Below are 144,179 nucleotides of genomic sequence, written 5' to 3'. Positions count from 1 at the left end.
AACTTTCTGACAGTTTGCTCTGTAATGTTCGAGGCTGCTTCTGCCTCGATCCACTTACTGAAGTAGTCAACACCGACTATCACCCATTTTTTCTAGTACACAGCATCTGGAAATGGTCCCAGTATATCCAGTCCCCATTGGGCAAACGGGAGTGGATTAAGGATCGGCTGAAGATCCCTAGCTGGCTGATGGATAACTGGTGCGTATTTTTGACATTTTTTCGCATTTCCGGACCAGCTCCTTAGCATCTGAGATCATGGTGGGCCAGTAATATCCGACCCTCAATGCCTTGTGGGCTAAGGTCCTTCCCCCGATGTGGTTCCCGCAGATGCCGAGGTGAATCTCCCGTAGGATATAATCTGCATCTGTTGGTCCCACGCATTTCAGCAATGGGGCTGAGAAGGACTTTTTCAGAAGCTCCCCCCTGAAGACAATGAACCTTGAGCTGGTTCTCTTCAGCTTGGAGGCCAAAATTCTATCTTCGGGAATCTCTCCCCGAAGCTTGAAAGCTAGGATGGGGTCCATCCAGCTAGGCTCTGGGTCAGCGCAGCACACTTCAGGTGCTTCGTCGACACTTCTTTCTCGACGCACTTCCACATATACAGATCTGTTCAGCTCAGTGAGAGTTGAACTAGCAAGTTTGGAGAGTGCATCGGCTTGAGTATTTTGACCCCTTGGGATCAGCTGAACCTCAAAAGTTCTCAGCTTTGCAATGACTGATTTGATCTTGGCAAGATAGGCTATCATGGAGGGCTCTTTGGCCTCGTAGCTGCCACTGATCTGATATGCAACTAGCTGAGAGTCTGTTTTCAGGCAGACATGCACGGCTTCCAGGGAGATGCACAATTCTAGGCCAGCGATTGCTGCCTCATATTCAGCTTCGTTGTTCGAAGCCTTAAAAGAAAATTTTAGTGCATACTCAAAGGATTTGCCTTCGGGAGAGGTTATCACTACCCCTGCCCCCGAACCATTTACGGTGGAGGATCCATCCGTAAACACAGTCCAGACTTTCCTTTCATTGTCTAGCGTCTCCTGGTACGAGCATTCGGCCAAGAAATCCGCTAGAGCTTGAGCCTTGATGGCAGCCCTCGGCTGGTAGCTGATGCTGAATTCGGTGAGCTCAAAAGCCCACTTGGCCAGCCTACCAGATTTTTCAACTTTGCCGAGAACTTTTTCCAGCAGCTGATCAGTTAAGACCACTATCTAATGGCAATCAAAATAGGGCCTCAGCTTCCGAGCAGCTACCACTACCGCAAAAGCGACTTTCTCGAGTAGAGGGTAGCGAGTCTCGGCATCCGTCAGAGTGTGACTGACGAAATAGATCGGTTGCTGAATTTTGCTTTCTTCCTTCAGCAGCACTGCACTGATGGTGGCTGGGCTAACGGCCACATACATATACAAAGTTTCTCCTTCTGCTGGGCTAGCCAACGTTGGGAGTTGAGCCAGATGCTCCCGAAGCTGCTTGAAGGCTTCATTTTGCTCTTTCTCCCAAACGAGCTCTTTTGTTTTCGGGAGTTTCAGGGCTTTGAAGAAAGGTAACCCCTTATCCGAAGCTCTGGAAATGAACCTCGAGAGGGCTGCCATTCTTCCGGTGAGCCGCTGAACATCTCGCTTTGTTTTCGGCTCAGAAAGGTCGAGCGTTGCTTTGACTTTGGAGGGATTGGCATCAATTCCCCTCTTGCTGACCATGAACCCAAGGAATTTCCCTGACTTCACGCCGAAGACACCTCTTCGGATTCAGCTTCATTTGATGCTTTCTTAAGGTGGCAAAGGTTTCAGCCAGGTCTTTAACATGGTCCTCAGATTTTTTGCTTTGGACGATCGAATCGTCAACATAGACTTCCATGTTTCGGCCCTTTTGATCGGAGAAAACTTGATCCACCAGCCTTTGATAGGTTGCCCCCGCATTTTTCAATCCGAAGGGCATCATTTTATAATTGTACACCCCGGCGTTTGTGATGAATGCCGTCTTTGCTAGATCGTCGGGGTGCATGAAGATCTGATGATACCCCGAGAATGCGTCCATGAAACTAAGCAAGGCATGGCCACTTGTCGAATCGACTAGCTGATCAATCCTCGGCAAGGGATAGAAATCCTTCGGACAAGCCTTATTTAGGTCCGTGAAATCAACGCACATCCTCTAGGTACCATTGGCCTTCTGAACCATCACCACATTTGCCAGCCATTCTGGATATTGACAAGGCTCGATGAAGCCTGCCTCCAGCAACTTTTTGACCTCGGCTGCGATGTCTCGGTTCTTATTAGCGGAGTAATTCCGCTTCTTTTGCTTAATTGGTCGACACGTTGGGTGAACATTAAGCTTATGGGAGATGAGGTCTGGACTTATCCCGGGCATATCAGCTACCGAGAAAGCAAACACATCTCTGTTGTCCTGAAGGAGCTGAATAAGTTCACAACGGGTGTTCGGATCAAGGTCCATCCCGATTGTTACACATTTCTCAGCGTCTCCTTCGGCCAACTCGACCGTTTCAGTCTGCTAGTCCATGTCCATTGCTGATGGACTGGACTCTTCACAATCTGGCCTGCTGTCTATGTCAGCAGGTGTCCCAGTCTTTTTGTTCTTCGGCTGGCTCTTTGAGTCTTTCGGCTCAGCTGAAGAGCTAGCCTTTTCCCTTTCTGGCCCTTTTTCTCTGGGCATAGATCCTTGGGCCGAAGCACTTAGGCCTTTCGGCTTTTTTGTGCTTGGCTCTCTTTCTTTTTCTTTCTCCTCCTCATCCTTGTTGTCGTCATCTGGGCGACTAGTGGATGGCTTGAGGTAGTTGCACCTTCGGGCGTCCTTTTGGCTGCCCTGGATCCTTTCGGGGAAGCCGGCGTTTGAGACGTAAATCATCAGCTGATGATAAGTTGAGACGACCCCTTGGATCTCGTGAATTATGGGTCTCCCCAAAATCACGTTGTACACTAAAGGAGCGTCAATGACCAAAAATTCAGTCATGACATTCCTTGCTGCCTCATCGCAGCCGATGGTGACAGGAAGTGTCACCTTCCCATCTGGATAAGTTGAAGCCCCGTTGAATCCAGAGACCGGGTAGGGTACCGGCGTAAGGTGATTGGGCTTCAGCTTGATTTGATTGTAGGCCTTTCGGAACAGAATGTTTGCTCCGCTGCCACCGTCAACAAGGACCTTGCTGACATCGTGGTTGGCCACCGTGGCGATGATCACCAACGGATCCTCGTGAGGGAACGTTACCCCCCGGCAGTCGGCAGCTGTGAACGTCATGTTCGGCACCGGCGACTGGGGAGGCTGAATGTCAGCTTTGTTCACCTGGAGGGTCAGAGCCCTAAGGTGTCGCTTGTGTTCCCTCCGAGAGCATATTCCTCCCGAGATAACATTGATCGGAGAGAATTTTCCCTCCGCATTTTTACTGTTCTTCCGGGGGAAGTCGAGGTCTTACCGAGGGTCCTTTGCTGACTTCTCGGCCTCCTTTTTCTCACGGTGATCCGCGATGTATTTTTTTTAAGTATCCCTACCGGACCATGTCCTTGATCTGGTCCTTCAGTTGGATACACTCCTCAGTGTTATGCCCCGGAGATTCGTGGAACTCGCACCACTGATTTTTATTTTTTCGCTGATACCACTCTGGGAGTGGTCTCGGCTTTCGGTAACTCTGCTCTTCCTTCGTCACGCTGTAAATTTTGGCGCGTGGAAGAGAGAGCGGAGTGTAGGACTCGTATCTGCCTGTGTATGAGGCAGATTTTTTCTTCTTCGGCTCGTTGGCCGAAGATTATTCCGAGGCCTTGGCCTTTCCCTTTATCCTCTGGCCTTGGCCTTCAGACAAGGGTGTTTGTTTTTGCTTCCCTCCCCCAGATTGAGGTTGAGTTTTTGTTTTGTTCCACTCTTCGGCTCGGATGAATTTATCCAAGGCGTTCAGAGCTTCCTCCAAGGACTGCGGGGTATGCATGACCATGAAGTCTAGGAACTTCCCAGGCTGAAGGTCATTCTGCATTGCAAAAACGGCTAGCCCCTGGTCCAGCTGAGAGACGCTGGATGACTCGTTGCTTAAACGGGTCAGATAGTCTCGGAGGCTTTCGGTCTTCCCCTGTTGCAGACCCATGAGTTCTGCAGTAGTCTTCTCTCGGCGGTTTGCCGTGGAAAACTTGCTCCTAAATTTGGAGGACAGATCATCCCACCCTGTTATAGAGCCTTGCTTCACTTCCTTGGAGATTCATGCTTGCGCGACCCCCTTGAGAGTGGTTGGAAAATATTTGCACCAAGTCGCTTCGGATCTGGGGCAAAGATGCATATGAGCCTCATACGAGGCAATGTGGTCCTTCGGATCCGAAGTCCCATCATATGTGATGTGCGACGGTATTTTAACCGTGGGCACATGCTCTTCCAGTATCCATTGCTCGAATGGGGAACTGGTGGGTAGCATAACGGCCTTGCCCTTGTTCCTGGCCGAAGGGACCGCGCTCCGCCCTCTTAGAGAGGTAGGAGTGGTTTTCGTCCCTGGCTGGGAAGTCTGGGCCTCGGCTACAGGGAACGAGAGGCGACTGTGCACGCTCGGTTCCTTGCCGCCGAGTCGGTCGAGGACGCTTCGGCGAACAGTCTCAGGTTGTTCTCGGCGAGCAGATTCTGGCCGAGAAGCTGAGCTGCTGCTCTTATGCGTTTCTGGTCGGAAGGTTGAGGATCCTCTGAAAAATTGAGGGTTCTTTTTCCTCTCTCTTTCAGTTCTCCAGGTATCCTCTTCCCACTTTTCCAGTTCCCGGAAGGAAGGAGGTTTCCCACCATCATGGTCTAGCTTCCTCCGCTGATGCCGGGTGTGCGGAGGAGTTCGATCGCGAGGTGGAGGCATATTTTGTGCTCTCATTGCCTCCATGAGCACTGTCAGCGCTCTCGCCACCTCCTCCGAGCTGGGCCCCGTCAAAGGGGTCCTCGGCTGAGTGTGGGAATGAGAGCGGATGGTCGATGGTTGGCTTTGGGGCACTGAATGAGTCCTATGGTCGGACTGACCTCTGCTAGACCGAGAGGGACTCGACCTATGATGAGAGTTGTGAATTACGGGAGAAAGGGAATCCTCCCTGTATGTTCCTCCCCCCGAGCTGGCACCCTTGGGAGAGTTCTGGTCCGGTGAGGGTGATGGTGTAGGAGTTTTAGGCTTTTCGCATGCTCCTTGACGGAGGCTTTTGCTCTTGCGGTTCTTAGCCATTGCTACTAAGATGATTGCAAGATGATTTTGATTAGAAATTTGGCTTAAATATTTTTGAAAGTCTTCCCCACAGACGGCGCCAAATTGTTTCGGATGAAAACAATGGGGCCTTGCCGAAGGCCCGCTGAAGTGGCTGAAGACTAGTCCGGTCCAATTGATGCTGGGCCGAAGGTTTCCTGCACAACTAAAACACGTAAACTGTTATCGGGGGTGGATCCGAGGAAGACCCCTCCGATGCCGAAGTCAAACAGTGTTTAGAGAGAAAAGGCTATGCAAGAGATTTAATGCTTGAGGCTTTGTTGTGTTGTCCCTTTTGAATGAATGAATTGAAGGCTTTTATACCTTTGCACATGATGAGAGGAGAGTAATTGGGCCTTTAAATAGTCATGGGCTGACCATGGCAATTCGGACCAAAGGACTCTTGGTTGACTTGGCTTGATTGGAGGCTCGGGCCTTGACCTTGGAATATGAAGTCATTTAGTGACCAGGCCCAATAAGATAATTGGACCCAAATACATGACTAGGCCCAATTAGATAAATTGGACCCAAATAACCACTATTATATGTTGTGTGGCCTGGGAAGGAATTAATTAAAAAATGAAACTGTATTTGATGATCGCTTTGTTTCACATTTACGAATTAAAGATATATGGTTTGGTAAAATTGGTACACACAATGTAACACCTATAAATTTTACTCTCTTAAGGCAAGCAAATAAAGGTCAGGTTTGATTCTTATGGTCTGTTCTGATTTATTAAACTAAACTGAACTGAACTAGACCGAATTGATTGGAGGTGAATTGAACTAAATAGAACTGAAATTAGGAGCTGAATTGAAATGACTGAACTAATTGGAGCTGAATTGAAATTCAGCTGAAGAGAATAGACCCTTAGTAAGGAGCTAAAAGATCGATGTTGAGAGATCGAGTCCTTGAATCGGTTAATAGTTTAAGTTAACCTAGATGCGTCCAATTAAGGCTTGATGGCATTACAACAAGAATATGTTCATAGGTAAACTTACCATAAACTTATCGTGAAACATGAAAAAATCACCCCTAAACATAATATTATGGAACCATTAGTTTTTAAAAATATATAGAAAACGATAATCAAGTTAAGCCATAAAATATGGTCAAGTACATACGCCTCATACAAGATTTTGGATTATCAATCTACGATAAGATTTGAGTCAAGATTCTTTCTTGTAATGATTTATTATAGGTTTCTTAAATTATCCCTTAAAATGAAAAAATAGAGGGGTATATGCCTGTAAAAAAAAAAAAAAAAAAAAAAAAAAAAAAAAAAAAAAAAGAAGAAGAGATATGACCCAAGGTTGTAGTGCGTAGCATGAAATGATAAAGGTATTCTCATAGTGACTGAGCATCACTGCTTTTTCCCAAAGGAATATCAACTTTGCCATCAATCAACTAATATGAGTTTAGCTTTGGTGTTTAGTGGAAGATGTAATGATTAGTAGTAAGTACTACTTATGATTTATAACAAAGAGTTATATTTTTAATTTAGGTTCCCATGAATTAGTTTTAATGAGGGATTATTCCTGTCAATTTTAGAATTTGGAAATAGCCATTATCCCAACTTCTTGCATGTCCCTACTAGTAGGTTTAATCAAGAATAATTTGCCTAGTATGCTACTCCTAGTTCGTATCTATCTATCTATCACACCTAACATATCTACGCTTACTAAATACTCCTATTACTTTCAATTGATTTTCCTTTATGTTTAGGTTGATCGCCTAATTCTAGATAAGATCACAAGGAATCACCCTCATAATGTGAGTCAATGTAAAATTACATTATTGAGGGCAAGACTTCAACGGAATAGTCTAACGAGTACCTATTTTAAGACATTAAAAGTTATCTCAAAACTGTCTTAATTAAAAATTCATTATATGTCCGTGGTAGCAATATTTTTGCTAAAAAACATGATACATTTTTTTAAAAGATGCATTTTTCGCTTTAGTTTTGTGGTAGATGTACAAATATCCCTGTATATCGTCTTGAGACTTTTTAGTTTTTATTATGAAGTAGCTTTTGTTCAAAACTTTAAAAGCCACTTTAAGCAAACACATGGTGTAAATTAAAGTAAATATTTGTGAATATTAACTAGCATTAATTTATGTACAACACAAATTCACTTCATATGTTTTTAGTAAGAATACATACATTATATTTACATTATTTATTTACCTATTTTTATTTTAGTTCAAATTTTAGCTATGAAGTCAACTTGGTATTTTTTTAGAATTGGATTTATCTAAACTATTTTTTTCCAAATCTATCTCATTTGAACCTATGTGAGCAAGTAACCTTTATTTGAACTTATTTTTCTAATGACCTAAATCTATATATAGTACTACATAACTCTACATGCAACCTTCAAAATTATCTTTGGTATATGGATTAGTAAAAATGTCTAGAGTTTACGGACAATCCTCTTCGTTGCTATAATTAAACATTGGGTAAATATGAATGGCAATGATGCTTGGCGTGATTAGTTAGCCATTAGATCAATTTCGCCTTTTATTACTGATTTTCATTATGAGTTTAGATTAAACAAAAAGTGTTGCTTTAATTCTATATATCTTATTGTAGAATTTAATGATGATCATGTTAAAATAATATTAATAAAATAGTTATTAAAATAATTTATTTTTTTTTAAAAAAAAAAAAAAAAAAAAAACAGATAGAGCAATGAATGGCCACCAAACAGCACAAGCACGGCAAAATTGATGATGTGGGGAATTTAATTAATGAAATACTATAATGCAGGCATTTTTCATTTCTCATACGAAGGGACCAATTTTAATGATTAGAAAAAGAAATAGAAAACAATAAGCACTTTTAAAGGACCCTATTTAACTAATATACTAATAATCTCTTCTTAATAAATCAATGAGATTAGTGCATGCTGATTGAAGCACCATCTTCTAATAGGCTATTATCTTCTTTTTTCCGTTAGAATTTTGAGGAATGATTGGCTTCTTAATGTACACAATATTTCTTTGAAATGATACCACTATATATAATTATACTATATGTTTATAAGAGCAATTACTTCTTTTCTTACTTTATATTGGATGGGTTTATGAGATGGACCAAATGGTATAAGATTGTCTTTTGATGCACAAGAATATAGTTGAAGATATCAAGTCTCAACTACAACCACTACATATGATTTGCCGACTTTAGCCTAATTTAGCATACAAACTTTACCTTTGTTCTTATTTCTTTCTCGTATGAGATATATATATATATACTTGGATCACTCGGTGTAGGTATGAGATATATATGATTACGAAGATGTATATCTTCTTTAAAATATAGCACAATAATATATTAATTTGTCATAATTGTTGAGTTATTTGAAGAAACATTACTAAGTACTCCATAACTTTTACGGAGTACCAATTAATCTAATCTTAAGTTTCTAGGTCAGAGATGGAGAGTATAAAAAAAAAAAATAGTAGGCGAAGACAATAATGTTTTAGAGATTCCTATGGTAGGAATATACCAAACTTGTCAAAAGATCTAAAAAAATCTTGATCATGCACATCCTAAGCAATTGGCAAACCATAATGCGCCAAGAAAACCAATGAATTGACGGGAAAATGTAGAAGAAACCCTTAGTTATTTCAATGATATGATTTGAACAAGAGTGGGGACTAGCTCGCTCTAGCTAGGGACGTTAGTACGTAGCTAGGCTTTATAAATTGCTGCTGCTGGCTTTGTTGTTACGCTGATAAGATTAGGCACTTCAGGCCCATATCACATGAACCATTATATCAATCTCTTTAGTCCAATCAAACGCATGACCGTTAAATTACCCCTTTTGTCTCTTAAAGTTTGTCATTAGATTTCTTATGTATGTACTATTCGTTTTAAATTTGCTTATACCATACAGAATAACGGTTACAAAGGACTACAATTGTCACTATGGCAAAGTTAAGAATGAGTTGCGAGGAAACAAATGAAAACGGAGGATGTATTATTACGGATTAGTACTATTTCAGCTTTTATAAAATAGCTATTTAAGAAGTTTAGTCTCTTTACAAAGGTAGTTGAAATTGAATGGGGTAGTTAGCAATTAATTGACTACCTTGATAGCGGCTAATATTGGAATTTTTGAAAATAAATTATTGAAAAGAAAGAAATTGCATGGACGAGGAAGTATGAACTGGCCAAATTTAGGCGAAGAAGATCTTGTTTGGATTCATGGAGTATGATATAACTAACCGTGTGGACCCTTTGGTAACGATTTAATGACTTCTGTACCAAACCTTTTTGAACTACTTCGTATAATCATAATCAGTATACATATAATAAACAGATATACTCCACCTCTCTAATACTTTATTCTATTTTAAGTTGTACCATATTGCATACTCATACTAACTTTCACTAAGTAACACTATAGTTTAACACTTGACAATAGAGAGGAGGTAAGAGAATCTCTCTCTACTCCCAAGCAAATATAATTGATCTCGCACGAATTCGTGAGTCGTGATCTCAAAGTCACAAGGTGAATTAGTTAATTGTATTACAGTGATTTTGTAGATATATGTCATTTCTGTAATAACAATACAATTTTTTAAGTATACCTTTTCATTCAATTTTTTTTTATTTTCTTACTTAAATATTTATGGCTATTAAAACACATTTAAATCATTTTATTTTATCAAATACTATATTTTAAGTTGACCATGAGTCAAGAAGTTTGTAGAATCATCTAAAAAATTGATTTGATTAGAATATATTTAAATGGAGTATTTGTTTGTTATTGCACACGTGATGAGAAGCTAGAATCTTAAAACAGAAGCAAATGTGGAAGCAAAAACACAGAAAATGAGGAGGGTGTCAAAATCGGGTATTATAGTGGAAACAAAGACCACTATCTTAAGACACAATGAGCTCAAGTTTCCATTCGCAATCATTCTTAGACGATAATATGTCTGCTTAGTGCATTTTTGTTGTTCAACATTTTCTAGTGCTTTTTATTTTCTTGTACTTCTTAAAGAGAAACATGCCATTCACATAATTTTAAAGTCTTACTAATTCAAGTTTGTTTTCTTTCTTCTTCCTTGATTGGATATTAACTATGCATGTACAAGACTCTACTCCGTAATAAATAATATTAAAAATATTTTCAAATACTATTTTAGGTTGCACCATGCTCCGGAAAGTAAGGTTGAGCATCATGAAATTAGATGGTGTTTTCTAACGCAAACTTATTGAGGAAACCCGAGTTTTAATCAAACTAATTTTTAAAAATGAGTGTCAAAGATTTGATATTTCAATTACTAGGTTCATTTGGCATGGTGAATTCGTATTAAAGGTTTAAGGCAGAGGGTAAAAAAAAAACTCAAAGATGGTGGACCTTTAATAGGCTGAACCAAATTTTGAATCAGTTACAGAAAATTTGTGTGGCAAATATCTGAATTCTATCATTCTCAACCATACAAATTCTTGGCTACATTCTAGTGCAGTCAAGCTAGCTGCAACAACATTAAATATGAATATATAGTACGTTAAAATGAACATACGTTTTTTTTTCTTCCTTATTTCTTAATTCTCTTTTTTCTTCTTCCTTAGCTCTATTATTTTTCTCTCTCTTCAGTTTTCTTCTTAATTTAAAATTTTCTCTCTCCTCTTTACCTTACTTCCCTTCAATCTTTAAAGTTTTCTTCTTCTTTATATAAAATTTTGAGTTAGTAATTTGTGTTTTGATGGGTATACTCCTTTCTTTCTAAATCTATGAGTTTCAGATTCAATCATTTGGCTTTATCAAAGAGGAAAGAAAAAAATGGAGGAGAGAGAAAGTTGAGGTCAAAGAAAACAATGGAGGTTAGATTTTATCATTTTGTAATTGTATTTTGTATGATTTCGTTGATCATGCATGATAATTTATTGTTTGATTATTTGAAATTATTATGAGTCTGTGATGAATATCAATTAAATTGCTTAATTGTTAATGAATATCAATTGTATTGCTTAATTTGTAGTTATTTTCTCTCTCCCCTATCTTTCTCTCTCTCTTTTGATTTTTTTCTTTTGATTTCTAATCATGTTACAAATCAATAATTATTTTCTCTATGATGAATCAAGATTAGATTTAAGGTGTATAATCAATTTTTTAGAGTTTCAATAATTACAATCGATCTTGAATATAATTTCTGTAAAAAAAAACTGAATACGTAGGAATTTAAAATGAACATCTTTTACAAAATGAGCATTTAGTACACCGAAAATGAATATTAAATACATAAAAAATGAACATATTTCAACAATTTATTTTATCTTTATTTTTCATTAATAATTATGTACAATGAATTTGAACCTTTATGAAAATCATGTTCATTTTAATATCCTAAATGTTCATAACTTTTTTTTACATGTTCATTTTATAAGTGTTCATTTTTTAATACTAAATGTTCATTTTTATTAGGTTGAAGGTAAAATATAATACGTTGAAAGTTAAACTATCTGAACATTTATGTTGAAAATCTGAACAATTTATTATGAATATATATGTTTCGTTATTCTTTACGAACATATCTGTTATTGATTATGAACACATATGACATATAGAGTGAATATTATTTATATTTTTAAGTATTGTATTGATGATTATATATTTTAAACATTCTAAATAATTATTATGAAGATATTTTGTGATGATTATGAAAATTTTGATTATTTGTTATATTTTAGTGAGTACAGATTAATTGTATCTGTAGAAGACAAAGACTCTGAATTAGTGAAGAAACAACTAAGAAGTGATGAAGAAGTATGTGATATGTACAATGAATTTTCCTTTAAGTTGGAGAATTTCCGATGTATATGATCCCAATTTTATGGTTGTATGATAAAGGTTCATTTCTAATATACTAAATGTTCATTTCTTTTTTTTTTTTTGACATGTTCACTTTTTATTACCGAATATTCATTTTTATTACTGAACATTTATTTTTTTGTGTTCATTTTTCTAACTAAATGTTCATTTTTAAGGTCGTGGTCTAGCAAATTTATGATTATATGATAATTAGATTCATTTTTAATAAATGATCATTTCCTTATAACATGTTCACTTTTTAGTATTAAATGTTCATTTTTTGTTATTATATGTTCATTTTTTTTTATGTTCATATTTTTCAACTAAATGTTTATTTTTTATTTGGGCCGCGCGTTTTGGGCCTCACTTGTTGTAACTATCTTAGCCGCATTAGAGTGCAGCCAAGACCAATTGTCTCAACCAGGCTACGTAATATAATGAAGGTGGATCAATTTAATTTCTTGCCTGATCCAAGCCCATCAGCGCATTCCTTTTACAGAACCAACAACCAAGGCCTTCGCTAATGCCCTCAGTTTGCAAACGCAAGATATACAGACTACATAGTACATTATTCTGAACTCATGCTAATCTTTCATCATCATACTCGCTAATGTAGAAATTATGAAGGCGCGATATGATGGTTCTACCCAAGCGCACTTTAAGCAATATTCCCTCTATCTAAAGGGCAAAGTTCCGCCACTCTACATCCTAGCTATCGGCCTGTCAACTAAGGATTTAAAGAATGCAATGAGCTCGCTCTTCAGCTTCTTGTTCAACAACTTCTGCCATCACATTTGTTCGATGCCACGAAAGCCTCAAGTTGCCCTACTATAGCCAAGCTAATTTCTAAGAATATTACAGGTGATCTTATTTATAGTTATGGTAAATGAAATACACAATTTTCTAATACTAGTATTTGTTATCTCCCATCCATTAATTCAATACAGTAAGACTTGTTAAACTAGGCATCTTATTTCAAACAAAGGTAAGACTGTAAGAAAGAGAACTTCCAGTACTTAGTTAATTTCTTAGTTCTACAAATGTAGCAACGAAAAACAAAAAGAACTCAAAAGAGAAGCCATCAACACCAAAAACACAGGTACTTTAGCTTTTAAGAGGAGAGTGGTAGAGTCGTAGAGCTATAGATATTTAATAGAATGATACAGTCCAATACGGTAGGTTAGAGATGATAAATACAGATATAAAGTTGTCATATGATAAAAGCAAATGTGAATAACACGATCAAATTGGAAAATAGTGCCATAGATGTATGTTACTAATTGTACTCATTGTTTGAATAATGAACGAAAAGTGAAAAAAAAATCCATCCATGATAGGGTTCTTGTTTCCCTTTTCCTGTTCCACTAATCCACCAACAACGCAACTATCCTTTTGTTTCATTATTTGAAAGTTGATATAACAGAGAGCATTAATTCACAGTTGTAATGATTCAGCGACTATATATTTTTGGTAGAACAGAGAAAAATTAACATTATATTTCATCTTACTAAAAAAAATTTGGGGACAGATTCACCGACAGTCGACAGAGGAAGAGGGAACACCATAAACTCATAAAGCATAGAGTTTGTTTAGTGCACACAACAATTTCATTTCAGGCGCAACAGATTGATTAAATTAATTAATTGATGTGATGTAATCACGTCAAGTTTTCAAGTTACAAACACATAAAATTGACGACAAAGAATGCAACTTATATACAGCCAGAGTAAAGTGACAAATTTGCAATATCAAGAATTTTGATATTCTACAAGACTAGCCAAGCTACAGAAATTTTATGCAATTCCCACACTTTCTGGATACTATAGATTTGTAGTGATCAAATCTCATAAAATGGAGCAAAAGAAATACGAAGTAGATATCTAGACAGTCATCACATGTTTTCCAATGGCCAAAAATTAACTTTTTTTTAAAAAAAAAAAAAAAAACACAGCAGTGCTGTGTAATGGTCTATGAGGTCTTCTGATCCCTTTACAGGCTTCAAAGCACAAAAATAGAGGTTGTTTGATTGGTTTGTTGTTAAAAAAATTAAATATAATAATAAAGAAAGGACAATCAACTTACAAAAAAAAAGTGCATTAAAAGAGAATTTGCTTTTGATATGCTGTAAAACTTCAGAAATGCTGCTTACAAAAAAATGTTTCTCTCAAATCAAATACTCGTATTCAGGAACCTATTTCTATTTACATGACATGGTAAATTGGTAATGCATCCTTAATAGATACAAAAAGGTTGGTATTTCAGATGGGAACTAAATAAAGAATGTGACGAATCCCAGAAACTAGTAGTGCAAAGTTTTTTACAAACTAAACAATAAAGAAGATAAACACCACCAAGAAAAAAATCAAAACACCAAATAGTTTGAATAGCAAGGACCTGTTTGATGATATACGAGTTAAATGTTTCAGTAAAGCACTGTGAGCACCTTCCACATTGCTCAGGGACTCTTCCATGTTATCGTCAATCCTTGTTGCAACAAAGGTCTAATTAGAATTTATGAGCAAATTATGAATCAAACTAAATGCAAATGGTTGAGCTCTACAAATGACTATACACCCAATGACCCAAACAAATGTGATTTTAAGCAACCTGGAGGGTGATGATTATTTTTTTTAAAAAAATGCCAGCATATACATATGGATTATAGAAGGTGATAAATACAGTTACAAGACCAACCTAATTAGAAGCTCCCCCTGATGCGCAACCGTTGTAGCCAGATGCGTAAAGATCCCACTTAACTCTGAGATTGTAGATTCTACATTCTGGAGAGCTGTGGCACGATAATGATTCTCTTGCTGAGGAGCAGCTTGCTGAAGCATAGACATTTCCATGTTGTTGGATGGTATAGTCTCGGTACCCATTCTCCGCCTGCAGTAGCAAATTCCAAGTAATATAAGGCAATGGTTACCTCTCAAGAGTCTCAACTCTAAAGCAGTACACACGATTACCTTCAGCTTAAAACAAAGCATCTGCTACTAACTTTAAACAACTAAGCAAGCAAAAAACTAAATTTGGTTAAAGAAGATACCTAAGTTGACTCCCGGACTGAGCTCCACTTGATGATTGTCTGCTGGGCAAAGCACACAATGATTAGAAAATTGATGCCGATAGTCAGAACTTATATTATGCCTACACAGATGCAATGCAAGAGGTTGCTGTAAAGCTATGTAATTGCATTATAAACATAGCAGGTCTAAAGATTATGGACGAAATTACTGACAGGGTAGGTTGCACACTTGCAGAGACATTTGATGAATTCGACCATGGAGGTGGCTCATTTATGGCTTTAGCAGAACGCTGAAACGGATTATCTCTAGATGCATTAGCTGAAAATAACTGTTTCCTGGTTTCATGGGCCTTGATATTCTGTAAAGCAGAAGAAAATGACAAGTACGTTAAACAAATACTACGTAATAATAATAATAAAGCATAGCAGTGAATTCAAAACTTCCACCACGTAAGACATGCCTCTGTTCTAGTAGTCAATACTTCCTGGAACTGCTTTGTAGCTGCCATCAGTCTGTTTTTTATGTCATCACAAACAGCATTTGCATGAATGGCCTTATCATCTGAATAACTTTTAGTTGTTTCACTGTTTTGAAGATTTTGTAGATCTGCAACTGCTACATTGAGTGCCGTAATATCGTCTTTAATCAACGCAGTGAGCTCTTGTATCTCTTTCGTAGGATCGTTAAACATAGAAGACGTCTTTGCCACTAAAAAATTATGAAAATATATAAATTAATATCAGATATGTATAATCTGCTTTTACTTATTCAGTATTGACTTGTAAGCACCATAAATAAAGTCAAATGAGGAATGTGAAACAATTACCACTGCAGATTTAAGGCCATAAGCACAAGGCACAACTGCACAAGCCAATCAACACGGATGCCAACTCTTTGGAAATAACTGAATAAGGCTATGGTGAACAAGGGGATTGCGAGTCTTCAAAAAAAATAAGGGGGTTGCGAAAAGACTTAAAAGAGGGTTGCAAGGGTGCAAAAAGACTTGAACACCAGCTTTAGTTAAACTTTTCAGCGTCACAGATATATATGAGTTAAACATGAAAGCAGAGCAGACCACTATAACAATTAATTAGTACTACCTCCCTATACATAGATCATATAGTCCTTGCAAACCACGCATTGATGACTTCCGATTGAAACCAGTCAAAGCACTTAGGATTTAGCAACTACAAAAAGAGAAGAAAGTACAAGAAAGCAAAAGACTGTTAGGCTAAAAAAAGGCAGAGAATCAGTACACTTGTTTCTTCCCGAAACCTCCCCCCCCCCCCCCCCCCTCTCTCCCAGCCCCAAGTTTTCAAATATGCTGGACCTCCTATAAAACTATTACTAAATGGTAAACAAATGAATATTCTTACTCACCACTTTAGCACTTACTACATGCTCTCCTAATCTCCTATACAGAAAATCACACCTAACTACCTAAGATGAAACAAACACATCATGCGTACACAAAGTACACAGTGATCTATATGTACATAGAATTTCAAGTTGTCAAGAACACTGCAAATGGTGGTAAAGCTCAAACTATTGCTTTTCTAATCAAGCCTTCCCAGAAATCGCCTGAGTAAAACTGCTAGTGATATAGTTGTTTTATTTTACACCAGCACAAACTACATTGATTATTCATCTACAAAACAAGTCTACATTACATACTATAAACATCAATATAATAAATGTTTGTTTTAACATAGATGCCGTATGAGTGTCAGACATGAGTATCGATCGAGAATCTGACATGAAACACTCTTTACTTGAAGAAAAGGTGACACAGTTTCAAATGTCCAAATTTGATTTATGGTGTACGGGCATGGGATAAAGTGTATGCAAAACCACCCGATTGGAGTTTCAACTATCTAATATAGATACTTAATTTTAAAAAATACGAAGTACAAGTGTACAACTAGCAAGTAAAACAAAGAAATTTGTGTACACTATACAGTACCCCAAATCCCTAATAATAAACTACTCGCACTACCTTAGGGCATAAATCGTAAATTCAAATTACTGCACTATTAGTCCATCAGACATTAACTGTCTTTTTCAACCCCGGAAAATCCTAGACAATTCTACTGATCCAAATTTAACATTGTATAAGTAGTAAAAGATTTTAATGGTCAGCAGGTCAGGGGTATGATTCATAAAGTGTGCAAAGCTAATTGTCCTAACTAGTTTGGAACAGGGAGAATAGTTCATTGTAACAATTTCACTTTTTCACAATTCATTCACAAACATTAATCTCAATCATTTAATGCTGTAATAAGGGTGATGCAACACTAAATTTTCCCGTAATCTCAAAACATTATGTGTTTATTCAGATAAGGACATTAATACAGTAGTAAACTATACTTAATCAACTACAGGTTCATATGTTAATCAACCCATTTCATCCCTTTTCAATCCTAAGTACATAAATCCCTAATTTTACCTAAAAAAATTAAAATGTGAAATATGAGATTCCAAATCAAAAATGACAAATCAATAAAATCAAATTTTCAAAACCCTCAATTTCTTGGCAGCATGAAATCAAACTCAGCAATAATTCAACAATACAAACAGCAAATAATCACATAATTCAATATCAATCGAATCATAAGTACTTAATCAATCGAGTAATTAGGGTGTTTATGATGATAATTACTTTGGGAAAGGCGGGCGATTTTCCTAGAAGCTTCGTGAATACCCAACCCGATTCGAGAAGCCTTCGTATTGAATTCGGATCTAGTAGACGACGAGGGCGTTTGCTCCGCCGATTGGTTCGCCGTAGTTGGATGAATTCCGGCGGAATTGACGGCGGCGGAAATGCCCTCGATCTTCATCAATGTTTCTGATAATGATCGGAATTCCGCCGTCCGATCTCGATAAGAGGTGATTCTGATGGAAGCCATTGATGAGTTTGGTGGGTAGAGGAAGGAGGAGAAGAGCTGATATTCGGACAAGAGTTTAACAGTTGGAAATGGAAGTTGGGATTTCCCTTTCGATTCCTTTGCCTTTTCCCTTCATCTCCCACCTCCCTCTATTAGGGATTTTGGGTGGCAAAAGAATAATTTTATAACCAACTAATGATTGAGAATTTGAGATCTAATAGACTAGTCGATCATGGGCCGTGTGGCCCATGTCGATTAGCTATCAATCAGAGTTGGGAATAGGTAGAGTGGTATTTGAGCCGAATATAAAAATGGTCTGACTTGTAGCAAGTTTGATATAAGGTTCATGAATAATTGAATATCATTATTTAATTTTGGCAAAAAATTTGACATAAGCATGATATTACAGTCTTAGCTAGGGGTGTACAAAAATTGGCCCGGACCTGAAATCGGACCTGAACCGACCTGAACCGGACCGGACCTGACCCGGACCTGTTGATTCAGGTCCGGTCCCGGTTCTTAAAAATCCAGGTTCCCGGTCCCGGTCCGGACCCGGTCCAAACCCGGGGTTTTCAGGTCCGGACCTGAAACCCGGGAAAATCGTAAAAAAAATAAAAAAAAAATAAAAAAATAAAAAGAAAACCAAACTCTGAAAAATTGAAACTGAGTTTTCGTGGACTTATTTGTATTTTCGGTGGACTCATTTGTATTTTTGGTGTTTGAGAATCGGGACTTTATAGACTTTATGTAGTTTTGTAATTGATAATTTTGGTTTGTATGTAATTATTAAATTATGCAACAGGTCTAAAAATCACAAAACAGGTCCATATGCAGGTCCAACAGGTTTTGTATTAAAAAAAAAACGAAAAAGACACAAAACAGGTCCATTCAGGTCCAAACCCGGACCGGACCTGATTTTTCAGGTCTGGCCCAGAACCGGACCTGTTAATTCAGGTCCGGTCCCCGGTCCTCATAATTACCCAATTCAGGTCCCCGGTCCAAACAGGTCCGGTCCAGGTCCGGTCCGGTTTTGGACCGGTGTACACCCCTAGTCTTAGCAACACATCAACATGCTCGCTGCCCAAAAGAGTTCGTGAACTTAGCTCAACATGTGGTCCAAGTCATGCTTAAGTCTCGAATCGTGAAAGATTAGCACATATTTTCTTGGCTTTCTTATAAGTTCAAATGCTCAATGTGGATAAGTTCATCCACAAGACCTAATGTTAGGCAAGTTTGGATAAGCCCTAATGATTTATTTGGCTATGGATTAATAGGATAATCAAATACACATACATGACCTTTAATAGCCAATATAATCACAATTACATAAGATATATAATTTTAGCCAATCCATTAATGTTTTGGCTATAGAAAGTCTAATGCACATACATGATCTTTGATGGATAATTAGGTATTATACTCACAAATAAGTCTATGTACATAAGAAGCTTAATTTCAACTAATCCATGGATAATTTGGCTATAGACTATCCAATACACAAACATGACTTTTGGTAAATAATTGGACATCTTATAATTGTGGATAATTCCTCTTTTTACAATTATATGGGTGATTTGAAATTTATCTGAGGAAACATATATGATTGCTAAGAGAATTCAATGTCTTTTTACCTATGTACCTTTTATTTTTTTTATTTTTTTTATTTTTACTCTACTTTATTTAATTAATGTAAAAAATAGTACTTATATTAATTAAATACTACTTTCATACTTTTTATTTCATTTCAAACTTGTGTCCTAGCATTATAATACAGCTAATGGAATTAGAAAACTGTTAATGCTAAATTTGTATAAGTTATTTAGACTTTATAAAATTATCAAGGAAAAATGGAATCAATGCATATAAAATTTTACTATATTATTGTGTTAGTATTGAATTTATAAAATATTTTTGGTTTACATAGTTTTTTACACCTCCTAGTACATTATTATATGCTGTAAATCCTAGGGTGTCGATTTGTCAAATATTAGTAAGAACATACACATGCCAATGCGCTCCCTCTAAAAAAATACCCAAGTCATCACAAAAATAATTGTTTTACCAAGTTTACAACTACTAATTGTCATATTTACATAAGATATAAGAATATTTTTTTGTTGTTTATTACTTTTTAGCATGTCCTAGTAAGTTAATTATATTCTATAAATCATAGAATGTCAAAATTATCCAAAAATCCAGTATTATTAACACCACATGCTAATGCGCTTTCTCCAAAAATTACAAAATTAATCATATACTAGTAAATGAAAATCTACCTATATTAATTGTAATATTCCAAAAGAAGGTTGTCCGTACATTTTGGAAAATCTTACCACCAAACCTCTATATATACATTAAACACTTTGGAGGGGCGATCCTAAACACACTATATATTTAGCCCCAAATTATCCTTAGAATGACACTCACCCCAAAGTCAAATTTCTCCCTTTGAATACATAACTTCTTTTGTTAAACAAAACAATTATTTATCAAAAAAAAAACATATGGAAGAAACATTTGTCTTGATAGTGGGAGCGGGTCCCGCAGGACTTGGCATTGCTGCATGCTTAACCAAAAAATTTATTCCCTATATTGTTCTTGAAAAGGAAGATTGTTGTGCTTCTCTGTGGAAGAAACGTGCATATGATCGATGTCATCTTCATCTAGCAAAAGAATTTTGCTCATTACCTCATAAGCCGCATGCACCACAAGCCAAGAAGTATATGAGTAAGAATGATTTCATAGAGTACATTGATGATTATGTTTTAGACTTTGATATTAGGCCGCGATACTTTCACTCAGTTGAATCTGCATCATTTGATGAAGCCAAGGAAAAATGGCTAGTTGAAGCAAAGGACATTTTTGCGAACGCATCTAAATTTTTTGTCGCGAGTTTTTTGGTAGTCGCGACAGGTGAAAATGGCAAGGGTTACATCCCCAATATCCCCGGTTCAAACGATTTCAAGGGAGATATAATACACTCTAGTGAATATAAGTCTGGGCGTGAGTTTCAAGACAAAAATGTTTTGGTCGTTGGTTGTGGTAATTCTGGGATGGAAATTAGTTATGATTTATGTAATTCGGGAGCCAACACTTCAATTATTATCAGAAATCCGGTTAGTTTTTATTATCACAATTTTTTTTATCTTGTGTATATAACAAACACAACTATATTGTACTTATGTGTTGGTTTTGTTGATAATTGGTTCATATAGGTTCATGTGGTTGCAAGAGAAATGATATTTGCAGGGATGCACTTGCTAAAGTACTTTAGTTTACCAATTGTGGACGCTCTAGTCACTCTTGCTAGCACATTAAAATACGGGAATTTGTCAAAGTATGGAATTTATCGACCAAATGAAGGCCCTTTTTTACTTAAGGCAACCAAGGGAAGAAGCCCTGTAATTGATGTGGGAACAATAGCCAAAATTCAATCTGGAGAAATTAAGGTAAATTATTTATTTGTAATAATAATTGGCCATTAAATATTTTAATCAATAATACTATTAATTAAGCATAGTATTTAATTATATTTCATCCCTTGAATAGTTTGTTGTTTCACTACTGTATGGGAACAATCTTAATAACATTATTAAGTTAAATTACTAAGTACCATGAATCCTTCCATTAAAAATTTGTTATTCTATATATGTTCTGATATTTTATATGCACATTTCTCACCTCAATTTTTTATTTGTAAAACATGTAGGTTTTAACAGGAATTGAGAGAATTAACAAGAGCAAAGTCATATTCGAAGACAAAGTTGAACTAAGCTTTGATGCAATAATATTTGCAACTGGATTCAAAAGCATGGCTTGTGAATGGCTAAAGGTTTGTACATTACCTCGAAGTTTATGTAATAAATTAAGTAATAATCCAATCTTAGTATTACACACACATGCACGCGCATAGAGATTAATTATATTATTTATGCACTATTTCTCAATTGGGTTTACCTTAATAAAACCGTAAGTATTATATATTATTATAGCATAGACACTTAATGAAATTGTTTTTGTTTTTTTAGGATTATGATTTTATACTAAAAAACGATGGCTTTCCAAAGAATCATTTCCCAAATCACTGGAAAGGAGAGAATAAATTATATTGTGCTGGATTATCAAGAATGGGACTACAAGGTGTTTCAAAGGATGCCATAGTCATTGCCAACGATATTGAGATGGTTTTAAGAACTATGCTTCGAAACTGAAGAAATTAAAGTTATTACATAAAAACTTAGTGGCTAGTGCTGAATTTTCTATTTTTTTTTATTGCTACTTTGTTCTACCTAGTTTACTTTTTGTATAGTCTCGTTAATGCTTTTATGTACATAAGTGAAAATCTAAAATAAATATACATCTTGCTGTCAAATTCTTCAAAAATTCTCAAATAATGCATCTTTTATATCAAATATTCATTGTCTAACTTGTGCTTTTAGCATTGTATTTAATTTATTCTTAAAAGGATGAAGGAGCTTAATTTACACTAACGTATGAGCCACTTTCTTAGTAATATTTTAAAGGCACATGGATATGTAGGGTTATGTTTAGTTCAAAGTTGATCATATGTGGACACGACCTGACCATTTTGGGTAAGTTTGGGCACAAACTTTTAGGCCCGAAGTTTGGCCCGACCCGACCAGGGAGTTGGGCAAAAATTTTAGGCCATAGCCCGACCTGTCAATGATCATCTCTAGATTAGTTTAACTTATTCAAGTTCATGTTTGATTATTAAATAATTAATTATTTGATCAAAATATATTAGACTACATCAGGATAAGTTGTACTATCTTAATATTTGTGCTTATCCATTGTTAATAAAATTACAAAAAAAAAAAAAAATTATATTTAAAAAGTGCATATTAATGTGAATCTAATGGTTAAACATTAGATCATATCAGGGTAAGTAAAATGAAGCATGGATACAATATAGTCTATTTTATATAATAATAAATATGCCATTGTGCCAACATTTCACCACAAACCTCCAATCCCACATTGCTCAATTTATCTTATAAATAGTTTATTAAAATTTTTAGAATCTCCTTTTAGCTTTCATTTAACTACCGAAAACATTAACTAACTTCAAAAATTGATAACACACAACGACAATATTGGTATGGATAAATTCGGTCATTGAACGAATACCCTAAAGCCAAACAATATTTCTACCTAAGCCAACCTAGCCAAGACAAGTTCATGGTAAGTAAAGGATCGTATCCACAGAGAATGGTTATGAGTACACCCAGGAATATGAAACGGTTGTAAGCTAGTTCGGTCACAAGATTAGGATTTTGATTAATTAACTACTATGGATATAAACACGAGGGGGGGGAATGAGAATCGACACCAACAAAACCAATAGATCACTACAATATGCAAACACGAACTCAAATTAGGTGATAGACAGGACACTCAACATTGTCTTCTTTCGAAGTCACAACAATAAGCATTCCTAAACCAAACTCAACTAACATGATAGGCCAACCAATTTTCAACGATGGGAAGTAGATCACTAACTCGGGTTCGTCTTTCGATCAGTTCAAGTTAGCAATAAGGCACAAGTAATTTGGGATTTCCCACCTAATTATTGCAACTAAGATAGAAATTCGGTATAATCATACAAGAAAATGCTCACAAGTAAACCTCATCTTTCAATGCAAACATATAATTGAAGGCATGATCAATAAGTGGATATCCAATTGCACATGCAATTAATCAATCCGTTAACAATCAATTATCAACCAAAAATAAACATGTAAGCACAAATATTAATTAATGCATGGCTTGGTTGGATCTTCACCCAAACCCTAGCTAAAAGACTACTCACCTGGTGAAGACTAACATAACTACAAGTTCTTCTAGATCTAGCATTAATCTAAAAGGTTGAGAGAAGGGATAAGATGAAAGTAGATTAAACTTGCAACAATAAATAAACAAGATCAAGAGCAGTAAATAACCATTCAAATCAAGTAATAAATCACATAAAAGGGATATAGTAAAAGATAGAGATTACTAAATGAAACTTCAAACTTGAGAGGAATTGTTGAAATTAAGAAAACAAACTTCAATTGATTCACTACATTGATTGAGTTGAAAGAAACTAAGCTAATTAGTGAGAGTTTAGAGTGCTAACTAAGAGATAAAGGCCTAAGAGAACTAAGGGGAAGAAGATCCGTACAAATGAAACTAAAGGGTGTATTTATATTCACAAAAGTTACATATTAAAATCTGTCAAAAAAGCTCAGGCTGATAGTTGGAGTGCTTGCTCGCTCCTAAACATAGGAGCGCCCGCTCCACCTTTGGTGCTTGCCTGCTCCTGCTGGGATGCCCTTTCCTTTTCCTTTTGGCTTTGTCTAATGCTCTTCGAATGCTTAGTTTGCTTATCAACTCTTATTTAAAACCTACCAACATGAAAACACTTACATAAGAGAGGGACTTAAATACCCAAAAACTACAATTATACACAAAATGGAGCTAGAAAGGGAATAAAGAGGGGGAAATGACTACAATATCGTATTAAAAATACCATGATAAGTGGACAAATAAAACACTTATTAGATATAAACTTCAAATGAAGATTGAAGTATTTGAACCGCTAACCTATTATAACAGACCCTTGATCGTAAACTCTAAACAACTACTAGCTCAAGACTTCATCAATTGCAAGAGTATACGATGCTAAGTTTGGTTTACTATTAAGAATTATCATCTTCTAATCTTGAGGTTGGGGGTTCAAACCTCACAAGAGACACGGATGTGAATTTCTTACCCTTTCCCTTCCCCTTCCCCTTCCCCTAACACTCAAAGTATATGACTTGCAAATATCGAATCAAAAAACAATTGGGCCTTAAACTTGTTTTATAATATCCTCTTAAAAACAAATTCCTCCCAATTCCTAGTCCAATTAATTAACCACTTAAAGCCCAAAACAAACAACCCACCCATAACCGTCAGATCAAACCATCAAGAAAACCCAAACCGTCCGATCTAGGTCACATCTAAAATCAATCTCCCTCAAAAATCCGATACTATATAAACACCATCTTCAACTTCGTCTTCTTCCTAGCTGCAAAACCATTTCTAGGGTTTAGTATCAGTAGAATCTCTCTTAGTTAACCTGCAAAATCCCACCGGAGGTTAAAGAGACGGCGTCGTTTCGCTGTCCGCCTTGACAAGCATCACTGTCAGCTTAGTCTTGGCCCTCGATTTTGCCCTTTTCTTGTCTCTTCTCAAAAAATCCCCAAAAAAATCGAGGCAGAAACCCTAATTTTCCAGATTTCGTCGGAAACTTCAACTTAATTCAACAAAAATGGCAGTGAAACCAACCAAGGCTGAGAAGAAGATCGCTTACGATCAGAAGCTATGCCAACTCTTGGACGAGTACAGCCAAGTGTTGATTGCATCAGCTGATAATGTGGGTTCGAACCAGCTTCAAGGAATTAGGCGTGGTTTGAGAGGTGATTCAGTTGTTTTGATGGGAAAGAATACTATGATGAAGAGGTCTATTAGACTTCATGCTGAAAACACTGGTAACGACAACCTGAAAAAGCTCGAACAGTTGTTGGTGGTATGTGTTGTTTTTTCAACAGTTTTTTGGTTATTTTTTTGTGGGATTTGTTTGAAATTGATGAAATTTAACTGGGTTTTGTTTGGAATTTGCAGGGAAATGTTGGTTTGATCTTTACCAAGGGTGACTTGAAGGAAGTTAGGGAGGAGATTTCCAAATACAAGGTAATTTACTATGATTTAGTTGTTTTTTAGTTGATTCTGATTTGATTTCATGCTCCAAGGCTTAATTTTGTTGTTTTATTCTATAATTTCTTGTAAATGCGATGTTTTATTCAGATATTAACTTTGTGCGTTAACTATTAGTTTTGACATTGATATAACACGAACGTTTAGTTTTATTTTCTGTGCTATTTGTTATGTGCTTGTAGTTGTGTTATGTTGAATTTGGGATCTTCATTATGCTCAACTCTGGATAATTTTGCTTATTATAATCAATGTAGATTAAATTTGTAAACCTTTGTGGAAGTTATTCGAAAGGTTAAATATTGGATCTTAGTATCAATATGAGGTTAAACACATTGTATTTATACAAGTATTTGACAATTTGGCGCTAAAAGTTTAATGTATGGTGCTATGAGTATGGACTTGATGTTTTATTGCTACCTGTGGTTGGATTTTTATTAGGTGGTAGTCTTTGTTTGTTGTTCTCCCCCTAATTACATTATAGTTGATACCAGATTCAAGCACCATTATTTGGACGATGTGTTGTACTCGGCATTCCACGAATTAGTTATGTTGGTTTATTTAATGGTGCTTATTTTTGTTACTACTCCTTACTGCGGAGTAGTTTGCCCAGGTTTATCTTGTTTTACAATATTTTGGTGTTCTATGGTGTGTATATAATTTGGTATTCCTCTGTTGAGGTTTTCTAGTTTTCTACTCTTTAATAGTTCATTCTTACATATGTGGTTTGTGCTTATTGATTTTTATGTCAATAACTTGGTCTGCATTTGACAAGTTTTGTTTTGTATGTGTGGTTGTCCATTATGATAATGCTCTCAATGTTCTCAGTAAAATAGAAACTAGACATTCTGTTAGTCTATCGAAGTATGCTTTTGATTTATTTATTTAAAGCTTTGTAGTTAATCTAAGACTTGTTATTCTAAATCATATTTTGATGTGAACAGGTTGGAGCTCCTGCTCGTGTTGGTTTGGTTGCACCAATTGATGTCGTTGTCCCACCAGGCAACACTGGTCTTGATCCATCCCAGACATCTTTCTTCCAGGTTTGTGCAATTGATATGTTTAACGAGTCTTTGTCTCTTAATTATGAAGATTATCTCATTTTGACTCATGCTTCTATCTCCAGGTTCTCAACATCCCCACCAAGATTAACAAGGGTACTGTTGAAATTATCACTGCTGTTGAGCTCATCAAGAAGGGTGACAAGGTTGGTTCATCTGAGGCTGCTCTACTAGCAAAGCTTGGAATTAGGCCCTTCTCATACGGTCTTAACATTGAGTCCGTTTATGATGATGGGTCTGTCTTCAGCCCTGAAGTTCTTGACCTTACCGAGGATGACCTTCTTTCAAGGTTTGCAACTGGTGTCTCAATGGTCACTTCTCTTTCCCTTGCCATCTCATACCCAACTCTGGCTGCTGCACCCCACATGTTCATCAATGGGTACAAGAATGTTCTTGCCATTGCTGTTGCAACTGATTACGACTTCCCTCAGGCTGAGAAAGTCAAGGAGTATCTCAAGGTTTGTTTTCTAGACAGTCATTGGTTTTCATCTTAAAGTAAAGATATAACCTTCTTATACTCTTTCATATTTCTGCAATGCAGGATCCTAGCAAGTTTGCTGCTCTTGCTGCCCCAGCTGCAGGCGGTGCTGCTCCAGCTGCAGGTGGTGCTGCTGCTGCTATTGAGGAGAAGAAGGAAGAGCCTGAAGAGGAATCAGATGATGACATTGGTTTCAGTCTCTTTGATGACTAAGTTTGCTAGTTTCTATGTTTCAAATCTTATATTAGGAGTTGTGTTTCAAAAAAATTGTTATGTTTGATTTTGTCAGCAACAATGTGTTTCACAGTATGATGGATCTTTTTAATTTAGTTCAATTTTGCTCTATCTAGCCTTTCTCATTATTGTCATGCTTGTGTTTAGGCATTTCATGTAGTCAAATATATACCCTTTGTCCGGACAGATAGGCGAATAGACCTTTGGTTTGGCTGTAGGTTTGATTGCCAGTGATTTAAGATGAAAATTCTTCTGAAGAATTATTCACTTGTGATAACAATTATGTAGGTCAATTGACCAGATTGGTAAATAAAAAAGACCTCTAGTGACAATTTGGTAAAAAAACTTACACCGTTTGGTAATAAAAGCTAACAATATGTGATAATTTGGTAAAATTAATTAACTCTGGCGACATTTAGACCAAAAAATCTATTTTTTCCGGATAAACTCTTTAAAAATCCTATTTTATTTTGTTTTGTGTTCTTAAATTTATTTTTTACATTTAAAATTTTGAATTTACATGTCATCCCTTTTTATTTCCAACTCCATTTTAAAATTTTTTTGTTAATAAGGGGTATGAAACTTAAGTGAAAATTGATACTTAACGTTTTTTTTCTTCAAATTGTTATTTCCGTAAAAAAAGGGTTGGTAAAATAACAAGAAAAACAAACTTTATTAAGCATTCGCGAGTAATTTATCAAAATTTTTTGTATTTTTTGGGTTAATTGTTGCCTGAGATGATTTTATTTACCAAATTGTCGCTTAAGGTTAGTTTTTTTTTACCAATTTGTCGCTGGAGTAAATTTTTTTACCAAATTGTCGCTAAGGGTCTTTTTTATTTACCAATCTGGTCAATTGGCCCAATTATGCACTCGTGATAACTTCCGAGTTTCGCGCTGGAGAACCATACTGGATAGTTCAGAATTTGTATTGGACTGTTGTAAACTTAGGCCGTTTAAGAAGCGTTGTAGAGAACCATATCTTTCCATCCTTTTTTCTGTTGACTTCTGTTTTCTTAAAAAATTGCCTCAAAAATTTTGACCTAAAATAGATTTGAGGTTTGTTTTGAAACAAATGACATGTTCCTTTTTTTTTTTTTTACTAGTAGTAAACTAGCAATCATTATTACTACAGCATTATTAATGGATGAAAATATTTAAATCCATTTAAGTTTTAATTTTGGGCTTACTTTAAGCTACCATTAACAGGCCTTAGAAATGGCTAGAACTTTTGAACACTCAAAGTCAAATTGTAATGGATCAACCTATATGTTATATAGCCCCGCTATGATTCGACAAAGATTTAGTTATTTGTCAAAACAAGTTGACTTTTGATTAGTTCAATTGAAAATTTCAAAATTTGCATTTACCAATTACCATACAAAGTGATGTTTAGGCAATTGGGCAACATAGAGTTGCAAAGCATATCCCTTTTCTTTTCTTTTTTTTTTTTTTCCATGTAATGAGTACCGTGGTATTGAATCTTTGAGAGTGAGGTAGAAGAGGATTAGAGGAAATCCATACTCCCAAAGTTATTTTTTTTTTTTTTACAACAAAATTGTCTTTGATGGAGTTTGATTTAGTGACCGAAAAGTTTGGAGATATAGATTAAAAGACCTATTATTACTTGGTATTTCCAAGGGGCAAGTTATAGTGATTGATTATTCAATTTGCACCTCTTATCAATCATCTTCACTTTTGGCTAATTGATATTATTTGATGTGATTATGAAGAGGTGGTAAAAAGAAGAAAGGTTTGTTTTCTTTACGCCTAAGGCTAAGGTAGAGCCGTATACTTCCTCCCACATCCAAGATAGTGCTGAAACATGTAACATCCTATATCTAGGCTAAGCACTTTTATGAGTTTATCAAAATCTAATAAAATCTTCCTTTTAATAGGTGATCCTATAATTGTAGCTAATTGTATAATTTGAATCTAATCCGTCAAAATGAATACTTAATACTACTTTTTATCACTCAATTTTTGTTGAAAATTAGAAAATTCAATCATAAATCATCACTATACTGCTATACTTTTTTTTGAATAGACTATACTGCTATACTTAAATTTGGATTACATGAGTATTTAATTTCGATTGAAGTTATGAAGGGACTATTATTTCAAAAGTTACCAAATTACCGAGACTAGCATGGATTTTATTTGTAGTATATCTATCTTATAAATTTGATAGAAAATCTTGTTAGCAATAGCAAGATTAGCAACTATCAAGTGGCCTATATTCAACAATTTTTCGATTAATTTATTTTGTTTATGATATTAGTAAACAAATAACAGCTATAACACCTTATCCAATTTACTACAGATGGACTATTATCCATTTATACCTACTAACCTCCCTTAAAAAATTATAAGACCCTATAAATAATAGATCTAGTAAGTTGGCTTATTTATTCCTTTTTTTTTTCTTTTTTTTTTGTTCTTTCTCAACTACTCCATACTAAAATATGGACCCGGATATTTTCATCAATTTTAGACAACAGGGTATTTGATATTGGGTGATAAGGTCTTTTAATTTCTAATTACAAAAATCAACTTATTGACGATGTTTGGATCTCCTCGATTGCAAGATGTATAAGCAATTAATATTCGATGAAAATCAACGACCTTAAGACCTTGACTGATATATTTTCTACTAACATTTCTAAGATATTGACAAAGACTATATAATTGTATAAGAATTTATACATGTTGTGTAGTTGGTAAATACATACGTATAAATGTCAGAATAAGTTCATTGCATTTTAAGTAATTAAATTTGTTATACTTCCAACGTTTTTCTTTTATTGCACCATAAGGACTTTTACACTATTCACTTAATTTCTTTGACCATCATTTGTGATTTATTCATTAGGAAAAACATAATCATGTGGGATCTTGTTAGATTCGTCTCGAAATTTACTTTTCAAATATCAAATTTTTATAATTTTTACAAAAGTAAATTGAAGATATTAATAACTAAAGTAATGCATTGGAAAGTGTGAAATTCCTCATGGTGCAATAAAAAAAGAACGGAGGAAGTAAGTTTTTTCATTTTAAATATCATATGTGTATATGACTTACGTAACACATGATTTGTGTGTGACATAATCATTGTTCGATATAGGAATACAAGATCTATTGAAAGCTTAGACATTTAATCGAGTTAACATTAGTTAGAGATAATTCATATAAATGGAGTTTTATATGTATAGTTTTACTATATCAATTTATTTGTAATATTTATTATGGAGTATGAGTATTATATAGTCATATACTATAATATGAATACTAATGGTAGAATTTGTATGCTGGCAAAGTGTGACATTTTTTCTAAATTGACCTATTAAGGTGTTGTTATGAATTTAATAGCTTAAGCAAAAGGAAAGATACAGATTTTTAAAACAATAGTTTTGAATTTTTGGGGTTGCATAAGAGGCTATCCCCAATAAAATTGACAACAAACCACAAAAATAAGAAATTAGTTGTCCAACGTTTAACTTTTGTAGCTTATACTTCGTAAATAATAAAGGTCTAGAAAATGACCTTTAAAAGTGTCACATTAATTTAATTAATTAAAATAGGAAACCTCATTTCCAACACTAACTTTGGGCCTCCTTATCCATTAAGACGGCCCGGCCAATTCCTTAACGTGGGGTTTTACAACATGAGAGTGTAATTACATGTCTGATTGTTTCTACTACTAATTTTTTTGTATTAAAAAATAATTAGACGTTTAAAGGCTCAAAACAATGAAAAATAGAGGTGTTGTTTTCAATCAACCTAACAAAATGGTGGTCTAATTAATTTCGTAATTCTATTCAAAAAAAAAAAAAAGAAAAATTAATTTCGTAATACCCTCTATACTTTTGAGGCGACTAATTACGTGAAAAGGACTAACGTTATAAGAACTTCTACAATATCATTTTTTCTAAGCTTCAGTGCAATGCATATTCTTAAGCATCTTCCCAATTGCATTGGCTCTCAATAGTCACTATACATAGAACTTTTCATCCATAATTGTGCGCTCACGAAAAAAGAAGTATGTAGTACTTTTTCTTACGAAACAATTCTAGTTGTATACACAAATAGCCTTATATATATACATGATACTAAGGGTCTGTTCTAATTTACTAAACTGAATTGAACTGATTGGAGTTGAACTGAACTGAAATGAACTGAACTGAGCTGAACTAAACTAAACTGTTTATGAGAGAATGAAATTAGGAATTAAACTAATTGGAGCTAATGAATTGAATTGAAATTAAGCTGAAGAGAACAGGCCCTAAGTCACTTAGTTCATGAAAACTTTTAACATCCAAACTCGAGCAAAGTCTCGAGAATTTTTAAGTTCAACATTGAATGATTGACTTAATTATCTTCAAAATACATCACAATTCATAACATATAAATTGTACATGTAGATTATACCTAATACGTACCTATACCATTTGAGTTACCGATGGATTATTTTTTCCTTTAACTCAAAATCAGATCTTTTTTAAACAACAATTGTAGATATCACTAGTCGACTTAATTTAATTAAGATTGGATGATGTGAAAATATACTCCGTATATGTATAGTAGTCATTAGTTGTTTACAAATTTTTGTATGCGGCTGATCACATGGTGCGGCAGGGGTTACTTGTATAGTGTTACTGGTTTTGTCAGGGTTTACTTGTAGGTGTTACTTGTATTCTGGGGTTACTTGTATGAGTATTACTGGTTTCGACAGGGGTTACTTGTAGGTGTTACTTGTACTATGGGGTTACTTGTACGAGTATTACTGGTTTTTGTCAGGAGTTACTTGTATTCTGGGATTACTTGTATGGGTGTTACTGGTTTTAGTTAGGGGTTACCTATAGGGTATTACTGGTTTGGTACGAGGTTTGGTCTAGGGTTACTTGTAGGTGTTATTACTTAACCCTCTACAAGTAATCCATACAAGTAACCCAAAATACAAGTAACCCCAGAATATAGGTAACACCTACAAGTCTACAAGTAACTCCAGAAACAAGTAACCCAAAATACAAGTAACCCATGCCGCACCATGTGGCCTGCCACACTGAAAAAGCTCTGTTAGTTGTTAGGTACTTGTTAGTAGCTCAAAGATAGGGATGGCAGAGACATACATATCTTATTAACAAAATCATATTCCTTGATCTTGGCAACTTGGGCAATTCCATGTGAAGATATGAAATAAATGTTGGAAAACAAGGCATATGGCCGAATTTCTCCATCTATTCAAATTCCCAAATGTTGGGCAAGTTTGGATAAGTATTAGAATAAACAAACATACTTATATTGCCTTTATCTTATAATATGCTATGAATATTCATATATTTTTCCAACAAAAGACCACAACCCATGTTCAAATTTACTACTATATACCATGATAGACCTTAGTACAAAATGGGAGTTGCACCGAAATTCTTCACATGCTTAAACGCGTTTTTCATGGGCAAACAAAGCCCCACCCATGATTACACATATAATGTATAATCTCAAATTTAATTAATCTAATTAACGAACTTTTATATGTAGAAAATTTAATTTAAACCAATGGATTACCATTACCCCACCTTTGACTATACCATAAGTCAAACTTTAAATATTAAACTTTCGTCTAGAAACAAAGAATATTTCTAGCATGTTGATTTTTCTACATTTTTTTGTCTTTTAAAGAAGGTTGTCAAATAATTTATTGATTAGCGGGCATTGGATGATGGTGACATCCATTATTTTTCATTATACAATTGATGATCATGCTTGATTCTAATCTATTTTTTACTTATTCGTTAAATCGTTCTTATACGTATGTATAGCTAGGCTGGTTAACAATGTACATATCTGAATGTGTAATGGACATTTTATGTCTAATAAAATAGATTAATGAGAATAACTATACAGATCGAGATTATATTATTATACGCTATGCTCCTTAACCACAAAGCAAAGGGCAATAATAAAAGGTAATGAGGGTGAATCAGTGTGTGCACAATCGAACATGCTTGACGCGATCTCCTCAATTACCGATGGTGCTAAAGATAAGGTCATCGTATCATAATGGTTAAATACATGCATACATTGATATATACGTTATCTCCAAATCTATGTTCATGTACTCATCCGATCCCTATGTGTATAACTATTAGATAATTACTACGAGTATATTTTTTAAATAAACGTATCATATAATATAATACGTAGATATATATGAGGAAACATGCATATGACTTTATTCTTGGATGTGTTCGTAATCTTTTATATACAAAAGTATATAATAATGAGTACTGATTTTTGTAGAGTATTACCAAAACTCTACTCCATTCTTTGAATTGAATGCGACAACATCCCATAGTGGGAAAGAACAAAAGGTTAGAGATCACGTCAATAGGCGTGGTCGGTACGTGATCAAGGCCGTGGCTATAAATTTATTTTGTGTTAATTTGGCAATGTGTTCTGAAAAAATCCATAAACATCATAGATAGTCAAAATTTTGATATCAAAAAAATTGGATTCTTCAGCAGATTTGCTGATGATGTCTTTTAAAAAAAAAAAAAAAATTGTTATTGGCAAATTTTATTGAATAAAAATGACAAAGCACTATCATTCATTAACGAGAGAAGTTTATCCAAAAGTTGTTGGATTAATATGTCACGTATTGGTATATTTCGGTAAAGCTACAACACATATCAACAAGCTGCATTACTCTTTTTTTTTTTTTTTTTACAGATATTTAATTTTCTCTGTTTGCTTGTATAATGGTACAGTAATAATTAGATCATTACATTTGTCAACCTACACCTTTGACATTTAGAAGGTGTTTGGTATGTTGGAATTAAGGGTGAGACTGGGAGATTTAATCCCATCCAAGTTGAAGAAAAGGACTTTGTTTATTTGATGGAAATAGGAATAATAAGAGGTTTAATTTGGGAATGGAAATATTTAGGAGTGAATTTCCACCATTTTATTACCTAAGGTAGGTACTCCGTAATATGAGAATGAAAATGGGTTTAATTGACATTTTTGCATCAATAAAAAGAATTGAAAAACAAATGTTAGTAAGGGCATTTTTGTGAAGTTGTTATTTATTTTCTATATTTTCCCATACACCATCCAAACAAGGTATTAATATATTTTCATGTATTCTCATTAATTAATTCTCAATCTCATTCCCACCTTTTAATTCTCATACTCCCATTCCTTCATTCCAAACACCATGGGAATTAGGGGTGAGCATGGGAGGGGTACCCGTACCGGTAGTACTAACGGTTCGGGTACCCGATAACCAAAATCATTAAATTAAAAGTGATACCCATAACCAAAACCGATAAGTTCGGGTACCCGAATTTCGGGTACCCGGATTTTCGGATTGGTTATCGGGTACCCAATAAGATATCCAATAATGATAATTAAACTTAATTATGTAGTTATTATGATATAATTTACAACTAATTAAAAACAATACCATATGATCTTGACCAAATTATTAATAATATTACTAATCATTGATATTATAAAGTGATTATGAAGTAAAGTAAAAGTTTAGATTTATATTAATAGATTTAAGTAGGGAAAAAGCAAAAACAATGTTTACGGATCGGATCGGATCGGGTAACCGTTAATTTTAAAATGATACCCATAATCATACCCGATAACAAATTATCGGAACGAGTACCCAAACCGTTATGGTTATCGGATCGGGTATCCTAATTTTTGAAATGGTAACGGATCGATTTTTCGTGTAGTTTTGCTCAGTCCTAATGGGAATTTTCTTGCAAAACCCCATCTTATCTTATTAGCAAATATACTTGTAGTATTATCATTCCCCAACATAAAAGTTTTTAAACAAAAATATGATCATGAATAGTTATTTTAATTATGAGTCTAAATAAATGTACTCGTCATGTGATAATCAACACAATTCTTATTCTAATAATCAGATTATTGATTACTGAAAATTTATGGCTTAATTTTTTATTTTTTTTAATTTTTATTTATTGATACTTCATATCCCTACCTTATAAAAAGTGAGAAAATACTCCTATGAATAGTGCATGGACATTTATATCCCTACCTTATAAAAAGTGAGAAAATACTCTTATGAATAGTGCATGGGCATTTATATCCCTAAAAATGTTCTTTTACATATTTACCCCCATTGAATTCAAAAGCCGTAAAATTGTCTCTTAAATCATCAAAATTGATTAATTATTTGTGTTTATTTCAATATTTAAAGCATTTTTTTAGAGTTTAGACTCTCCATTTTTTACAAAATATGTGATTATATGATGAATTGTTTAATTTATTTAATTACTCTCATCAATAAGTACTTTATGCAAATAGATATAATAAAATATATACCATGCACATATGTATAAGGCATAAAGACCACCAATAATAATTCTCCTTAAAGGGCTAGCTATCTGCGCACATCACGCGCGTAAAAATCCCTAGTATTCCTAAATATTGGTTTTTATTTCATTGTAATTAAATTTACAGGGCTTAATTTTGTATGAAGTTCTCTTCTCTATGAGAAATAGACTACAAACATATTGTGATCTAAAGATTTAATTTTCAATAGATTAAGTAATTAAAGATGAACTAAAACAACACGAGTGTCGGATCTAAAAAAGACAAAACAAACAATAAATATGTGAGGTTGTATTAACAAGAAAGGTACATATTAATTTAGTGCTTACCTTAAAGCTTAGCTTAGTCACATTCTATGGTGCTAGAAGAACGTACAGGATTTGGTAAGAGTCTACTTCAAACATTACTCCCACGTCCACTATACATGCTAAGCAACCAAAACCTGACCATATAATATGCAATTAAATTATCATAAAGTAACAAAATTATATGCCACCTCATCACATTATTATGTGGATTATGAGCAATTTAGTACGGCCGCTTTCTTGAGTTAGCTGGACTAACTTTATCTTTGTCTTCTCCAGCCGTGAAAGTCAATCTAACCGTTAGGTTCAACGGTAACTCCACGTGGCTTCATCTCAGCGGTTTTTACTCACCACCATTTCTGCTAACTAATGGTGAGACAAGCAGCTGATGATGAATGTGCTATCTCCTTATAGGGGAGCAAGTGATAACTGATAAGGCATGCCACATGTCAACAAATATGGGGTGTAGAATTGTCAAAATATTAATTAAGGTTGGTGTATTTGTATTTTCTACGTAGATATTAGAGTATATTTCCAAAAATTTACATGATGTTTATAAGAAGTTTGTGTTTAAAAGAATTTGCTTTATTTAACGGATACCAATGTGAAGTATTCTTATATAGATTTAGAGGTGGATCGAGTCATGTTACGTCAATATGTGTCTCATGCTCAAGTAGATTATGTCTAAAATAATCTAGCAAATATGCATACTGTGTCATGCGTCGACCCCAAAGCTTATGAATGATCTACTTTTTGTGGTTGTGTCATGCCTAATTGCCGGCATGCTCTCGATCCCTTAATAATTTTCATTTTTTTTAATTAGTCAAAAAATTAGAAGGTCAACCCGTTAAATTGTTTTAGATTTGTGTTTATGTCTAATTTTTACAATATTTTCCAAGCACGACCCATGTCCTTTGTGTGCCTCTCGTGTTACATGTGACGGGCTCGTAATGAAATCATATTGGATTGGAACATTTTCGTATCATCCCGTGCCTATTCAAACCCTCAAGACTAAATTAAAGTCATGCATGTTTTATGCAATCATTCAATTTGTTATTGATATGATATATATTATTTACTCATTATATTTCTAACTCATCAAAATTTGAATATGTAACGAGTATTATAATGAATTGGATATTGTACATGTGTAGTTTATAGATAAAGCCGAATTTTTGGTTTTTTATTTTTTGGGTAGGGAGCCGGTGTTAAATTGTGACTCGAAATCTAGTAGGGTTGACTTTGAACGATTATATATCTCAAACTACAACTAATTTTGAGGTGATTCAAGTTGGAGGTGATAGCTTGGTTCAAGAGCTTTCCAACGATAGGTCATATGCCCAATTCTGATAAGAAACGAGAAAGTTATAACCGTTTTACAAAAACCTGACGAAGCTGGAAATTTGCAACGAGGCTGCAAGCTATAGCTCTATGCGAGTGAGCTATAGCTCGGCCCTATGAGGACTTGCGTCAGGCATGAGCTAGCTGCCGAGCTATAGCTTGGTAGTTAGCTTATTCTAGGATAATTTATGGAATATTTCCTAAAATTATATCTTTTCTATGACGGCTATTTGAGTATATTTGGGGAATAATCTTAGGGTTTTATTAGGGTTTCCTTGTGTTATAAAAGGACTCTTTAGTTGATCAATTAGATCATAACTTTTTGAGCCATTAGATTTAGGACTCCTTGTATTATTCTCTCGTTCTTTCTCCATTATAGTGAAGAAGCTCTCGAATCCCCCACCCGTGGATGTAGGTCTATTTTGACCGAACCACGTAAATCCTTGTGTTCTTTGTTTATCTTCTTTATTGTTTTTCTCAATTCTTAATTCTCATTGATTTGTTCCACATTAATCAAACACAATTACACCCTAATTACCTAACAGCCGGCATGGTAGATGAATGAAACTAAAAAATAAAAAAAAAATAAAAATTGTACAATAAAATTATTTTATATATATATATATAATTAATTGCTTGGTTGTCACTTGTCCAGCGTGATTAGTTGGCAAAAAGTTAGCAAAGGAGGGACCCTTCATAAAATGACACGTATACCAAATAGCATCGAAATGTAAATGGCGGTAAACGCGGAGTGCTAACGAAATAGGAAAAATACAGTATTATGAGACCAACCCTTTTGTGGAAGCTAACTATTTTTGGTGGGAATTCGACAATACGTTTTGCCGGGACTTATCCACTTGCGACTTTCATTGTGCGGTTTATCCCTAGCTAGCTATTTTTTTTTTAAATACAATTAAACCTATGTTTCCCCTCAAATTTAACAAAATCTTAAGTAAATCTATAAGATCCTTCAATTAGATTGTCTTTCTTCTTTTCATTATAAAAGAAAGATTAGGTTATACCTATATAAAAAGCACTCGTATGATAATTAAATAGAGTTACGAGGTCTGATAGTACTTAATTAAAATTAGAGAGTGTTTAAAAAACTATTTGTATAAAATATAATAGTTTTGATTTCACATTGATAGTGTTGTATGTTTTCAAACCTAATCGTAAAATTCTTTATTTAACCATTGACGATGGTAAGACGAAGTGTGCGACAAAGAAGAAGAAAAAAATTTCCAAGTCTGCTTAAAGTAAATCCATCAGCCCATAGCCAATATTGACTTGATCAAATATACTGTAAACTAAAAAGGTTAGAAGCAAATCATGACTCTTGACTCTTGAGGTATTGATCGATTTCATATAGCTTTATCGCATTTCTTGCATGGATTGTGCCCTAAGTAAAAATTAAAAGAAAGAAAAAATGAATCAGTAGGTGAAGGAATATCGATCTATTGTAATTCAATAAAATCATCCAAGATTTGATGCAATCTTCTATTGTTGTCTTTAGATGCTAAGTGATGACATATAAGTTAATTGATATAATCTTAAGAAATTAAGGTTATGATAAAGATGATAATAAACTTCAATATTTTAGTTGCAACTTGCAAGTATATTTTAATTACAAACTTTTTTTGGATAATTTGATGGGAAAGTTACGTACACTATATAGGAAGTGTCGGAGTATAGTTATAAAAGAAATTCCCTTAATCGGTTACAGACTAGAAGCATGTCGTCCCTCTTTATAAGGGGGAATGTTACTTGATTTCATGCAGCCTTAATTATGGTGTAATATTTTAGCTAGAATGCCTAGAAATGGGTACTATACTTCCAGGATTATCTGCATGACATTGCTTTCAATATTTATAATTATACTATGTATTTAAATTAATAAATGTATCTTGTTATTTAAAGTATATCATAACATTTTCTTTGTGGAACAAACAATAAGGGTATTTTAAGATTTGATCACTAATTTCAATCCGAATACATATACAAAACTTTAACCAATTGAATTCAAATTATTTGTTTTCGATGGCTTTCATTAACATCATGGGGTCCATATTGCGCCCATCAACAATCCTTCACTCATTGGGTCATTGTATTATTCCTTCCAAATACAGTACGTGTAGGTATAAAACTTGCAACTTGTTTATATTACCAATATTAATTAATTACTTTAATAAAACTTAGAAATTTTACCTTAAGAAAAGACTATACATTTTTACATGAATTATACCCCATTAATCTAATATGACTAATTATTTAGACGAGGGGGTAGGCGCTAGGAGGAAATATTCCATATACATATTGCAAATAAGTAAGAAGATTATGCAAATTTGAGAGCTAATTCCACAATGAAATGATCAGAGAATCAAGCTATAGTAAAGATGGATTGTCCGTATGTAGCATTGTAAGATCTTTAGATTGGACATATTTCAAAAAAAAAAAAAAACTTTATCATTAGAGCGGATTTACTCAAATTAACCCTAAAGATATATATGTGCATAAACACAAATTCTCTAATCTATACCGGAACAATTTTAATTCCTACTTATATTTTATAATAATCGCAACAATTTTCCTTTTTCTTATTTAGTAAGGACTTACATCTATTTTATTATTTCTCTTACCTATCAATCCCATTTAAACTACTTTTATTATTATTATTATTATTATTATTATTATTATTATTATTATTATTATTCTCTTCTATTAACAATAAAATATATCCCAGTAATTATAATTTGTATCAACTCTACTGTAACAATTATTATAAAACGAAGGAAGTATATAAATAATACGGAATATTATTGTTGAAATCTAAAAGTAGTCCAATAAAAAAGTATAGACGTGAGCCGACAAATAGCGAAATGTACATGGAATAGGGTGAGTTGGGAGCACATTCCAGCTGGACCCATTCAAAGCCATGCTGCAAGAAAGCATCCGAGGATTATCCATTACTAGATCAACTAACTAACACCCAACCCAACCCCTTGTTTTTGTTTTTGTTTTTCTAATTTTATTATTTCAACTACTGCCTGTCACTCTCCCCTCTCTTTACAGCCAATGGATAACACCCACCTATTTCACATGTCTTTGTTATATTGCCTTTCACACCAATATGTTTCTGCTCACCATGTAACTTTTAAGCCAACCACTCAAACCCCCCCCCCCCCAAGGATTTTTATACCAATATACTCCGTATTTGATACACCCTCTATCCCAAATTATTTGTATCGCGTGCTTTCAAACATACATGATAATAAGTATTAGACATAATTGATCTAGAGTAGTACCTTTAGGAGTGGAGGAAGTATGGATAGATCATCACCAAACAAAATATCACCTCTGGTCCAAATTACTCGCAACTTTAGGTATTATTTGTGAAATATAAAATATTCCAAAGTTGCGAGTATGTACTTATGAACAATTTATCTTCTGATTAATACTCGTATACTCTCTAGCTTTCCATCAAAAAAAATTATATATTATCGAAAATCATTTCTAAATAAGTTTGACCAATTAAAAAATAAATTAAAAACCGACCAATGAAAATTAAGTATATTACTGGTTATTTTAAAGATGAAACATCCTTATATATAAATTAAAATTATTGAAATTTGAAAGTAATTTGAGATAGACAGTATAACATAAGCAATATGAATAATTTGGAACAGATAAAATAATATATCTAATTCTAATTAGTACATTAATGATAGTTTTCAGTAGTCTATTCTAAAGAGAGGAAAAAGAATGTGTATAAAAATTGACGAGAATAAAATGCATGGGTACGACTGTATGGTATTAGTGTATGACCAAAGTCCAAGAGTAGCTAAACATTCCTTTAATTCTATCCATTTAAGATAAGGCTCCACCACTGCTGCGATAACCAATTTTCCACGATGCTTCCTTCGTTTCCACGTTTATTTTTTTTTGTGTTTGCTTTATTCGCATCAAAACGCTATATTTATTGTAAAAAGCTTGTTATTTTGCTGGATTTGTTGTAATTATTAATTTAAGATATCCGTATGTATGTACCCGCCATTATAAAGCATTAGGTTCCTAAATTAAATTATATGATTAATACCAGTAGATTAGTCTCGTGTGTTTCATAACTTATTGAATATGAAGTAGTTTTATTACTCCGTATTATGCAATTATTATTTGTGTATAAAAGAGTACTCATATCAATTACTCCGTATTTTTTGTTCAAAAAGTTTATAATCATATTGAGGATAAATTAACCTTAATTCTATCGATCAACGTGTAATTTATCCATAAATTTCCAACTCAATTCAATTTTAGAAAGTATATTTAATAGTACGGAGTACTTACATCGCCCTAGCTAAGGGCTACGTATAAAATTATCCTTTCATTAATTTTTTTAAAAAGAATCATTACATTTTTCATAGGAAAATTTGATTTTAATAATCCAACCTTTAAGCTGTTTTTTTTTTATTTTTTTATTATTTATTATTAATCCAACCATTTGATTATTCTACAATAATCGAAGCTTTAGGGGGTGTTCTATTCTATTAGGTCAAATAGGTCACTTAGCTATAATAATAAGTCACCTGCCACGTCTCGCAGTTTCATTAGTTTAAAAAATATTTTTGATTTTAAAAAAGTTAAAATAAAAAAAATCTTCCTCCATTTTTTCCCTTCCTCTTCATCTTCTTCCTCCCTTCCACACCTCAGCTCCATGAGAATGGCTCCATTTCCGGCCAGGCCTACGCCCACTACCTACCTACACTAGCAAGGAACCCCACCCCACCAGCCACCACCTAGTCAAAACCCAGAAACACAACACCCAACCACCTCAAACCCGAACCTTGAATCCAGAAACCCCCACCCACGCGAAACCAGATCGAAAACCCATCCATCCTCCCCCAAACCCTTGCTCAAAAGTCAAAAACTCAAAACCATCGAAAACCCCTACCCCACAGCCGATTTTTAGGTTTTCAGGTGTTTGTAGTAGTTTTCGTAGCGAAATTTATGGGTGTTGGGACGAATTTTGCCCAAAAAAATCGAAAACCTGACCCTCTCCCCTCTTTATCTCTTTGTTTTAATTACCCTCCATTTGCAAGAAATCTTTGATTTTCATAACCCTAGATTTTCCCCCAATTTGATTAAGGTTTTGCAAGATCAAGAATGGAATTTCCTCAAGAACTCAATGGTTTCAGCAAAAAATCAATCGATTATACTATGGGATTTGGAATTGTGAGTTTTTGATTTGTACTCGATGGTTTTGATTTAAAAATCTCGATTTTGATTTAGAATTCGAGTTTTTGTAGGGTGAGGTGGTGGGTCGCTGGTCTGGGTGGTGGTGATGGTCATCGCCGGTCAGGATGGTGATAGTGGTGGTCGTCACCGGTCAGTGGTGGTGATAGTTGTCAATTAGAATAGTGGTGTCAAGGTGTTAGTGATTGACTGATTGGTGGCAAGAGCGAAGATAGTAATGAAGTATTAAAGGCATGATTGTCCATTCATATTAAATGTTGGCGATTTTGGATGGCGGTAATTAATACCCTCTTTTGAAAAACTAAATTTCATAAAAGAAAAAAACAGTATTACCAAACGAACCTTAAATGATTTTTGATTAATCGACTAAAATTACCCTATTAGAGCATTCACACTAGTGAGCAAAAAAAATTTGTTCATTCTCTCTCTTGCCAACCAAGAGCTTTTTTTGTGAGCAAATTTTATCCCACTAGTGAGCAAAAAAAAAATTGTCCATCAATCTCTCTCCTACTTTTTCACATACCCCACCAACATTTTTCTCTCTTACACATCACCAATTATTATTAATTATGTTTTGGTTAAATGAAGTTTTAGTGCTACTAATTACAATTATACTATTATTTAACTTAATAGAATTTTTAAATATTAATTAATAATATTGAATTTTAATCGCTAAACAATTATAAGTTATAAATCTCACTAGAAATGGGAGTAAGAATAATATAGAGTGTTTTTGTGATTTTTGAAATTATACCAAAATATGTCAAAATGGATCTCTATTTGTAGAGAAAAAAAAAATTATAACTGTTGATGATTTTTTTAAAAAAAAATTATAAATCGTCCAAAATAGCCGTTTTAAATTAATTAAGGAAGAAGCTGATAGGGAAATTGGAGAGTTGCTGGGCCCCATGTAGTTACTATTCATCCTCAAATTTGCTCATATGCTCATAGGATGAGCAAAATCAGAAATGCTCATGAGCATTTTTCAATATGCTCATTGATGGGGAATTATTTTTAACAAATTTGCTTACTATTTTTGCTCATGAGCAAAAAGAATGCTCACTAATGTGTGTTTTCTTAATGAATTCTTTTAAAAAAACTACGGGGTAAATATGGATAATGCAAATACAGGTATTTTAAATTTAAATTCAAATTTAAAATACTCCATAGTAATCTATCCAGAATCTCAAACCGCCAAAAATTAAATAATTGAAAATCCATTTCCTTTTTCACTTTTTAATTTATTTTTTTCCTCCTTGGGTACACGATTTCGCCCTTGTACGCCAGCCCTTTCCACACGGCTTTAAAACTCGGTCCCACTCTTCACAACTCCACCTATATATACCTCCTTCCTCCCTCTTCTTCCTTTCTCAGAGACAAACCCTACAACAACAAAAATCTATCTTGTCCAAACTCATCTTTCTCTCTCCTCTATCCTCTTTCTCTCTCTAAAAACTCAAATTTCAAACAACAATAACAAAAAATGGTTGATTTCGATTGTAAAACTAAAATGGTACAATCAACCCCAAATCTCACCAAAAAATCCCCCAAACTCACCCCTAAACGAACCACGTCTAACCCCCTCATTTCTCCGGTTCCATTCACCGCCGGAGAATTATCTCCGGCGTCGGAATCATCTTGTTCAGCCTACGAAAGCTATCTCCGCTTACCGGAACTCCATCTGTTATGGAGTTCCGTCGAATTTCCGGGTTGGGAAAACGAGTCCATTATTCGACCCGCTTTACAAGCATTAGAAATCACATTCCGGTTCATTTCACTCGTGTTAAACGACAACAGACCGTATTTGAACCACCGTGAATGGAACCGGAGGTTAGAGTCGTTAGCAAGGGATCAAGTCGAGTTAATCTCTGTATTATGTGAAGACGATGAGACACGTGGCGCAGCGCCGATCGTTGATTTGAGTTCATCGTTTGGTGAGGTGGTCCCACAAACTGGAAGTTCCGCTGAAGTTTGGAAATTAGCTGATAATGAACACAATATTACGGTGGTCTGCCGTAGTAGCGAAGCAAGTCTGTTGCCGCGGTTAGCCACGTGGCAGAAATCGGAGGAGATTTCTTCCAGAATATATTACGCGATTGAGTCGGCTATGAGAAGATGCGCGTATACTTTGGGCCTGGGTGAGCCCAATTTGGACGGAAAGCCCAATTTGGATTACGACGTTGTTTGCCGACCGTGTGAACTGCACGCGCTTAAGAAGGGCGCGTTGGATCATATTCCAAACCCAGAAAACCAGATATTATTCACGATTCACCAGATTTTCGAGTCATGGGTTTTCGCAGCGAAGAAGCTGATCGTCCGAGTAGGAGAGAGGATCAGCAAAGAGGAATTCAACAAAGCAACAGACGATTGTTGGATTCTAGAAAGAATCTGGAAGCTTCTAGAACAAATCGAGAGTCTTCACCTACTAATGGATCCCGACGATTTCCTGCAATTAAAAACGCAATTGAAGATGAAAACGACGTCGGATTCAGAAACCTTTTGTTTCCGATCAAAGGGGTTAATCGAGATAACAAAGCTAAGCAAAGACTTGCGACACAAGGTACCGGAGATTCTAGAAGTGGAGGTGGACCCCATGGGAGGGCCGGTGATACAAGAATCGGCAATGGAGTTATACAGAGAGAAGAGAAGGTTCGAGAAGATTCATCTGTTGCAAGCATTTCAAGGGGTGGAATCAGGTGTGAAAGGGTTCTTCTTTAGGTATAAACAGTTGTTGATGATTATGATGGGGAGTTTAGAAGCCAAGGCTAATTTCGCTGTCGTGGGTGGTTCTGAGTCGTCCGATTTGTTGAGTCAGATCTTTCTAGAACCAACTTATTATCCTAGCTTAGATGGGGCTAAAACTTTTATTGGGGATTTTTGGGAGCACGATCAAACACTTGATAACGGTAATAGTTTGGATAATCGGAGAAATCGGACGGCTAAGCATTGAGGGTTGTAATGGGAGAACGTGGGACGGAAAGTGGTGGTGGTGGAGTTGTCGGTGAGACGTGGGTACTTTAAATTACTATTGATGTTGCATGTGATATACGGGGTCATTAGTGGAATATTGGTTTTGTGTATATTATTATTAGGTTAATTTTTTTGGATTAATTTTTTTCTTTAAAAAATATACAAGTTGTATCAGTAAAATCGTGTATCAGATGAGTATACCATGATTTTTTGTTACAACTTTGAATGATATTCTTCAATCTTTTTACTCGTTCTTTGTTGGACACAGCTATACTTTGTGGGGTGACTACTATTAGAAGTATCCATTCAAATCAACATTTCAAAAAATCCAAAAAACATTTCAAACAAATCCTAAGTTGCTAAATCAATAGTGTGAAAATAGAGTTATTTAGATTAAAGATTGTCGGATAATTGGAGATTTGTAAATAAAATTCCCAGGTTAGTGTTGGATAATTTGGAGATTTTATAAAGAAGTCAGAAATTGTTACCAATACAATAGTTTGCTGGATAATTTGAAATTTTTATACAGTAGAAATAACAATGTAAGTATTTAGAATAGCCACGTAGTATACATGATTGCTTATGTACAGACGGGTATAGTGTATGTTATAACGTGCATGTTTGTATAGTCAAGATTTTTCCAAGAGCTGAAAGTTGAAATTACTCTGTATTAATTAACACTACGAGAGATGTTCAAAAAAAAAAAAATTAACACTACGAGATAGTTTAAAGAGTATTTTAAATAATGGTGTATATATACGTTTCTCACATGCTGATGTATATTACAACTTGCACGCTCCTGTAGTTTAGATGCTTCCAAGAGATGGAAGGATGATGTGCATATATAAGACTATTGACTTTTAAAGACTAATCGTTATCCTTTAGCTTAAATTGCATTGTTTTTCAACACAAACCATGAATATTAAAAGTACTTTCCATTTTGCTTGTTGATGGGTTTATAGTCAACAAACGAAAACTTAGCTAAGTAAAATATATACAAAAAGATAGCATTTTCCAGGACATTTCTTACAAAAACGTTTCAAAAAAACGAAAATTCATAAGAAGATGCGTATTGTCGGCATTTGAAGATGGTGGTTAGTTGTTAAAATGATGGCTATTGAATTTTCTAAAGCATAATGTAAATTTGGTAGAGGTTGCCAACTGGAAAATGTACGTTTATCTTTTATGTTATAATCTTTATGTTAAGTAGTTGAGATTTGAAGATGAAAAAGATGATGACGAAGAAGAGTTTATGCAGAGGATATGCGTTTAAGATGCCATGAATCATGCTAATTAAGTAGACAGAGCCAGAAAATATACAAGTAGAGCTGTCAAAAGCTGACCCGACCCGAAATACCGACCCTAACCCTAACCTGTCTGAACCCGAAAAAAATGGTGACCCGAACCCGACCTAACCAGAGCTGAAACCAACCCTATACCCGAGTTGACCCGAGTATTTGAGACCCGAACCCGACCATAACCCGACCTAGAGAGGACCCGACCCGAATGTGACCCATAAATTATTGACCTGAACCGAACCCGACTCGAACCCGAGAATGACCCAAACCCGATTTAACCCGTCAAAACCAGAATTCAACCCGACCTGTTACTAACCCGACCCGAGGTCAACCCGACCCGTTCCTAACCCGACACGAATTTAAACCCGACCTGTTACAAACCCGACCCGAAATCAACCCGACTTGTTATTTATCCGACCCAAATTCAACCCGACTTGTTATTGCCCCGACCCGAAATTAAACTCGACCTATTACTAACCTGAATTTAAACGTATTTGAGGCTATATGAGGTGAGTGAGGTGAATCGATGATAGTGATTTTGTCTAATTAAATCAGCCAAATGTTTTTTTTTTTTCTAAATTTATCTTAAAAATAAACTTCCATATAACTATTTATAATCCTTTTATTGATCAGTTTTTTAAATTTTAGTATTCACTTATTTATTATAATATTTTTAAAAATGTTTTAAATTATGCAATTTGATTTGGAGCTTTAAAAAAAAATTATTGACTTGAACCGAACCCGACTCGAACCCGAGAATGACCCGACGTGATTATAACCCGCAAATTATTGACTTGAACCGAATCCGATAATGACCCGACCTGATTATAACCCGCAAATAATTGACTTGAACCGAACCCGACTCGAACCCAAACAGGACCCTAACTCGTTTAAACCCGTAAAAACCCGAATGTAACCCGACCTGTTTTTCACCTGACCCGAATGTAACCCGGCCTTTTATTGACCCGACCTAAACCCGACCCAAACCCGATAAGATGTATGACCCGACGTGACCCGACGCAAGCATGACCCAACCCGAACCCGACCCACATAGGTCCCGACATTAACCCGTACTGACCCAACCCGAGATGACCCGACCCACACTAACCCGACTCAAACCCGACCCATTTACCCAAATTAACAGCTCTAATTATACAAGTATAAATTAAATGTGCTTACTTTAAAAGTATAAATCAATCATGTTACTTTATTAGAGTCATGCATGTTATGTAGATGGATGTATGTATTGTTTGGTACGGCCCCCCACATTACTCATGCATTGCACCTAATTTCATCACAGCATTTTTGATGCCCATGTATTTATGTCAAGTCTACTGTTTATACCGTATGAGACTCAGTCGATGAGTTGTTCTAATTTTAGGTATGCTCATGAAATTTCGTAGGTGTGTTTGGTCAATTTTTTTTTGTTATGTGCAATTTTGGAATATTTTATACCTCATAAATAATAGTTCAAAATTGAAGGTAATATTTTCTTAGATTTTAAGTCAATATGGAAGAAATTAAGATTGAACCTTGTCAAAAAAAAAAAAAAAAAAAAAGAAGTTAAGATGGAACGAATTGTACTATCTAATCTGGCTTTTAACTATTTTAATTGATTTTTAAAAAACCAAACACCAAGAATTTGATCTTTTGAAGCATGTATGGATAGTTGGATAGTGAATAACTAGCATAGTGCCCGTGCGATGCACGATTAATAAATCAAATTATAAAACCCGTAGGAAAAATAAAAATAAAAACAAAGGTAATTCATTTACTATTAAAGGTTATAATGTTATTTTATTAATTGAAAAATAATTGAATAATACTCCACATAGCTATATAAGAAGTGGGCTAATTTATTTATATCTCCCGTTGAAAAAAACTAAAATTTTCTTATCATACCATTCGCATCAGTAGTTACAATCAATCTAATATACACATGTTTTATTTACCCGTCGCACTCATTAAATCTATAGACACAATAATAACCTTATATATGACCTACCAAAACATATATTTTCCTAAGTTAAGCATTGTGCTAAAAACTATATATTATATAATAGTCATATATATAACCAACAGCTAATTAAATATAGTATACAACACAAATACTTGTATATAGGTATGGATACTGATAAATTATATAAATAAAATATACGGAGTATATATTACTAAGATTTATCCCTATCTTAATTATAAAATGGTTAACAAAACTCTTATAATAGTGCATGGACATTTATATATCTAAAAATGTTCTTTTTACATATATTTCCCCCCATTTAATTTTAAAAGCCTTAAAATTGTCTCTTGAATTCGCTAAATTGATTTAAAAGGTTATGTTTATTTCAATATTTAAAGCCATTTACTATTTTCATTTCCTTTTGTTTTAATTTTTCTATTTAGAATTTATTATACTATTAGGTTTCAAGATCGGAGTCAATATCTTTTTACCGTACAATCACTAAATCAAAGTCGCTCAACTAAATTTTTGGACATTGCATAGCTACACACACATCCAACACAATTAATGATTACGTGCAAATAATTTTAATAAAACTACGCATTCGATATAAGTTATTAAACAATTTAACTATATATACATTTTGATAGGTTTATATCTTTTTTTTTTTTTTTTTTTTTTTTTGAGAATAGCATAGGTTTATATATTTCATATTAACAAAAATTTACAAATGTTATTATTATATTTTGAAAAAAAAATTAGACTTTGGAGTTTTGTATAAGATAGATAAAGGATAAGTTAATTCCCGTCATATATGCATTGAGTTTTGGGTGTTCTATCCGGTTCACCCTTTGGGCTAATCCAGATTTGAGGATCTTTTTTAGGCTATTAGGTTCCACTCCCCTTTCGATTGTTGTTGCAGGGGAGCGAATACAGGTTCCCCTACCAAGTGTAGTCTCAATCATCACTACACCAACAACCAAACACTTGGTATAGAGGACGCGTGTTATAAAATATTATATTATATACATATACTTTTTTATATTATAAAAAATATTATATTATATTATATACACATACTATTATAGTTATTAAAAGTATTATTATATATAAAACAACATAAATTATTGCACATGATTGTTGTATATCTAGAATAGCATTGTTAATACGAATATTACAATCTAAAACACGAGTAATAGTTATAATACATTTTATATCTATCTTTTTTTTCCGTCAAATGTCTAATTCAATTTAACTTTTATTCTTCTTTAGATTGGCTATTGGTTAATTTTTTATTTATTTATTTATTTATTATTATTATTATTATTATTTTTAATTCAAGAAAAACAAAAGGTCATTGTAAAAGACATTGTATAAAAAATGAAAGGCCGTTTAAAATTAAATTTTTGTTCAAGATTATGTATTTTTTTCCAAGACAACATTTCGGCTCAGCATTCAGTATTTGTCAATGAGTACAACAAACGATAAAAGTAATTTTTACACTATTTTGTATCTTTATCAAAAACTTTTGTATTCAACCGATTACTTGAATTGAATTTAGGATAACTTGTAGACTATTTTGGGTAACTTTTATCAATAAAGCATAAATAACTTTCATTCATTACAGGATAACTTTTATAATAGGTGCACAATATTTTATTGTACATCTGATTTTTTTTTAAATGTTTGTATTGATTTCATAATTGACGTCAAACTAAATTGTATAGTTTTATTTAATTTTCATATAAAAAAACAATATTAGCCTTTTAAAATACGAAATATTTGTTTCCTTAATTATGCCACTTTAATATTGCTTCAAATTAGTTACAGTATTATTCTTTAACTTGACTATAAATAAGATTGGAAAGACTTTATGGATTATTTGTAGTATTGGAAAGTATATATTTATCATAAAAAAATTAAATCAATATTTATGTTAGGAAATCATGAAAATCTTATACATGTATAGAAACTTGCTTTTATTGTTTGAAGTTTAACAAAAATAACTATGCTTGAATATGTAAACAGTAATTATAAAGATATATTTTATGATAAGTCAATGAGAGAGTGACATTTGTCATCCTCACATTGAGGCGCTTGTCTTTTAGTATAATATATAGATAGATTAAAGCATAATGGATTAGAGGAAGAGTTATAGCTTTCATCCACAGTATGATTTAATTGATTTTCCCTTTTATAGAAATATCTCGAAAATAAAGATTTCTTCTTTGTCAATTCCCTATTTCCCTCTAGTCAAGTTTCTTCCTCCTAATTCTTTAATTTAATTTTGTCCCACCATATAAATAGCAAACTATTATATGTTTTACATGATTAAATGTCTTGTAAACATAATCAAACAATAATAATGACCAAGATTAAGCTTATTGTGGTGAATATTCTCTTTATAGGTCTAATGAAGTTATCTTTGGTAATTTTTCTTATGGTATTACTCAAACGTGATTCCATTCCTATGATAAAAAGGAAAAAGCATTGAATTGCGGAAGCTAAACAAACAAACACAATTAAAGTGGAAAGCTGGATAAAATCATGCATGTTTGCTGTAGCTTTACGGAAAGAAACCAAGTCACCATTCACCAAGCTACAGATGTTTACGGAATTACGGATTTTTAATCACGTTACTAAGCATTATTCTTTTTAGCCAACCATTATTCGTACTCCGTTTGCCTTTAAACAATACGGAGTAAATCATATCTTGTGTGTCACATGATGACATGATCAATGAACCACATTTAATTTAGAGTTTGTTCTCTTCAGCTTATTTTCAGTTCAATTCAGTGTAGCTCCAATAAATTCAGTTTAATTTATTTTTTTTATCTTAATTTCCATTCTCTCGTAAAATATTCAATTCAGTTCAGTTCAATTCTGCTCCAATAAATTCAGTTCAGTTCAGCTTATTTAAGTCAATCAGAACAAACCCTTACTACTACTATATACTCGTACAACATTATTGTAGTAGTCTATCTGTTACTGTATAAACATTACTTTTTCGTCTGGTTAATGCTATAAATAATTTAAGTTCTTATAAAAGTATACTTAATGGATAATATAGAGCTTATGGTATAATTTAACTTACTAAATATAGAAAGTAATCTATTATTGTTAACAAAGAAAGTGTAATAGATCAAACGTGTAAAAGGATAACGCCATCTTTTAAAAAGAAAAACCAATTATATGTACTTTTCCCATATTAAACGAGGATGGGGAAAGGAGGACCATAGCTAACCTATTTAATCATGAAAGGCCCTTAACCCAAAAAAAAAAAAAAAAAAAAAAGGAAGAATATGGTAGATTGTAGTTTGCACACTGCTTTTCCAAAGCATAATCTTATCTAACACGTTTATCACCTTAGCACATTCGAAGTTTCGAACCCACCGTATAGCTTTAGCTTATACATACGAATAAAAATATATTTTTCACTTTGAGCATATGTTTTAACTTCTTGGGGTTACTCCATGTTAGTAATATTGAATTGATTACTTTTTTTTGGAGCAAAGAACCGAGGCTATAACTTTATAGCACAAATTTTGACTAGTAAATCAAAGTCGAAAATTTAAAATTAATATGAATGCCAACTAATTTAATTGATTAAGTTTTGAAGTTAATAGCTATGGAGTAATACTTTAGCATTTGACATCGAATTCCATCCGCTTTTAGCCAACGGCTGAATTGATAACGCTAAACAAATACGAAGTATAAAGTAGCTTTAAGGTGAAATTCTCACTTTATGTACTTTTACCAATCTAACAACTACTTTTACAGAACTTTGAGTTTTGACATAAATTTGGAATGTGCATCTTTAGTTGGGTTATTATAAGCGAACCTGAATCAGGGTTGAAATGTTACAGTCTTGGACTACTATATAAGTTTGGGCTATGTATAAATTATTTTGGGCTGGATTCAAAGTTATAGCCTAATAAAGGAATTTCCCATTTCCACATGGACTTGATCATGTTCAATTCTAATCATCAATACCATTAATCATTTTGTCTCCCTAATTTGTACTTATTCTAATAATTTTGCTTTGGTAGCTTGTATTTTGATGATTTTTAAAAATTGTTTAACTCTGCGAATTAGATACTAATATATACTACCTCCGTTTTTATTTAGTTGACACGTTTTGACTTTATCACTATTCACACACCTCCCTTTGACCATGTTTTGTGCTTTATACGTAATGAATAATATAGTCATATGAGATCTTGTTAGATTCGTCACGTTATATACTTTCAAAATATCAAGTTTTTATAATTTTTGCTTATCGATAATTAATGATATTAATGCTTGAATAAGTGCATTGGAAAACGTGACTAAAGAGACATGTCCACTAAAAAGAAACGGAGGAAGTATAAACCATCAATTAAATGTAATGAACAAAGTCATTAAAGCATTAGTATATTCATATCATGAATATCATCCGTATAGATTCATCGTTTCATATAGTATATAGATTCCAATAAACATCTTTCAAAACTCGATAACCATTTTCACTCTTAAAACCCTTAAAATAAGACGAAAAATTAAGGAAGGAACCCTTCAATGAGGCAATGAGCTAAGAAGAATAATACTTGCCCCATTTAGTTCTAGTTGCCAAAATTGTTGAATTTATGCATTGAAAACCGTGAAAATAGAACTAGCATAAACCAATGACAGTGTACAACATTATATGGGCCTTTTAAGGCCTTTAAATTCGTAATAGATGGCTCTTATCTTAATTCACTAAATCATTGGAAAGGAATTTTCGAGTCCATATCATAAAACTTTATGAGATGGAAATTAAATATAAATATGACCGTAGTAGTTTGAATTTGGCCCACTAACATTTCTAACATAACAGAATCTCCCTTGGGCCTTGGCCTTTGTCTTTGCTTCTCTAAAATTGCAAACATTTGCTTGCTGTTTTCCCTTCATGTTTTTTATTTGAAAAGGGTTAGTAAGCTCCAAATTTTAAAAACCAGTTATTAGTTATGTTATGTGTAATTGATTGCATGCAAACTATATTGATGTTTGTTACCAGATCTTATAAAAACTACTAAAATAATTTCATACGTACTTTCCCCTTCTATTGTAATTGCTCTATTATCTAGATTTTCATGATTCTCGACATATAACTTTATCTACAGTATTAAATTTGTAACAAGTACCGTAACAAATATAAATTTGATATTTTAAAGTATATATACCTTGCTATTTAATAAAATTTCACATGTCTATATAATTACAATACTTTAAGAAGAGTGTATGAATATGATAAAAATTTTCCATACATGCTCCAATAATAAGATAGCTATCTATAAACAACAAGCTGAGTTAATATGATAACATCAAAAAGATATTTCACCAAAGAAAGTCTATAGTCAAAAGGCTACTAAATTTTCATTCACCAAAAGTCACATACTCACATGGATTGAAAAGTTGAGCCTAAAGGAAGGATGCTCCACTTTATTTTACTTCCTCAATTTGACCATATTTTTTCTAAGAGAGAATTTGTAGTTTAAATATTACAAATAATATGAGATAGGATTATTACTCAATAAATTTTTAGTGTTCTAACAAATAGAAATGTTTGATAATATAAAATTTTAACCAACGAAAATACAAAACTGATATTTTAAAAAAAAAAAATAGACATAAAGACTGATTTTACAATAACTACATACATAATTATACATTTATACCAGTATACAAACATAAATATTGTTCAAAATACTATACATATAAAGAGATTTAAACATAAAATGGAATGGTTAAAAACACAAAGGACTGAAGTACTATTTATTTTTAAATAATGAAAAAGCACGCTTACAATCTTATGTGTGAAAGTGAGCAAAAAGTCAGGTGAAATCACAAAAATAGTGTACACGTAGCATAGATATTTTTTGTATGGAGGAAAACAAGTATAGTACGGAAACTAATCACGAGCTAAAAAGCAGGGCAACCGGGCACGAGCAGCGAGTAGTGTGTATCCATGTCCCACCACCCGTCCTTTTTATTGCTGAGTCAACAAATTACATTCTAAATTATGTTTTGAAATTTCCAAAATTAGTCCTATTATATCGTTAAGTGAGTAATTTAATGATATAATGAATTCTCTAAGCTAGATCCTTATTCATCGAGAGTCTCTTCCATTTTAAGACATGTCAGAACTACCCACATCCCCTGCCCATACTCTCTAAATCTTGCTTGTCTCTTTCATAGTGGTACGACTAGTCAAGTACGTGTACTGTTACTATTAAAGTGTTTATTTGGTTGTCATAAAATTATACAGAGTACTCGGTTATAGTAGTAGAATTGATATGTCATATAATACGGAGTAGTACGGAGTACTATTTATTTTATAATAGAAAAAATAAAAAAAGTTAAACATAACAGATGAATAATGTAAAAATCAAATTAATACATTAAAAAAAAAGGATAAACAAGAAAATCTATTCTAGAGTACTATGTATTTGATTAGGTTGGTCTCATGAGAAGTGTACTAGGAGTATTCCATTTACTCAATAAACTTTACAATATTACTTGTTATTTTAAGGAGTTTATTTAATATTCTGAAATTGTCATTGAGATAATATTATTCATACAATTGTTGGGATTAAATTATGATTCAACGTTTAATATGCATGCTAAAAAAAGTATGAGTAACTTGAGAAAATCCATAATTTACTCTAATGAGGTTGAAGATTGAGACATTAATTTGGGACAAAAATAGAAAATTGACTAGTAGCTTAAAATGGAGTAATTACCTTCACATGTCCAACATTTTAAAATTTTTACAAGTGTTATTTTGCGAGCGAGACGAGTGTTCATCATTAAGTAACCAAAATATCTTACTGACTTTCCAATCAGATATTCATATGTGTACTAAAATATTCTTACATTAACCAACTCAAGCTATACAAGGAAGTAGGTACATAGAAAAAAAAAAAAGAGATTTTATTTTATTTATTTATTTTTGGCATTTTCTATGGAGTTACACTACTATGTTAACTAATACGGACTACTACACAAAAATACTAGAACTAATTATATTGTGAAAATATCTTTATGTTTACAACCCCATTAGAGCCATATAAAAGGATATTATGTTATGAGAGAAAGAGAGAAATTCATACTTTTTTACTTATTTTAATTGTAATGTATTTTGACACTATTTACATGTTTCACACCAAATCTTGTTAAAAATCGACAATACATTAAAGGTTAAAATTGTGCATGGGTAAACATATATAAACACAACAAAACTAATTTCTTAAAAAAAAAATAAGAGAAATGCACCATATATTAAAAAGAGCTTAATTTAATGATACTACTAAATTAAAGTATATGCATAGGTGGTATAGTCGAATTATCAGTTTATAAGAATCTTCTCGACAAGGTTTGCTCAATGCCAATGCAAAGTTGCAAACCCTACCAAGCTTAAATAAAATACCGACTTAGTAAATTACAACTACAAGTTGTATTTGTATTGTATTGCCACATTAGGACCCCTAAAAAAAAAGGAATTACAATAGTTCCCCAATTCCAACCAATATAGTAATATACACACCTTATCAAAGAGAGATCACACAACTCACAACCTTTGAATATCTCCTCTTTGGTCAATTCATCCTTTCTATTTTTTTTCCATCTTTAAACACCTACATATAATCCCCTTCTTTTTCTCACACTTTCTCAATAAAAATAACAATCCTTTGAATCTCTCTTCTCAAATCTCAATCCAATAATCTTTCTTTTTCTCATTCTCATTTTCATATTTTCTCTTCTAAACAAAAATGAGGGTGAACATTGCTCAATCAACCCCTCCTCTTTCTCCTCCATCTCCTCCTCACAATGCATCGCAATCTTCCTTGTTTCCCACCACCAAACTCCGCCTTCATCGCTCTCCTTCCGCCACCGTGCTAACCAGCGCCACCCTTTCGCGCTCCAAATCTACGGACCTTAGCCTTCTTCGTAGATCCGTCAGCGCTAGCTTCGACGGTCATGATTTTCCTCATCATTATCACCACGAAAATCACACCCACAACAAGAAACTCAATTTCCCCACCTTTCAACGCTCTTCATCCACCACTACGACGTCGTCGTTTCGACACTCGGATTTACAGGTGGATGTTCTAGAACCTTCTTCTTTGGGTATTCGACCCGACCCGCCAGTTTGGCCCGCGAGAGAGGCCGTGATTCGGGATTGCATTGCTAGAAGAGCGAGCAGCATTGAGCTCCCTCTTTCTCTGAAAGTGCTGAAAATGAAGCAGAAATTGCTGCGATTAGAGGAGGAGAGAGAAATTGGGGATCTCGAAGAACATATGAAGGATAACCCCATTAATAATTTGTGTTGTTCGACTTTGTATATAATCAAAGAGGTTCAAACCCAGGCTTTGAAAAGCAGGGGATTGGTTTTAGATGAAGAATTAGATGATGGGGTTGTTAGCAAGATTCAAAGGGAGATGACATCTTCACTTATTTGGTTATTTAGGGAAGTTTTTTCTAAAACCCCTGATTTAATGCTGGAGATTATGCTTCTTACCTCGAATTTCGCCTCATTTTCTATTGAAACTTTGCTCCCTTTTGAAAATACCCAGAAGATTTTTAAGCAGAATGATGGAAATTGGGCACTTGGGCAATTGGAATTTGCAAAATCAGGGGTAGTGGAATTGGAAAAATTGGAGGAAAAAGAAAATAGTTTGTGGAATAATATAGTGGAAGAAGCTATTGAGATTGGAGGTTATGTGAAGAATGAAGTGTTAGGATTCGTAATTGATCAAGATTATCTTAAAGATGATGTAAAAGAAAATGGTGTTAAAGAAGATGATGTTTATGACGATAACAAGTTCCAATTCATTTCACCAATAGGAGTTGAGATCGAAGCGGATAATTACGAGGAGTATTATAGGACTGATCTTCATTACCAAATGGGGTTATTTCAGGATCCTAACAATACCCTTTTGCTCTCTAATTATGCTCAGTTTCTCTGCCTTGTTTCCCGGGATTATGACAGGTATAATTTTTCATCTTAATTATTGTTTGATTTAGTTTGAGAAAATTTATAATTTAATCATACAATGGGAAATGCTTGAAATAGATTAGTTTCTTAAGCCACCTGTTTTTGCAATTACGAAAATGGAAATTGTTTGTCTTTGGTTAAAGTTAGATAGTTTGCTCTTGATTTATTATACGTTGGTTCTAGGTACACTCGGGTGTAGGATAGAAATGGTAGATCCTAGACGATAAGTCAATAGATATCTAACTATCTAAGCATACAAGTGCCAAGTGGTCCTTGACTGGTACTCTTTATTTTGTAATTGATTTTGTCTCATAGCAGAGTTCATGGCAGCTTGAAAATATCAAGCTGTATTATTTCTTGTTTTACCTAACTCAGTAATGAAGCATGTGATTGCTTAATTGAAGCGACGAATTGGTGGCATCACCATGTTGTTTGAACAATAGGAGATTAATAAGATCTTTTGTTCTTGTATTTATATACTTTGTTTGTTAATACTTCAGGGCTGAGGAGTGCTATAAGCGTGCAATACAATTGGATCCAACTGATGGAGAGGTAATAACACAGTATGCAAATTTCTTGTGGGTGGTGAAACATGATCTATGGGAAGCTGAAGAGAGATTCCAACAGGCTATGGCGGCTGAACCCGACAACTCCTTTCATGCATCAAAGTATGCAAATTTCTTATGGAGCACCGGGGGTGAAGATACATGTTACCCTCTAGATCCTCCCTGTGCCAAAAGCTAACGGGAAAGGCTCTGCAATGTGAATAATAATAGTAACAATTGTTCTCGGTTTAAATTTACCATAATAAGATAGATTAATTATCAGGGTAACATAATAATGGCATATTTGTAGTACAGTAGTACCATTGCCGGTTTGTGAGGATTCCAGTCTAGAGCCACTGGATATCTTTTTGTACAACTCCTGAGCATTATGACTTATTGATCTTGGCTTTTGGTACCTCTGTTGTGCAAGTAATATTGTAATTGTACAGTGTTAAGCTTCAGTAATGATCATACACTATTGAAGCTTGAATCTAAAGCTTCTTACACTTCAGCTATTCAGTTGTTTGTTCTTAGATCGATTTAGAATTACAGGGGATGGTTTACAAACAATTAAAAAACTGAGTTGCTGAAGACTAGGAACTAATTTTTCCTTCTTCGAGGAGGTTGCTTACCATTGTCCCTGGTATAGTGATTTGTTGATCAGTCGATGTACCTAAAAACCAACCTAACACTTTTTTTCTAGTGTAATTTATCGAGTTACAATGAATTAGTTCCCACTTTGATAAGCAAAATCTGGAGTTCGTTTACTTTGGGGTTGGGAAGAAAATCTGATCCAGCCTGTGCTACAGACCGCGATATCAGGGATCCCTTTGAATGTTTTTTTATCGAGACTTTCATTCGTTTACTTTAGATGCAAGCCGTATTTTGACTGGTAAAGTTATTTAAGATTGCGACTAAAAGGTATAAAACTGCAATTGGACACCAGTTTAAACATACAAAAATGTTTAGATTCTGAACTGAACCAATAAAACAGGTAAAGTGCTGAAATATTGGATGTTATCTGTGTTATGTAGTCCAACAATGATCTTGAAAAAAAATTTGTTGACTGAGCCGAAGATAGCATCTTCAAGTCTAAATCACATCCTAACAAACTTTATTTGGAAATGAAGATACTGACCAGTTTGAGTCTAACTCTTAAACAGGTCAGATGACCACAAGTCCACAACATGCAACACGGGATTCATTTGAATGTTTAATCAAGATGCTTCACAGCTTCAGTCTATTCTCATGAAGCATAATTGCAAATTTTCTCGATATATTATGACTAGTTATAATCAACACGATGCAGTCAAATCCAAATACTAACAACTCCACCCATCACGCCTACTGCAATAATCAACCCATTACCCACACTCATTTTCATGTGCAAATAAAAGATCTCCGTGCACTACCATATCAGATCTCCAAGTCTCATATTCCTTACGAAAGGCAATCGGGGCTAGAAGAGAGCACTACTAGCTGCCAATCCCTAGCGCGTTCCATCAATCTCACATAATCCGTTCAATAATTGGGTCAGGTTATAGGAATTAGGACCACCTCTTCCTCCAGTAACGTTCATATAAATGATAAAATAGCAAGTAGGCTCGCTAAGTCTGTAACAAATGGACTTTTAAGACAGTTCTATCTTAACTTGGGCAAGTGGCAATAAGCTCTTCAGCTAAGATTTGGCAAGGTTACATGATCTACCTACCCCAGATTTTTCGTTGGTCATGCACATACTAAGAATATCTATATAATTATCTCCTAGATTTTAAGGCATATGCATAAAAGGATTCATAAAACAACATTTATTGCTAATACGACGACGATGCACTTTTGTTTGTCCTTACTGATAACAGGGGCCACTTTAATATCCGACCCTTAAGATAATTCGCTAGCCATCTTATCTAAACTAAATTGCTAGCCTGTGTTACGTAATAAAATTGTTCAATTTACAAGGACCCCTTCTTTTAGCATACATAAGGATAAGGAAATGGCTAAGACAGCAGATTCAAGGACAAATCTAGTAAAGTATGAAAAAGAAAGCTCAACTATGAGTATCACACAGACCTAATCTAAAGAAAAATTACATTTCAAGTATCCTTGATCAAGATATTAATATTGCAAATATGTCCCCACACATAGCACATCAGCATATTAGTCGACGCGAGAGATTTTCCAGACAGAAGAGTCTCAATCTTCTATTGATTGAGAGTTTAATTTCATACAAGTTCTTGGAATATATTCAAAAGAGGATATTGCCCTCTTAGTTGCCAATATTGGCATCTACAACCTTACCTGAATACCCGCCACAAGGGCAGTCATCTAAAATGCTCGGGGATGGAATTATACAGGTAGGGAAAAAGGTTGATTGATCTGTACTTAATTTTACGAATCCCAAACCTTTTTTTTGAGGGATCAAGTATCCAGATATCATACATTGTAAGAAGAACAAACCTAAGAAAAATAGTAATTGACAGAACTGTGCAGAACAAAATGAATAGGTATTAAATGAAGCTACACATCACCAAAACCAGGTATTTCGGCTATCAACAACTTTCATGGAAGTTGAAACCAAAGGCATTTTCCCAAACTCAGCAACGAACCTGTTGATGCATTCAGTTCTTTTTTCGGTGTGACCTCCCAAGCTACTAATTCCAGTAGAGCCAATCTCAAAAATCTTGCCTGGAATAGCATAAGCAACAAAGAACATAAGTAAACTGGATTCAAAAGCACATGAAGCTAATATAACCAGACGCAGAACATTTTCAGTGGACCAGGCAGAAGCCACTACTGAATAATTAGTTAAAACAGCTACAGTACAAAGGTAACTAGAAGACACTCTCATTTGACAAGCGTTACTGGAGCAATATGAGTGTTATCATCCATGCTACCGATATGCAAGTTCAGAAGTTTTAAACCAGCTATTGGCACATTTATTAAGGTAAGAGAAGTTAGAAGGTCCTATCCACGATTAATTATCCACTCACCCCTAAGTCCCTAACTATCCCTCCCTAAGAAGTAAGAGCCTGAGGGCCTGACTACCAATCTGGCAAACACCAAGCTAACCCCTTCAAGCTAGGACCAGCCCACCATCAGCTTTTTCAACAACTCAAGAGAATATACCAATCCCTCATCTCTCATTATACTAATCTGGAGAATCTTCCCCTTCTCTTCAGTTTCTCATGCACTTTCCTTTTTTTTCTGCGCCTATTATTCCCTTCCCCTTATCAGCAAAGATTTCCCTTTTCCTATTTACAAAAGTTGTTAAAGTAGATTTTAGAGTTGAAGAAAAAAAAGAGTAAGGTGTAGATCTAAGATATGTTACCAGAGCAAATAAGGGTGGGTAGTTCTGTTTTTTCACTTCCTCATTTCCTGTTAGGACGAACAATGGAGCAGGAAGGATCACGAATATGTTTCGTAAAGGTGTGGTGTTCTCATAGTTGACAAAGGGGTGGGTGTGGCCAGATGGTTTATAGTTGGGGAGGGTGGTGAGGTTGGTGATGGTCTGATTGGGAGTGAAGGGGATTGGACTTGTGATCTAGCAAAGATTGAAGGAGGTGGAGTTAATTGATAACTATATTTTATTATGTTGATTGTTAGGTTAAGGATAAATACATTTGGGCTCTAGAGCTTTCCCAAAATAAAGTGTAGCAATTTTGCAAAAATTTAAAGGTTAAGTATAACCTTGAGTTAGCCTTGACCTGTATAGTGTATAGGATACATAGGGAACAAATTACAAGGTCAGTTCACACTGACTTTCTGACCAAACAATCACCGAATTAAAATAACTTCATTCTTGATGCTACCTTTCATCATTATGAATTTGAAAATATGTTGGAATGCAAGAACATTTTATAGGTATAACTAATATGAAAATATGATAGCAGCCAGCAAAAAACTTAGCCTTATAAAATGGGATATTGAACAACAATAACACAAATTGCTATTACACAATAGCCTTATAACAGCAACCTTTGTTTTATGCACACAGACAGTTGACATATATTACTTCGTAAACTAAGTAATTGATGCAGTAATATAATACAGCAAGAGAGTAAAGATGGTAGCATATATATATGTATATATAAAAGAAAAAAAGAAAAGAAAAGAAATGAAGAATATAAATTTAAAAAATCAAGAAGGGGGATTAAGTTACCAAATTCAGGTAGCAATCATCTGTAAGATGGTCTCAACATAGAACGTTAATTAAGATGAAAGTGGGTAGTGGTGGTCCAACTTTGCCCATATGATTATACGAAAAGAGAAGAGTGAAAAGCAAATAGACTATGGCAAATCTATCTTTGGGTGTGAAATGTTCCCCAAAAGCGAAGTATTGCAATTAATGTGGAATTCCATAAAGGCAATTATAGCAACACATAAAGTACCAAGGAAGTATAAGATAAATTAATCACCTTTCACCCAAATAGGAGGAGCACCAGTTGCATTTGCAACAAGAAATGACATTGCAATATCTTCACAATTCCTGCATAATTATTCTGAGCAAGTCATGACAAGGTCAACAACTGACAAATAAACCAGGCAGTACCACAGGCATAATAAATCTTGGCCCAGGCCAACTACTGTCATAAAGCTCCAATGTATACCTGTTATGAGCTACATATTCTCTTAGAGATGCTGGAAACTCATTTGTGTACATTGCCAGATACTTTTTGTGGAAAAAAGCTGCCTTGGATAGAACCATACTATAAGTGCCCGTCCACCAAACAGACCACCAACCTCCATATTCAAAGTAATCCCTATTGCTTCTCTGCAGACGAATTTTAAGTAAGCAGATGCAAAGTAATAGAGTTATGAAGATAGCCATATAATCATACACAACTAACACAAGTAACAGAGCTATACGTTAAAACAAGAAAAGGAGCTCGACTTAACAGTTAATAGAATTCTTAAGAGCCTTAGTAACTTTGTAATTCGTCATGTTTGTGGAAAAACCGATTGCTACATAGACAACTTATGAAAAAAGGGAGTTGAAAAAGTCAACTATGTGGTTGAGAACTAGAAGAGACTAAAGCCAGCAGATTAAATTAACATAATCAAGATGGGATCTCATTATATTTTAACCAAGTTGTACAGCCCCAAGATAAAGACTATACATGTATTGGTGCCCTTACATATAAGTATATAACTTAGCAAGTGGAACAAGACTCTTTCATAAATATTTCTATTTTCATGGTGGAGTAACGGAACAAAGAACAAAGGTAGGAACAGATAAAGATAGAAACTTGAAAATATTATTAAGTTTCAATTTACATAGACTCTGGTGCAAACATGGTTATGTTTACAGGTGCCCATTACTCTGTCAATTGTGGATTGTTCAACAAAAGTATGTTGAACAAAGAATTCCTATGGCTATAAGGTCCACAATGATTAATCTGGATCTCTTGTTTCTTTCCCCAATAAGTTAGGAAGGGGAAGGGGAATGGCCAATAAGGCTAAGATCACAGACTAGAAAATCCAAGCAGCACATATACTTTAGATAAATTAGTTTCAAAATAGAAGAAAACACTCAAGATCACATACACAAAAATAACACTTTTCATCCAGAAAAGTCAGATGAGGTAAGCTCAAAACTTTTACTTCAGACCTTGCAGACACAGAAGGTAACAAAGCACATCAGGCATTGCACAGACATAAGACAGCTAAGTTCTATATTATGGGGGGAAAGAAGGAGAAAGATAAGAGAGATGCATACAGAGTGATCCAGCCAATGCATACGTGGCACAAATCCAACCATTGTATCAGGAGCACTCTGCCATACACTATAGGCAAGTTCAACAGAAGAGCAAGGGAATATGACATCATCGTCAATTGAGAAGACCACATCTGTCTTCAGATTCTTGATTTCTTTAAATCTATTGTTCAAGCTGTCTTCGTTATTGACGTCGAATTTCAGTTCAACTTTTCGGCCATTTTTTGAGTATTTCTGCACGATACGCTTTAAATAACGATTGAGAGACTCTGATGGAGGATCGGGCTCACTCCATACAATGTGTATGGAGTCCAATCGTAGACACGCTGCATAATGGGAGATGGATTTCTTTAATAGATCATTTCTCTTCCAGGTATTAATTAAAAGTGTATAATCCTTCCTGCAATAACAGACACCAGTCAGATACAGGGGGCTACCTAGCAGCACCAAACTAAATGAATCAAAAGATTTACTCAACAATAACTTGGTACTAAATGCTACTATAGAAATATTATCATTCTATAAATAGCAATCTAGTGGCTTCATTTCTTCCTTAAATTGTCACAAAATGCAATGAAGTTGGCAATTCACTCCCTTTTCTTTATAAGTCCCCAAGTTTGACAAGGCACAAATGCTCGATAAAATATATCCTCAATTATCATTAAATATAAATTAAAAAAAGTTAATGTACGAAAACTATACATTGAGATGAACCTAACAAGATCCTCCATGACTATGTTTTTTCTTATGTATAAAATTTAAATCACCAACAATGGTCAAAGTTGAGTATGTGACTGTGCAAAATGGAGAGAGTATAAAGTTGAGTATGTGACTGCCTGACTGGGGCACTAAAAAAATGGAGTATAAAGTTAGACCCACAACATACTCTAAACCAGCAAAACCAGTACTTCCAAGTTCCAAATGTCTCAATTATAGAAGAATAACTTGCACTATTTATCACTCTCCAATTTCCAAATGACACCCCCAATCCATCAGCTCAAAATTTCAGTATCAGCTCCAGTATGACCATAGCATAGCTACCATGTTCATAATATTTATGAATTATGATGATCAACAGCTACCATGATGGTCAAATAAATGCCAAAATTAACCATACATTAAACTCCTTCACAATAACTGTTATAAAAGTAAATAATAATCATAATTTTAAATTTATTATCAAGCATAATCATAATTTGCTTTCATATATCCCAAACTGAGGGTGGATCCAAAGTGCTCTTATCTTGCCATGAGGATCCGTGCCTCACATATCTCCAAAAGGGAAAACTACTTACCTTTGCAATCCTAAGACTTTATGTGCAAAAAACCTGGCACAACAACCCATCTAGATTTTTTTTAATCTAGGAAAGAAACTAGTAAAAATGTAGGTTCAGCCATCAATTAGATTGATGTGTGATTCATAGAGCTTAAAGTAGGTAAGGGTCATTTCAAGAGAATTTCAGCATTTTGTAGAACAAACCGCCTTTGTGAAGCCATTATATGCACAAACATCCTCAAATTTTAATCATATCTTGACTTTTGCAGAACTTTTAATACACCCCGAAGGGATAGAACTCTGTAGAAGTCAACTTCCACAATAAATTCTGGATAAAAAGGCAAACACTGAATTGTGATTATAGGGTTGGATAACTTTGATCCTCTTATTTTCTACAGAAAATGCCCATTTGGAGATGTACTTAGCTAGGATTATATTATGCCCCTACCCTTAAATCCACACATATACATGCACGTAATAATTTGTTCTATCAACAAAACAAACGAAACCAGTATTGAGAGCATCAATTTTGGGCCTTTATATTAAGCTCATGAAAAAGTGCAGAATGCCAGAATCCCAAGATTCCCAACCACTTAGGTTCATGTGGATTGGAGGCAGAATTTGCATAGAAAGAGTGTTCCCACTTTCACCAAGGATTAGTGTTCACAAGTTTAATGCAAGAATTCATTGGTTCATGTAACAGTTCATGACAAGTATTGATATATTTAATGGTCCATAATTGAATAAAAAGATTATTATTTTTAAAAATAATCAAAAACTGTGTTTCAGCTACACATAGTATGTCCAGCAAATTACCAAGGCCATGTATAAACTACAGCTATTCTTCCAAGTAACAACACTGCTGCAGGCCTGCAGCTAATGTTCATGCCTTAATGGACAAAGCAAGAAGAAGTGTACACCTCAAGAGATTGCTCAAATTTTTGCTAGAATTTCTAGGCCCATCAAGTCAAGCTCAGAAACAGATGATAAGATTGAAGCCATTTTTGCAGACTTGCAGTTATGGTTTCATGACACTATGCTTCAAATATCTACATAATAATTTTAGAGTCAGTTTACTCTTAATGACGAGCATTCATACCCTTAATCCTCATATGTCAAATCCTCTTAACTTCCCCATTTTAATTTTTATTAAAAATACTATCACTTATCATAACTTCCAATATCAATAAAATAACTTCTTCTAATCATATTCGACAAAAATAATAATAACCGAATATCAATATACCCCGTGCTTTAGCACAGGTATGCTTTAGTAAAATGATAATGAATTGGGTTGGGTCTTTAAAGCATCAAATTACATGACTTCTCAGCTATTTAACTTATTTTATACTTCGTATTCAATTTGATATGTTCTAGAGGTTTGACCAATTTCAAGTCTTGGGGTTATTGCTCACGCAAGCAAATAAATAAAAATAATAATAATAATTGTTCTGCAAACATATTAAATGTTCGTCATTTTGCAAGTTTTGCTCAGATACTTATAATTCCGTTGTAAGCAGTGTTATTGAGAATAATTGGTAACAGTGGCTATGAAGATTTGGGTCATGCTGCTACTTTAAGACTTTGAAGGCATGCCTAGATTGCCTACAATAGGATAGGAAAACTTAAAGGAGAAAATATATTCTGATGTTTGTATTGCTAGGATTGAGATTATAATTGTAAGGGGGTAATTATAATCAACTTAATATTGGAGTAACAGTTACCCTACTCTCTCCCGGGGTGATTTTCCCCTTCAAACAATTACCCTCTCTCATCTTTGTATCAGTTCTCTTTCCACAAGTTTCTACCTCAATCAGTCTATCTTACTCCAGGAGTCCTTATAGCCTAACTCTTCCTCTACCCTCACCACACCACAGCAGCACCTTCAGGTCTCCTCTTTCCCTTTTCTATAACTAGCTTTGTTCATTAATCCTGAAATCCCCTGGAAATAATGCCAAACTTGAGAAAGGAAGTAAAATTTACCACATTATCTTGTCCCTTAATTGTTAGGGGGAATTCAGGCATGCCCTGAGTAGACATAAACACAGACCATGATATAAGATATGTCGTACCAGGTTAGCAAATTAGGTGAATTCTCAATAGATACCCTTATCCTCTATGAAGTATGAACATCTGCAGTTCCTTAAATTTTGAAATGATAACAAAACATTGACATTTAGGACCTTATAAAGTCTCAACTAGAAACAACTATAGGTTTTCTCCCCTTTCTTTTTCATCATTCAATCCTTTCTAAAGACACTAGCAAAGTATAGTTGCCTTTTACGGAATTATCTATCCACTTACGTAGCAATTGCACAAAATTCCAAATTGATCGGGGAAACTCTCAGCACGCAACATAATGGTTTCCTTTGAGGAAGATTGTGACCTGATTGCTAAGTATCTCATCAAAAGGCTTTCTACACCAAATGAGACACTCTTTTACTAAATTCCTCTAAAATTTGCACTAATGGCAAGTTGCTAAGTTTGAATTAGCACAGTAACTTATAAACTAAACTATAAAAATCCAATCATTATCATCTTCAACAAAATTCCAATTTAAGCAAAAATCAACACCAATCCAATAACATACTCCACAACACTACGAATCAGTAAGTATACAGAAAAACTATACAACAAAATCATACGAGTAATAAACAAACGCAATTGAAGTAAATAAAATGCAAAATCAACGAACCTGTGCAAATCAGATTGATCGACAAAACTGTGATACTGAGTCCATTGAATGAAAGTGGAAGCTCGAAAGAAGAGCAAGATCAAAGTGAAGAAGATGCAAAATCCAAGCAATAACTTAACCTTAACGGATCCAACAGATAGGAAAGCGAGTTGCCGGAATCGCTGAGCAGCTCGCCGACTCAAAGGCGAACCTCTCATCGCAACCACAACAACACTCCGTTGCAGAAACTCGGAATCTCACAGAGCATGGTGGTTGTCAATGGCGAGTCAACTGGTTCGTGAACTCGCCGGAGTATCTCATCGGGAAAGTTCGCCGGCGCCGGAGAAGATAAAGGAGAGAGAATTAGGGTTAGGTTTGTTTCAGTGGTAGTTGGGTAAGCAAAACGACGTCGTTATAGTTGACAATTCCGGGCCAGAAAATGTTAAATCGAATAAGCGAGAGGGGGAAGTGTTTGGTGTTTGCATTTGATTTGGACGGAAATTTTTGAAAGTGCGGCATATGATAGTGAGGGATTTTTTTTTTATTATTTAAATAAAATTTAATAACTTTTTATTTTGTGGTATTTTTTTTTTTTTTTATGAGGTCATGAGATAGAGAAACGTTGAAATTGGACACATGGAAGATTTTGATAGGATATGAATTTATTGATTCAACGGTTGGTGGCATAAAATAATTTGTATGAGTTGCACTAGCATTTAAGTGTGAAAAATGAACTTGTACAACCAATTTTTGGTATAGCTAATTTTTAATTTTTATACCCGTTCCATATAAGTTGGAAGCGATTATAAATAATCATTACTGTATCAATTTAAAATTTTGAAATTAATGTAAGTGGTTGAGGATTTGACAATTCTTATAATTTTGATCAGGTGGTTAATCTAATCCGTACTATTAATTAGTTATAATGTTATTAAATGGTCGTCACATTAGTTCATACATAGCGGCTAAAAGGTCTTTTTTAAAAAAGGAGGGGAGGGGGGAGGTTCACCTTACAATAGGAATTATTTTAAGTAGATTTGATATGTCCGTTTTACTAATATTGACGAAAAGCAATTAGGAAAAATTTAAGTTTGGTACCCAAAATTAAAAATATAGTTTCAATTTGTAGCTACTATAAGAAATTGACTAATCGAAAAAGTGCTAAGAACATTTAAGAAATGAGAAATGTGTAACATAAGTGAAATCCAAGAATACATGATAGTATAAGTAGAATTTAGTTGCTCATGTAAAGCAATTAAAGATAAATTAAGATAATGCACTAGTAATTAGGGTTGTACACTAGTCCAATATCAAATCAAATTAATACCAATTAGATTAGAAGATTGAAAACTTTATATATGTCAATACCGGACTAATTCAACCCGATTTTAGACTAATTAATTTAGACCCTTTTTATGACCACCATATTATATTATATATGGGTATTATTTTTGTTATTTATATACTCCATATATTTTTCTTCTTTCTAATAAATTGCTATAATTATATCATATATTCATAACAAATTATTTAAAAGCCAATAAATGCTTACATACTAGAACATTTTCTTTTGAACTACTCTAAACATTACCTATCAAGCTTTCATTTTCTCAAGGCAATATTAGTCTCTATCAAACTTTCAACTTGGTCATATAGTCTTTGTTTTATTGTTCTTTGGCTTCAAACTTTGTATTTAAAGAATAGTCATTAAATTTGGCATATTAAACATTTGAATATAATGGTTGTTGATTTTTTTTTTTTAATATTTAATGACGATTTCACGAGCTGAGGTACGTACAGTATATAGTACTTAAAAAAATACAAGTAGCAGATAAGTTCTAGTATTATAAACCATTGGCGGACTTGGCCTTGTGCCTGGTGGGTCAAATGACTCACCAGGGCCCAAATTTTTTTTTAAGTTTTTTTAAAAAAAAAAATACTAACTTTGAACCTTTTGTTAATGTAGTTGGGTTTTTGATGAAATGTGAACCTAATGCTTGTACAAATTTTAATCTTGTCAATTATTAGTTTGTTAATTATTAGAGAGCTAAGTTTGTCATGTTGTCAATTATTAGCTTGTTAATTATTAGTTTGTTAATTTTAGTCTTGTCAATTTTAAGCTTGTTAATTATTAGTTAGTATTGTAATCTTGTCAATTTTCTATTTGGATGATTTTTGTAAATAATTTTTTTTGGGAATTTTGGTAAAATTTTTTTTTTTTACATATTTGGTTATCGATTGTGACTCACCAGTCGGAAATTCCTGGGTCCGCCACTATTATAAACCTAACACATTTTTTACAGACTTGGATTCAACAATTCACAACCTAATGTAAGTATTCCTTTCGAAAGTCAAACCCACAAAGTCAAGAATAATACGCTACATTAATTTATCTTTGTGCCCAATTGCAAGACTGTGGAATCTACTCATCTAGTAGTGCATTTCTAAACAGTAAATTGGAAATGATGAAGAATCTCAATGGCTCAATTCATCATATGTCGGGCTAAAAACAAAAAATAAAACATCTCCTATTGGATTTTTTTTTTTTTTCTTTTAATATTCAACTTCTTCTAACTTGAATGAATTATACCTCTCTGAATTGGTTTAATAAATTTCTTTTTAAAAAAAAAAAAGAAAAACGGTGACAACAGTTAGATTTTGGGGGTACGGGTTCATATAAACTAACTTCGATCCAAACAATATGAGTATTTCATCTTACTGCTAGCGCTAGACGAGCCTTGATGTTACCTATTCATTAAAAAAAAAAATCAAAATCATGAGCTAACATTGATGTTATATAGACCTTGTTTGGTAAAGAGCTTATTGAGAGCTTTTAGCTTGTTGTGATATATTAGAGGTTTAACTATTTAAAAAAGCTAATTTGAGTTTTTGGTAAATAGCTTATATATTAAAAGCTTTTTCTGAACTTATTGAACAATTAGCTTTTTTGCTACGAAGTATTAAACGCACTAAAACAACTAACAATTAACAGCTATTTATCAAATAGTTTTACACAATCAGCTATCTACAACCAGTTAGTCAAACTAGCTAATATAACAAACTAGTCATCAAATCACCTAATAAAATCAGTTATATTAACTAATCAGCTACCAACTAATTACCAAACAGGGCTATAAATCGGTTCCTTTCTGCATAAAAAAAATCTCAACTTTCTGGATAGCCCAAATTAATATAATTAAGGACTTAAGGGGTTGATCGTAAAATTTCAATTGTACTATTAAAAGTAAATCTCTTCGTAAGCAACTAAGCATATACGGACAAAAAAGTAGCCAATGCTTTGAAGTTTTGCAATATCAGTGAAATTTTTTCCATACAGAACTTAAATTAAGAAAATCCCCTACATCTTGTTTAATCTTCCTTGGGAAAATTTTATTATTCAACAAAATGTAGTCTGTAATGTTTGTAGTAGTGTTTCTTTATACGTAGTAAATAGCTTTCTTGAAGAACAATATACAAGATCATATTAAAAAATATCTAGTAGTACTTGTACTTACATCATCAATTGAGCAAAGATAAAACAAGGGTTAAAAGCAGACATATGCTACACTTTGGCCTAAATGGCCGACGTACTCCAATTCGTTTACAAGCAGCAGCCTCAAATGTTGCTTCACAAAGGAAGAACACGCGCGCTATAACTATCCAAGAACCATCTGAATTCATTTTCAACATCTCGGTGTAGGTTATAAGGGAAGGGATAAGCATCAATACCGCGATCCATTAGAAGTTGATAAGCATGTATTGTGAGAATCCGACCATCTTTTCCAAACGCAATGAGGTCGTTAAACTTGTTACTACCCTTCAAACATATGTGCTCCCATATGACATCTGCGCGAGCAGGGTCATGGGGACATTCGAGCCATGGCATTGCAGTGAAACATTCAAGAGGAGAAATATTTGCATAAAAATCCATGTGAACAAACACTACTTCAAAATTAGCATCTTTCTTCTCCTTAATTTCATGGTACAAACCTTTAATCCAATTATATGATATATCCATGTGATCATCCATACAATTATCTGTCCATTCAAGGTAAAGCAGGACATTCCTACCGCGAAGCTCTGCCACACTCACACGCGTACCATCATTAGTACAAACATAGCTTTGCTCCTTAGACAACACTAACAATGACTCCAAGGTTAACTCCCTAAGCCTTGCAGTCTCTTTTTCAATCATGTTCGCGATTGTGAAAGGATATCCATCAATACCAAAATTTCTTATGACAGTTTCACCATAAGGATTCACATATTTACCACTAGTCGGGTCTAAAATAATCAAAGTATCCATGGAGTGAGTTTCGCTAAGTCGGCTCAACCAATGGCTTACACTATCCTTGAAGGGTAACACCCACCAAGATGTTATCCCCCTCTGTACTAAATCAGCATTTACATACTCTATAAACTTCTGTGGTTCCTCGTCGGGTTGGTATATCAATACTATTTCTAACTCGTAACCTTGCTTACAACGACATAGCTCAAACACCTCATGGAGTTCCCCCATGAAATCCCCATCTCGATACAAATACAATCCCACCAATTTTTTCTTAAGGTCTGATACACAAATTGTCCTGTTTTTACCATTGTTGCTGACTAAAATGTCAGAGGGTTTGCACCTCAAGATTTCTTCAAGGGGCAACAAAGGTCTATGTGCTTCTTCATAAAGGGTTTCGAACCTCTCATTCGTAAAGGGAAACGAATCAACACCATACAACTCAAGAAAATAAGAACTTTCTTGCAAAACCCTTTGATTAGGGTCTACAACAATGACACTAGGGTCATAATGTACATTAAGCCCTGTTAATCCAATAGACTTACAAACATAATCACGAGACTTCGAGTCATAAAAAGGGATTGCAATGCAATTAGGGAACGAAGAGAAGAAATTAATAAAAACAGTTTCATTGTCAACCCACTCACGTTTCATCTTAGCCACCAAGACCATCTGAATATCATCTCTTCCTGAGTCGAACCACTCGGAGAATGCAGCTTTTATAGCCCAACAATGATTGTCTACCGGGCTTTGAGATTCTATAGGAAGAAAAAAGCAAAAGATCATGACATATTTCCTCCTTAAGCTATCAACTTTGACTTTGTCACCATTTTTTCGAATTAGAAAATCCCTATAATCCGTCGACAACAAGGATATAACATCAACATGATCACCTTCTTTGAGAGAAGAATTGTAAGGCGTTAAGGTATCAGGATAAACCGGTTCCTCGTGAATCGGGTCCGAGGTTCGACATGATTTAGCTCGTTGGAGGTCTTTTTGGTATTGAAAAGGAGGAATTAGCTTACCCTCCATAGAGTTTGTCATTGGTGTAACCTCTAAACTCTTAAAACTTTTTTTTGTCAGGTGTTAGGATTGTTTCCATTTCTTTTCTTTAATTCCTATTTTAAGATTAGGACACCTAAATTAGTATCGAGATAAAATCACGAATCCTCTTAATCAATAAGGAGTATCATACTGTCAAATGGAGAAATGAGATGAGATAAAACAAATTAAATTTCTTACGAAGTTGAATGATTTCCAAAATTTGGGTAGTGTAGGATTATTAGTTGGCTTTGGGCCTAATTATTTGGGCTTATCGCATTGGATCACGTGTCTAACAGAAGTTTCTAGCTTTCTATTATTAGACCTTAACAACTCAACTCCTAAAAAGGAAAATTTGTACTCCTTAGACAACCAAAATAATTTTGTCCCATTATTGTCAATACTAAATTAAAATGCAAAAAATTTAAGATGAACAAATTGATATTGTATATTGGCTAACTTTAGACACCCAAAATGAAGGTTTTTTTTTTTTTTTTTTTTTTTTTTTTTTTAAAAATACTCGTATTATTTTTTACATTTATCTTTTATAAAGTGATACAAGTACGAACACAATTTTATTATTATTTTTTTAAGGTAAGAAGGACCCTATAGAGACGGCACCTATCATAGATTTAGCCAGCTCAGCTCCATAGGTCGTCACTTGAGAGTAGAGGGGGAAGGTAAGGGAATTCCCCTATTCCCAAACACTTTGTAGTTGGTGGGGCTCAAACTCGGACCGCAAAGTACGAACACAATGGTTATAGGCTTATAGCAAAGGAGGGAGGGGAACACAAAATTAAATTACGAAATAAATAATAGTTAAAACTCGTATAATACTAGAAATACATTGATATTGTATCTTCAATTCTCTAAATTCAAGACAACTTTGGCTACTAAAGGAAGATATATCGAATAAGTTTCAGGGCGATTGTATGATATGACAACGCAATATACCAGTCATATTGATGTTGTGCATGTTAGAGGATCTCAAAGTTACAAGTTTAAGTTTTGTACTAGTAAATTAAAATACTACATTACTCCCATTTAAAAGAGGGAAAAAAAAACACTCACTTGCAATATAAAGTTATAAACACACAGTCCTAATAATAATACGAGTAAGTGAACATGGAAATTGAATTTCCTTATATAACTTGTAAAACTAAAAATTAAATTTAAATTAACGATGGACATTGATTTATTTTACAAATTATATATATGAGTACAATTTAAATATCGATCTTGCTAACAAGCGTCCCGGGACGTTAGATAAACATAAATTATATCGGTTGAAATGGTATTAAGTTAGGAATTCATGACAAAATCACACGTCGTTTAATGTAATTAATGTTAATTATACTCTAATATTTGCACTTTAATTCTCTTATCTATCGCTCCGGGAGCGCTCATTAGCTTTTACCTTTAAATATTACTATCATCATTAATTAAATTACCGCTTATCAATTTAAAAAAAATTTATAATTCTCGTGGGTGATGTGATGTCCAACCCAAATGAGGTAGTGAAATGATAAAAGTGGGGCCATACATCAAAGCTTAAGCACTGCACCGGCCAAATAATAATTTGGCATGACCAACAAGCTCATTGGTCGGTTTTTCCAATTTTGAACATTCGAAAGATATTGTTTCGGCGCAAGATGTATGGGTATAACAGTGTAATGGGCATAAGAATTGCGTTGCTAAAATCATGAAAAATGAAACCTAATGCCGACGAATGCCATTTATTAGGATTTAGACATCTAGAATTTGTTCATCATCTCGGACTTTTATTCTTTTCCTCTCTTTCATGCAATCTCCGAGTATTAGATTACAATTTCTATTTTTCAACTATTGATATATGAGTACTAGATAACGGAAAATATATATACTCCTACTTATTTAATACGAAGTATTTTTTTTTTTGAAAGATAATACGGAGTATAGTTATGATAAAAGTTCATATATAAATTCTCTTTTCATAATTTATTTTAATCATTTCTTTTCACAAAAAAAAAATATAATTATATCATATATGGTACTAATGAAGACTTTTTTAAATTCTTTCAAAAAAAAAAAAAAAATGAAGACTTTTGCAAAATGGTTTCTACTCCTTATAACCAAACATAAGAATGGATTTTTCTTTCTAATTTATTCTAGTCTCATTATCGTTTTTTTTTTTTGTGTTTATCAGAGTCATAAGGATTGTGGGTGATAATCGATGAGAGAAGCTTTAACGACTTGAGTTATCCCTCACTCTTTTCATACATGTCGTGATTCATGTTCTTTTCATACATGTTAGCCAAACAATGATCACGGATTATTTATAATTTAGATAATAATATGTATCTTAACAAACTGATAATAATAATTGAATGAATTTTTTTACAACAAAATCAATTATGCCTTAATTTACATAGCTTTGTTGTCATACTTCAATTTCTCGATTTAAAAAATTTACTTTTAATAATATACTGTAAGACATTTTTTACACAACCCATCTTATCAATTAAAACTACGAAATTCAATAAACGAGCAACAATTAGAAATTTCTTTAATCGATCCCACTCGAACAATCTAACCATAGCTTAAGAGGCTAAGGATGTGCTTGACTACCTACACTACAAGCAAGGGAGCAAGCATGAAACAGAGTTGGGTAACTAGGTTCAAAGAAGAAATAAAATTTCAAATATTCCTCAAACTTATAGAAAACCTTGGAAAAATGGTTGCTTAAAAGAAGTGGCCTTAAATTAAGTGACGGTTTATGGTCATGATATGAATTATACGTGGACATGGGCCAACTCCAGCCAACATTAGTTAACATGAAAAGTATTGACAACTATATAACATAATCTATAGTCTTGAGTTGGTGCTGTTGTTGTCGTCGCCCACCACTTAGCATCATTAAGCTACTTAATCACATTTTTATATTTTAATTTTTATATAATTAATCCTATCTTCTTCATTAACTAATCGATAATGATTGTTAATTGTCCTAAATTAGCGTTTACGGAGAATGAATTAGTATTATGGTTTAAATAATACGAACTAGTATAGAATTAATAAAACATACTCTTACATCAATCGTAGAATTATGCTCTTAAGTACACTATTTTAATTACGCTCCCTTATCTAGATTAGCATCATCATTACTTTATTGCTTATAATTCTGGGTATTATAATTCTGATTATATAATTGTTCTCAGACGTTGTCTTCGAACCTTCTGGGCTGCCCTAAATGTTTTTTTTCCAAATTATGATATGGTGCTAGAAAATGGGGGTGTGTTAATCATCAATTTATCATTTCTTTGTATTTAAATTTTTAATTATTTTGGTGAATAGATGATTAATTAAAAAGAATGATGATGTAAATATGATTTGATCACAAGATATGAGTATTGAATTTTACTAGTACAATGCTACAATCGAGTTAAATTTTCAAATACAAAGGAAGCATATACAAATGCGACTACTTTGCCATCTATTCCTAATTAATATATTTATGGCCAACTTTATCAAACTTGACATAATTAATTTCTATGACTAACTAATACAGAGTACTTCACATATTATAGCTTGATGATATCGATCACAAAAATACTATACTGTGATATTGTGATTTAAGATCTTATTTTGCATAATAATTAATTGAGTTTTTTGTATAATACTCCATATGCATAGAGTGTTGATTTGGGAAATTAGACAGCAACATCTTATTGTCAGAATTCTTTAAACAACATACCATATTTTATTATTATTATTATTATTTTTTTTTTTTTTTTTGAGGTTTCAATGTTATCTCCACATTGCTGGCTATACTTTACCTATCTATTCAATCACCAGTAAAATATGAATCCAATAAACCATAATTTTTTTTTTTTTTTCGAGTTCAATTATTTTCATATAACAAAATAATTATACGAAGTACTTCATATATGATACGGAGTATTTTATTTTTGATAAAGCTTCATTATTCTTCCGGGGGCAACAAACTAGGGATAATCTAATTAATTTGCTTTTTACACAATTATTATACTTATGTAATACAACAAAAAGGAAAGTTGCTATACATACAAAATTGGAAAAATACAACAATTCACATCCTTAAATTACAATCTCTCAAAGTTTGTAATGAGCCAATTGGCCCAATTCATGGACCGTTTTATGCATATATGAAAGAGACATAATTTTTTATTTATATATATGAATATAATGAAAAGATTCTTCAAAGAATTTTATTTGGCACCACATTTAATTTTTGTCCATTTATCTGCACAAATTGCTGATAGAATACAAATCTTTCTTCTCAAATTATTTTGCTCCAGTGACAAATATACTAGGAACAAAGATATATAATCATAAATTTCGCTTTCGCACCATTGGTATTCAATAAACACTGTACATCGTGTGTTTAATTATAACTGATTATCAATGTAATTCTCGATGTTACTTATTCCAAAGTAAAAAAAAAGGATATGCATGTTTTGAAAATAAAAATACATAGTCCTAGTTATACTCGTCATAATATTTTATTATACGTATAATCGAATACATGTTTAATTATTGATTAAATAAACATTCATAGTTTAAAAGTTGATAATGATGAATGAATAATTATATTGAGCAAAATCCCACACAAATAAGCCAAAAGGATACTCTAACATAAACTTGATTATATGTTGAATTATTGAGCTCAAGTGAAATTAACAAGAGAGATTAGCAGCTAATTAAACAGTGGAAGCTAGTTAAAATTAGCTGGTTTTGTCCGATGATATAAATTATGTAATATAAATGAGCAGCAAATCATGAATTATACCTAATTGCCCAATCTCTAATGAAGTCCTGGTTGGCCACGTTTCTACCCAGAAAAGTGTTACAAATCCAACGTCATATACAATTCCTGAATTTCTTGGCTTCTATAATCCTATTTCTTTAATTTGTTGCATTTGCTCTCCAACCTTTTAAAAGTACATGACATTTAGCCATTTATGGAATTCTTTAAACTTGAGATTAATTGAATTGAAATGCATTAATTGAGTTTATGCGTACTACTCCGGCCTTTGAAAAAATGGTATACTTACCTATACACATTAAATACATTTTAAATGTTGGTGTTATATGCGGAGTAAGAAAAAATTAACAAAATTATACGGTGTATGACAATAGAAATCACGGAGTACTATTTTTGGTATTTATGAGTGAATTTTTTACTTACCAATCTTTAAACTCAACCCTTATTTTACATTACAAATATACTTGTAGTTTTTCCATGAATCATAGAGTACTTTAATATGAAGGTATCATTAATTAAAGGAAATATAAGAGATCAAGCTTAGATTTTATTCTTTAATCTTAATTGCGAAATAGCATATAATTTTGGAAAATGATGAATATGTGGGCATAGTCCACATAACCCTATTAATTGACATGCATCTACCGGCCATATCGCCTTTATGGGCCATACGCAGTAGAATTATGATTGAAGTAGTGAAGAAATATGCCTTTTCCTGTCAAATAAAGGTTGTGTGCTTTGAATCCAAAGATTCTACTGTACTATGACAATGAAGTGATGATATCTGAAATTAGTGTTGTAGACTGGATTTCTTATTTTTATTTGCTGAAATTATGAGTGATTACTACAATACCAAGTTAAATATAATGTACTTAAAGGTGATTTCCAATTTGTGGCCAAAGTCTTACTAAGGGCCTCTTCTCATTGACTGAACTCAGTTGAATTGAACTGAACTGAGCTAAACTGAACTGAATTGAAATAAATATTTTATAAGAGAAGGAAGTTAGGAACTGAATTGAATTGAACTGAAAATAAACGTATGAGAACAAGCCCTAAGTTATACAGAATACTGAATACAAAACTTTATTTGCGGGTCAAAAACTAGAGAATTAGGGGAAAGGGCCAGCTACCATCAAGTATCATTGCGACATTAAGGTTACAATTTTACAAGGTGATCTTTTCACCAACTAATCAACTATACTAGGTCTTATTACTTAATACTCTACCCAATATGGTTCAATTTCATAGGAGTATCGTATACTAAGTATAATATACGGAGTATACAGATCTTATGCATAAGATTGAAAGTTTCAATCTCAAGTTTAAATTGTAGAACTTATCTAATCATGTGTATAACAGATTTACCATGCGAACTTCAAACTTATACTTCATACAATGGGTCAGACAATTTGAGAGTGAGAGGAGGGGGGTAATAGGAAGAGTAAGGAATCCTCATTCTCAAAATGCGTTTAGTGGAGATCAAACTCTCAAACTCGAGGTTGGAAGGTATAATGCTTACTATTAAATCAAACTTAGCTTGATAATTCTGTTCTAAAGATCTGTTCTCATTGACTGAACTCAGCTAAACTGAACTGAATTAAAAAATAAACATATAAGAACATGCCCTAAATATACTCACTAACTCACTTAAACATACAAAAGACACACAAAAAAATAAAAAATAAAAAAATTCTACCTCTATGATCTAAGATGGGCGGTGGCCACCTCTACAAATGACCACACATTCTCAAATTTCTCACTTGATAACAAAAGCTCAACTTTTTAATTTCAATTATAATCTTATTTTTAATACCCCCAACGTTTATTTTTTGTATGGTCCTCAATTGCCCAGCTAAGATAGGCTAAGGCACAACCTTTCATTGTCAATTTCACCCCCCTCAACACATAATAAGCCAACTTATACTAAACAAAAACTATTTTCTCATCATCATCATCATCATCATCATACATAAACATACTAATTAACAATAACTATATTATTTATAATAATTAAGCACTATTATTAATGGACGGTCCAAAGATAACAAAATTTAATCACACCCCAACAATTGTATAACCTAAAGTTTCCCCCTTTATAAAACCCACCCATCCTTATCCCATTCTTCACTCACTCATTCATTCACTCACAACCCAAACAAACAACACTACTAAAGAAAAGAAAAGAAAACTCACCAACTTTTTTGTCTTAAGAAAACACAAAAAAAATGGAGGGCAAAGAAGAGGATGTTAGACTAGGAGCAAACAAGTACGGCGAGAAGCAGGGGTTGGGTACGGTGGCGCAAGACAGAGACTACAAAGAGCCACCACCAGCGCCGCTGTTTGAGCCCGGAGAGTTGACATCATGGTCGTTTTACAGGGCTGGAATTGCAGAGTTTATTGCAACTTTCTTGTTTCTTTACATCAGTATTTTGACTGTTATGGGTTACAGTCGTGCTGATAATAAGTGTCAGACTGTTGGTATTCAGGGTATTGCTTGGGCTTTTGGTGGAATGATCTTTGCCCTTGTTTACTGTACTGCTGGAATTTCTGGTAATTTTTTCCATTCCTTTTGATTTTAGCTTTGTAATTTATACTTTTAATTTTAAATTAGATGCATATTATACTACTATATTGGTAGAATTTGTAAAAAAAGTTCTGGAGTTGGTGTATTATATGTTGTGGGAACTGGAAGTTTTAGATGTTAGTTTAGTGGGTTATTTTGGTTTAATACAAATTTTTTGGGTGTTATTTGTTTTGTTTAGTGGGTTATTTTGGGTTAATACAATGTTTTTTGGGTGTTGTTTATTTAGTTTTGAGCATTATAAACTGTACTGTACTATACACTCTAGTTTAGAATTAAAATCGAAGGCATGTACGGACTATCTTAGCGTTACAATTTATTTTTTTGGGTCCAGTCACATAAGGTATGAATCTAGTGATGTAGTCGGGATTTGATTTCAGTATTTACACCGATTTGGGTAGTTGACATCCACGGTATACTATTTTTAGAAACGGAATAATCAAAAGAATTCAGCTTATTATCAGTAGGATCTTGGATTGCAAATTTTAGAAAATTTTCAACTAGTTTGATGCATAATCACTAATCAAGTAAATGTAAAGTTATATAAACCAAACAAAGATTAATGTTGTTTATGGAAATGTGTATGGATCTATCAAGTACAGTAGCTAACTAGTGAAAACATGAATGATGGTGTATTACAGGAGGTCACATTAACCCTGCTGTGACATTGGGATTGTTCTTGGCAAGGAAATTGTCTTTGACAAGAGCAGTCTTTTACATGGTCATGCAATGCTTGGGTGCCATTTGCGGTGCTGGTGTTGTCAAGGGATTCCAACCCACTCCTTACCAAGCCGGAGGCGGTGGTTCCAACTATGTTCACCATGGTTACACCAAGGGTGATGGTCTTGGTGCTGAGATTGTTGGCACCTTCGTCCTTGTCTACACCGTCTTCTCTGCCACTGACGCCAAGAGAAGCGCCAGGGACTCTCATGTTCCTGTAAGTGCTATATGCTGTTTTTATTAGTCACTTTGCAGTCTTATGATGTTGATTAAATTTATGTTATATGAGCTTGAGTTAATGGTATGAAACAATGTTTTACAGATCTTGGCTCCCCTTCCAATCGGGTTCGCTGTGTTCTTGGTTCACTTGGCCACCATCCCCATTACCGGAACTGGTATCAACCCTGCTAGGAGTCTTGGAACTGCCATCATCTACAACAAGCACCTTAACAACTGGAACGACCACGTAAGTTTGCTTAAAACTTTCCATTTGATCAAATTTGTATCATTCATGTACCAGCAATTCTTGTGGTGAAAATGTCACAAACTAACCTATATTCTAAAATGTCATGTACAAATTACAAGTATAATTCCTGGAACATGTTACAAGTCCATTCTAATATGGTACATACTACATAGTCACACTCGTTTCACAATAATTTATCAGACGCATATCATACACCCTTAGTCTATCTTACACACCACATTTTCGCGTATGTGTAAGATGTTTAGTTATTTTAGACAATGTTTCAACCCTCGCACAACTTTTTGCCTTGGTGCATACCACAGACAAAAGTATGTATAGTCGTATAGATAAGTAACTGTACAAAGTGTGAGTCACCTAACTTACCTTAAACGGTAATTATTTTTTCAAAAGTTAACTTAATATATACGTTGGAAACCTATTTACACTAATCAACTTTTCTTGAAGTCTTGATACCTTTATAAAAAGGAGTGGTGGGAAATTGATTGTTTTGAGAAGGCCATATAATAAGGCCCATTTTAATAATGGGCAACACAAAAAAGTCATAAATTGAACCACAATAGAATGAATAGGGATAAGGAATCTATCAAATTTTGTATAACAAAGAGATAAGGTAGTAATGCTCATGAAAAGCTTATTATATAAAGAAAAAAGATGGGGTCCAATAACAGTTTGGCATTTGGCAAATATTAACCTAATCTTCTTTTTGTTCATATCATTGTCCTACTATACTATGATACCCATGTGGGTTAGTTGTCAAACATATACTGAATGGAATATTAAAGATTTGGTGGAGATGATGCTGTCTTTGAAGTTAATGTTTACCTACTACTATGCTAATTAAAGATTAAGACAAAGACCCTTTGATTAGTTTAATCGATTCCTTGGTCATTAGCTTCCTACATCATACGGACTATTTGTTTCTTAATACTTGCAACATTTTATATTCACGCTTTCTACTGTACATAGTTTCATATGACTATATTTTTCTCTAATAATTGTGTTAACGTCTTTTGTACAGTGGATCTTCTGGGTGGGACCATTCATTGGAGCAGCATTGGCAGCACTTTACCACACTGTTGTGATTAGGGCAATTCCCTTCAAATCCAAGTAATGGATTTGAGTTGATCATAATCATCATGGGTGATATTGTTGTTTGAATGGATCATCTCATCGGCCCGACCCGTATTTGTTTTCCAAGGCTCTTGATGATGATAAGAAGAATCTAGAATCCCATGCTTTTCTTCCTTTTTTTTTTTTTTTTTAATCTTCTTCTTCATTATTAATCTTATTTCTTTGTTTGTCCATCTCTGTTGTATTATGTAAGTTATTAAAGTGTACTCCTTTTTTAAATTTTCGTCGAAGAATCCTAAGAGGGTTGTGGCTTGCATTGGACTGGGTTGTGAAAATGTAAATTCTTACTATCAAAATTATGTAATATGCTCCCTTTTTCTTGCATTTTGGACCTTTCAATCTTAGTAATAATTTCAATGTCCATTTTCTGAAGGAAATTATACTGCATTATTGAGTTCTACTTTAAATGCTCTTCTTCGATCATTCGCTTTCATACACATGAGGCACGGCCATGGACTACTGCTAAAGGCCATGTTAGTAGGTACAGAGTAAAAGGTTGCCGGTAGGGTCAGCATCGAGGTATTTCGAAAAAGGCAAAGAGGACGGGGTTTAACAATTCAATTGGTGAAGTCATGTCGTACCCTTAATTATATTAGGAAGGTTGGACCTTTAAACAATTCAATTGATGAAGTCATTGTAACTTTAATTATGCTAGGAAGGATGGAGCTTTGACGTATTAACTTGGATGATTTACACAACCATTAAATGAATGAATGAGGGAAAAATGCTACCGTAGTACGCAACTCATAAAAAAAAACAACAAAATTTTATCCCAACTTGATAACGATATGCCTCAAATTTTAATGGTATCAAAACTTTGGAAGTTTCTAGTGAGGATGTCTTCAGAAAATTGATGTGAAGCATATACTGTAATGAGCTACCCCTCTAGTTCAAAAGTGATAGTCACCTTAATTAGTAACCACCCTCAACTCCTCAAGTTGTATTTGATACAGATTTGACAACAATTATTGTACAAACCCTTGGGTCATCATTACACTTTAATAAGGTACTTGGAAGAGGCATCTATCCTGGGCCAGGGGTTTTTAAGTTGGCCACTTACCAAAGAAATAAAAATATGTTTGTAAACATTCGATTTTCCACAGACTATAAATGACTGAGAGATTTGAACATTTAACCTATTGTACGTAACCTCTCAACTTTTATCACTAGACCAACATTTTATTGGTGTATCACGTAGATAAGTATCATATGATTATGCATTTTACGTTACTCTCCCAAAACCTTAATTTTTTGTGGAAGATATCCTTGCCACCGTGCTATAAATTAAAGACCCTCAATACAAATATACAAGGCCTCTAAAAATAGGGGCCCACACTTTCTAATAATGCTATTAACTATTATGACCGTATAAAATCAATACTTAACTCTTCCTCTAACAAGGTTTTTAAAATGTTGATAGTCTGATAGGTCTGCCAATGCCAATTGACATGGAAACTAATATATTTTTGGGCCAATTATCAATATTAGCACTAGATCAAGCCCAAATATATTGAGATGGCCCTATCCGAGTTGACACCATATTAATGTCAACGATGATCATTTCATATACTTAGCTCTCACTTGGTTTCAGTATTAAACCAAAATTTCTCTTTATAGATGTACAATAAAACCATCATATACTATATGGTTTAATGATTGAAATCCATGTTCTATTTTTATACTCTATCATAAACTATAAACTTTATATAAATTTTACTTACATTGTTGAAGATAGTAATAGTTAAAACCCTATATTATATACAGGTAGAAGGAACAAATAGTTATTTGATGGAAATAAAATGAGAAATAATTGTGTCAGTTGAAGTCTCCCTTAAAATTTAAGACACAGAGGGGAGTTCAAATGTTCAATTCTCATCAAACCCTCCTTGAGAAGTTTTCCTTAAAATATGTTTAGCACCACTTAGGGTCTGTTCTCGTTTATTTTTGGTTCAGCTCAGCTCCGATCCTAATTTCCTTTTCTTATATATAAAATATTCAGTTCAATTCCGTTAAGAAGAACAGGCCCTTAGACTCCATTCACTTCACCTCATTTTTATTATTTTTACTTAAAATGGAGTGAATAAGGCCTTTAATGAAAAATTTTAAAGAATTTTTTATATAGAATTTCAAGAATTTATACCGAGGTATTAATTATTTATTATTTATTATTATGACTTGAAAACCTAACTTCGGAGGTTTGTTAATTTTGATTTCTTTTTTATTCATGCAGCATCTTCTTTCCTTCGCTAATTAATTTATCGGAGCATATATTAGCACTTGCGCTTTATATGGTAACAGGCTAACAGGAGTCCTACTAGTATTAGTAACAGTTAAGCTAGGGCACAACACCTAATCACCTATGTAGTATGTACTAGTATTTCCTACTTTTATTTGCTACTACTACGTAATTAATTGTAATGTACGGGTTTAATTTGGAAAATAAAGCAACTATTGCACGACAAAATGTCCCGAAACAAATGCAACAATACTAAAACAGAACGGATTATATAAAATGAACAAAAAGGCAGTCACTTAAGCATAAAAATTACATTGAAATCATGCATAAAATTATTCAATAACCCATTAAAAAGTTATAACAACATGAACAACAACATTACAAACTAGAAAATTTAATTTACACCCTGCAAAACCCAACCAAGGAAACTAACTCATCGGTCATCATCAACCTAAAAACTCGTCGCATGCATGCTCCTCATTTTCAAGCCCTAGTAGTAGCAGTAGTACCACCACTAGTGGTATGAGTCCCACTTTCACGAGCCTTACTCTCAATAGTCTGCCCCACATCCTTGGTCTTCTGTCCCGCAAATGCCGCCATATCCGCCACACGACGCTTAGCATAATCCAAATCATCAGGCATTCTACGCCCCGCCTGTCGAATATACCCCACGACGCGTGACAGCGAAGACAGCCCCGTGAGACCAAACGCGCCAGACGAAAGGAACCCAGTGACAGCAAGCCCCATGAGGAGGGCAGCAGGGACTAGGACAGGACTAAAGAGGAGGAATACCGGGGTTGCTAGGCATAACCCGATGACGGTCCCGAGTAAAGTGAGACCCGCCAAGAAGAGGAGGGTGCCAGTGACGGGGACTAGTGTTACCAAAGCAATCACTTGTGACGCGGTTGGACCACCTCCGGAGCTGAATCCATAACCACCGCTACCTCTTACGTTACCGCCGTGAACGCTTGCATGTTGGGTGTGGACATGGATTTGCCTTGGGTCTCTAGTATCGCGATCGCGATCCATTGTTGCCATTTTAGAAATTACTTTGTTACTTAATAAATTAAACGAAGCTAAGGTAGCTGAAGTTTATTTCAGGTTTTAGAGTGGGAAATAGAGGGAGGAAGTAAGTATGATGGAAAGGAAGAAAGGTTTTGTTATATGGAAGGAAAGAGTTTGCCACGTGTTTATACACGTGTTTTGTTTAAGTTTTGCATGAACAACAGGTTTCATTTTGCTTCTGCTGTCTTTAGCAATCTATTGCCACATTATTTTGGGTTTTTTTTTATTTGTTTTATTTAATTATTATGGGAACCAACGATGGATACGATGCTAAGCTATTATCCACCGACCTCTTGCGGTAAAAGTTTGTCAAATGAAGATTGTTCAAATCTTTTTAGTTCATGCCAAGACTATGTAATGTGTGATTGTGTATTATAACACAAACTAATTAAGTGATTATAGTTCTTATGTTCAACCTTGTTGGCTTATTTATGCATTATTAGCAATGTCGTCACTCGTTGTATGTGTAAATACGTTACATTATCAAGAATATCAACTAATGTTGTGCCTGATTACGTGTTATTACTATATTATGCTTATATTTTTAAACAAAATTTCAATAAAAGTAATTTTATACTCTATATTGCTCAGAAATTCATAATAAAACTATCTTTAATCTTCTTACATCATCATATTCAACAAAAACAAGTTCAGATAATTTCCAAGTTTAATTAATCGATAACTAGGATAATTTCTAGTAAATTCACATCAATATACATACTTACGTAAAAATAAGTTCCTTTTAGTTTTAGGCTAGATTCATGAAAATTGCATGAATAATACCTCCCTAAATTTACTTGTATTAAGCATTATGTAGTAGTTCAAAAAAAAAAAAAAAAAAAAAAAAAAAAAAAAAAAAAAAAACGTTATGGAGTAATACTGTACTAATTGACCAAAGATTATCACTTGACTGATCATGTTAGATAGTCTCATTGACCGTTTCAACAAAAAGTTCCCGTTACATGAGAACTGGGCTTATTTCACATCTTGCTCTCCATCAATGGGCCGACACACTATTGAATAGATAAGGCCCAAAGATTAAGCGCGGCAAATAACTAAAAGTCTGGAAAGTACAAGAATATCCTACAAATTTCTCTGTTCTTCTCTATCTCTGTTTTCTACTTTTCCTCCATACTAGAAGCTCATAGAATGATCCCATTAATTCAAAGTAATTTCCAGATACTTCATACCATCATCTATAAATATCACTTTTCTCTTCTTAATTTTTCATCAACAGAACACAGAAATTTGCAGCATTCAAAATTTCTCATCAATTCTCAATTTCTCAATATACTCTAATCAAATATTTAAATCAATTTCTATTAATTAAAAAAAAATCAATTGATTTTACAATGTCGCTAATTCCAAGCTTCTTTGGAAACCGACGCAGCAGCATCGCCGATCCTTTTTCCCTGAATGTCTGGGAACCCTTCCAGTCTCTCACCACCGACCGCGAAACCGCTGCTTTCGCCAACGCTCGAATTGACTGGAAGGAGACACCTGAGGCGCATGTGTTCAAAGCCGATCTTCCCGGTGTTAAGAAGGAAGAGGTGAAGGTTGAGGTGGAAGACGGGAAAGTGCTCCAGATCAGCGGAGAGAGAAACAAGGAGCAAGAGGAGAAGAATGACAAGTGGCACCGTGTTGAGCGGAGTTCTGGAAAGTTCTTAAGGCGGTTCAGGCTGCCGGAGAATGCGAAGACGGAGGAGATCAAAGCGAATATGGAGAATGGTGTTCTTACTGTTACTGTTCCTAAAATGGAGGTTAAGAAACCTGAAGTTAAGTCTATTGACATCTCTGCTGCTTAAATTGGGATTTAATTAAGATTATTGTGATATAATGATGAGGGTTTAGTTGTGTAATGTTGTTTCAAATTGTGTGTTTTTATATAATTATATTGACTTTTCAAATTAATGTGTTCATTGTTGCTTGTTTGTAAGGAGTTAATCAGTATAATGAAGAAATAAAATTTGCTTGATTTTGAAAAATGGTTATCTTGTCTAACCTTTTATTGTTTGGTGTTAACATGGTTCCACCAATCAACAATCTTGAGTTTACTATCATAGACTGACCAATGAATAGTATGTCATCTCAAAATTAGAATTGTAGGTTTATGTTACAAAATAGATAGTTATGAATTACATTTATTTATAATTATACCTTGAAACAAAAAGTTATTAGAAATAATAGTGAAAATCTAATCGATTTGCAATCAAACAAGTTTTTTAAGCATGAAAATGAAGTTGAACATTTCAACTGGTTCATTTTTCAAGTGAAGCAAACTAGCTTGTTTAAGCTCAGGGTACAAATCAAACCATATATGTTCTCCAAAGTGATGTGAAACCAAGACTTCATAGGCAGCCCTTATAGCTTTGGCTATGGCTTCAGCCCTTAATTCTACATCCTTAACTTCGCTTGCAGCGTCCTCAACAATTGTCTCTACTTTTTCAATTGTAAATGATCCTTCTTCAATCTGGACTTCTTTTGAGGGAAAATGTAATGGCATTGCAAACGAGCGTGATTAATCCCTAGCAGACACAATGAAATAAATTAGCACGAGTATGTAATGTCAATTTCTAGTTGAATGTATGAAGTGATTTTGATGATTTCTAGTTACGTTTGTACTTGATAAAAGAAAAACAATTGTATAATACACAAATGTACAAATATATCTCATAAGAGGCAGTGATATCACTAAGGGCCTGTTCTCATACGATTATTTATTTTCAGTTCAGTTCAGCTTTAATAAGTTTAGGTTAGTTTAGTTCAGCTCAACTCACTCAGCTCTAATAAGTTTAGTTCAGTTCTGTCAATGAGAACATGCCTTAATTTTAACAAAAGTACTAAAATATTGTCACTGCAAATTGAAGTTTTTACTATGACATAGAGTTATGTTACCTTGGAAACTAGATTAGTTATGGCTTGAGAGAGGGCTTTGGTCGACCAATGTAGACAAGGTTCCAAGAACTGCTAGTATCATGTGTCCATTGGTTACAACTTCATTGGATCGACACTTGAGAAACAAGCTAAGATCTTGTTGAAATTGTGCACGAAAAGCTTTTACTACACTTGGGGGACTAGCCTCGGACACAATGATATTGCCTTTGTTCATCGAGCTCCCTACCTCATCGTAAATACTTGATGGTACCTTCACATGAATCAACACAATGCACCAAAGATAACTTGACCCAATTAAATTTATTGATACAAATCATCATTTTAATATAGTGTAAACAGATTGAATCATTTACCACAATTACAAAGAGACCATCTAGGTTCATTGAGTTATATTTTTAGTTAAAACTTGCTCTTTGGAAAGTCCTCACTCTTAAATTCTTAATAGCATATTGAAAAAAAGAATAATCTGTACATAAAATTTTGTTGTACTTTTAACATGTTCTTTATCAAAGTAACAAACCAAACAATAATATACTCAATTTTATTTAATGTTGAAATTTTTGAATATACAAGTTTTTGCTCTAATATGTTATGAAGTTGAATTCACAATTTCTCGTGCCAATCTTAGCTAATCCTCTAATTAAAAGTCACTTAATAGTTAGTTGGTTGACTAACCATGCTTACATTTAAAGTTTACTTAACTCAATTTTCCTTAATTTTACTCTTTAATTAACACTGCATAAGACAGTATAACTTTATATGCATTTACAAATTTCTAATACTTCATAGTAATGTTTGACAAAACAGTTGCGTGTGATAGATCTCTAAGCGTAATAACTTATATTATCTATATGGCCAATTTTGAAGAATAGACTCATAATCTAAAACATTTGGGTAGTGATGAGAATTTGAACTTAAAGTGTTATGAAAACGAACCTGAGAGATCCAGTGGACGGCATAATTGGAGTGAACCAAATGCAAGCCATTTCTAGGGAAGATACGATTGAAGAACGAGCCAGGAGCACCCATGACAAAGCACAAGGGCATACCATCATAATTTGTTAATTGCAATTCTCTCAAGCTTTTGAAGAGCAAATTGAAATCAATTGATGGAAGGTCATTCATATACATTTGTATCTCTGGTATTCTATCACCTTCCAACTAAAACTCTCTACTTATCTTGCTTACACTTTCCATCACCACTGATATTAGGGCTATTGGTGTAGGACCCACTCCACACCCAAAATCAGCCACATTTATGACCTTGCAAGAAGTATCATTTGATATCAAAGATCTAATGGCATGTTCAATCATTGGCTTTACGTGAGCCAATACTTGTCCCTGTAAAATGAATACATAGACAAACCTTTTAATTAAGCTACACTAGAAGAATATAATCTTGCTTTTTTCGACTACAAATCAACAACAAACAATTCATGAATATTGGTGTAATTAACTATCACAATACTTCTAATGTTATATTCCTATTACGGGCTACCAAACAAGCACGAATGTTGTCTAACCCCACAACATGAGCACACAAATAATAGAAGAAAAAAAAAGTTTCTACTACTACTAAAGGTAGCCAAGAATAGAAAGTTGAGAGCACTATTTTAAGAACTATATATGTATAGACGATAATTATTACTACTCAAGCTTCTAAAATAATTTACAAAATACTTCGAAGTATACCTCTCAACATGATAATATTCCTTATTCATAATTTTATACTTCAAGAATTACATTTATATTATGCATTGTACAACTAAGATATTATTATAGTGAAATCTTTTTTTCATCTATATATTTAGATGACACAATTAAAAACTAATTTGTGTGCATCAAAAACAACTTGCTTGATTTTATTACCCAAGGTTCTTTTCAACACCATAGACTTGAAAGAGCAACCTTGGACCTATGAAACTACTTGAAATTTCACACAAGATAATAACTTGAAATTACTTTACATTATTACTTTGCATTAAAAAAATTAAAAAAAAAAAAAAAAAAAAAAGATGATACTTGGACTGTAGAGTTGCGAGCATAGCTGAATTCACCGTCACCTTCCTTCATGCAAAGAATTTCTTTTATTTCCATTGCAAAACACTTTGTTGGTTTCAAAAAAAAAAAAAAAAAAAAAAACACAACTTTGTTTTCAAGAGAGAAAATACAAGTTTCTAACCAAGGGTTATGTATGTATTTTCTAAAGGAGGGCATAATGCCATAATGTACTTTAAAGTGGGCAAGTAGGGTTATTTAAGTAATTGACAGTATTGGTTTTAACATTGAATAACCTTGTTTCATTGTTTGTACTTTGCAGATCGAACCCAGGTCTCTCACCTGGAAGACTTGGTCAACAGAGTCGAGCTTAAGGTTTTTATTAATTATAGGTAAATTTATAATTTCTTATACGTATTAAAATAAATTAGATTAAATTTTTTTGATAAAATAAATATTAAAGGAATAAAATACATCCTAAGTTGAACCTCCTCAATTTTGGAAGTAGTATACATTTAATTTTTAAAATAGCACCAAAGGAGTTTTTCATGTGCAAATGTGCTAATGGCAATATATGTGGCTAGTTTTACTCTTACATTCATCATTTTAGGTTGAATTTGTGTACGGTGTCATTTCAATTTATCTTCCAGGCCCCTGCCTATATCAAGATGCCGACAGTACGACGAATAACGCATTCAGTGCTAGTAGGGCCGAGTTAATTGGACGATTCCAATTGCTGTATTTTTCACACTGTTATTGAAAGTCTGTCAAAACTAAGCGCAACGGATATGTGACGTCAGAATACGATGACAACCAATGAAGAAATTACTTGACTCAAAATTTTACTTCACCTTAATTTCAATCAAATTCAGCTCTAATCAGTTCAATTCAGCTCATTTTCTAGTTTTCTTATCTCATAAACAATTCATTTCAACTCAATTTAGCATTTCATTTCAATAAATCAAAACATACCCTTAATGGTAATCAAATCAATCCCTTAATGGTAATCAAATTAATCTAAACAGTGTTGATAATAAATCGAGCGATTTCCACAAATAATGCTATATTATAAACTAATTCCATATATACATTGGTTCAAAAAATATTTCCCACCGTACTATCCACGTCGGATCAATTATTAAATTTGATTTTTTTAAAATCCTAGCTAGTATCAAACCGCTAACATTGTTTACGATTTTAGCTTAAATAGAACCGCTAATGGTATTAGAAGTTCTTCACATAGAACCCTTAATCAGGGGCGGAGGGAGGGGGGGACATGGGGGACATCTGCCCACCATTTTTAAAAAAAAATAATAATGTTTTTTGTTTAAATTTTACTTTCAATTAGCAGAAAAAATAAAGGGGGTTTTATAAGTAGGGAGATGGGGTTATAAAAACATATGGATTGAAGGGGATGCAATTAATGTGATTCGGCAGATAAACAACGACAATTTGGGTTTCTCTCCTTTATGGCTTATTTATGATGATGTTAAAACTATGGCTAAGTGGTTTGATTTTTGTTATTTCTCACATGTCAAGAGAGTAGGCAATGTGGTGGCTCATCTCGTTGCGAGATGGGATACACGCAATAGTTCGGAATTAGTTTGTATGAACTCTATTCCCCAAAGCTTAATTAATGGCCTACTAATCTTTCTTAAAAAAAAATAAAAAAAGTAGAGAGGAGGTGGGAATTTGTATGTGAAAATTAATGAAGTATGAAATTTGGTGGATAAAAAAGGAGCTAGGGAGAATATGAGATATGGTGAGAAAATGTAAAATACGCACAAACCAATAGGAGAGAGAAAAAATAGAAAGTGTTTTTTTTTTCACCTTTATTTTGATACTGTATTTTATAGATTTTTGTTTAGTTTTTAATTTTACTAGCATAGTGCTCGTGCGATGCACGGTTTATAAATTAAATTATTAAACCCGTAGGAAAAATAAAAATAAAAAAAAGGTAATTCATTTACTATTAAAGGACTTGGTTACTAATGGTCAATAAAAAAAATAAATTAAAGGAACGTTATTTGAATAGTATTTTATGTAGTTTAAATTTCTTTTATTTTTTTATAATGTTATTTTATTAAATAAAAAATAATTGAATAATACTCCACATAGCTATATAAGAAGTGCACTAATTTATTTATATCTCATGTTGAGAAAAAACTAAAATTTTCTTATCATACCATCCGCATCAGTAGCTACAATTAATCTAATATATAAATGTTTTATTTACCCGTCGCACTCATTAAATCTATAGACACAATAATAACCTTATATTTGACCTAGCAGAACATATATTTTCCTAAGTTAGCCATCGTGCCAAAAAACTATATATTATATAATAGTCACATATATAACTAACAGCTGATTAAATATAGTATACAACACAAATACTTCGTATATAGGTATGGATTATGACTTGGTATTATGAATAATGTGATTAATTAAACAAAAACTTTTGTATACATCCGGTTTATACTAATATATATTAGTGTACATCGAGCAATATAAGGGTAACTTTTAGCTTATTTTAGGGTAACTTTTTGCCTGCTTTTGGGTAACTTTAAACATAATACAATTTTTATATAAATAGACAACAAGAAAAGTTTTATAAAGGTAATTTAATTACATTCAATCACTAATAATTGATTTTTAGTCATTTAAAAATGTGATTCTTTATTAATAAAGTGTAGATAATTTTTATTTGAATTGGGTTACTTTTATGCATATAGAGGTAACTTTTATTCATTTTAGAGATAACTTTTAATCACTTTTAGCTATCTTTGTAATGGATGTACAATAATTATTGTACACCGGATTTTTTTTAAAGTTTTTGTTAACTAAATAAGTGACCACTAACTAATGTCCAATGAGTAAATAAAGGAGCTATTGAAATCCATTGAAATCCTTGATGTGTTTTCATTTGTGTTCATGTGCATCTTAGAAATAAAGCAAATCTATCAAAAGCTTTGTGCTTGTCATAATAAGTTCAAATGTAATCCAAGTTACATACATGTCTTGAATGCTGACATTGCAAATCAAACAAAATGAAATTCAAAGCAAGGTTCTAAATACTAAATTTAAAAGGCTATTCAAAACACCAATCACTAGTACATATAATTAGCATTAGGTGTTCCACATATTCACTGAGTTTGCTGAATAACAGTAGATGCTTGGCTGGATTGGCTGATGACACCAGGTTGCTGCAACTGGGTTGATCTTGGCCTGCCTCTCCCCCTTCTAGCTGTCACAACAGAACCATCTGCTGAAAATAAAACCCCAACTCCCTTTGGCAGCTGAAAATTATTACCATAAGCATTAGACAGTAGCAGAGAATTGAAAAAATAAATACAGCCAAATTCAAGATGAGATATTAATACCTTTCCCTTGCCCCTTCCTCTTCCCTGTCCTGCTGTCCCACCTCCACGTGCAGATCTCCCACCCCCCCTTGACCCCCTACCTCCTCTAATACTTCTTCCACCTCTTCCTAATTGTGTTGGTTGAGCACTTGCTGCATGATGTGCAGGAGCAGCAGTTGATGTGGTTACTGTATGTGCAGGTGGTTGGGCATCCTTCCTTGGCCTTCCCCTTGCCTTTTTTGCTAGTGGTTCTCTTGGAGGTGCATTGTCTTTATTAGGGCAGTTTCGCTTGTTGTGGCCTTTCACTGAACAAAGACTGCAAGTCATCTCTACACCTGACTTGGTTAAATGTCCAGGCTTTTTTGGGTGTTCAAATGGATCCTTGATCCGATTCTTTCTAGGTCGACCTGGCCCTATTTTAATAGGAGGTGGATCTAAGGGGCAAGCAACTTGAGGCCAATGCCTTTGCCCTTCCACTGGAGGAATTGATCCTACAAAAAAAAAAGATCCAAGTTCAAATATTATGTAAAGAACGTACACAATTAACACACAATTAACAATGCCACATATTAAGCATTCTCATCTGCATATGCCTTCAGATATGTATCTCTTCTATAGCAGGGGTCCACAAAATCTTCAGCTTGCCTATTTTGGAAAAATATGCATGCAATTGAGTGGCAGCAAGGGATTCTCGGCATTTCCCACTTCCTGCAAGTGCAGGACCTTGCTTCCAAGTCAACCACTAATTGATCAAAATAGTAAGTCACATTGAACAGGTGGTTGGATGATGGTTGAACTTCACAATTGGATGCCTTCTCTTTCTCTTTGTCCAACTTAGCTTGAATCCTAGGACAAAGGACAGAGCCACAATTCTCCATCTCTTGTCTTTTCTTGACTAATCTCTACATAAGGGCACTTCTGATCTGATGCTCATCAGAAATGATGGCTATGTCATCCCCCTGCCCTAACTCCAAACATGATTGAAATTGAGTGAAAAACCACTCCCAGTAACTATTGTTCTCACCTTCCACTATGGCCCAAGACACAGGATACATTTGGTCGTTTGAGTCCCTTCCTACATCAGACAAAAGTTGTCCACCAAGGAAGGTCTTAAGAAAGCAGACATCAACACACAACACCTTCCTGCATCCCTCCTTCCACCCTTTCTGCAAACCCTCAAAGCATATGAAGAGTCTTTGAAATACTGGTGGATGCTTTGAGGTGTCACTTACAAGTATACACTCTGTTGCAGGACTACATGCTTTCACAGCTGTTAAATAACCCCCAACCTTGTTATAATGGTCATGCATTGACCCATGTAGAAGCTTGTGAGCAGCATACTTTACTTTGTAAGCAAAGTCTCTTTTCAACAAAATCTTATATGCCTTCCTGATGCAATCCACAATTTCTTGTGCAGGCCAGTGAGGTCTTGTTTTAAACACATCCAAGAATTGCTTAGCAACCCAACTTGCTTTAAGTTGCCTATTTCTGTTCATATTCCTATGGCAGCTATGATCACCACACACCCTTTTAACCACCAGTGTTGCCCTTCTAGTATCCCAAGATGCATAAACATAAAAAGGGCATCCCTTTATGCACCTGACTGCTAACCTCTGTCCTCTCTTTTTGTTGCTGCTAATGTACCCCACATTCCTACCTTGAAACACAGCATATTTGGCAACTGCTTCTTTAAAGTTTTCTCTATTAGCAAACTTCTGTCCAACCCTCCACTTGAATTGTGAAAAATCTGTTTGTGGACTTACTAACAAAGACTTTCTTTCTCTCCTACCAACTACCACACCCTCATCTCCACTAACAGGTGGTGTGTCATTTTCCTCTAAACTATCTTCATAATCACTCTGATAAGGGGCTGGTTCTGAGGTCCCACCTGCTGGTTGATCAGTTACAGTCTGGTCTTGAGACCCTAATTGACCTTGTGTTGCACTTAATTGCAGTTGTTGAGCCTTTTGTGACAACTGAGTGTTGCAAAGCTGAACTCTTTCCCTAGCTGTATTATACTCATCATCACTATTATCTTACTCAAACACTAACTCTTGATTTAATTGTTGCTCATATTCCTCACCCTCTAATTGCAGATCTGTGAGCTCAAACCCAGCATCCAACACTTCATCAGCTAACACTTCACCACCCTCAGCTTCACCCTTTAAAACATCATCAGATTCACTATCACTATAAACAGCTCCATCAGCATCTTTATCTATAATTGACTTCCCTTTCCTACTTTCAGGTTCATAAGATGGGTCTGAGTCATCACTACTATCACCAAAATCAGGAATAAGATCATTTAAAGGGATGGGACTCTCAGGTCTATCATCTTCCCAATCAAAAGTATTTGTGTGACTAGGGTCATTTTGTGAAGAAGATATAATACAAGAAGGTTCAGCACAAGTAGATCTGGGTTTGGATAAGGATTGTGTGTTGGTTTGACAAGTTGTACTTAAAGAAATAGGATTCACATGCTCTTTGACAGCTGCTGAAATGGGGGAATCTTTGTTGTGGGATGACCTGGCAGATGCCTCTTTTTCAATTGAAAGAGGTTTCTTTCTTGGACTAAATCTCACTGGGGAAACATGTTTTTTTGGTGGGGCCCTTTTAGTTGGTAACTTGGTGGGTTTTGTTTTCAAGGGTAACTTATTGGATAATGTTTGTTGGGTAAGTAACTCACTGCCAGGGGGCTCATTTTCAATTAGTGAAGTTTGAAATTGATGTTTCAACAATTGGTTCTTCACTTGGTTCCAAGTTTGGTGACTCAGCCACATGAATAGCATACACCTCAACACACCTATATTTGTCAGCTAACTTGATTAATTCCATGGTATCTTTATCATTAAGCACCCTCCTAAGCCCACACTCCATACTTAGTCCAGGAACTAGGTAACACACCCCCTCAACTGTTTTCCCCTGTGATACTTCCCTTGCCAGCAACATAAGATCCCAATAACATATCTCATTTGGGTCAACTTGTTTATTACTACCACTCCCACCCTCGTAGACTAAATGGCCATTTGCAATATGCTTGAATTGTCCACCATGCCAAAACTTCAAGGTCACAGTGTCAAAAGGACTTTTCATCTTCCTATTTCTACCCATAATCCTATGTTTTCAAACACAACTCAACAACCATTCATATAATACAACCAATTAATCAACAAACACGAATCTAGGGTTTCACGCAAATTCAATAAAAAAAAACCACCACAAAATTCAAAATAAAAAACACGAACAATTAACACATATCAACCAAAAAAGACAATTTTTTATGTCATTAAAAAGCAATTACAGTCACTAATCAACTTCAATTATGCATAATTCGTCAGTTAAGCAAGGTCTTCACACAATTAAATCCACGAGTTTTGATTTAAGATTAATTGGGTACCTTAGATCTGATTGAAACTCCAATACCCTTGCACGATTCTTGCCAATTTACTCTACAAAGCTTGCCAATTTTGCCAATTACAGATGATGGTGTCAGCTCCAGTACGAAAATGGTTGAAAAAAAATTAATTGAAGCAGGGGAGTAATGGCGGGGAGAGAGAAAATTAATGGGTAGTTGAGAGGAGTTAAGTTAGCATAGATTAGGAGGGAAATTAATTCCCTTGACTGTTCCAACCGGTCACCAGTCAATTTGACCCAAAAAAAGCGAACACATATGAAAATTGGGATTATTAAATAATAAACGATAGTTGGGATTAAAAAAAGCGAATGGGTGAAAGTTGGGATTAATTTTATCAATTTTTCCTAATAATAATAATGTGTTTAAGTATTTTTTTTTTCGTTGTCAAATTATGAGACGTTTACAGACCGCCCCTCCAGGTTGTAAATAAATATAATACCACTATTTACATAAATATTATCACTCAATTTTCAATGGTATTATCTAATTATTCAGTGGTACTAATGATCACCCAATAATACTGTCCTAAATTCAGAATATATATACGTATTATACCCCTCGACCCTCGTTGTACATTTACTCATACCTCATCAACCTCTATTTGAAAGGCCTCAACAATTATACCCCTCAACCTTAGCACAGAATTTCGGTTATGCACATTTGCACACACAATTGACACAACTATACAAAAAGATTTAACAAGAATTTTTCATTTATATTGATTACTTCAATGTTCAATTACTTGTAATTTCTTACAAAGATATCCACTTACGAATACGCAAATGAAAATGATAATTAAAGTGTTTAAACACATTATAATTACAGAGTAACATACAAATATAAGAAGATTACATCATTAATCACTCATTTTATATGTTTATATCATAATAATCTTAATTAAGCCCCATTTAAGCAGCAGAAATGTGAATAGACTTAACTTGAGGCTTCTTCTCCTCAGCTTTAGGCACACTGACAGTAAGAACACCATTCTCCATATTCGCTTTGATCTCATCCATCTTCGCATTCTCCGGCAGCCTAAACCTCCTTAAGAACTTTCCAGAACTCCGCTCGACACGGTGCCACTTGTCATTCTTTACCTGCTCTCTGTTTCTCTCACCGCTGATCTGGAGCACCTTTCCGTCTTCCACCTCAACCTTGACCTCCTCCTTCTTCAACCCGGGTAAATCCGCCTTGAATACATGGGCCTCCGGAGTCTCTTTCCAGTCAATTCGGGTGTTCACAAACGCAGCGATGTCGGTGTCGCCACCGGTGGAGGTGAGTGATCGAGAGGTGGTGTTGTTGAAGGGAAAATCATGGAAAGGGTCGAATAAATCGAGAGAAAATGGGTCGAAGACATTGCTTCGTCGGTTTCCGAAAAAGCTTGGAACCAGCGACATTTTTGATTGATTTTGGTTTTGTATGAGTGTTTGATTTATTGTGAGATTGATAGTCTTGATTTGCAAGGAGAATTAAGAAGTTTGTTTTGTTGATGATGATGGGAACATGAGAATGGGAATTTATAGAAAGTGAGGGGTGATAATGGTAGTATCTAGAACATTCTGAGTTATTCGTTTTTAGAAAATTGCGGTTTCTTAATGATGGCGGGAAAAAAACAGAGGTGAAAGAAGAATACAGAGTGATGGAGATAAGTGTAGGATTTTCTAGTAAATTCCAGAACTTAGCATTTTGACGGCCTTTGAATATGGAAGCCCAATGCATATTGGGCTTTGCTTAGGCCCAATTTTAGATTTCTAATTTTTAGACTTTTGCATACTATTTTTCAATTTTTATTACTATTAAAATATGCGTAATGATATGTGTAGCCATTAGAGTTTGGAAAAATTGCCTGCAATAATCCGACTTTTTGGTCGTCTGCTGAAAATAATCCCATCTATGGATTATTTTTAAATAATCTCACCTTTATACCTACCCCGCTATAAATGATCCCATTTTACTTGGAACCGGTTGAGCAGGTAATTTTTTTTTAAGTAGAATTTACACGTGTCACTTATTGATTAGTCTAAAAAATAAATAAAAAAGTAAAAAATCACCACCACCCCCTGAGCAACACCAATTCAGCCACCACCATACCCACCACCACCAAACCTAAACCCTAGAACCGCACCCACATATGAAACCACCGCGACGGAGGAAGGAAAGAGAGGCCGAAATCGCGACGGAGGTAGGAGAGAGAGAGAGGCCGGAATCGCGTGAAGGAGACTAGGGGAGAGAGGCTGGAATCGGGATGGACAAAGGGAGGAACGACCGGAATTTGGACGGGGATGGGGATCGTGACTGGGATCGGGACGGGGGAACAGGTTTTCGAGGGTGGTTGGTGGTTTCAGGGTAAGGGGACCACGAGTCGGCGGTTTAGGGGGAGGGAGAGGGTGGACAGATCGAGTTGTTGGTGGCCGACGGCGCTGACGCTGGAGTTGGGGGCTGGTGATTTCGCGACGGAGATTGGTGTTGTGACTGCTGTCGTGAGGGAAGGAGACGGTGGTTATGTGATGGAGGGAGGCGGGTTGTTTAGGGGAGGGGGTTCAAGGCACCGCCGACGCCAGGGTCGGGGGTCTGGGTGACCGGTGCTACGGGATGAGGTGTCAGGGGGTGGCGGGGAAGGCTTGGGCTGGTGGTGGTTTTTATTTTTTATTTATTTTTTTTAGTTTTTCTTAAAAAACATTTAACTTTTTTTAAATTTAATTTATTTTAATTTTATTTTTTTGACAAATAACATGGCGACACGTGTCAAGTAACTTGTTATAACAGGCTACATGACCGGTTGGGACCATTTATAGCGGAGTGGGTATAACAGTGGAATTATTTAAAAATAATCCATAGGTGGGATTATTTTCAGCGAATGGCTAAAAGGTCGGAATATTGCGGGCAATTTTTCCTTAGAGTTTTATGTAAGCATTAAATAAATTTTCTAAAATAGAATTTATGTTGAAAATTCATGACAAAATCACTATAAATCGGTGTAATTAATGTTAACTTATTCTCGATATTTTCTTTTTAGCTTCTTAAATATAGTCCTTGTTTACCAAATACTTAAAATATACCTTAATATATACATAAGCTGCATTTTAAAATCGAGACATAAGCTGGTTTTCAATGAATATCTCTCATCTTTCATCTAGTACTTTTGAAAAGCCTACTGGAAATAAGTTCTTGGAAAAACATAATTTTTTTTGTTTTGTTTTTGGAACCATAAGCTTTCAAAGCATAAAATATTACCACTGCACATAGAAGTAACATTTTTATTTATTACAAAGTAAAACGATAAACATAAATTAATTGACATACAATAACATCGAACAATCCCTTAATTATTGAATCTAAAGTTCCATATGAGAGTATGGAGTTCCTCCACAAAGTTGTACATAAGAGTACATAATTTTGCTTGTGCTTGGCTTGTCTTTTTATTGCTTGTTACACATGAAACAAGTTTAATGTTCTAAATTTTCTTAAGCAATATGATAACGCTGTGGTGCTCAATAGGCTTTCCTTTAGCTAGATGCTCACAAGTAAATTGTGTAAATTTCTCATACAATGGCTCCAACACATCTTCTCCAAAATGACGCGAAATCAAGGATTCAGTAAAGGATCTCACGAATTTGCTTACGACTTTTGCTCTTTCCGAATTGTCTTCTATTTCATGTGCAACATGCTGCGCCATTGTATTCACATTCTCAATAACAAATGACCCTTCTTTATGCACTATGCTTTCAATGTCATCTTCGTTAGGCCCAAAATATGGGAAATCGAATGTGTCTAGCTTTTCTTCCTTGATCAAACCCTATTAAGATATATGTTTCAATAATTATTTTTATACTTTGTAACAAAAATTGACGTGTAATTAGTAAACAGAATTTGATTACTAGACTTAGGTAACTCACATGTACTTTACCAACTAAGCTAGTAAAATCGCATCTTCAAATACAACATTTTAGTTCTATATATACTCCGTATGATGTAATTAGGCAAAAATTACCTGTGAAACGAGCTTAGTGATGGCTTGAGCCATTATTTCGAGTTCCCACGGCTGCCATGTCACTGCATCGGAGGAAGTTGGCCTACCTCGGAGTGTCAAAAGCATACGACCATTAGAATAAACTTCCTCAGAACGACAAATGAGGAACTTAGTAAAGTCTTGTTGAAATTGAGACATGTAAGCTTTTGCAACAATCTTAGGACTTGACTCGGTTATGTAGACGTTCCCCTTATTTATTGGTATGCCTTCTTCACTATAGAGCTCAGATGGTGCCTTCACACATCAATCATATTAGTAATATAGTACTACCTCCGTTAACTTTTATTTGCAATTTTAGAATATTTTATATCTCACAAATAATACTCAAAAATTACAAATAAAAGTTAACGAAGGTAGTACATACATAGGTCAAGGGTAAATAACTCGATAATCAAAGAGTCATCACGAAAATAAATAAGTCCGAATGAGATAAAATACCTGGGACAACCAGTGAAGGGTGTAATTTGCATGAACGAAATGCAAGACATTCTTAGGAAAAAGTCTACCGTAGTAGGATCCAGGAGTAGTCATTAAATAACACAAGGGTACACCCTCTTTTTTCTTTAGTAAATCCATATTCAACAATTCTTTAAACAGAAAGCTAAAATCATTTGAAGGAAGATCATTTAAAAACACAATAATTTCAGGTATATCATTGTCTTTCCACTTCAATTCCTCGCATTTCTTTTGCACATTTTCTATCACCAATTTTACAACAGCTAATGGTACTGGGCCAACTCCACAGCCCAAATCAGCTACTTTAATAACCTTACTTGGGCTTTTTACTTCTGTAATTACAGATTGAATTGCTCTCTCTAGCATAGGTTGGCCCATTAAACTCGCTGCCTTCTGTTATTAACAAATCAATAAAATTAAATTTAGATTTAAAAAAAAATAAATTAGAGGGTTAAAATTCATGTTCATAATTTCAATAAATGAAACTTAGAAATAAAATTATACCATATGGTTTTAATATTACCTGGACAAAAGAATTCTGAGAATAGCTAATCTCTCCATCTCCTTCATTCATGTGAAGAAATTCTTGTAACCCCATTTTTTTTGGTAACCCTACAATTTTTATTTTTTTTTTAGCCTTGTTAAGCCAAAATACCATAGTTTATATCGACATTTTTGTGCTGTTATAATGAGTCATACACATGCAAGAGGGGATATTGACAAAGCTCATTATTCAATGTCTTTACTCAATAGTCACTACATACTCACCAATCACTAAAGTAATTACTTACATTACTTTTTGAAATAAATTTCCTTGACAATTACATATAAGTGTTTCATATTGAAGAAAAAAATGGAGTTAAACAGCTATGCATCTTAAATTTTTTAGGCTAATTGTTATATGGTTTTGCAATGAAACCTCTTTGGCCTTGTAAAATGAACTCTCTTTTTCTGTGATGGTTGCAACTAAGGCCCGCAGTTAACATGGTATCAATTATCAAAGCCAAGTTCCACAGTTTGGGACATTTAATGGCTTAATTAGTGAGTACACTGGGCCAACTTAATTATGTGAGGAGTGAAAAAAATGGAATATGGCCCCATAAAATGTTACATGTGAGGGAGACCTCCTTAGACTTGCAAAGTGGGACTCTCTCTTAGTGACGATAAACTCGTATTTAATATTCACATTTCTCCGTATATATAATAACATAAAATCAGCAATAATAGTATATTTATCAATAATAAATGTATAAACAAAAACACTAAAAAGTATTTTGTATGGACCATACCTGATAGTGGGCTATAATTACTCGTGTGCAACACACAAAGACCACAATTGGAAGCCTCTAACTTTGTTTTTCTTTCAATTTCTTTTCTATTAATTTCTTTTTTTTTTTTCCTCAACACTCAATATGTTGGATTTTTTATGAAAGCATTTTTTTCCACTAAGAAAAATATTATCTTCAGCTCTTATAAACTAAGAGGGAAGTTGCAGCACTTGCAAAGCTGCAAGTACCATCTTATCTAAAGATCTCACGGGATTTCTACAAAGAATCAAGTTTGATCACATTACAAAATCAAATCAGATTTTCATAAACATATTGAAAAAAGTGATTTGGTTCCTAATCCAAACAAATTGCTACACATAAGAAAGAAATCAATCAAGATATATATTATAAAAAAATAAAATTTGATTTACACATTTTACTCCGAATATTAATAAACCGTCTTTTTAAAAATTACGACACAACACAACACCTTTTTTTTTTTTTTTTTTTTTTTTTTTGAATGAACACAACATCTTTGAATAACTAATCAACCAAGCTAAAGTCATAAGTTCACATAACTCATAAGTCTCATATAATCATATCCAAATAGGGGTGTTAATTCGGATGATCGGATCGGATCGGATATGATCAGGTCGTGTCGGGTAAATTTTTAAAGTTAAGTCATATTAAATTATTATGTCCACGTGAGTCCAAATCTGAATCAGTTTTGGATTGAATCGAGTCGGGTATGCTTTTGACACCTCTCATCTAAGTATCCAATTCATACGTGACTACGTGAGGACGTGAGGTTGCAAAACTTGCAGCTTCTGTTTACCGCACCCGTTAAACCGAACCTGTTAAGAGGGGGAAAAAAAAAAAAAAGGAACCTTGAAATTAACCCGCCATCGTTAATTTGCAGAATACGATCCTATAACCTCGTACCTGAGCTATTAATCCTGGCGGGAATAAAACCTAATTTTTCCGATGACGTCTTTTCTCGACGAATTTCAAGCCAGTAAGTTTTTAGATTTTTGCACAATGATTCATTTAAAAAGTTTAATCTCTTGTATCAAACCCTAATTTTTTATGATTTGATTAATAAATGCCTGAAAATCCCTTAATTCGTAACTTATCTTTGATTTCTGGTTGATTTGTTGTAAATTGTTCATAATTATGTCTAATTCTCTTCATCCTTGCTCGAAATTGATAGAATTGAAAGGTGATTTTTGCATAACAAAAACCCTAAAAGCCGACATTTTCAATTATATGATGGTTTTTAAAGTTCCGTTTGATTTTTTTAATGGTTAATTTGTAAATTTTTACAAGTAAGTAATTGCGGAACATTGAACTGACCACTGTCAGAAATTGTTGTCATGATAGTTTCACTGGTAGCCCAAAATTAGGACATAGCTGAATTAGATAAATTCTGGGAAATTTGGGGGGGATGGGGGTGAAGGGTCGTGGTTAGTGGGTATTAAGCATTATTTGTCGATAGGATTTTGCGAAATAAGAATGAAAATCTAATCCATAAGCGTTGTCAAAAGGTGTTGTGGAGCAGCATTATGTATGATTTACGCTACAATTATTGCAAAGAACTCAATGATTTGGCATATTATGTCCGTGCATTTGTGTCCAGCAATCGTATTTGTTTAGCGACATTGCTTGTTGACAGTGTAGGCAATTCATATTAGTTGTTGAGCTTGGAGGTAGGATATTATAGATTTTCATAAGCTGAATGTTTAAGTAGTTTATCTTTATCTCGATCATTTGGCGAACATATGATTTCTCAGTTTTTCATGTGTAAGACATTTTTTGTGTATCTTATGAATTTGACAAACATTTATACTGAAATTGTGTTCAACAATTCTTGTTTTTGTGTTTAGATTGGGACTTTCAGGTTTTTACTTTGTCATGAAATTATAGAGGATGTAGAAGTTTCTTTACTCATGTCACAGCAGGGAAATTGTTTTTGATAGAGTTTCTATTATTAATCCACGTTCTAATGGTTTTGTATGTTGACTTTATGCAGATCTTGAGTTGCTTCCAAATATCCTGCAGAGGAAATATGCATTGCTACGCGATCTTGACAAAAGTTTACAAGGTTTGTTAGTAATTGTGTTTTGATATTCTTACTTTCAGACTTTTGATTTTATTACTTCCTTTTCCTTTCTTCATTACTTGCTGCAGTTAGTTGTCTCTGCTCTTATTTTTATGCATGTCTTTAAAAAAAAACAAGCTTCTAGACTTTGAAATTATCACTTCCTTTTCCCTACTATAGCGATTGCTCAAGTTATCTCTCTCTGCTCTTGTTTTATCTTAGAGAAAATGTTCCCAACCTGAACTGCTTTCTATTTTTTTGGGTGGGGGCATCATGGTCGTTGGTATTGTCTTGACAGGCATTCTGCGGCAGAATGAACAGCGCTGCGAGCAAGAAATAGAAGATATTAAGCAGAGATTGCTATCTGGTTCTATTACACCAGAGTCATCCGGCATCAGATTCTCAGATGAAGCACTTGATGAGCAGAAGCACAGTGTCAGGATTGCTGATGAAAAGGTTGCTTTGGCTGTCCAGGCATATGATTTGGTATGGCTTATATCTACTTTCCCTATTTCCTTCAAATGATTGAAGCTGCGCAGTTTATCAATATCATGTTTGACTCATTTCTTAAATTTCATTCTAGGGGAACTTAATTGTCATGCCCTCCCAAAAAAAAAAAAAAGGGATTTGCTAGCTTCTAGCACTAGTGATCTCATTTAGGAACACTACACATCACAGCTGGATTCAGCAGGCACTTTCAGTGTCATAATGATACTTTTCTTGAAAATAGAAAATTTGAAACTAGTGAATATATTTTGATACTTTGAAAATAAAAATTTGGTAACTACAGCGACATTTATCCATCTTGGGACCTTTCGTGCAATGAGAACTGTTTCAAGCATTTGATATTCATGAAGGTAGAGGCACTATGCGCGAACTGGATTTGCTGGAGGGTGAAGAGGAAGAAGCACATGCCACCAAATAAAATAATAAAAAAAAAAATCCAAATTAAGGAAAAAAATATGAGGGACCTCACTGCTTGGGGAGTCAACTACTGAGGGGTACAGTTTACTATCAAAACCTGTATCTTGAATAAGCTTTAGAAGGAACAACTCGAACAAGTCTTTCCTGATTACCTTGGTTCTTTTGGCATACTCTTTTCATGCAGTCTCCTTTTACATGATCTTACATCTTCAAAGAGTTATTAAAAGCTGGCAAGCTGCTAACATCTTGTACCATATAAGCTTCACATTTTCTCTCCTTTTTAGAAATAGTTGACAATGCATTCGTCTGAGAAAGGGCCAATTGCTGTCACCATGTGCTCCAGCCTTCAGCTGACGCAAAAGATCATGAATCAAGATAGAAAAGACACTTTGTTATCTGTAGTCATGTTAGGATCAATGCTATAAACTTTCCGTCATTATAATTTTTGGAAGTTTTTTGTTTTTCCCGCTAATTTTTTCCCTTTATTTTGCGATGTTGAATTTGTTAACAAAGGTGGATGCACACATTCAACAGCTTGACCAGTATCTGAAGACATCTGAGGAGGAGAATCGACGAGGTATTCTGACTTTTACCTTTTCTTTTTCTCCCTTAGTAGACCTGGTAACTGCAGCATCTGTGGAACTATTCCACTTGTTTTTACAAAAATGACCTTGCTTTTCTCAGAGAAAGAGCTTGCATCTGCTCCTGCTTCATCCGATGCAAGTGGTGATGGTAGCACAAAAACTGGAAGAAGCAGTGAAGGTGGAAGAGGGGGACGTAAAAAGTATACTACTTGCACTTAGTAAATGTTCAATTTATCTTGCTTTAGTTACCTTTTTAGTTAATTGATCACCAGTTTTTCTGGATCATCAGCACTTGCACTTAGTTGGTTTTCCAAATCCTTTTTTCTTGCTCCCTATATGAACTATTGTTCAGAAACAGTTTTTTTTTTTTTTTTTTTTTTTTTTTTTTTTTTTTTTTTTTTTTTCCCTTGTAAAGAAAGAAATATAATATTTCTGCTAATCACCTAAGCCACTTGTGTTTTGTTGCTTGTTTTTTGTGAGGATTGCTTTTTAATATTTTTTTATTTTTATTTTTATGTTTGTGGGAAGTTTTACCATTGAATATGACTTTTTGTTGTTGCAGAACACGTCTTGCTGCTGCTGCAGCAGCCGCTGCCACAGCTCCTGCAAATCCACCAAGCATGGACTTGGATATACCAGTTGATCCTAATGAACCCACTTATTGTCTATGTAATCAAGTCAGCTATGGCGAGATGGTTGCATGTGATAATCCTGATGTAAGTTGTTTATTTAAATTATCATCACCCCATTTTATTCGTAACTATGTTCTAACCATGGCCATTATGTTGTTCTTGCAGTGCAGGATCGAATGGTTCCATTTTGGATGTGTTGGTTTAAAAGAGAAGCCAAAGGGGAAATGGTATTGCTCCGACTGTGCTGGAACACAGAAGCGTCGTAAAGGCAAATAATTTCCGGACTACAACCTGAATGATTGTGTCCTAAATGGTGATATTGAGATCATCCTGAATGGCAAGAAAGGTATGAGTAGATTTTATGCATGGGTTTTGTACAGCCTGCTTGTTAATTAACTTGTAGCTTTAGATAAGGTATAACAGGAGATTCTCTTTGTAGCTGCTATTGGCAATTTTGTATGATGTTAGTGTTACATGCTTGTGACTCCCTTTTTCATGACGCTATGTGGCTTGGATTGTGTAATAATTTGTTTCCTGGCCCCCTCTGTAATCTAGTTACCCTTGTGTAGATTTAAGTCTGTTTTTCCCCCTTGTGTAGATTTAAGTCTGTTTTTCCATCTGTCTTTGCCTTGTCAGTTACGACCTGATTGTATACATTTTGACATTTTTCTTAAGCCAGCCGATAAAATTCTGAAACCTTTCTGTTTTTGTATGTTCGCGAGCTACACATTCAACTACTGAGGTTAATTTGGACAATAGTTCAAATGCATAATTATTTCAGAACTGAGCATGATCTAACCAATCTATGTAATCACAAGTTGTGTATAGGACTTTGTTCTTGAGTTTTATTCTTCACAGTTTGACTTTCCTTACTAGGGATGGGGATTCTTCCAACTTGCTAACATGTAGAGTTGAACATATAATTAACTTTCCACAAATATTTTTTGACTTTAGTAAAACCCGCTTTAGAACCTACTCCGTGTCATTTGGTTGGTCTATCAAACTTGGAATATGGAGGAACCTAGCTTGGGAGGAATGGACATTCCCTTGGAGCTTCATAGAAAGAAGCATGAGGCTCCCTCTCCCTTATCTAGCCCTACACCTAGCTCACTCGAGCTTGACTATAAGATAGCTAGTCCAACACGGGGTATTATATAGTCAGTCCTTGGTATATAGGATCACAAAAAAATTAATCATATTTGTACTACCTCCGTGTTTTAGTTGCAACTTTGGGTATTATTTGTGAGATATTAAATATTCCAAAGTTGCAACTAAAAGTTAACTAAGGTAGTATATAATTTGGGTTAGGAGTTAAATCCTTAACATGTGATTATTTACCCTTTTGTTTAAAATACTTGTTTCTTGACATCCCATACATTTGATTCAACTTTTGTAAGTTTGTTGCTTGACTTGACATTTCAACAAAAAATTTTATATTGAAATTCACATCATCTAATGATAATGAAACAATACTGCAAAGTAGTGCATCACTTTATAAATCTGTAGCAATTATAATAAGTTTAAGATCATTGGCAGAACTTTATTAAACATGATTCTTTAGTGAGCTATAACTCAATTTCAACCAAAAGGTCACACAAATTATATGACAAATTGCAATAAAATCAATAATTAGGCACTAATTGACCAGATTATAAAGGCCATTAAGGGGGTATGGCCTCCCAAATCGGGGGTATATACACAACCTTTTAGATGGTCCCCCCAAAATTTAGGATCCCATTACATGACGTTTGCAACTTTTAAACCTAATTAGCTAAGCTAAACTTAATTAATGAATTAACAATAATGTTAGTGGCGACAACATATAAGCCGACGGAATTTGAGGGCCGGCCTTGATTTCATGCGTACCCCTAACAGTCAACATTATAATACTCTGTACATAACATATATGATACCCTTCATTTGATTATAGTACTTAACCTAATTACCTAGTACAATTAATTAATAATTGTACAAAAAATTAGTAAATTACAATAAAATAAAAATAAAAATTAGGGTACATGAATACCTTGGAACTTTGGGTTTCAATCTGTTTTGGATTGTTTTCCTTGTTATGTTTTGCAGGTTCTAAACATTTACAAACGGTAATCGGTAATAGACAATGAAGAAAGTGACATATAGGCACTTTTACCAATTTCATTTTGTTTCATTTGACATTTCATGGTTAGTTGTGAATGGTTAACCATTGGTAGAGAAAAAAAAATGGTAGAATAGAAATGTTTACCGGTCTCTAATACTCTTCGGAAGTCCAATTGCCTGGGTGGAACCATCTACTTTGCCTTTAAACAACCAATTTACAGGTTTACAACTCGCACCGATTTCATTAACTCAAACCTATCACGAATATTTATGACAACATATAATGATCATATATGGTTCCAAACAGCATTATATGACCCCGAGATGTATCCCCCTAAAATCTCAATGTTTTTCGACACCGGGCCTCGAAACATTCAAAATTTCTCAATAAGCGTGGATATTAGCCTTCAATTTTGGAATTTTTTTTTTGACTTTTTTCGCCCGAAAATAAAAATTGCCGAAAAGTTTACCATGGTCTCTAATACCCTCCGGGAGTCCAATTGGGTGGGTGGAACCATCCAATTTGTCTTTAAACGGCCAATTTACTGGTTTACAATTTGCACCGATTTCATTAACTCAAGCCTACCACGAACATATATGACAACATATAATGATCATATATGGTTTCAAACGGCATTATATGACCCCCATATGTATTCCTATTCTCAAGACTTTTTGACACCGGGCCTCGAAACCTCCAAAATTTCTCAAAAATTGTGGACATTAGCCTTCAATTTTGGAAAATTTTGACTTTTTATCGCCCGAAAATAAATTTGCCGAAATATTTACCACGATCCTTAATACCCTCTAGTAGTCCAATTCGGTGGATGAAACCATACAATTTGCCTTTAAACGACCAATTTACTAGTTTACAACTTGGGCCGATTCCATTAACTCAAGTCCACCACAAACATTTATGACAACATATAATGATCATATATGGTACCAAATGGCATTATATGACCCCGAGATGTATCCCCTATAATCTAAAGGCTTTTCGACACCGGGCCCCGAAACTTCAAAAATTTCTCAAAAAGCGTGGATATTAGCCTTAATTTTGGAATATTTTTATTTTTTTCGCCCGTGAATAAAAATTGCCGAAATTTTTACCATGGTCCCTAATATCCTTCGAGAGTTTACTTGGGTGGGTGGAACCATCCTATATGAATTTAAACGACCAATTTACCGGTTTACAACTTGCACCGATTTCATTAATTCAAGCCTACCACGAACATTAATGACAACAAATAATGAGCATATATGGTTCCAAAAGACATTATATGACCCCATGATGTATTCCTTAGAATTTCAAGACTTTTCAACACCTGGCCACGAAGACTTCAAAATTTCTAAAAAAGTGTGGATATTAGCCTTCAATTTTGGAATTATTTTACTTTTTTGCGCCCAGAAATAAAAATTCCCGAATTGTTTACCATGACCCCTAATACCTTCGAGAGTCCAATTGGGTGGATGGAACCATCCAATTTGCCTTTAAACGGTCAATTTACCGGTAAACAACTTACACCGATTTCATTAACTCAAACATACCATGATCATTTTTGACAGCATATAATGATTATATATGATTCCAAACGACATTATATGATCCCGAGATGTATCCCTTAAATTTTCGATTCTTTTTGCAATTGGGCCTTGAAATCTCCAAAATTTCTCAAAAAGCGTGGATATTAGCCTTCAATTTTAGAATTTTTCGACCTTTTTTCACCCTGAAATAAAAATTACTGAAATATTTACCATGATCCCTTGTATCCTCTAGAAGTCCAATTTGGTGGGTGGAACGATCCAATTTGCCTTTATACGGTCAATTTACTGAATTACAACTTGCACCGATTTCATTACTTCAAGCTTACCACGAACATTTATGACAACATATAATGATCATATATGGTTTTAAACGGCATTATATGACCTTGAGATATATCCCCTATAATTTCAAGACTTTTCGACACCGGGCCCCGAAAACTCCAAAATTTCTCAAAAAGTGTGGATATTAGTCTTTAATTTTGGAATTTTTTGACTTTTTTTCTCACGGAAAAAGAAATTATCGAAATGTTTACCAGTCCCTAATACCTCCTGGGATTCCAATTGGGTGTGTGGAACCATCAATTTTCCTTTAAACGACCAATTTACCGGTTTATAACTTGCAACGATTTCATTAATTAAAGCCTAACACGAACATTTACGACAACAAATAATGATCATATATGGGTCCAAAGGACATTATATGACCACGAGATTTATTCCCTATAAATTTTAAGATTTTTAGACGCCGGGCCGCAAGGACTCCAAAATTTCATAAAAAGCGTGGATAATTAGCCTACTGTTTTTGATTTTTTTTTTTTTTTTACTTTTTTTAGCCCGAAAATAAAAATTGACGAAATATTTACCATGGTCCCCAATACCCTCCGGGAGTCCAATTGGGTAGGTGGAACCAACCAATTTGCCTATAAACGACCAATTTACCGATTTACAACTTGCACCTATTTCATTAATTCAAGCCTACCACGAACATTTATGACAACATTTAATGATTATATATGATTCCAAACGACATTATATGCCCTGAGATGTATCCCTAAAATCTCGATTCTTTTCGCTAACATGCCCCGAAACCTCCAAAATTTCTCAAAAAGCGTAGATATTAGACTTCAATTTTGGAATTTTTGACTTTATTTTGCCTGGAAATAAATATTGACGAAATGTTTACCATGGTCCCTAATACCCTCCGAGAGTCCAATTGAGTGGGTGGAACCATCCAATTTACCTGTTTACAACTTGCACTGATTTCATTAATTCAAGCCTACCACAAACATTTAAGACAAAAAATAATGATCATATATGGATCCAAACGACATTATTTGACCACGAGATATATCCCCTAGAATTTCAAGAGTTTTCGACATCGGGCCCCGAAACCTTTAAAATTTCCCAAAAACTGTGGATATTAGACTTCAATTTTGAAAATTTTCGACTTCTTTTCGCCCGGAAATATAAATTGCCGAAATGTTTGCTATGGTTACTAATACCCTCCGGGATTCCAATTGGGTTGGTGGAACAATTCAATTTGCCTTTAAAATGCCAATTTATTGATTTACAATTTGCATCGATTTCATTAATTCAAGCCTACCACGAACATTTATGACAACATATAATGATCATATATGGTTCCAAACGTCATTATATGACCCCGAGACGTGTACTTTAAAATCTCAAGACTTTTCGACACATTGACCAGAAACCTCCAAACTCAAAAAGCGTGGATATATAAGCATTCAGTTTTTGAATTTTTTGACTTTTTTTCGCCCACAAATAAAAATTGCCAAAATTTTTACCATGGTTCCCAATACCCTCCGGGAGTCCAATTGGGTGGGTTGAACTATCCAAATTGTCTTTAAACGGTCAATTTACCGGTTTACAACTTGCATTGATTTCATTAAATCAAGCCTACCACGAACATTTATGACAATATAAATGGTTCTAAACGGAATTATATGACCCCGAGATGTATTTCCTAAAATTTAAATTCTTTTCGACACCAGGCCTCAAAACTTGCAAAATTTCTAAAAAAACGTGGATCTTAGCTTTCAATTTTGGAATTTTTTTGACTTTTTTCGCCCGAAAATAAAAATTGACGAATTGTTTATTGTGGTCCTTAATACCCTCCGTGAGTCCAATTGGGTGAGTGGAACCATCCAATTTTCCTTTAAACGACCAATTTATCGGTTTACAACTTGCACCGATTTCATTAACTAAAGCCTACACGAACATATATGACAACATATTATGATCATAAATGGTTCCAAACGACATTATATGACCCCCATATGTATTCCTTAAATTCTCAAGACTTTTCGACACCGGGCCATGAAACCTACAAAATTTCTCAAAAATCATGGACATTAGCCTTCAATTTTGGAAGTTTTTGACTTTTTTCGCCCAAAAATAAAAATAGCATAAATATTTACCATGATCCTTAATACCCTCTGTAGTCCAATTGGGTAGGTGAAACCATCCAATTTGCCTTTAAACGGTCAATTTACCGGTTTACAATTTACACCGATTTCATTAACTCAAGCCTACACGAACATCTATGACAACATATATTGATCATATATGGTTCCAAACGGCATTATATGACCCTCATATATATTCTAAAAATTCTCAAGACTTCTCGAATAGGGGCCCCGAAACTTCCAAAATTTCTCAAAAATTGTGGACATTAGCCTTCAATTTTGGAAAATTTTGACTTTATTTCGCTGGAAAATAAAAAAAAATGTTGAAATGTTTACCATGGTCCTTAATACCCTCCGGTAGTCCAATTGGGTGGGTGAAACCATCTAATTTGCCTTTAAACGGGCAATTTACCGGTTTACAACTTGCACCGGTTTCATCAACTCAAGCCTACCACGAACATTTATGATAACAAATAATGATTACATATGGTCAAAACGACATTATATGACCCTGAGATGTATTCCCTAGAATATCAAGACTTTTCGATACCGGGCCCCAAAACCTCCAAAATTTCTCAAAAACCGTGGATATTAGCCTTTATTTTTGGATTTTTTAGACTTTTTTCGCCCGACAATAATAATTGCTAAAATGTTTACCATGGTCCCTTATACTTTTCGGGAGTCCAATTGGGTGGGTGGAACCATCCAATTTGCCTTTAAACGACCTATTTAACGGTTTATAACTTGCACCGATTTCATTAAATCAAGCCTACCACGAACATTTATGACAACATATAATGATCATATATGGTTCCAAACGTCATTATATGACCCCGAGATGTATTCCCTAAAATCTCAAGGCTTTTTGACACCGAGCCCCAAAACCTCCAAAATTTCTCAAAAAGTGTGGATATAATATGCCTTCAATTTTGGAATTTTTTGACTTTTTTTCGCCTGGAAATAAAAATTGCCGAAATTTTTACCATGGTCCCTAATACCCTCTTGGAGTCCAATTGGGTGGGTTGAACTATCCAATTTGCCTTTACACGGCCAATTTATCGGTTTACAATTCGCACTGATTTCATTAAATCAAGCCTACCATAAACATTTATGACAACATATAATGATCATAAATGGCTCCAAACGACATTATATGACCCCAAGATATATCCCTATAATTTCAAGACTTTTCGACACCGGGTCCCGAATCCTCTAAATTATTCAAAAGCGTGGATATTAGCCTTCAATTTTGTAATTTTTGACTTTTTTTCGCCCGAAAATAAAAATTGCCGAAATGTTTACCATTGTCCCTAGTACCCTCCGGGAGTCCAATTGGGTTGGTGGAACCATCCAATTTGCTTTTAAACGGCCAATTTACCGATTTACAACTTGCACGGATTTCATTAATTCAAGCCTACTACGAACATTTATGACAACATATAATGATCATATATGGTTCCAAACGGCATTATATGACCCTGAGATGTATCCCCTAAAATATCAAGACTTTTCTACACTGGGCCCCAAAACCTACAAAATTTTTCGTGGATATTAGCCTTCAATTTTGGAATTTTTTGACTTTTTTTTCGCCCGGAAATAAAAATTGCCGAAATGTTTACCATGGTCCCTAATACATTCCGGGAGTCCAATTGGGTGTGTGGAACCATCCAATTTGCTGTTAACTGACCAATTTACCGATTTAAAACTTGCACCGATTTCATTAATTCAAGCCTACCACGAACATTTATGATCACAAATAATGATCATATATGGTTCCAATTGGCATTATATGACCCCAAGATTTATCCGATAGAATTTCAAGACTTTTCGACATCGAGCCCCAAAATCTCCAAAATTACTCAAAATGCGTGGATATTAGCCTTCAATTTTGGAATTTTTTGCCTTTTTTTTGCCTGGAAATAAAATTTGCCAAAAAATTTTACCATGGTCCTTAATACCCTATTGTGTGGAACCATCCAATTTGCTGTTACACGACCAATTTACCACTTTACAACTTTCACCGATTTACAACGTCTAATTTAATTAACTTGCACCGAACCCGACTTGAACTGATATAGACCCTAACCCGTTTTAACCCGTCAAAACCCGAATTTAACTCGACTTGTTACTAAACTGACCTGAATTCAGCCCGACTCGTTCCTAACCTGACCTGAATTTAACCCAACATGTTACAAACTCAACCCGAAATCAACCCGACTTGTTATTGACCTGACCCAAATTCAACCCGACTTGCTATTGACCCGATCCGAATTTTACTAGACCTATTAATTATCCGACCCGAAAATTCAAACCCGATCTGTTACTAACCTGACTCAAAATTAACACGACTTGTTATTGACCCGACCTAAATTCAACCTAAATTGTTCATGACCCGATTTCAATCACCTTAATTGCAATTTAGACCACCTTATTATTGTTGTTCAAAACATTTGTCTAGGGAGACCAAGTCGATCCAGGCCAGCAAAAGAAAGGAGCACCATCCTCAAATTTAAGAGTTAAATATAGTATATATTTGTTGTATGGTCAAATGAGATAATTATCTTCCTAAATTATAGAATATAGTTCCCTAATATATTGTCATATATATTATAGTCAAAGAAAATAATTAGCTTGATAAAAATGATAATTATCTATTTATGGTTAGTTGAACCCGAATATGAACTGAATTGGAAATGACCCGACCTGATTGTAACTTGCAAATTATTGACTTGAACATAATCCGACTTGAATCGGAGAATGACCCGACTTGAAAATGACCCAACCTGATTATAACCCGCAAATTATTGACTTGAACCGAACCCGACTTGAACCCGAGAATAAGCCGACTTGAAAAATGACCCAATTTTATTATAATCCACAAATTATTGACTTGAACCGAACCCGACTCAAACCCGAGAATGACCCGACCTGATTCTAACCCGCAAATTATTGACTTGAATCGAACCCGAGAATGACCCGACCTGATTCTAACCCGCAAATTATTGACTTGAACCGAACCCGACTCGAACCCGAGAATTACCCTAACCCGTTTTAAACCGTGAAAACCTGAATTAAACCCGACCTATTGTTCATCCGACCCGAATGTAACCCGACCTGTTATTAACCCGTCCTAAACCCGACCAAAACCCGATAAGAAGTATGACCCGACGTGACCCGACTCAAGCATGACCCAACCCAAACCCGACCCTCATAGGTTATGGAATTAATCCGAATTGACCCGACCCACATAGGTTATGGAATTAATCCGAATTGACCCGACCCGAGTTTCCCAACCCACTCTTACCCGACCCAAACCCGAATTGACAGCTCTAGTAGAGATACTTTGTATTTGATATGATAGCTCAATTTCTATATGTTGTGTTTTTACTCTGTAAAATTTACATTAATTTGTTGTAGGAATTTATGAATGTAATTGAAATTGTAAAATATACTTAGCTCTTCATTTATGCAGAGTATGATACTTTGTATTTAATATGATAGCTCAATTTAGTGTATGTAAGTTGATTTTCTCTTCCTTACACTTTTTTTTTGAGTGATTTTCTTACATTCTTGTATCTATTACAGTACCTACAATTCTCTTTAGACACTAGCCAACTCCACTTTCTTCTCTGTGCTCACACCATCACAAGAATCACTTACAGCCACAATATTGTGAACATTTTTGTACCTATAATTCTTAGCCAGTAGCACAAAAACACACATGTTCAACACAATTATGGTCATCAAGAGCCAGTAAAAATAATCAACACGACTATGGTTCAAATCCTTGCCTATCCACTTCTTCCCACCTTTCATCCCTGTCACATAATCCACAATAGTCACTAAAAAGCTACTAAGGAAGCTTCCAACACCGAGTATACTGAGGTAAAACGCCATCCCTAAACTCCTCATCGAATCAGGAACTTGGTCATAGAAGAACTCTTGCATTCCTACTAGGGAAAAATCCGCCCCCTATACCAGCAACTAAGAATTGAGGCGCTAGCCAAACTACACTCATTGTTTTCCCTTGCAATAACATCTTTAACCGTTTCCTCTCAACCAAGGCTGAGATCATCATTGCTATGCTTAAAAAGACCATGCCAACACCTATTCTTGTAAGGATGTCGACGCCTCTCTCATTGCCTGTGGTTCGCCTCAAGTATGGGAGGAGGACCTTGTCATAGAAGGCTACTGAGGCGAACATCCCTACGGCTGTTAGAGCATACACAGAAGCCGCTGGAATCTCAAAGTGTTTGAAAACTCTCCTATTCATTTCGCCCCCTTGCTTGATGAAGAAAGTTGAGAGTTGCGCAATACCTATGCCAAACACCAAAGAAGTTAGCCATATAGGAACCATAGTTATTATAAGTTTCAGTTCCTCTACTTGTGTTACGGTTGCTAGCCTCCATGGACTTTGTTTTTCCCTTGTTGACGCTCCATTGTGTTCATTTTCCTCGATTATAGCAGCCTTGTCAAGAAATCTACATACATACATTTAACCACACTTTGATTAATCTTTTCAATATAAGTACTAGTACTACCTCCATTACATATTACTTGTAACGATTAGACATTTTTCCTCTCTACTTTAAGTCAAATTGTTGCATATAATATGTAACAGAGATAGTATATTTGTATTGAAAATTTACACAAATGAGTTTTAAGTAGAGAACACAATGCAAATTCCCGGAACTTTGCATTGTTTTTAAAGATACAAAGGTTAGTATAGTGTTCTCTCAAGGCTGTAACCCGACATATTGAATTATGCATTTACCTGAGCCTATTTGTGTGACCTAAAACCCGTCCTTGTTGAGGCTTCTCTGAATTGTAAACCTCATACAACAATGAAGAATCCGAAGGACAGTTCAAATTTCTCTTTGTATTAGCAGCAACTAAGACGTGCAACAATGGGGTAAAGGGGCTTCCATGGGCGATTTTGTAACGATAATATGGCCTACCGAGAACAAACACCAAGACAGTGACTCCCATAGTTATGGTTAGTGTGAGATATCCAATGACATCTTTTGCTTCCTTTCTTTCGAATGATTGTCATCGAATTGGTCTGCCCCAAAGCTCTCCAGGCACGGTTTATAACCACCCGTTGCTAGAGCCACGAGGTAGGCCGCTACGAAGAAGACCACCTTATGAACCTTGCTAGCATGATCACATGAATTTGAGGTTGTGCTTGTGCTGCAGGGTTTAAGGCTTGGAATATATTGAGTCATTGTACAAAGTCCTAAACCCTGAACATGAGGAAAGAAATAGAGGATTAAATAGTGAAATTCTATTAAGACAACTTATTAAATCATTACAATTTATCCCTTCTAAAACTAGATCATTAGAGAAGAGAAATATAACCTAGATGTTAAGCCGCCGAACCATGCTAATGCACACACTAGTACAATATTGTCCGCTTTGGGCCAAGCCCGCACGGTTTTGTTTTTGGGCTCCTTCCCAAAAAGCCTTATACTAGTGTATTGAGCACCACTTTATAAATAGCTCATTCCCTTGCTATTTTTTCCATGTGGGACTTGGGATGAAATTCCCAACAATAGAATAAATGGTAAAAATCTAAGATTGCCACAACCCCTCGAGAATCAATAACCTTTGTAGGAATCGAACCCCTATCATGGGTTACGCTGAAAGTTTAATTTAAAGGTGTTACTGCCACAATCATCACTCAATTTTTACATGCATGCAAATTAAAATTCATTAATAAAAATGAGAGAATTGAATTGATGACTTGCCAGGACATAGAGGATAGCAGAGAAGAGGATCATGGAATAGGGGCCGGTGTAAGCATCCGCAAGAAAAGCACCAAACAAAGGCATGACTGTTGTAACTCCATTCCATGTATACACACTGTTGGCTGCTGTTTTCAGGTCTTTGTGCATCACTTTAGTCATGTATGTTATCAAACTTGTTGATATCCCAAAGTTACTCACCCTCTCACTAAACTCAAGTGCTGCATCCATTTTATTTGCATGTTGTAATCAGTGCGTAGCATAGTTATTAAACTTGAAAGGCATACATCGTAGCATGTGAGATTTCATTAGATTTGTCTCAATATATGTTTAGAAAAAATACGACTTTTTGTGTTACATTACTTATTATGGTATACTGAAAATGTTAATAGTCAAATTTGTGCGATTGTAATCAAGGTTTCGTGTTAATTACCTATGATGAAGAGAGAGGCTTTCCATGAGCCAGTGGAAGCTCGAAGAGGAATCCTTCCTTTGTAATCGATTGAAGAATCAAGTACTAGTGATTTCATGACATCTTCTACTTCATTATTTATTGATTTTTCATGAGTGAAAACACCTCCTTCTCCATGTGTATTGTGCATGCTTTCACTCAAGTTTTTTTGATAGGGATATTAGTAAAGCCGTTATAACCAAAGTACTAGTATGACTTTTGGCAAGAATTTATTGTATAGAGTTAATAAATTGTATTCTCAAAGTCTATACTCGCCATTTGTAGACTTGGAGTGGAAATTAATCTTTGACTGATGCAACATTAATGTGGTGCAATCAATAGGGAAGAGGAAATTAAATTACATCTGTAATTTTCTTAAGCTGAATACATATATATTGAAGGTGTGTGTTTGTGTATTTCTTTTTGAATTGAAAGTACTTACTTCGAAATTAATACGATAAAAGAACTGAACCATATACTTTGTATTATATATATTATTGAATTGTATTCAAATTAGAAGAAATGTACATCATATAATTTTAAAACATGAAAAAAAATTCACATTCTTTTTATTTTAGGCACTCTTTATATTTCAAAGAAACTTTATGCCCACATCTTTGTACAAATTGGTTAGGTGGGGGATTAAGATGCATATTGTCAAAATAGATTATGCTACTCTTATTTAATCTAGATTTTTTGTAAGAAAATGGTATTATGAAAAAAAAAAATCTATTATATTTGATGTACTTCTACTATTTAATTTGGATTTTTGGTATGGAGTATACCTTTATTTCATATGCATGATAAAAGCATCAAGGTGCCTAGAGATGATAATCAAATTAAGGAAGAGTTTCATTTTTTGATGTCTAGATACAATTAATAATTATAGGTACTACGGGTCTATTCTCATACGTTGAAATTCAGTTCAGTTCAGTTCAGCTCAGTTCAGTTCACTTCAGTTCAGATCCTAATTTCCTTCTCTTATAAAATATTCAGTTCAGTTCAGCTCAATTCAGTTCAGTTCAGCTCAGTTCAGCTCAATTCAGTTCAGTTCAGCTCAGTTCAGTCAATGAGAACATACCCGTAATCATATTATGATATTTATGCTTTAAGCACTAAATATTCTAGTTCAAACTTATTTCAATTTGTATATTCTCCTTAAAACTTACAAGTATAAAATTTTTTGAATAGCACTTACAAGTATAAACTTCTTCCATTAATCTAGAAAATTTTTAAAAATTCCTTTGTCATTTTTTTTTTAATCTTTATGATGATGATGTGAGTCATGAGAGTATGAGACTATATCATCTTTATGACTGATCATTTTGGAATAAAAACTAATAATGAAACAACCAAGTACAAAAGACTTTATCTGTTTCTAGAAAAACACTTTTTTTTTTTGAAAGTTTCTAGAAAAATACTTTATTGTACTCCAACTTAAAAAAAAAAAAAAAAAAAAAAAAAAAAAAAAAAAAGAAGCTCTATTTAGTACTTACCAATTATAAAATGCTTAATGGTTTTCTTTAAAAAAAATCACTTTAGAAATACAAAACTATAACAACGATTAAATATTAATTTATAACTCAAAAGGCCATACAAATGACAAGAAATCAATAATTAGGCACCAATTAACCAACTAAACATGCCATTAAGGTGGTATTGCCTCCCAAATTAAGGGTACATGCATACATAAAAATCCTTTTAGTTTTAAAGGGTCCCCCAAAAACTTCAGAAACCCACTAAATAACGTTATTATTTCCCACTTAATTAAAATACTAATATAAGTTGCATTGCTGGATTTCCTTAATTGGACTTGGACCCATAATAATTTCCCATCAATTGCGGTTCTTCCATTCCACTTGAAAGTTCCACAAATCTTATAATTTTACTTTTAGAAACTCTTCTTTTCGGCTTTTTAGCCCTTCTATTCCTCCTATATTATTAACAGTTTTTGTGTACAACTTTTTAAGCTTAGCTAATCTTAATTAGTTCCCATTAATTATCCGACAATCTTAGTGGCGACAACTTATAAGCCGACGGAATTTTAGGGCCGGCCTTGATTTCACGCATGCCCCTAACTAAGTAACTATTGCTTAACTTAATAGACTCTCTACCAATACATGGAGTGCTTTGTAGAAGCATACCCAGTAAATTTTAACATATATATATATATATATATATATATATATATATATATATATATATATATATATATATATATATATATATATATATATATATATTGTGTCAATTTCTTAGAATTCTGAGATAGACATAAACCGGCTGTTTTAAATATAAAGGTGTGGTACTGATAAAACTAGATCTCAAAATATTAAAGCGTTCATGATTAAAAATAAATAAATTGAAACAGAGGTAATAGGTAGATTAACTTTAAAAAATACACTTGTATATATTGTTTGTGATTTTTAGGGGCTCTTTAAGATAATAAAAAATGTCTGGATTATTTTACCTACTATTTAGTAGTTTAGTACACTATTAGTTGTTTGACTTAGCTACCTTGTAATTTTGTATTTCCATTTGTTTTGGATTGTTTTCCTTACTGCTGTCAAATTTCAAACCGAAACCGTTTAACTGTCCGAATTCAACCGACCCAAATGAAAATCGAACCGATTAAAAACCGTTTTTTTTTAAACCGAAAACCGACCCGAACTGCATTTTAGTAAACCCGAAATCGAACCAATCTGAGTAATGTTAAACCATTTAAGAACCGAACCAAATATAAACCGAACTGAAAGAAAACCGAACCGAAAAAGAACCGAACCGTATCTAACCTGAAACCGGTTCCAACCCGAAACCGTTTAAACTGGCATAAAAACCGCTTACACCGAACCGTTAGCAAACTGCTACCCGTTTGCACCGAACTATTTAAAAACCGAACTGATTAAAACGAACTGGTTATAAACTGAACCGTTTATGAACCAAACTGCTTATAAATCGAACCGTTTACAAAAAATTTTATATAATTAAATGGATTAAATATTAGAAATCTTAGAATATATTTAGCATATATTCCAAACTTATCAATTTTTCTTGAGAGCCACATTATCAAGAACTACGAGCAAAAGAAACTGGAAATTGAATAGCCAATGACATATATGATGGCTAGATTTTGTATATGGCACATGTTATGCTCATATGTTTTACTAGCAGGCCAAATTTCAATATTTCAAGAGGGAATGGGGAGGGATCATTGCAATTGCCCATTGCCATCAATCATTGCCATTGCCCATTGCCCACTGTGATGGATTAAAGATGTTGTTTTCTGTTCATCATTGGTCACACTCTATTGGAATGTCAATTGTCAAAACCCTTAGTTTGCTCTGTTATCCTAGATGGGAAACTCCATAATCATCATGCCAGGCCTTCCATGCTTAAACCAAAAATAAACTAAAATTATATTCAGCCTTGAATATAAAATGAAATAATTTTCTACCCACCTACCCCAAGTCCATACCTGAATTTGGAGATTTAGGGCAGCAACAACATCGATGAGAGAGAGGGAGATCAGGACAACTTCAAGGTTTGGTATTCTGGCAGCTTCAAAGTCCGCCGTGAATGAATGTATGAGGGAGATCTGAGAGGCACCGTGAGCCCGTGAGAATAGAGTGAGAGTGGTAAAGTGAGAGTGAGAGTGAAAGGGTTTCAAAAAGGTTTCATGTAAATCTAACCATTGATTTTTTAATCTATGGTTCAGAATGGTGATCTGTTTGTGTTGTGGGAGAAAGAATCTAATCATTGATTTTTTAATCTATGGTTGAGAGTGGTGATCCGTGTATGTTGTGGGAGAAAGAATCTAACCATTGATTTTTTAATCTATGGTTGAGAGTGGTGATCCGTGTGTGTTTGTGTGTTGAATTTTCATCTACAAAAATATTATTCCCTCAATTCTTAAGTATTTTTTTGCCCCATTTGATCGAGATCAGTGCACAAGACACGTATTAAAACATCTACTAGTATATCTTTATTTTCATACACGTAAAAATTATAAAAACGTTATATTAATAAAATGTATAAATAGATAAATTTAAAAAGATCACTCATGAGTCTATAACTTTGTACTAATACATACGAATAACGATGATACAAATATTTAACTATGAGATGGTTAGATGCCATGTGTTAATAAATGTGTACATATGATCGATTGAACTAATCAATATTACCTTGTTAATTAGTCATTACTGTTTTCTTTCATTATACAAATCAAAGTACTTTGTAATATCTTCATAATAATTTCATGAAAATATTTAATGATAAACGAGTCATAATTATCAGTCTTGTTGACTAATCAAGTATCGAATTACCAAATTGCAAATTTCCATTTCACAAGAACTCATCAAATCATGACTATGATACTACGCGTAGTATATAAATGATTAAATGAGAAGCATATAATAACGTAATTGTAAAACAATAATACATTAATACACTAACTCTTATAATCTACTTCGTAATAAACTAATAAGATTAGTATGACTAAACTTGAAACATAACATAATATGTATTTATAAAATCAATGAGAATTTGTTTATAATATGATGCCTAAATATGAAATGATTCACGACTTTATATAAAACTTGTGAACGCAAAAGGTTAGTAAGTACTATCAAATTTCAAACCAAAACCATTTAACAGCCCGAATCCAAACAACTCGATAAACAATTTATTTTTTGAAACCGAAAACTGACTCGAACCGTAATTTAGTAAACTTGAAATGGAACCGATCTGAATAACGTTAAACCATAGAAGAACCGAACCAGTTATAAACTGAATCGAAAATAAACCGAACCGGTTATAAACTGAATCGAAAAAGAACCGAACCAGTTAAAAACTGAACCGAAAAAGAACCGAACCAGTTATAAATTGAACCAAAAAAAAAACCGAACTGTTTCTAACTCGAAACCGTTTCCAACCTTAAACTGTTTAAACCGGGATAAAAAACCGTTTACACCACACCGTTAACAAACCGTAACCCGTCTGCACCGAACCGTTTACTACCCGGATTGTTTACAACCCGAAACCGAATTAAAACCGCTCAAGAATAAACCGAAACCGAATCGAACCGATAACTATTTAAACCGAACCAAAACCGACCCGTGAGACAATTAAGCCGATTTCAAACCGACCCGATTTAATTCCGAACCGATTTCAAATCGAACCGAAACCGAATTGTGAAACCGTGCTAGTTTTCCTTGTTATGTTTTGCAGGTTCTATTCTACACATTACAAATGGTCAAGGACAATAGAATCCGACACATTGGCACTTTTACCAACTTCGTCATTTATGTACGTAGGAGCAACCGTTCAAGCACTCTGATGGTATAAATTCAAATGGTATAAAAAAAAAATTACTAATTTTGTGAAGGTTTAATTTCCCTAAAAAAAAAAAGAATTGTGAAGGTTGTTACTTATATGTATATCTATGTGTAATTCTTTAATTTCTTATTTATTTGATTGTAAGATTTTAAATTACGATTGTTGATTGCGAGGAATATTATTAAAAAAAAAGGGTATGTCAAGAAATAATCATCTACAAATAAGAAGAGAGTAAGGGCCTATTCTCATTGACTGAACTGAGCTGAACTGAACTGAATATTTTATAAGAGAAAGAAATTAGGAGTTGAACTGAACTTAACTGAATTTCAACGTAAGAGAACAGACCCTAATTCATGTATTTCATAATCCAATCTTTTAGAAGACGAAAAAAAAAAACAAAAAAACATGTACATAAGTATTGTTAGATAAGAATAAATATCGTGTTATTATACAAAATTGAATTTTTTTTTTTCATTCACATAAGGAAAAAAAAAACTTCATCTAATTCCGCTTATAATTTAGGAATGGTTTAATTAATAAAGTATGGTAAAAGAGTTAATAAGGAGTTGTGTTTGAAAATGAGATGAACGCTAAAAGATGAATAACATAGTATGACTCTAAACAAATTAAGTACTTGATAGATATTAGCATAGAAAAAAGGAAAATGTTGGTAGCCGCCGAGGGTATAAAGACAGCAAAACGCCTAGGAGTTGGAAGAGAGGGGGGGGGGGGGGGATATTGGTGAAGCCGAGTGAGAAGAGACAAAATGATTTTGGTATCTACTTATTGTGTTGCAAACATTGCAAAAAACACGATTGTGGGAATTGTGTTGTTTTGCACGGCCTACTAATTGACCGTGCTCTGGAGTTAGTAATCATCTTGAACCTTTCATTTTACTCGATCCAATGCTTTCCCCACGACATTAATCCCTCTATCAGTCCTCACATACTACGTAAGTATTTTTTTTTTAATAAAACCCATTACCTTATAAGATTAAATGTATATTAGTGAAACTATCTTCTCATTATTTATGATTGTTCAAATTGCTAAGTTATTACTCGTATTTTCTACTACTAGGATGGTATTTTCATATTGATATTTCAGTTTTGATACTTAATTTAAGAGATAGAGTTTTTTCTATTAAAAAAAATTAAAACCAATCATTTTATCGTTAAAAAAATAAAAATAAAATATGCAACATATTTAGTCAAAAGGAAGAGATTTTAATAGAATAATATGTTTTCAATTAGAAATGTTGCTTATAGGTAATACTCCATAAAAGTTGACCCGATACGATAACACGACATGAAACCCCTTCTTATTACAGCATCAAGATGTCACGTTCACCACCCTTTGACCCTCTTCCCTTCTACAAGTGGCCACAAGCTAAGTTTAAGAGCTACCTCCTTTCTCCAACTCCACTCCAACCACCACCACCTCATCCCTTGCCGTTTTAAAATTTATAAGCAATAGAGATTCATTGATTTGCCCTCTTCGCTCTAATCATATTGTCATATTAACAGGTTTTATGCTATTATATGACTATTAAATTCAGACAAAAAATGTTAATTTTGTATTGTACGTACTAAAAGCTACTTGCTACAAGTAAATCAAAAGATAACAAAATCTCAAACTTGCACAAATCGAGACAATTTAGTATCATAAACAAACAAGTCCTTAAGTCCAAATCAATTCAACCACAAACATGCTTTTTGTATCATCCCCTAGCTAGTAGCTATGAACTAGTAGTGTGGCCTCCAATTGCAATTGTTTCAAAAAAGTGTTGGCTTTTTATAAACTCCTAAACATTAACAATATAATCCAAAAAGAGATTATGAATTGAAGCATGCAAATATATTATGATCAATATATATTTATTGGGAATATATATGAGATATACTTCAAGACATGAGCCACATGACATAAGAAACTCCAATAACAAGTTTTTAAATTAATTATTTTATTTTCTTAATTCCTTGTTTGGTTGGTCATTAGTACCCCTCAAAATCTTAGTTTGTGTTCCCACACTCTTAAAAGAAGATATGATCCCCACAATTTTTGACTAAGAAACACCAAACAACCCTTTATATTTACTATACTCCTAATTTTCTTTGTTTCACTGACAGTCAACCCGATCCATGTCAGTAATCGGATCGTGAGATCACAACCGTCCAATTCAGATCAGACACTGAAATTTTTTGACTTTCACGTAATTTAGTTTTACATTAAAACATCTAATAAATTACCATTTTTCTTTAATTATTTTGATTAAGCCAATAATCTTCTTAGGTATACTCACGAGTCATCGTTTTGGCAGACATACTCGTACTAATTTATCAACTAACCTTGGATTACATGCATGTCCACACAAGCTTATTATTCCTTTATTAAAATTAATATAATACGTTTAATTTGCTTGTAACTAAAAAAAGGTTTGGATTATTGAAGTAACTTTCTTAAAAGTTTAAATTTTTCAGCTAAATAACTTATATTTAGAATGATGTTTATTGACTATGGAGACTTGGTGAATATGATGGTACGTAATGTAATTCTAATTTAAAGGACCTTTTTAAAGTGATTCTAGTGTAAGAAACAGATTTACTACGAAGTACTACGTATAATTTTTCGCATTTAGGGCCTGTTCTCTTACGTTGAAATTCAGTTCAGTTCAGTTCAGTTCAGCCGAGTTCAGTTCAGTTCAGTTCAGTTCAGCTCCTAATTTCCTTCTCTTATAAAATATTCATTTTATTTCATTTCAGTTCAGTTCAGTTCAGTTCAGCTGAGTTCAGTTCAGTTCAGTTCAGTTCAGTTCAGTTCAGTTCAGCTGAGTTCAGTCAATGAGAACAGACCCTTAGATTAATAATAGCTTATGTTATGTTATATTTAGCGATAAAGACATTTTATATTCCATTAATTATAAGTTATGACCGAATATATAGTAAAGAGTACTTTAATTTGTAAGTTTGTAATTTACTTAATAATGATTTTCAATAAGCTTAAGAGTCGAGGGTTCGAACACGCAAACCTAATTTATATCATTTTTTTTTTACAATGAGAACAAAGAAACAAAAAACAGACTACTTAAAAAGACCAGAAAAGAAATTCCCGAACACGAGCTTTCCCAGCCAACCAATGCGCCGGCGCAACCCACTGCCTAGGGACCTTTCGAATTCTGCAAACATCAATAGTAGCCAAAAGAGCCCGAATATCCCGAACCAGCCAACACAGAGAAATGTCATCACGTTGTTTCTAGGCCAACATCAAACAAAGATGTTCGGAATAAGACAAAATAAGGATTTTACGAAATCCCCTGGAGAGGACATGTCGCAACCCCCAGTAGCAAGCCTGTAACTCAGAATGGAGCGCTGAGGAGGAGAAAGAAGCACGGGCACCTCCCCCTTGAACTAAAGGCGAATCACAATCTCGAAATATCCAACCCGCACCACCCGAATAATCCAGAGCCGACCAGGCTCCATCACATATGAGACAGATATCAACACCGGAATTAATCCCTCCACAAATAGTGGCCTCAACACCTGAAACATAAGACCTAGGTCGATTATCCTCCAAGAAAGGATGATTGCGGAAATCTTGAGCCTGCTGTCCTCGCCAAAACCACTGAGAAGCAAGAAGCTGAACGTCGTTCGGGGAAACGGCTTGGGACCGAAACCTAACATTATTACGCGGAAGCCAAATAGCCCATAAAAGAGCAAAAAACCTGACCAAATTTTCCCAGTCCTTAGCCACCCTAAACAAAGAAATCATCGAGGAAAACCATTGAAGAAAAGACAGTCGAAGAAGACCCTGACGATTGAACTGAAAGGAACTATTGACCCATAAAGAGACAACAAAGTCGCAATCCCTAAATAAATGGTCCACTGTTTCCAGCTCCTTATGGAAAAAACAACAAATAGGGTCGACAGAAAGACCGCGAGCAGCCAACACTGCCGCCACCGGAAGACCAGACTGATGAATCTTCCAGCCAAAGATTTTCCATTTTGGAAGCAGAGGAAGTCCCCAGAATTTTCCCCACCAGGAAGAGGAAAGAGACCCCCCAGAAAGACGATTGGAAGTCTGTAAAAGCAAAAGTGCATAAGCAGACTTCGTCGAAAAGGAACCATCCTTAGTAAACTTCCAATACACAAAATCGTCCATGAGCACCATTGGACGATCCAGACCTAAAATTCGAACATCTGTCGGGTTGTCGAAATACCTATGGACCTTTGAAGAGTCCCACGCGTTAGAACGCGGATCAATGATATCAGATACATGAGTCGGAAGATCCGACTGGGATAAACTAGGCTTAAACGAAACTGGGCCACCAAGAGCCTAGTCATCAACCGTAATACGAACACTCCTACCATCTCCGACTTTCCACCTAAAACCAGGAGCAACCACTGTCAATGCCTCCTGTAAACCCCGACACCCCCAAGAGGGCCGAGAAACCCGAGCTCCCGTCGCAGTAGCAAGAAATTAAAAGGGATACTTAGAAAACATGAGACGTGAGACCAACAACTGAGGATTACGCATTAATCGCCAACCAATCCCAGCAAGGAGAGCAGAGTTAAAACAAGCAACCTTTCGTAAACCTAGGCCACCCAAGCCTTTTGGCAAATGCAGCAGAGAGGCTGAACGCAAGGCCAGGCCCTTAGTAGATCCAGAAGATCTTCACCAAAAGATGGCTAACATACTGTCGATTTGGGAAGCTACAGAAGACGGAATCTTGAAGACAGACAGAATGTGATTAAAAGACGCCACCAACACTGAATTGATAATAACCAATTTTGCAGCAGCCGACAATCGCAAAGAAGCGAAAGGGGATAGTCGACTAGCAATCTTATCAATCAAGAATTTGAACTCCGAAACCTTACTTCGTCCCATATCCACAGGGAGGCCTAGATATGTCCCAAGTGAATCCTTTGATTGAAGCCGAAGACTACGGGATAGGTAATCTCGATAATCAGGGGGAGTATTCGGACTAAACTTGACAAAGGATTTCTGAAGATTAATCATCTGGCCGGAGGCTGAAAAAAAAATCAGAGAGAATAGCCATTACATTATCACAAGTCTGCGGCGAGACCTGAAAAAACAACAACGAGTCATCATCAAAGAATAGGTGGGAAATCGAGGGGCCACCCCTTGAAACACGGATATCGAAAAACAGATATTGTTGCTCTGCTCGACGAAGAGAAGCTGATAACACTTCCATACACAAAACGAATAGATACGGTGACAGGGGATCTCCTTGGTGAAGACCACACTGCGGATGAAAAGAAGGCGTGAGACTCCCATTAACCAAAATCTGATAAGAGACAGTTGTAACACATTGTTCAATAATATGCACCCAATACGGGGGAAACCCAAAGGCCCGTAAAACCTGACTTAAAAAATCACAGCGCACTCTATCATATGCCTTATTCATGTCTAGTTTCAAAGCCGCATAAAAGCGCTTCCGAGCCTTAAAGTATTCATAAAGGTAAGCAATTCATGAGCTACTAATGCGTTATCAGAAATCAGACGACCAGGCACAAAAGCAGTCTGAAAGCCGGAAATAAGAGAAGGGAGGATCACCCGCATCCGATTTGTGATACATTTGGCAATGCATTTATACAGGACATTGCATAACCCAATCGGTCGAAACTGAGACACAAGCTCCGGCTGAGAAACCTTTGGGAGCAGAACCAAGAAAGTTCTGTTCCAATCCTTCAGCATGTACCCATGGGCAAAAAAGTACTTAACCGCTGAAATCACATACTGTCCTGTATCCCCCCCAGTGAGTCTTGAAAAAAGCCGATGTATAACCATCCGACCCAGGGGACTTGTCATTCGCAATGTGAAACATTGTTGATTTAATTTCCGAAGCCGAAAAAGGAGCCATCAACATATCCTTTTGAGACAATGACAACGTCGGAAGATCTAAATTATCCCACGGTAGAACAGATTCGTTCCCAGCAGGAGACCCAGGAGTGTACAAATCTGCATAAAAAGCCTGAATAAGAGTACGAAGACTATCAGAGTCAGACACCCACTGTCTAGCGTCATCTTTCAAGCTAACAATAAAATTTCGACGACGTCTAGCCTGGACTACCGAGAACAAAAGTCGGGAGTGAGATTCCCCAAGCGCATCCCATTTAACCTTAGCACGTTGTTTCCAGTATTGAAAGGCAGATGTGGCCTCCGCCACCCGTTCTTCCCTTGTATTAAGAAAAAGGACACGCGCCACCGGGGATTGTAACTGAGCAGAACAAGACGATAAGTCAGAACACCAAGCCTTCAAGTTGATGCCCCAAGATTTCCTATGTGCAAGACACCAATCTTTAAGCCGACCGCGGATAACATCAAGCCTACGGGACAAGGTAAACAATGGCGAGCCCGCATACTGCAGAAGACAACCATCCTTAACAATCCCTAAAACTTCCTGAGCAGATAAACACCAATTCTCGATCCTGTAAGGTCTCTGAATTGCACCTCGACATATTGAGTCCGAAAAAAATAATAGAAGCATGGTCGGTGAATTAAATTGGCTGATGTTGCACACATGAATCAGGAAAATCAACGAACCAATCATGAGATGCATATGCCCTGTCCAAACGCTCAAAGGTCGGGTCCACCTCTATTCTATTGTTAGTCCATGTATAAGGTGGACCAGAAAAAGGAATATCTACTAAACCCAAACCCAAGCGCCACTGTATAAAATCCAGTCTACCCGGAATAAACGACGACCCTCCCAGTTTGTATTAAGCGTATTCACCATTCATATATGATTGGCGGAGTACATAATTTGATCCTAGAGAGAATTTAAGAAAAAGTTCTATTTTAATTTGTTCTTGTGGAAAATTTCTTCTCATTATCTTTAGAACTTCGCCAAATGGGAAATTTACCGTGTCTACAAGGACAAAACAATTTGATCAGTAGAATATCGAATAGAACATCTTGTAACAATATGCTACTCTCAGGTCTTAATTGAGAATAATCAAGTGTTTTTATCGAGAGGAAGGTCTTCAAAAATGAATATTTAATTAAATTTATATTAGAAACGCATTATTCGTATATATGTAGACTGTGGCCCTACTCTTTTAAAATTCTGAGCAGAGCATAATAGTTTATTTATATTCAACAGAGCACATCATAGTAGAACAGGGGCTTAGTAGAGCAAAGCACAACAACATACTCAAAAGAATAGGACCTATATATATTATCTTAAGTTTGATAATGTAATATACTACGTATAATCTAAGCACTAAATTAATGGGATTAATAGTATTTTTATCTTATCTTAAGTTTGATTATTACTTTTCTATGACTTTTCTTTACTACAAGGTGAGATGAAGGTATGAACGTTAGGAAAATGCATGAGACATATGGCTTTCCACGTAGAATTTGCAAGTGCTTAGATTATTTACCCATTTATGTGATGATTACTTCTTCGGACTATACTGTCTATACACACCTAAGTTATAAATAATTAAATTAACTAACCAGTTTAAAATTAATAATTAAAATCTTCACAAATCACAAATTACCACGTTAAGCCAGTACAAGATCTTTTAAATTGGGTAGACCCAAGACAATGGGGTGTAGGAAAACAAGATGATATATACTAATATCATTGTATGATGTACCCTAAGATAGCTATAAACTTTATAATATATGATTATATTATATGATTATGTGTATACATTTACAAGTACAAAGTAAAATAAAAAATGCAAGATTAGAGGAAGTTACCTCCTTGTCTGCTCGCAGACCAAAACGTTGAACACCGTCAACTAGCTTTTTTGCATGTCGCCGAACGCACTTGCAACTTTCTCCGTTGTTAAAATAAAATTTTAAGTAAAAGAGACACAAAAAACCAAGATGCTAAAAAATGATTAAACAAGTCAGATTAGATCAAATCCCCAAAGCACTTCCCTAAATTCAAAGCAGACTCTTTAGTCATTATTCTGTCCTACTATATACCTCTCTCTATTAATAATTATCAATTACTATCAACTAAGACCCGTTGTGGACTTGTAGACATACGTTGTCATGTGTACATACTTCGTACAATCTTAGAGCTGATTATAGATCAAATCAAACATGTCAAATCAAGAATTTTATAAAAATTGATTATTTAGAATCAGGTTATTTAGATTGTACGTGTTTTAGTTCTGTAAATCCTATAACATAATTGTACCTATAATTTCATACGAATACTCGCTTATGTGTATATATTGTTCATTCAATTCATAGATGGGGTGTGTCTTTGAAAATACTGATTTACTTCATGTTGGCGAATTAAACAGTAAACAGATATATGTTCACAATCAAATTATTTTATATATGGATAAGAGCTAGACTTGTTTATTTATGTTCATAAAATATTGTTGAATAAATTACTTAAACATGTACATACTACTTACTTAGATAATAGACCATTCAAAGCTCACTTAGGGCATGTATGTTCACTTTAGCTTGATTTCAGTTCAGCTCCTAATTTCGTTCTCTCATAAAATATTTATTTCAGCTTTATCCAGTTCAGTTCAGTTCAGCTTCAATCAATTCATTTCAGCTCAAATCGGTAAATGTGATCTGACCCTTAGTCATTCAATAATATTTGCAAAATTTCAATACTAGCACCAATATAGCTTATGCAACTCATTTCTTTTTGTGTAATTGTGATAATCTATTGGGATTTTAGAAAGGTCTCCTAACCAACAAGGCCGCATCAAAGCTCGAGTGGAGTTTAAAATAAATCAGTCGTGACTTGTCAAATCATAATTATAGAAAATTGACATGTGAGTTATTCTCTGAATTAACATACTAAAACATGGCATGCAACTTATGTCAAACTTATTACCTTCTTCGTTCCAGAAATATTTGTAAGTTTGACTTTATTTTACTTAATATATACTAGGATTGACCAAAGTTTTTTAAAATATGGTATTAAAAACAAAAAAAAAATATTAATATACTTAAGGTCAAATTAGTTTATCGTCAATTATTATAAGACAGAAAGAATATTTGTCATTTTAACCATAAAATGATGTAAGAGTTAATAAACTTAATTTAGATAGACAATAATCTGGTTGCATTTCCGAATCCCTTAATAAATTAATTAATTAATAAATTTTTTTTAAAAAAATAGTTGCATTGACATAAAGGCATCGAGGATTGCACTATAAAAACAACACCCACGCTAAGCCACACTACCTACATACACCTTATTAGTATTCTTAATTACCCCTTTGGAGTTGTGAACTGCCCTAACTTAGCTAAAACCAACAAAAAGAGAAAGAGAGAGAAATCAGCAGAAAGCTGAGAAACAAGATCAGAATTATCTTTCTTCTTCTATTTTTCAGGCCCACAAAACATACAACCTCTTACATCATGGAAGAAGGGATGTCAGGCTTTTGCATCCAAACAACAAAGACTACTAGGGCTGCTTCTTACGGAAGCGGCGGCGGCGGGCCTCCTAGCAGCGGCACCAAGTGCGGGCGCTGGAACCCAACCGCAGAACAGGTTAAGGTTCTTACGGACTTATTCAGGTCAGGGCTTCGAACACCCAGCACTGACCAGATCCAGAAGATATCTACTCAGTTGAGCTTTTATGGTAAGATTGAGAGTAAGAATGTTTTTTATTGGTTCCAAAACCATAAGGCTAGGGAGAGACAAAAACGACGTCGTGTTTCTAAGGATCATGATGCTCCTTGCTTTCAACTTGATGACCATCTTAAACCTATTGCTCCTGCTAAATGTAAGTTTTCTTGCTTGTTACGCAGTATTCATACTCGTATATACGTATTATTGTTTTTTTATAAGGAAACTCACAACTGAAAAATTGGATTGTGTTATTTTTCTAACAAGTTTCAACTTAAATTACTTTTTTTTAAGTTTTAAATTAGAACTCACAATGTTAATGAACAAGCTATTGTAAGTAGTTAATATTTGTTTTTGGTACAATGAGGAAACCAGTTTATAGAATATAAAACCAACTTAGAGTTTCAACCAGTAGCTTAAACTTTTGGTAAACTTGATCTTCTAACACTATATTTTTTCTAACGGGCTCAATAGACTGATGTACAATAAACTTTGAATAATAAACAACTTCCTTAGTTAGCTATGAATGTTAAATCATTGAAACGGTTTTAACTTTTAAGTAATGCATAGTCCAATATGAGTATGATTATTAAGTCTAACGACATAGTTGTTTTTAATTTGGTCTTGCAGATTTTGGTGAGATAAATCAAATTGTATGTGAACCAGAACGAGCAATAGAAACACTTCAACTCTTCCCATTGAACTCATACCATGAACAAGAGTCCGATAAGCTAAGGATGTTCTCAAATGAGTGTTGCAAGGAGAATTACGCAACATTTGCTGCATACACATTTGGAAGAGATCATTTCGACCATCCCCCTTTGGATTTGCGCTTAAGTTTCTTTTAATTAAACCAGTAGTTAATTAATGTTATTACTAGAAGCACACTAATTACTAGCTAGATTAACATAAACTGTAAAAACATTAAGATAGAAACAAATATATTTCCTTTAAAAAAAAAGGTAGAACTATGGTATTATGTTATGCTTTTTCTTTCAAATTTCGTTCAACCTAATTGTTTATTGTAATTTAACGCTTGATATTGTAATTAGTGCATGCATGCATGGCACTGAGATGAAATTAAATGTAGAAAATCGATGAAGTTATGGAAATTAACGAAAAAGCGTAGACATTCTATCCTTTCTTTGATCCTATGACTTGTTTATAAACAAACGGAGTAGTTTTAATTATTAATTTGTTCATTGTGTCAAAAAAAAAAAAAATTATTAATTTGTTCATTATTGTTCTCTGTGTTTACTCTGTTGTTTGGATCATTTTTGTTTTTGATTATATTCAAGAGGTTGGGAATGCAAATTTGTTCCTTCAAGAAGAGATGTTTTTGTTTGAATTGCATTATAATATGTCAATAGGTGCAAATAAGTCATGGACTCATGGACATTCGAGAGTAGGTTTAATAATGCTACTCATTTAACTTGAAAGTATAACTTGTTCGTTTCAGCTATTTTTATACATGACCCATACAAAATTCCCGTATAAATTTCCATCATACATTCACGATGATCCAGATCTAATTCGAGATAAAGTATTTTATAACAACATTGACACAATGTTTATATATGTAGGGAAATTAGACTTCCATTACAACTTGTATAACTTGTCTTAATTTATTTATTTATTGGGTTTTTCTAAGCTATGCCCCCAAGTTCTTCGGTTTCTAAGCTGTACCCATACTTTTTCAAAGTTATAAGCTGTGCCATTTACCTCACGATATTTTATCAACAATATCCTTTGATAGCCATATCCGTTAACGTAAGTTAAGTTATTTTATCAATAATGGTATCGTGGCATTATTAATTTGACACGTGTTCCGTTCTTATTGGTTTAACACTTTAAAAAAATTAAAAAATCAGAAAAAAAATAAAATAAAAAAAAGGTTATTGTTAACGTCAAAGGTTATTATTAATAAAAATTAGTGATGTTGTCCATGTTGAGGGCACAACTTAGACGTTTGATAAAGCATGGGCACAACTTAGAAAGTGAAGAAGTTTGGGGGCATAACTTAGAAAAACCCTTATTTATTTTAATGCATTAAGGCATCGATCAATTTTTATACTCATATGTAGTACCTCCACTTCTTATTATATGCAACTTTGGAATGTTATACGAGCACATAGACAAAATTTGTTTATGACTGTTAAATGGAGATATAAAGATAAAAATGCATGTGATGAAGAGAGAAAGAGAGAAAGAAATGGCAACTTAAAACGAAAACATAAAGCATTTGTTGCAAATAATACAAAACATCTATTTTTAGCAAATATTATGCATAATAAACATAATGTAGTACACACTAGTATGGACTATGGAGTATTGACTATTGAGTATATAAGTTAGGTCATACATTTTGTTAAAAAAAAATAATAAATAAATAAATAAAAACTCTGTAAAAATAAATTAAAAAAACGGAAATTTCACCATATACCACTGAGTTTAAGCATAATTCACCGTATACCACCAAAAACTTTCTAATACACCATATACCACTCAGTTATTGTATATTAACACAAAATGCCCTTTTTGCTAACTGCCGTTAGTCTGCCGTTTGGGGGACTTTACTAATTCACCATATACCATTAATTTATAAGTAATTTCACCATATACCATGTAGTTTAAGGTTAATTCACAGTATACCACTTTTTTTAAAACGGTAACTTTTTTTGAAAAAAAATAGCCGTTGCACATTGATAACGGCTACTTTGTCTATATAAAAGCTGGGCGTGACGGATTCGTGTTTCAGGTCACTCTTCTAAACACATTTGCAAAGATGTCCACACACTCGAAATCATCGTCGTCCGGTTTTGTAAGAGTGCCTAACAAAGCGTGTTCTTGTGGTAGGAAGTTTGCAATACGGAGTTCTGAATCGGCAAAAAATCCGCAACGGTTGTACTATAAGTGTGATGTGTGTGACACATTTAGATGGTGCAAGGGCAATGTCGAGAAAAATGTCCAATCAGGTTATGAAAATCAAAGTAGGGGAGGGATAGACACCCAATACTATGGAGATGAGAGGTTGTTGAAGCAAGAGTTGAAGGACCTCAAGCGAAGAGTAGTAAGGCAGCAAAAGATAGTTGATCTAGCAATAAAAATAGGAGTACTTATGTTTTTGTTAATTGTATTTGTAGCCTTGAAATGATTAATGTAAACAAAGTGCATTAGTTATATGTAGCCTTGAAATGATTATTGTAATCAAAGTGCATTATCATTCCAAAAATTATGGCCACATAATTGTGCATTAACACTTAAGGTCAAATAGTAATCCCTAAAAAACAACCAAGTACTTAACAGTTTGTTGAGCAAAAAACCAGAAACTTAACAAAAAATTTTAAAAATTATCCTCAAACAAAGTTGACACATCATGCATGGCAGCTTCAAGGTTGCTGACTGTCAGCCTTTCTCTTCCTCCCCCTTCCTTTGGCTTGCTGTGAAGAGGTTGCTGCATCTTGTGCCTTTTTTGCTGCTTCCTTCCTTGCCTTACAGGTTAAGGCATTGTGTCCCAATTCCTTGCAAACACTGCATTTGTTGTTCTTGTGCCTCTTTCCTTTCCTTGCTTCATGAGGGGCTCTTCTTCTCTGCTTAGCTGGTCTGCCTGCAGTTCTTTTGACAGTTGGTGGTAAAATTTCAGGTACATCAAATGCAGGCCAATGAGTAGGATCAGCCATAGGGTGGATATGGTCTCCATAAGTCATCTTATACGCAGCCCCCTTGTAGTATGGTGACACAAAATCTGTTGGCTGTAGTCTCTGGCTGTAGATGACCCTAAGACCATGCCTGCATGGTATCCCTGATCCCTGCCATTTCCCACACCCACATGTCATAGTCAAGTGTGACAGGGAACTTGACATGGCCATCCCTGACTTCAAACTCTCTCCCACCAGCTGTTGTTATATGGCACAACCTTGACTCTTCACTTCTTGTCTCCAAAACCTCTTTAGCATGTTCTGTCAGCTCATTAGGGTCCATGTCAATTGCTTTGTCAAACCTGGAACCCATTCTTTTCATGCACCAATTCCTGACAGCTGGTTTAGTTTTTGAAAAAAAAAAACAAAAAAAAAAAAAACAAATACAGCACAAACAAATTCACAGATATCAGAACAAGAAATAAAGTACCAACTGAACTCATGAAATAAAGTGTCAGTTAATACCTTCCAGTAAAGTGAACACATGCATGTCTCTGTTGTCCTTTGTAACTGAGTTGAATGACTCAACAAAGTTTGTTGTGTTATGATCACAACAAACAACTCTGTCAAACTTGTGCCTAGTCCACTGCTCTTCAATATTTGTCAGGTACTCAAATGCTGCTGCATCATACTTCTTTATCTTTGACATTGCTTTGTCATACACATACTCATTATAGGCATTGGCTGCAATCCAAAATAGCTTATGGAACTCTGTCCTACTCCATCCACCAGTCTTGCAATTTGAGTACAGATGCTGACAGCAGACTCTCCTTGTTGCCCTTGGGAACACTTCAAAAAGGGCTGGTTCTTTTTCATTGTCACTTATAAAAGTCCAATCTTCCTTCTGGCAACCATTCTGGGCAAATAAGTGTCTTAGGTTTCTGAAGAAATAAGACCAGTTGTCTATGCTCTCTGTATCCACCAATCCATAAGCTATTACAAAAATTTCATTGTTACCATCAATGCCTACTGCAGTGAGCATAATTCCTTTGTAATACCCACTTAGATGTGAACCATCTATCCCTATAATGGGTCTGCAACCACTCAAGAACCCTTTCACCTGAGCTGCAAAAGAGAAGAAACATGCCTTGAATTTGGTACCATTAACCCCATTGTCAGTCCATGTGATCAGAGCATATGAGCTAGGATTTGTGGCTTTAATCATCTCTGCATATTTTGGTAAAATTGCATAAGACTCTGCAAAACCACCATGAATTTACTCCCTGGCTAAACACTTCACTTTATAAAAAAATCTGAGCTTCACTTGGATCCTAAACCTTTCCAGGCACATTCTTTGTAATGATTCAACTGGAGTCTCTGGATTTGCCTCTAAGTCTTGCCTCAACTGTCTACAGAGCCATGCTGAAGAGACCATGGGGTTCTCTTCCAGCCTCCCACAAGTACTATGTTCACCTTCTAGCTTCTTAATAGCCCAGCTCACCTTATCAACAAGAACTGCTGCATGAATCCTCCAATTGCAGTCACTGATCAGACACCTTGTTGTATATCTGTAATTATCAGCATAGTCAACTGACACTGCAAAGCCTTCTTGTATGCAAAAATCTCTGAATACCTCATGAAATTGTGTTTTGTTTTCAAAGATTAACCAAGGTTCTAGCTGAATTGACCCAAATGGTAAGTTAGCCCAAACCTTGCCATTTCTGTACATCTTGTCCAGAGCATGAGATCCATCTAGGTAATCTTCAAATGTCTTCTCTGGTATGTTATCAGCTAGGTCATCCTCTTCCACAATGTAGTCATCATCAAGGTTCAAGTCCATCTCCATATCACCCTCATCTTCAGAAAATTCATAGTCATCATCATCACTATCATCAAATGGCCATGGATCAGACTCACTGTCAGTTTCTTGAACAGGCATAGGTTTTTTGCTCCTAGTATTGATTTCCCTCCCTCCTCTTTTGTTTTTCCCAACCTCAACACCATACTTCTTTGCTGTGCTTCTAGGCACCCTCCATTCAGCTGGTTTAACCCTTGTTTGTTCTTTAGGCTTTGCTGCAGAACTAGAAGCACCCCTAGTTTAGGTTGGTTGCCTTGATGCAGCTGTATTTAGTTGAGGTGGTGGTGGGGGTGGTGGTGGTAGGGTGGGGGTGGTGTAGGTTGCATGGGTGGGGGTGGTGGTGTAGGTTTCCTGGGTGGGGGTGGGGGTGTAGGTTGCCAGGGTGGGGGGGAAGCATGGTGTGTTGGTGTTGTTGGTGGAGAAGGGTGCTCTTGAGAAACATTTGGTGGAGATGGAGGATGAGTTGGTTAAGTAGATTGTGAAGGTTGGGTTTTTTTCTTCCTTGGAGTTACTTTTTTCCTTCTAGGATTTTTTTGGGTGGTGATGGTGTCTTACTTTTTTCATTTGTGGGTTGACATGGTTCATTTTGTGAAGGTTGAGGCTGAGAATCTCCTGGAAATGACTCATCAGCTGCTGTAGTGTGGAATACCCTCACATATTCAAGCACATCATCTCCTGCATTCACAACAGGGACCTCTACAGCAACAGTATATGGTACTTGAGCATTAAGCTCCTCCTCAACTTCTTTAGCCTCTGCATTTTTCCTTCTCTCTTCCTCCTTCTGCCTAATTTGGTCAGCCCTATTCTTCACAGTTCTAGCCCAACTAGCTTCTGCAGACTGAAAGACAACAGATGGGTTTTGTGTCTCTTCTATGAACACTTCAATTTCATCCTTCCCTTCATTCCACTCCCACATTTTCAACATTGCCCCATCATCCACTAACTCCAGCTTACGATTAGTTCTAGGTTTACTCACAAACAAAGTGAAGTACTTAGGGAGGAAAACATTCTGCTTCACTGAATCCTCAAACATATACTCAAATAACTCCATCAAATTTGTCTTATCAGTATCATCTACCCTAACATCAAAAGTACCACCAGGCGAACGAACTAACAGCCAAAGTGCACTCATCCTATTCATGAATAATACACAACAAAAATTAACAACACACATCAACACATCATACAAAACACATCATACTTAACAACAAACTTACTTATAAATCGCATGCAACACATCATTCGCACATAATAACATAACAACCACACTCACATAATCAATGTCGAACAAACCCTAACCCTAACTCAATTTCGCAATAAACAGAAAAATCAGGCCTCGAAAAACAAATTGAAAAGGATCATTTTACCTTCAGAAAGCTTGATCGAGCCCAGGTGCGAATTACGACCAAAATTCAGTCAAGAACAACTTCCTCTCTCTCAAACTTCACCAAGTTCGTTCTTTTTCCAATCACAAGCCCCAAATTGAAAACATACTGGCAACGTCGACCTTGGATCGATGAAAGTTTGAAGCTTTTTGATTGATTTTGGGGTTCGATTTTAATGGAGAAGAACAGAGAGAAGCTTCAATGGAAAGGGGAAATGGGGGGTCAATTTTTTCAAACTAGAAAAATTATGTTTGGGGGAGTCAACCCTATCAATGGCGCCAGTTAGATGTATAAGGGCATAATGGTAAAGTCCCCCAAACGGCAGACTAACGGCAGTTAGCAAAAAGGGCATTTTGTGTTAATATACAATAACTGAGTGGTATATGGTGTATTAGAAAATTTTTGGTGGTATACGGTGAATTATGCTTAAACTCAGTGGTATATGGTGAAATTTCCGTTAAAAAAAAAATCACTCAAGTTGATCCAACATCAAAGTTAACAAGAGCTCGGGCCAGCACCAAACTTGGCAACCTCCTGTTGCGGGCACATACACGGTAAAATGTGGCCCTTCAACGAAGCCCATGTCCATAGAAGTCCACGTTGCTAAATGCTAATAGTCTGCTACAAGAACGGCAACATTAAAGCCCACATCAATAGCGCCACTTGTTCCCTTCATATTCCACCGTCTATCATATTGGACTTTTGGTAAACCAACACCAATGCCTGCGCCCTGCATTACTTGCAATCAGACTATCAGAATATTGCTAGTCAAATCAAAGCAAATTAGCTCTCGGCAAAATAGATAAAAATATAAATATCTTTATAGATGTTGTAATTTATGAATAAATCTTTACTTAAAAGAAAATGGTAAAAAGATAATATTACGGTATACATAGTGGCACCTCACTGCTAAAACTCTTGTCAATACTTCCTCTATTCAATAACAACAAAGTATATCAATGTGGAATAGACGGTGTATTACCTAACTTTTCTTGACTCTCGATTCTCATTTGTAAGTTATACGCAAGGAAATTACGATTTATGTGATTTATTAGATATATTCGTACACGATACACTAGATTATTTTCATAGCCATCTCAACGCTACCACCATCACAACCTCCTCAACCAACCGAAATTCCATCACAATTACCACCATCTCTCTGTATTCTCGCGAAATCTTCTTCTTCCCGTCATTCTCCTCTTCTTCCTTCCTCAAGCAATCAATGTCGCGAAGCGGCAAAACAAAACAAAATCTAATAGCAAAGAGTGTCAAGTAGGGCTATATCAATCCCTTGGGGAGCATCCTTTAATGATGGAGGAAGTTTGACCATTAGAGGATAGAGGAGCCAAAAATGGAGGAAATATAGGATAAGGAAGAGGAAGAAAGCACTAAAATTATTATGTTGCCCACAAACTAATTAATGAAATGACTATTATAGCAATTTGATATATCAAGCTGATCAACTTGTATTTTCTCGTTTATACAATTAGTTACAATACAAATATACAATCGAGCTTTACATTAAAAATAAAATCAATTGTTGAAGTGTTTCGAAACCTTTGTGGTATGTATTTTATATTTGGTAGAATTTTTATAAACTTGAAGTACATACATTCACTCAAAAAAAAAGAAAAAAACCCATTTTCAATGTGGACGGTCGACATACACACGAAAACTGACTGGACAACATCTGAATTGTACTGTGTGATCGACCAGCCACAGTTGAAACTTTGTGGAAATAAAAATATATTATGTAAAATTAAATACAAGATTTTTTTTTTAATTCTTATTAATCTATATCTATACTTAGTATTTAAAAACTATAACCAAGAAACTAAGAAAGACACATGTCCCCATCCATTTTATTACACTTCTCTAATCATAGTGCCACATTTCATCTTACACTATTAATTTTTTATTACACCATTTTTTTTAATTCTTTC

At 34.4% G+C, this 144,179-nt stretch overlaps 16 protein-coding genes, 1 long non-coding RNA gene and 1 pseudogene across 19 annotated transcripts; 9 read left to right on the top strand and 9 right to left on the bottom strand.

The window, feature by feature from the left end:
* The first annotated feature begins 10,816 nt into the window (after window positions 1–10,816).
* On the top strand, window positions 10,817–12,927 carry LOC110733421. The gene is made up of 2 exons (XR_002513632.1): window positions 10,817–11,032; window positions 11,900–12,927. It is a non-coding gene; the product is annotated as an uncharacterized LOC110733421 (long non-coding RNA).
* Window positions 12,928–14,112: 1,185 nt separating this feature from the next.
* Window positions 14,113–18,193, bottom strand: LOC110733419 (syntaxin-31-like). 3 transcript variants are annotated; one of them, XM_021913464.1, is made up of 6 exons: window positions 17,706–18,182; window positions 15,507–15,754; window positions 15,259–15,404; window positions 15,067–15,108; window positions 14,715–14,906; window positions 14,113–14,504 (listed from the first exon to the last, which is right to left on the bottom strand). In XM_021913464.1, the coding sequence occupies exons 1-6, from the start codon at window positions 17,950–17,952 to the stop codon at window positions 14,345–14,347; spliced, it is 1,035 nt and encodes a 344-aa protein (XP_021769156.1). In that variant the 5' UTR covers window positions 17,953–18,182; the 3' UTR covers window positions 14,113–14,344. The 3 variants fall into 3 exon arrangements, 2 of the variants coding, with proteins under 2 accessions (XP_021769156.1, XP_021769157.1); XM_021913465.1 differs by having other exon boundaries at window positions 15,067–15,105; window positions 17,706–18,166; XR_002513631.1 differs by having other exon boundaries at window positions 14,364–14,504; window positions 15,067–15,167; window positions 17,706–18,193.
* A 2,242-nt stretch (window positions 18,194–20,435) lies between these two features.
* Window positions 20,436–22,922, top strand: LOC110733262 (probable indole-3-pyruvate monooxygenase YUCCA10). Its single transcript, XM_021913278.1, has 4 exons — window positions 20,436–21,047; window positions 21,147–21,380; window positions 21,641–21,763; window positions 21,960–22,922. The coding sequence occupies exons 1-4, from the start codon at window positions 20,436–20,438 to the stop codon at window positions 22,140–22,142; spliced, it is 1,152 nt and encodes a 383-aa protein (XP_021768970.1). The 3' UTR covers window positions 22,143–22,922.
* A 2,057-nt stretch (window positions 22,923–24,979) lies between these two features.
* Window positions 24,980–27,572, top strand: LOC110733418 (60S acidic ribosomal protein P0-like). Its single transcript, XM_021913463.1, has 5 exons — window positions 24,980–25,501; window positions 25,597–25,665; window positions 26,631–26,729; window positions 26,813–27,205; window positions 27,289–27,572. Exons 1-5 carry the CDS (start codon window positions 25,244–25,246, stop codon window positions 27,436–27,438), a joined length of 969 nt encoding a protein of 322 aa, XP_021769155.1. The 5' UTR covers window positions 24,980–25,243; the 3' UTR covers window positions 27,439–27,572.
* A 16,452-nt stretch (window positions 27,573–44,024) lies between these two features.
* LOC110733417 (nematode resistance protein-like HSPRO2) lies at window positions 44,025–45,943 on the top strand. The gene has a single exon (XM_021913462.1). The coding sequence runs from the start codon at window positions 44,208–44,210 to the stop codon at window positions 45,672–45,674; it is 1,467 nt and encodes a 488-aa protein (XP_021769154.1). The 5' UTR covers window positions 44,025–44,207; the 3' UTR covers window positions 45,675–45,943.
* A 10,521-nt stretch (window positions 45,944–56,464) lies between these two features.
* Window positions 56,465–59,024, top strand: LOC110733416. The gene is made up of 2 exons (XM_021913461.1): window positions 56,465–57,962; window positions 58,469–59,024. Exons 1-2 carry the CDS (start codon window positions 56,743–56,745, stop codon window positions 58,710–58,712), a joined length of 1,464 nt encoding a protein of 487 aa, XP_021769153.1. The 5' UTR covers window positions 56,465–56,742; the 3' UTR covers window positions 58,713–59,024.
* A 1,565-nt stretch (window positions 59,025–60,589) lies between these two features.
* Window positions 60,590–68,964, bottom strand: LOC110733415 (glycosyltransferase family 64 protein C4-like). The gene is made up of 5 exons (XM_021913460.1): window positions 68,198–68,964; window positions 64,230–64,626; window positions 63,121–63,284; window positions 62,929–62,999; window positions 60,590–61,198 (listed from the first exon to the last, which is right to left on the bottom strand). Exons 1-5 carry the CDS (start codon window positions 68,392–68,394, stop codon window positions 61,038–61,040), a joined length of 990 nt encoding a protein of 329 aa, XP_021769152.1. The 5' UTR covers window positions 68,395–68,964; the 3' UTR covers window positions 60,590–61,037.
* Window positions 68,965–71,804: 2,840 nt separating this feature from the next.
* On the bottom strand, window positions 71,805–73,508 carry LOC110733693 (probable nucleoredoxin 1). Its single transcript, XM_021913779.1, has one exon. The coding sequence runs from the start codon at window positions 73,506–73,508 to the stop codon at window positions 71,805–71,807; it is 1,704 nt and encodes a 567-aa protein (XP_021769471.1).
* Window positions 73,509–80,400: 6,892 nt separating this feature from the next.
* LOC110733414 (probable aquaporin PIP1-4) lies at window positions 80,401–83,555 on the top strand. Its single transcript, XM_021913459.1, has 4 exons — window positions 80,401–80,838; window positions 81,511–81,806; window positions 81,912–82,055; window positions 83,095–83,555. Exons 1-4 carry the CDS (start codon window positions 80,514–80,516, stop codon window positions 83,185–83,187), a joined length of 858 nt encoding a protein of 285 aa, XP_021769151.1. The 5' UTR covers window positions 80,401–80,513; the 3' UTR covers window positions 83,188–83,555.
* A 2,138-nt stretch (window positions 83,556–85,693) lies between these two features.
* On the bottom strand, window positions 85,694–86,893 carry LOC110733412 (oleosin 18.2 kDa-like). The gene has a single exon (XM_021913456.1). The coding sequence runs from the start codon at window positions 86,479–86,481 to the stop codon at window positions 85,927–85,929; it is 555 nt and encodes a 184-aa protein (XP_021769148.1). The 5' UTR covers window positions 86,482–86,893; the 3' UTR covers window positions 85,694–85,926.
* Window positions 86,894–87,652: 759 nt separating this feature from the next.
* Window positions 87,653–88,493, top strand: LOC110733413 (17.8 kDa class I heat shock protein-like). The gene has a single exon (XM_021913458.1). The coding sequence runs from the start codon at window positions 87,861–87,863 to the stop codon at window positions 88,311–88,313; it is 453 nt and encodes a 150-aa protein (XP_021769150.1). The 5' UTR covers window positions 87,653–87,860; the 3' UTR covers window positions 88,314–88,493.
* Window positions 88,494–94,346: 5,853 nt separating this feature from the next.
* On the bottom strand, window positions 94,347–95,391 carry LOC110733261 (5E5 antigen-like). Its single transcript, XM_021913277.1, has 2 exons — window positions 94,785–95,391; window positions 94,347–94,700 (listed from the first exon to the last, which is right to left on the bottom strand). The coding sequence occupies exons 1-2, from the start codon at window positions 95,088–95,090 to the stop codon at window positions 94,548–94,550; spliced, it is 459 nt and encodes a 152-aa protein (XP_021768969.1). The 5' UTR covers window positions 95,091–95,391; the 3' UTR covers window positions 94,347–94,547.
* A 3,570-nt stretch (window positions 95,392–98,961) lies between these two features.
* LOC110733411 (17.8 kDa class I heat shock protein-like) lies at window positions 98,962–99,811 on the bottom strand. Its single transcript, XM_021913455.1, has one exon. It carries the CDS (start codon window positions 99,573–99,575, stop codon window positions 99,087–99,089), a length of 489 nt encoding a protein of 162 aa, XP_021769147.1. The 5' UTR covers window positions 99,576–99,811; the 3' UTR covers window positions 98,962–99,086.
* Window positions 99,812–101,423: 1,612 nt separating this feature from the next.
* LOC110733260 (caffeine synthase 1-like) lies at window positions 101,424–103,366 on the bottom strand. The gene is made up of 4 exons (XM_021913275.1): window positions 103,188–103,366; window positions 102,647–103,057; window positions 102,170–102,442; window positions 101,424–101,974 (listed from the first exon to the last, which is right to left on the bottom strand). The coding sequence occupies exons 1-4, from the start codon at window positions 103,320–103,322 to the stop codon at window positions 101,633–101,635; spliced, it is 1,161 nt and encodes a 386-aa protein (XP_021768967.1). The 5' UTR covers window positions 103,323–103,366; the 3' UTR covers window positions 101,424–101,632.
* A 1,372-nt stretch (window positions 103,367–104,738) lies between these two features.
* LOC110733410 (PHD finger protein ING1-like) lies at window positions 104,739–108,882 on the top strand. Its single transcript, XM_021913454.1, has 7 exons — window positions 104,739–104,947; window positions 105,962–106,033; window positions 106,329–106,516; window positions 107,468–107,531; window positions 107,639–107,738; window positions 108,101–108,254; window positions 108,336–108,882. Exons 1-7 carry the CDS (start codon window positions 104,917–104,919, stop codon window positions 108,444–108,446), a joined length of 720 nt encoding a protein of 239 aa, XP_021769146.1. The 5' UTR covers window positions 104,739–104,916; the 3' UTR covers window positions 108,447–108,882.
* An 8,896-nt stretch (window positions 108,883–117,778) lies between these two features.
* LOC110733692 lies at window positions 117,779–120,216 on the bottom strand (annotated as a pseudogene).
* Window positions 120,217–135,025: 14,809 nt separating this feature from the next.
* Window positions 135,026–136,272, top strand: LOC110733259 (WUSCHEL-related homeobox 5-like). Its single transcript, XM_021913274.1, has 2 exons — window positions 135,026–135,509; window positions 135,983–136,272. The coding sequence occupies exons 1-2, from the start codon at window positions 135,143–135,145 to the stop codon at window positions 136,198–136,200; spliced, it is 585 nt and encodes a 194-aa protein (XP_021768966.1). The 5' UTR covers window positions 135,026–135,142; the 3' UTR covers window positions 136,201–136,272.
* A 2,469-nt stretch (window positions 136,273–138,741) lies between these two features.
* Window positions 138,742–140,215, bottom strand: LOC110733691. The gene is made up of 3 exons (XM_021913778.1): window positions 139,516–140,215; window positions 139,298–139,389; window positions 138,742–139,161 (listed from the first exon to the last, which is right to left on the bottom strand). The coding sequence occupies exons 1-3, from the start codon at window positions 140,213–140,215 to the stop codon at window positions 138,742–138,744; spliced, it is 1,212 nt and encodes a 403-aa protein (XP_021769470.1).
* Between the last annotated feature and the right edge of the window lie 3,964 nt (window positions 140,216–144,179).

The sequence above is a fragment of the Chenopodium quinoa genome, unplaced genomic scaffold, assembly GCF_001683475.1.
Source record: "Chenopodium quinoa cultivar QQ74 unplaced genomic scaffold, ASM168347v1, whole genome shotgun sequence".
NCBI lineage: Eukaryota > Viridiplantae > Streptophyta > Magnoliopsida > Caryophyllales > Amaranthaceae > Chenopodium > Chenopodium quinoa.
This window is presented reverse-complemented; position numbering and strand designations above follow the sequence as displayed.

Excerpts from the sequence above, each read along its gene's own strand:
- LOC110733419 (XM_021913464.1), bottom strand. The coding sequence starts at position 17,952 with ATGGCTTCCATCAGAATCACCTCTTATCGAGATCGGACGGCGGAATTC. Across the intron at positions 15,109-15,258 it reads GCAAGTGTGCAACCTACCCT|CAGACAATCATCAAGTGGAG; the intron begins GTCAGTAATTTC and ends TGCTTTGCCCAG. Across the intron at positions 14,907-15,066 it reads CAGTCCGGGAGTCAACTTAG|GCGGAGAATGGGTACCGAGA; the intron begins GTATCTTCTTTA and ends TTGCTACTGCAG.
- LOC110733262 (XM_021913278.1), top strand. The coding sequence starts at position 20,436 with ATGGAAGAAACATTTGTCTTGATAGTGGGAGCGGGTCCCGCAGGACTT. Across the intron at positions 21,381-21,640 it reads TTCAATCTGGAGAAATTAAG|GTTTTAACAGGAATTGAGAG; the intron begins GTAAATTATTTA and ends TAAAACATGTAG. Across the intron at positions 21,764-21,959 it reads TGGCTTGTGAATGGCTAAAG|GATTATGATTTTATACTAAA; the intron begins GTTTGTACATTA and ends TTGTTTTTTTAG.
- LOC110733418 (XM_021913463.1), top strand. The coding sequence starts at position 25,244 with ATGGCAGTGAAACCAACCAAGGCTGAGAAGAAGATCGCTTACGATCAG. Across the intron at positions 26,730-26,812 it reads CCCAGACATCTTTCTTCCAG|GTTCTCAACATCCCCACCAA; the intron begins GTTTGTGCAATT and ends TTCTATCTCCAG. Across the intron at positions 27,206-27,288 it reads AAGTCAAGGAGTATCTCAAG|GATCCTAGCAAGTTTGCTGC; the intron begins GTTTGTTTTCTA and ends TCTGCAATGCAG.
- LOC110733417 (XM_021913462.1), top strand. The coding sequence starts at position 44,208 with ATGGTTGATTTCGATTGTAAAACTAAAATGGTACAATCAACCCCAAAT.
- LOC110733416 (XM_021913461.1), top strand. The coding sequence starts at position 56,743 with ATGAGGGTGAACATTGCTCAATCAACCCCTCCTCTTTCTCCTCCATCT. Across the intron at positions 57,963-58,468 it reads GTTTCCCGGGATTATGACAG|GGCTGAGGAGTGCTATAAGC; the intron begins GTATAATTTTTC and ends TTAATACTTCAG.
- LOC110733415 (XM_021913460.1), bottom strand. The coding sequence starts at position 68,394 with ATGAGAGGTTCGCCTTTGAGTCGGCGAGCTGCTCAGCGATTCCGGCAA. Across the intron at positions 63,000-63,120 it reads GAATATGTAGCTCATAACAG|GAATTGTGAAGATATTGCAA; the intron begins GTATACATTGGA and ends ATAATTATGCAG. Across the intron at positions 61,199-62,928 it reads TCCTCCTATTTGGGTGAAAG|GCAAGATTTTTGAGATTGGC; the intron begins GTGATTAATTTA and ends ATGCTATTCCAG.
- LOC110733693 (XM_021913779.1), bottom strand. The coding sequence starts at position 73,508 with ATGACAAACTCTATGGAGGGTAAGCTAATTCCTCCTTTTCAATACCAA.
- LOC110733414 (XM_021913459.1), top strand. The coding sequence starts at position 80,514 with ATGGAGGGCAAAGAAGAGGATGTTAGACTAGGAGCAAACAAGTACGGC. Across the intron at positions 80,839-81,510 it reads CTGTACTGCTGGAATTTCTG|GAGGTCACATTAACCCTGCT; the intron begins GTAATTTTTTCC and ends GGTGTATTACAG. Across the intron at positions 81,807-81,911 it reads CCAGGGACTCTCATGTTCCT|ATCTTGGCTCCCCTTCCAAT; the intron begins GTAAGTGCTATA and ends AATGTTTTACAG.
- LOC110733412 (XM_021913456.1), bottom strand. The coding sequence starts at position 86,481 with ATGGCAACAATGGATCGCGATCGCGATACTAGAGACCCAAGGCAAATC.
- LOC110733413 (XM_021913458.1), top strand. The coding sequence starts at position 87,861 with ATGTCGCTAATTCCAAGCTTCTTTGGAAACCGACGCAGCAGCATCGCC.
- LOC110733261 (XM_021913277.1), bottom strand. The coding sequence starts at position 95,090 with ATGACTTGCAGTCTTTGTTCAGTGAAAGGCCACAACAAGCGAAACTGC. Across the intron at positions 94,701-94,784 it reads GAGGAAGGGGCAAGGGAAAG|CTGCCAAAGGGAGTTGGGGT; the intron begins GTATTAATATCT and ends AATAATTTTCAG.
- LOC110733411 (XM_021913455.1), bottom strand. The coding sequence starts at position 99,575 with ATGTCGCTGGTTCCAAGCTTTTTCGGAAACCGACGAAGCAATGTCTTC.
- LOC110733260 (XM_021913275.1), bottom strand. The coding sequence starts at position 103,322 with ATGGTATTTTGGCTTAACAAGGCTAAAAAAAAAATAAAAATTGTAGGG. Across the intron at positions 102,443-102,646 it reads CCCTTCACTGGTTGTCCCAG|GCACCATCTGAGCTCTATAG; the intron begins GTATTTTATCTC and ends TGATGTGTGAAG. Across the intron at positions 101,975-102,169 it reads TCACTAAGCTCGTTTCACAG|GGTTTGATCAAGGAAGAAAA; the intron begins GTAATTTTTGCC and ends ATATCTTAATAG.
- LOC110733410 (XM_021913454.1), top strand. The coding sequence starts at position 104,917 with ATGACGTCTTTTCTCGACGAATTTCAAGCCA. Across the intron at positions 106,034-106,328 it reads TCTTGACAAAAGTTTACAAG|GCATTCTGCGGCAGAATGAA; the intron begins GTTTGTTAGTAA and ends TTGTCTTGACAG. Across the intron at positions 106,517-107,467 it reads CTGTCCAGGCATATGATTTG|GTGGATGCACACATTCAACA; the intron begins GTATGGCTTATA and ends TTGTTAACAAAG.
- LOC110733259 (XM_021913274.1), top strand. The coding sequence starts at position 135,143 with ATGGAAGAAGGGATGTCAGGCTTTTGCATCCAAACAACAAAGACTACT. Across the intron at positions 135,510-135,982 it reads ACCTATTGCTCCTGCTAAAT|ATTTTGGTGAGATAAATCAA; the intron begins GTAAGTTTTCTT and ends TTGGTCTTGCAG.
- LOC110733691 (XM_021913778.1), bottom strand. The coding sequence starts at position 140,215 with ATGATTAAAGCCACAAATCCTAGCTCATATGCTCTGATCACATGGACT. Across the intron at positions 139,390-139,515 it reads TGTGTTCACTTTACTGGAAG|CTGTCAGGAATTGGTGCATG; the intron begins GTATTAACTGAC and ends AAACTAAACCAG. Across the intron at positions 139,162-139,297 it reads TGACAGAACATGCTAAAGAG|GGATCAGGGATACCATGCAG; the intron begins GTTTTGGAGACA and ends GGGAAATGGCAG.